This window comes from Lonchura striata, chromosome Z, assembly GCF_046129695.1.
Source record: "Lonchura striata isolate bLonStr1 chromosome Z, bLonStr1.mat, whole genome shotgun sequence".
Taxonomy (NCBI): Eukaryota; Metazoa; Chordata; class Aves; order Passeriformes; family Estrildidae; genus Lonchura; species Lonchura striata.
Window position 1 is genome coordinate 54,895,641 of NC_134642.1, and position 141,660 is coordinate 55,037,300.

At 37.0% G+C, this 141,660-nt stretch overlaps 3 protein-coding genes across 4 annotated transcripts in view; 1 reads left to right on the forward strand and 2 right to left on the reverse strand.

Moving 5' to 3' along the window:
- Positions 1-7,528, forward strand: part of PPIC (peptidylprolyl isomerase C) — an 8,577-nt gene extending 1,049 nt beyond the window's left edge. The window contains exons 2-5 of the mRNA XM_021546252.3: positions 3,286-3,399; positions 3,856-3,949; positions 5,599-5,783; positions 6,960-7,528. Of these exons, the coding sequence (XP_021401927.2) occupies positions 3,286-3,399; positions 3,856-3,949; positions 5,599-5,783; positions 6,960-7,088 (522 nt within the window). The 3' untranslated portion in view covers positions 7,089-7,528. The remainder of the gene's footprint in view (positions 1-3,285; positions 3,400-3,855; positions 3,950-5,598; positions 5,784-6,959) is intronic.
- A 1,547-nt stretch (positions 7,529-9,075) lies between these two features.
- Positions 9,076-97,802, reverse strand: SNX24 (sorting nexin 24). Its single transcript, XM_021546253.2, has 7 exons — positions 97,667-97,802; positions 52,562-52,645; positions 45,895-45,999; positions 15,652-15,746; positions 14,499-14,531; positions 13,591-13,655; positions 9,076-9,911 (listed from the first exon to the last, which is right to left on the reverse strand). Exons 1-7 carry the CDS (start codon positions 97,724-97,726, stop codon positions 9,841-9,843), a joined length of 513 nt encoding a protein of 170 aa, XP_021401928.1. The 5' UTR covers positions 97,727-97,802; the 3' UTR covers positions 9,076-9,840.
- A 7,452-nt stretch (positions 97,803-105,254) lies between these two features.
- SNX2 (sorting nexin 2) lies at positions 105,255-134,450 on the reverse strand. Of its 2 annotated transcripts, XM_021546257.3 has the most exons (16): positions 134,303-134,450; positions 127,417-127,534; positions 119,962-120,125; positions 118,728-118,794; positions 118,475-118,518; positions 118,249-118,390; positions 114,967-115,045; positions 113,707-113,782; positions 112,356-112,469; positions 112,036-112,129; positions 110,180-110,385; positions 109,023-109,166; positions 108,510-108,521; positions 106,390-106,470; positions 106,211-106,282; positions 105,255-105,415 (listed from the first exon to the last, which is right to left on the reverse strand). In XM_021546257.3, exons 1-16 carry the CDS (start codon positions 134,408-134,410, stop codon positions 105,365-105,367), a joined length of 1,572 nt encoding a protein of 523 aa, XP_021401932.1. In that variant the 5' UTR covers positions 134,411-134,450; the 3' UTR covers positions 105,255-105,364. The 2 variants fall into 2 exon arrangements, with proteins under 2 accessions (XP_021401932.1, XP_021401934.1); XM_021546259.2 differs by lacking the exon at positions 108,510-108,521.
- Positions 134,451-141,660: the final 7,210 nt, after the last annotated feature.

Below are 141,660 nucleotides of genomic sequence, written 5' to 3' on the forward strand. Positions count from 1 at the left end.
GCAGTAGGAACAGATTGCTTAGAGAGGCTGTAGAGTTTCCCTCACAGGAGATATCCAAGAACCATCTGGACACACTTTTCTGCTGTGTGCTCTGTTGATGGCCCTGGTTGAGCGGAGAGGTTGGGCTAGATGACTTGCTGTGTCCTTTCCACTTTGACCGATTCTGTCATTGTGTGAAGCTCTTGGTATTTGGAGCAAATTGGTATTTGTTGGCCCCGTAGGAGGTGTACGTGGTGCGTGCAAGGTGCTGCCAGCAGAGATCCATGGATCTGGGATCCATGGGGCTCAGTACTGCAGGGCCCTGGGCAGGCAGGATGGATGGGTTGTGTGTCTGTGGCACACACGGGCGTTGCAATGGCACTGCCCAGGAGATGGACTTGTGGGCTGTGGGGCTGGCTGGCAGGATAGAGATGCACCTAACTACTGCAGCATAACAGCATCTCTTTCCAAAAAATGTTTGTTTGGTGGTGGAGGTGGACTGTCCCAACTTTGGAATTCCATGTTTCAGCCCCCAGGTGTTTTTCCACCTGCGGAAAGGAGAGAGAATTTGCCCATGCTGGAAAAAGACACCTACACTGATGAAAGTGTGACAGGGAAGGACAGAGTCAGAACTGCTTCCTCTAGTATGGCTTCAGCATCCTAAGCCCTGGGCCATGCTTTTGTCTCTGTACTTCATTGCCACTGTTGTCTGCAACTGCTTGTAGTTTCATTGCGATGGACTTCTAGATTTTAATTTTTTTTCTGGGGGGGTGGGGGGTAAATTTGACCTACAAGTAATCTTCTGGAAATATATTCCCATTTAATTATGCATAAATGCATAATTCTTCTTCATTCCTTCTGCGTGGACTATAATTTTATGCTCTTCTCTAATTGTTGTGGCACATAAAGAATTGCATTGCCAATTTTTCATGTCCTAGGCAGTGACTTTACAAGGCTCACACCATTTTTCTCTCTTCCAGTTTTAAGTAGTTTTCTGTAACCTTCTTCATATAAAAGATATTTCATACTTGTTGAGCATCTGTTCTTCCCATTTTCTTGCATTTTTTTAGGCTGGTTTTATCATTCTGCGATAGAGAGGTCAGAATTACATGCAGCACTCAGGGTGTGAACTCAGAGTACGGATGTAGCTATGCCCGTCTCTTTACTGTATCCATTTTAATTATTTCTAGTATTTGTTTTCCTTCTCTGACCTTCACAAGCCCAAAGCCAAACCTTTCACTAAACTACTCAGGATGATTCCATTTGGCCCCCTTGTTGGGGCCCTTATTGTGGTTCTATATAATATACAGTATTTTTGCACTTACGAGGTTATTACATTACCTGGTCTCTAAGAATCATGCGATCTTCCTTTCAAAGTCACTTTAGTTTCCTTGAATAATTGAATGCTTTTGTCCATTTTTTCAATTAGATGTACAGCATCTGGTGTAAATTATATATGAATATTTGTGTAAATATGAATATATGAATATTTTATGAGAACCAGCCATTCTTACTGGTGTATTTTTTTTCAGAATTTCAGTCTTGAAATACTTAACTGTAGATTGTAAACACTATTAAATATTTATAAAAATATTAATAAGACTGAAAATTTGTAATATTTATTTTCTTTCAAAGTTTTTGGTGAAGAATTTGGCCAGATGCTTTTTGAGATTTAAAAGTGCTGTATCAACCAGCTCAGAAGTGTCTACATGCTTACTGAATTTCCAGAGAACCTGTGGAAATACACTCATAAGAACATAGCTTTCTCTATACAGAAATAATGTCAAGGGCTACCAGATGTTTCTGTACTTGATTTTGTGGCCAAAAATGTGCAGAGACACATTTTTAAAAGTACTAGGTTTGCTGCTTAGGCAAGCAGCAGTGCCACGTATGAAACCCTGTGGCTGTGCTAGGTTTACAGCATATGACAAACTTGTCTCCTTGTGCTGTCAACAAAGTGTGTGATGTTCCTGCCCTGTGGGGTAATTGTTTGGTAGCCTTGGTCTTGTTACTTATATATGCCTATGTATTTCAGGCATAGAAGAACATTTCCAGGCAAAATAGACAGGCAGTGGGTTTAGCAAATGTAGGAAGGTAATACCCCTTACCTGCATAACCCTGGTGGCACAATTCAGAGAGGTTTGTTTATAAAACCGTTAAAACGTTAGTGAAAGTGTGCTGTTAATACTTTGGGAGCCACACATCTATGAGGCATGTTATTCAGTGCCAAGTACCAAGGAAATGAATGAGGTGTATCAAAAGGAATTTTATTTCCTTTATAGTGCTTTTATAGTGTTAGCCAAAAGTTCAACAGTCAAAACCACATAGAAGATCAAGAAATGGTAGAAAAGTTTAGTAGGAGAGCGTGAAAGAGACATTCACACTGGAGAGACTGTGGTCATTTATTATCATTATTGGACTAATTTCTTAGCATTACAGACAAGTAATACTTGGTTGAGTGCCACAAGGAACAGCAAATACCACATCATAGGAATACACATTGCTGTTTCCTAGAAGTTGTAATAGTCATTATGTAACTTTTTCAGAACTCCAGAATGCCTCATTTCCTGACAGCTGTTCCTATTTTCAGTAATTATTGGAACATTTTTGTACATTCAAATATGCATTCATAGATAAAATGTCTTGTAACTCATTTGTCTTTTTAAAGATGCTTTTCAATGAAATATACATTGAAGATTTAGGCAATCAGCTGAATAATCTGGCCTGCTTATTTCTCTGCTGGGTTTGAATTCATGTTTAGGAAGGCAACTGCTTGCTTGAGCCATAAGATTTTCTTCCCACTGTTTGTCAATTCAACGGAATTTAGGCTTTTGTGTATACGTACTGATGCCTAAAACATTGACCATTATGAATAGATAGCAAGTGGTCATTTGTGGGGAGTATCAGTACTATAGTTCCTTGTTATTTTCCCCCATATGGGAATAGAATAGTTGTTCTTCCTTACTTTCATTTTCATTTTTTTTTTCATTCAGCTTTAAAGATGTACATGTTTGGGAAAAATCTTCTTGAACACTATCTTCAAACTTGAGATACAGCAGTCTCACCAAGCCATTAAAAGCAGTAAGAATCAAAACATATAGTCATGGGTTCTCAAACAGTTTTCTGCATAACCTTATTTTGTTGGCTCTGAAAGGACTTCTCTGAAACAGCACCCTTAGGAATTGCAGGATACTATTTACACAGACCAGCCAGAAATAATTTCTTACCACCTTGCTCTTTGAAAAGCTTGGCTGTTTGCTGTGCTCACATCTTTATCACTTTTGTTCCCTTCACAAAAATATTTAGGTGTTCTTTGATGTGAAGATTGGAGACAAAGATGTTGGCAGAATTGTAATTGGATTGTTTGGAAAAGTTGTCCCAAAGACCGTGGAGAACTTCATTGCATTGGCAACTGGAGAAGTACGTTTGGTTTTGGGAAGGCAGTATCTGTTTAATGCTGTTGCAGTTGCAAACTGTCAATCTTCATTCACTGGAGCTTGTACACAGGTGCTGTCCCCAAGGATGTGCACTAGTGTGTGTCTTCTCAGGTCCTTGGTTCACAAGATGTAATTACGAGATGCTGGATATGAGCACATCAATCTCTCCCTGCCTTGCAGATCTAGCATGTGGAGTTACTGTGGTCAAATACCAGTCAAATAAAGACAATGGCTTTGATCACCTGAATAAATACCTTCTTTGTGGCAGTGCAGTCCAGCTGTGTTTGCATGCACCTCAGTTTAATGTGTTTCTTGACAGTATTATATTCCTTGGTAGTTTGTTCTGTGAAATCTAGCTGTTCACAACTTGTGTATTTTCATATGACAGTATATAGAACTGGATGTTATATTCATTTAAAATATTATTTCATTTTCTTAGAGAGGATATGGATACCAAGGAAGTAAATTTCATCGAGTGATCAAAGACTTCATGATTCAAGGAGGAGACTTTACAGCTGGAGATGGATCAGGAGGTAACATACCTAGTATCTTCCAGGTTCCCTTTTCTTTGTTCAAATGTCTGCTGAAAGTATGGGCAAACCAGCATATTCCTTCATAGTTTCTGCTCATATAAATGAAAAAACACCAAACCAGCCCATATTTATTTTAGAGCATCTAGTACTTTTCCAAGTGTCTTGTAGCCTAAGCTGCAGCTGTTTCGATTATCTGATTTATAAATATGTGTAGCTCTTCCTTTGTCCTCAATTTTTGCAGATAGCTCTTTTCTCTATGTGACTTGTCCCCATTCAAGAAGTATGGCTTTGTGTGCTGGGCTGGAGCCACGTGACCAGCTGAGCTGCTTCTGCAACTTACCGTCTCCAAAAGATGGATGTCTCCACCCTTCCCCTGCTCTGGCTTTGTGACAGCGCTCCTTCCCTGAGGCATTCACTGATTGCGTGTATAGGTGAACCAGTTCAAGTCATCCAGCAGAAGTCTAATCTGTGATGAAACAGTGAAAGCGCATAGAGGGAAGGCACGTAGGGAAGGAGGAGGCTGTCCTCTGTAGCCTCAGCTCAGTCTGTTCTGACGAACCTCTGAAATGTGCTGTGAGAAGGAATTTCTTAACAGGAAGAGAGAAAGAAATCAGAAGATGAGAGTCATGCCCTCTCATTTTTTCTCTTACTAAAACTGAAACCATAAACTTGCTGGTGCTGAGAGTCCTGCCTGTGTGTATCACTTCTTCCTCCTGAGCCTCCAGAAGAACAGTTCAGTACACTCAGAGGGGCAATGCCAGCACAGCATCTCTTGCACTGCACTCAATCTGGCTGCAGATCTCTTCCTTTACATGCACATTCTTGACATGCTATGATTTTAACTGTCTGCATGAACTGTTAGTGATTGTGCTGCTGGGATAGAATGGAATACACATGTTCCTTTTCCTAGCAGTCAGCAATGGGGAAGACCATAATACCAAAGACACAGTTTTAGCATTAAAGGTAGGCAGCATTTTTTTCCTGCTGATGTTGTTTATTGGGATAGCATTTGGTGGTGCTGGGAACGGTGTCCCCATTGTGCTAGGCACTGCACAAGTAGAGTTAGGCAGACAGCCTCTGCTTTTCAGAGTGATGGTGGTTTAACCATGACTGATGTGTTTTCTCTCTTAACTATTAGAAACATCAGAATCTTTATGTTGTGGTTGTACACATACACACCAAGTATTTTAGTCTAACTTCCATTTGGTTTTCATATGCTTCTAAACATGCCTAAAGCAATTTCTTACCATAAGGGAAAGGTTTAAATACTGAAATTGTCACAAAACCTGGCATTCTTATTGTTAGTGGCCATAAGTATGTGCTTTAATTTGCTCAACAGGATGAAGCATACTGTTGTTCAGTGGTCTGTAAACCATATCTTTGAAGGTGTTTAGGTTGCTTAAATTCAAGTGATAAAGCATCATGAGCTTTTACTGTTCTTTCCTTATGCGTGGTGGTTTAACTTACCTTTACACACAAAATTATTTTAGTTATGGAGTTGCTGATGGTTGAACAGTGATGCTGCTGTGTTTACTCAGTCAGTCTTCAAGTCCTGAATTCATACTTAATTTTCCCCATTTTTGAACAAAAAGGGGCTTTTGTTTGATTTATTTTTTTTAAGTTTGCTTTCTTTTTTTTTTTTGTCATAGGAAGAAGCATCTATGGAGAAAGGTTTCCTGATGAGAACTTCAAACTCAAACACTATGGAATTGGATGGGTTAGCATGGCTAATTCTGGCCCAGACACCAATGGATCCCAATTTTTCATCAGTGTGACAAAGCCTTCCTGGTTAGATGGAAAACACGTAGTATTTGGCAAAGTCCTTGATGGAATGGTAAGTTTAAAGTATTGGTTTATCTAGACAAATTGTGCCCCATTATACCATGGCTCAGAAACAGTTGCCTGTTCATCTAATATGTACACGGTAGAAGATGATTGTGAAGAACTCCAGCTGGATGATTTAGAACTGAAATAACAGAAATAGAAACCTGTACCATGCTTTTGCCTTTCACAGCCCTTATTTCAGACTGCTAAACACTAACACCTTTGCAAATTACAAATGGAGAAAGTTCAACTCCTCCTTTCAGTAACACTGTTACCCATGAAATAATTGTTTTTCTACAGGCTAAAATCAAATTTTGTAGCACACGCAAGTTATGGGAAACACTTTTTAGAAGCATGGTAATGTAAAGCAGGCAAACACAAACTGATGAGAGGCCAAATAGCATTTTAAACTAAAAAAATATATTTTCAAGTGATTATACTTTTATTAGTCTGGTTCTCCTTACAAATTACTGCTTTTTAATCTGTGTTTTGAAATTATTGGGGAAAACACGAACTGCTGGATGGACTTGGAGGAGTTTGAAAATTTCATCAGAATACTTGCCCTTTACTCCCACATTCATACTGAATTCCATTTTCATGATCTACAGTAGTAGATGTAAATTTTTGAGAAGGTATTTAGACTTAAGTTTCAATTTAGTCAGATTAATGGACAAATATCAAAAACCAAGTTGTCAATATACCTACATTAATTTTGTCCTTTAAAAAGATTGGTGCCACACTAAAAATATGTATGTGTGTGTTATATGATAAAGGTAAAAGCAGTAATAAGATTTGTGGAAGCACAGTTATGCTGTACAATTAGAAAAATAATAATGCTTGCTTTTTCTGATCTCTGGATTCACTTTCTGCTCAGAGGCCACAAACAGAATCCTGTATGTGCCAGCTTAATTAGCTGAATGTACATTTTCAATTGCCCCTTCAAAATGTTTTTGTTGGCTGAAAGATTTTCTAGGAGGACAAACAGCCTTCCCTGTGCTTCTGTCAACTGTGTGTGATTTACAGAGCAGCACAATTGCCAATGTGGGAAGAAAAGGTAGTTGACAGGGTAGAAGTCTTTGTTCACAAGTTGGTTAATAAGCAGTGATGTTTCCGTGGCTCCAGACTTCAGCCACTGGAGTTTGTTTTGCTAAAATGAACCTTTCTGTTTTCTTTTTTTGTTTGACAGTCTGTGGTGCACTCAATAGAACTTCAGCAGACAGATGAACATGATCGGCCCCTTCAAGACTGTGTGATTGTGAACAGTGGCAAAATAGCTGTAAAGGAACCATTTGTAGTTGAAGTTGGTGACTGGTGAGACCAATAGCCAGCATGGGAAGTAAAACTTAATCACTTCTCTTTAATGCTGGCTTTTGACCAATCTCAATGATCCACTGAGTTTTCTTCTCTAAACATATGAAGTTACATTTAGGCAATGCTTATAATTTGCCAAATACAGAAGAGGTAAGACTATTTCTATAACAACTTGTTGGAGCTGCCACTCCTTGAAATTCAAGACATATCCCACAAATTTTTAGATCTTGCAGAAATAGTCTTTTAATGAAAAATTATAGCAGTAATTCTAATTTTCCAGGGTTTAAAATATAGTAATTTTGTTCTGTTTGGAACTTTTAGCAATATTTGTTTTTGTTTTTTCAACTGAAAATATTTACTGTAACACTACCAGCATTACTAAAAACTTTTAAAAAAAATAAAATATATAAGTGTTTTGAATAAATAAACTTTACTTTCAGATAAGTACTTCAGATAATTTTTTACTCCACCCCGCAAGGTTTTTTTTCTCACCTCAGCTGATTCCACAAAATATGTGGGGGGTTTTGCTTTCCAGGAGATAAGGTTGTAAGGTTAGAGGAGAGATGGAAAATTTTCTTAATCTAAATATGTCAGATAAAGTCCCTACTGTCTTTCAGAGAACCACAGTATTCAGATACTATTCTGCGATCAAGAACAAGCATCTTTTCTGTCTATTATTGAATAAGGTAATCAGTTAGAAACTGATTAAAACAGAAGAACTTTTGTTTCACAGCATGGTGAATTTTGTAACACAACTAATGTTACTTGTGTTAAAGCTCAGATGTTTTTTCTTTATGTTTTTTTCTGTAAGTTTGAGAACTTCAGGTTCGTTTTCTTTTGTGATGCTTCATAAATACTCTTAAGCTGACAACTGGTAGATTTCAGAGAAAGTGTAGGGTAACACTTAAGAGACATCTGTGTTAAGTTCAGGGCAGAGATGTGGATTTTTTCCTTTTGAGTTGACTCTTTTACAGCTCAAGATGGAAGAGGCAGTACCAAGATCTGATGAAGGGCTCATCCACTTGTACCACGGGCAGGCAGCCCATCACTCCTCTTTGTAGTGTGTAGTTTCCTGAAAGGTGTCCTGAAGGAGCTCTGAGGTATCCAGAGGCGAAGTGATTCAGGGTAGGAGAGGCTGCTACAATACAAAGCTTGTAGGTACCTACTGGCATTCCTACTCACAAGGAAACAGGAAAAAGCTTTGAGCAGAGATTTACCCTGGGTTCTTCTGACATGTCATTTGCAATTAGAGGATGCTCCTACTGGTTCTTCATCCACAGCCCTGGGGCCTCTCCTTAAGGTAAATACTTCTTTTCAGACCTGTGAAAGAATTACTGTTCTCTGCAAACAGAACTGGAGGAGAACATGGCAAGGGCCTCTAAATTTGCCTAGTGCTAGGCAATCAGATTTATATTTTATCCCTGATAACTTTTCTTTCTACTATCTCTTTAAAGTAAAATTCTCTGAAAAGCAGTTCTAGGAGCAGGGTTAGCAAGCAGGAGTGAGAATACCTCAGCTTGATCCTCAGCTGAAATACCCTCAGCTGAAAACCCTCCTGGAGGCTGAGCCTACAGACCTCATAAAGTTATGCTACCTGAACAGGTGCTGCAGTCACAGGCCTACCTTTTTTTGAAGTCCTAGTTTTCCACTCTCCCCCAATGGCTCCCAAACACATTTAGTAGTTAGAGCAGGCAACCCGTATGTCTCCAGGATCTGACTTACGTTTGTGCCCAGATTTGCCATTGCTGCTTTTGTGTAACACTCCCTTCTGCTGATGAGCCCAGTGTTCCATTAAGCTTAATTTTTTTTCACCAAGACATACAGTTCTGTAACATTATCACATTCAGCTAAGAGAAGAGCTAAGAGCTTTAAATAAGCAGACATGCAGGTATTTTCTTACACTTCATGTGGAGACAGACATCTGTGAGACCTATCTCAGATGATAGAATCTCAGAAAAATTTCAATAGAAAAATTTCACAAAAAAGCCACATTCATGTCCTAGTAATTTATTTTGTAATGTCCAGTAGCACACATACAAATTTCCAGTTAAATCTGAACATATGAACGAACACACATACATATGTATCAGTTTTAGTTTGACCATAATCTTAATAATATGCTTGCTTTAGTTTACCACAGAGTTGTATGTTCTGTGACTTATAAAATGTTAATATATGGAATACAGTCAGCAAGTTGGTGTGGAGAGTAAACAAACACACAGGTTAGATATCATAACTGAATGGAGATGTGCAAAAGCCACATAAAAGCTCCTGGTAAGTAAAATAATTTCAATTGAAATCTAGAAAATTTCCTCAGAGAGTGCTATGTAAAAGCATGTTTCCAATTCAGCACACACTCTTCAGCGCTTTTAATCCATCCAGAGCTAGCAATGGGTAATGTGCTGGGAAAAATCCTGGTGCAAAATTTTAGTGTTTGCTTTAAGAGATATTATAGAAATAATTAGTAAAACTTTTCAAAGGTTAGCATAATTCAGTGTATGACTTAGAACATTTAGTGTTAAATAGAGCGTGTCAATATATAGAAAGTAGAAATAACTTCAATACTGTTGTTTCCATATATTTTTTTTTTTAAAGCAGAAACTGTAATGACAGTGATTTAATTTAAAAAGATATAATGCTTGAACTTAATCTGAGATTGTGCCTCTTGCTTTTGAGCATAATTTTCCCATCACAGAATTTTATTCCTGTTAATTCTATTAACCATGACTTCAGCTTCTTCTTGCCTTGTATTACTTCTACCTGGGCAGTAAGTGAGGATAAAATATTCCATGTAGAATGCCATCTATAACTACATTTGGAAAGTCATCTAAAAAGGAAAAAAAAAAAGAAAGAAACTTACTTTCTTATCCATGTCAGTACAATATAAATGTTTTTGTGAAACTTAACTAGGTAAGGCCTTACTTACTTTCGGTTACTGCATCACTCAACTGTTTATCCATGTTAAGGATGTGCTATTAGTAATGCTGTTTCAGCACTAAAGCCACTTTAGGGTAGCACTGGGCATTGCATGAATGTGCTGCCAGATTTGTAGCTTATTGATTTAAAGGGATGCTCTAATACTTAAGGCTGCTAGGCTCCAGCTCTTTATCTGAATCTTTTCTCAAAAGGAAGATGGATTACACTGGCAATTCAGTTTCTAACAAAATCTCAATATACTTGAAGAAATTTCTAGATTACTACTGGGAATACTTCAAAGCTGTATTTTTGTATTGTGGTTTACAGTAGTGTTTAGACTGGGAAGACTTGAGGATGCCTGTACAAGAAAGATTATTTGAGGCAAGAAATTTTGAGGTTGTCCAATCAACATAAAATGCCATGTTACAAAATGTCATCTTACAGTACTTGAAGGAAAAAATTTCCACTGCTTTGTTGTCACGGATGCAGAGGAAACTACCAGTTAATTTTCACATTCCATTTGGCATGAAAGAAGTGCCTCATAGAACACAGTAATAGATCTATGTAAATGGAGGTACACTATTGAATTGAAAAGATTTTTGAAATGCACCAACACCTGAGGGGTTAATGAAGGGTCTATTTAAATCACCAGGCATTAAAATGAAGAATTTCTTATCACATCTTACAACTCTAAAATTGTTAGTATACTAGAATTGGATTTCCTAAGAGCAGATGGTTCCTGCTTTCTGCACAAAACAAAACTTCAAATATCAGCCTACAGGTTTGTAACTGTGGATCTTATCTCTGGAAAAACAGTCTTGCAATTCAACAGTGCATAAAACTCAGTCACTAGAATAATAGCAAGATTGTATTTTATAAAGACAAGTCACAATGCGGTGACAGGGTAAAAATTTGAGTATTGTATTCCAGAAATAGTTATTTATTTTGTTTAAAACTCACACTATTTCCTATTTATTGAAATATGTTAACACAGGCATTCTGGTATCCAGGAAAGACTTCTGATTGAAATTCACCGTCTTTAAAGAAAACATTCAATAAACAGTTATTTGTTAATGGACACTCACTTTTGGTCATAAAAACTTTGGCTGTTTTTACAAAGGAATCAGAGTCTATTAAAGAACTCATATCAGAGGGAAAATTTTAGAAAGCTCATCTGTATTTTCTCTGTGCTGCAAACTAAGAATGAAGAATTAAAGTTAATGGTAGTTTTGTAAAAACTTTGTTTCTTTCTAACTAGACTTGAGTCAACTAGTAGAGGCCCTAGACTCAGGACTTGCTTTTCTTCTTCCTTTTTTAAACCATAATTCACATTCTAATTTGTGTTTTAATTCATGTAGTTAAAGAATGACTTGCAGTGAATTTGATGTTCTAGGGTTTTCAAATTCAAAGAAAATTCACCTGCCATATAAAATTCTAAATACTGTGGATCAAGGTCAGAAAATGCCTTGGCGAAAGTCTGAAATGTCCTTTCTATTGTATGTCATGAATGAAGCCTACTCAATATTTAAACATTATTCATTAGTAGAGGACTTTATGCTTTTTTGCATTACGTCAAAGAACAAAAATTCATTGGAAAGTTCCAGTGATGTCACAAAAAGGAGCTTTAGCCTTATTCAGAGTACACATTACGGAAGGGAGCTAAGTACCATCCCAGAACTGCAGAATCTTGAAGTCTTACAGCAAAATGTTACATGTGGGCTGGAAATGCTAAGCACCATCTCATTTTTTTGGGATAACTGTATATGAAATCCATTTTCTCTCTTCAGAATGGCACGGAGTTACATAATGTTCATAATTTATACCATGCTCTTGAGGAATCAAGTATACAATTAGGAGGAGCATTAAACACTAAGATTAAGACATGCAATGTGGCTCACTCAAAATACTAGTATAGCTAGCATCTGGACCAAATTTTAAATAGAGGTTACTCTGTGGGTGATTCTTCATTACTGTTGTCACATCACTGGGTCAGATGTGACCCTGTGCAGTGACGCCCTCCCCTTACTGTGCTTTGGCTTATCAATTCTGTGATCTGCACTTCAGCCTCAAATGAACTTTCAGTCTGTGAAATCAGACTAATGCCAAATCAAAGTAAAAGTTAAACAGCCTTGCAATCTGTCTTCCAAGGTGGACCTGAATCACACTGGACCTCTGCTGTCTGTGTTTCACTATAGTTACACACTGGAGTTCAGTAAGACTTCATGGGATCAAAGAGTGTTTGGCCCCACCTAGCTAGCATGGACATTGCCTGCAAGAGAGACTACTTAACCCTCTCAAAATATATGAGCTTGTCCCTATGGTTTTGGTGAACAGCATGAAAAAACAGCACTATCACATAACAGCTGCAGCTGGGGGATGACCAGAGGTGATCTGGTCCAAACCCCTTTTCAAGAAGGAGCACCTGCAGGAATCACCCAGGACCATGGCCAGGCAGCTTCCAAGTGTCTCCAAGAGTGGAGACCCAACACAACTCTGGACAACCTGTGTCTGGGCTTGGGAAAATGTTCCTTATGTTCTTAGTCCTATCACTGCGCAGCACTAAAAAGAGATTGGCTTTGTCTTCTTTATTCCCTCCCCTCAACTATTTATAAACACCTTGAAAAAATATCAAGGAAGTACACTCCATTGTCTAGAAAAAGCAAAAAAGTGTTCTTTTCTAAATTTATTGCTAAAAATTTAATGAATTTTAAGGCAGTGTGAGAATCTGCTTTCAACACATTATTTTGTAAAATGAAATAAAATGCCACATTAAAAAGGAATTTATGTGCAGCTCAGGGAGAAAATTTTCTTCTGAAAGCATATTACATTTTAAAAATAAATATTTATTTGCAACAAGTTCAAACAAGTAAAATTGACAAACCCAAGAGGAACCCACTCCAAAAATGGTTTTTTTTTCCCCTGCACACATTGAATTTGAGACTGTAAATTCTCTGAATTATTAATTCAAAGAACTTTTTATATTAAAGAGTTTATAACAATTTCCAATGCTCTTTTGAACCACAGAAGTCTACGGTAAATGTCCTATGAAATACATCACTTACACTTAAAGTACACTTTTTTCCCCCTATAAAGAACTCCAGAGGTTCCAGAGGTTATAAATTATAAGACATGATAATAATAATCCAAATGGAAATAAAAACACACTTGCAGTAGATCAGCTAGTGTTTAGGGGAAAGGCACTTACAAAGGACTGGCCTCCAAGTTTAAATCCTTCAGGCAAAACAGCCAAAGGGTCAACAACAAGAAAAGCAAAGCAGTGTTGTTCTTTTGATTTGAATTCTCAGTGGGTTTGCCTGAGAGAACTGGGGAGAAAATTCTACCCTTTTACAAATCACCCACCCCACTTAGTGTTTTATTGGTTTCTTACACATGAACTATCATTTTATTGGCAGGTTATTAGATGTGGACCAGTGTCATTTGACTAGGCTGGCATAATAATAACAATAATAAATAAATAAAAAAAAACTAACAAACAAACAAATAAATAAATAAAATAAAAATAATAATAGGTTTATGCAGTGCAGGGTCAAATTAGTAAAGTGGTGCTAACAGATGACAGGTTTGATTACCGTTTGCTTTAGGCAAGACATATGGATCCCTTAGGAACAGCAGCACAGGCTGGTGGGACAGTTTGCTGGAAAGGTCAAGAACAGCGATGTCAGTTTCCAGGGACAGTAAATAGACTGTTCTACAAACTAGCTTTGATAAAGTGAGGTTGTCGAGCTACCAGGAGCCATGCAGTGCGGTTCCACACACCAGCACTGCCCAGAAGGGCAGGCTCTATCTCTGGGAAGCAAAGCTCGCTGCTCCTCAGTCATACAGCAAAACCCTCAATGTCAAGCCGGAGTGAAGGGGCTGAGTCCAGGAGGAGTGACTTGCAGCTCTGAGACTTCCTGATGCTGCTCTGCTCCCTGGCACGTGGTATCATGCAGGCTACAAGACGATCTACAATCCATAGGCTCTCCAGGCCACCAAGCCAACTCAAAATGTCACCGTGTTCTTACAGCACCCAAAGTCTCACCCATGGAGAGAAGCCCTTGGAAGGTCCCCAGGCCTTACTCCCAGCCTTGGCCACAGCACAGACAGCCTCCCCTAGCCCTCTCCACTCTGCTCTGTACACATACATTCCAAATAGTGCAATCAGATGCAGATGAAACTCTATCAAATTCATGGGGAAGAACCCAGACTTTGAATTTCTTCTGCTAAATCTTCTTGCTACAAAAAATACATTCCCAGATATATTTCAGAGCTGACAGTGTTCTGTCAGTTTTGTAAGGAATTTCTCAACACTAGCATAAGGATGTTCAAGCCACACTAAAAATGTATAGATATAGCACAGCTGATGGTAATATTTAACAAATACAATTTTAATCCTAAACTACTAATTTGTTAACTGCAAGGAACTAATAAAGCAAATGGCAATAATTTAAGTAGTTTATTAATCCGGTGCCCTAAAAAGAGTAGAAATCAAGCTCACCTTGATTCTTCAGATTCTGTTTCATCAAAAGAGCTGCAAGTAAAGTGATGAAGCTTTGGTTACTACAAAATTAATTTTACAATTAAAACCCCCAAATCCTTTAAGAATCACCAAGGGGAATAATCTTCTTGTCAGTGGCCACATAATGCCACACAAGTAAATATACGTGGGAGATTGTATCATTTTATAACCACCACAACTCAAAAATAACAGCATCCTATAACACAATGACAGCACACTGTAACAGATTAATTTCCATCTATCTGTGAACAGCTCAGGTGTAGTTCCACTGAGGATACTAGCTGATGTCATTAACTGCAAGTGAAAACTATAAGCCTGATGATAGCTTCTGAACCACTTTGGACATTGCCCTGTGCCATAGAGATCTCCAAGGATAAGAGGGCCTCAAAATTATCTTTATGTAAATTTACCTGCTCACTACTGTGGATCCAAACAGCCTGCCCCAAAGTGGAAAATGGCCATGTGGCTTTCATGGGGAGCATGTTCTGATAATGCTTCTGCACTATCAACCACATCATCTTACATAGCAAAAGAAATTCTGCCTACTATGCTTACAGCTACAGATGGTAACAGAGCTTCTAGTTACACTGGTTTGGGTATTTCTGTAGCCATTACATTTATCGTACTAAGATTCCCTCCTGTCACTCTCATTAGGATCCCTTCCCAGGGGATGATGGGCAATTGGGTCATGTCATCAGAAAGGTGAAAGAACCTCATTTTTGAATACATAGAGTGAGATCATAGAATGATCATGGAATGATGCACTGTTTTGTGCAGATACTATGATCATAAAACACATGCAAAGGCTTTCTATGCAATTTTTTTACTGAGTGCTTATGAATATCTTACATTTCAGTAGATATTTCACAATCTACAAGAAAGTCATATTTTTCTCATCTAAGCTCTACTTTGCTTTCCAAGAATATTACATTAAACTTCCCTTCTGTTGTTGAACATGCTGGATTTATTTTACAACCTTTTGGGGATATATAAACATACTTAACATGAACCTAATGCCCATTTATTTTACAGTGTTGGCAGCAAGACCATTTTAAGTCAGTGGAATTGCATCAGCACTGAGTGGATATGGGCCTTTTGGCCTCCATATATTTTTCAGTAAAGGAGAGCTTACCCACAGCTTTCTGCTTTTGGCAAAGTAGGTACATGACGAACATTCAGAAAATCAAGAAATATCTTAGGGAGCTCTTCATTTTCTAAAATGACTGTCTGTCAAAAAAAAAAAAAAAGGCACAATAGAAACCCAAGTTTTAAAAATATTTTAGATATTGCACAGTTCCATTCAAGCTAGAACATTTCTCTCTTGCAATACTTTTCAATTCTCCGTTTTTTACACCTATTTTGGAATGCCTCATTTCAATAGGAAAACCACAGTTCTTGATGAATCACTTAGAAATACATTCAACTTATGTTACTACATTGTTTTTCACCTGCCATCACTGATGCCAACATTTATGCCTCTCAAACAGAGATGTCTGATTCTGGAACTAAGTTACTCGCATGCTCCTTTGTGAATAAAATTCTGTTTATTTAAAATATAAAACAGCCTCAGCTTAGTGCTTTCATGTTCACCTCACAGAAGACTACCATCTGGCTTACGAGCAGAAGAAGTTTTCACTTTGTGCAGTTTTCTTAATGTAAGTCTTGTTATATGACAACAAGGGAAACTCCTTGCTTGGCTTGACAGATCAGCTTACAACACGTATCTGCACTACGGCTCCAAATGACAAAGCTCTGACCATGCTGCTGGCCAGACTTGCCACATTGTTCCACAATCATGATACAACAGCCACATAATAGCCAGACTACATCTTCTGTTTTTTCCTTTGATGAGCTATACTTTTCACAAAGCAAAGAAAAACAGTTCATACATTCAACCAATGTCTCACCTGAAAGATAAAGCCCCTTTTTCTTTACTGTTCATACTGACATGCATTCTGAAGACATGTGTACTTCACAAGAGAAAGGAAGCCATAAGCTTTCTTAAAGAGATTTCTTTCATAAAGGCCTGATCTGAAGTGAATGTACATATGGAAGAAACTTCACTGGATTTAAAATTAAATTGACTCCTAGAAGCCAAGCTTTCCATGTTCATTCTGTTCACTTTCCCACCTGTGATAGAAGAAATAAATATAGAGAAGAAACAAATCTGCAAAGACATGTCACTCCTACATTCAGAAGGTAATTTACTCCTGCATGTGTATTCTTTTACATTACAATATCACAAGGGAGACACAATGGAATATATAGAGGATAGCAGGATACAAAAAAAAAAAGGGTTGGGAGAGACATCTAGAAGTCATCTAGATTTTATAGCAAGTTTTATAGCAAATTATTTGGTTACTTGTGTAAGGAAAACCTGCTTCATATTAAAATTGCATAATCTCATGGTTTGACACTGGCACAATGCCAGTGTTCCCTTGAAAATACACCTTTCCAAATAAGTGCTGTGAGATACGATCAGGAGCAGAGCATGCCCAGAAAATAAATAGAAATAAAGAAAAAAAGCTTTATTGAACTACTACTATGATAAAAAAAAAAAAAAAAAGACACACTAAATCCAAAATGAAAACCTTCCAAAACATTCTTCCTCCCACCACCCCAACTCCAACAAACCACAGTGAGATGCAACTTGGACCCTCAATCAAATCATCACCCTTCAATATAATCAATACTAAGTCCATGAGGGGAGAGAGGAGTCTCCCTTGCACCACAGAACCCCAGGAAACACAATTGCCACTTCTTGTGTTTCCATGTCACACATGCCCAAAGAAAATCTGCCAGTGTGACACTCTCCATGTCACAGTGCTCTCACCACCATGCATGGACAGACTGCTCATAGGCTTCTTTAAGGATATTTTGCCAAGGATCAAAAGAAACAACATTCCAGCGTCTCATTTTGGGGCCACAGTACACCCCCATTTTCCTCCTCCCCTGGGGCCAAGAGTGAAAAGAGAGATCTTCATCTTCCTGAAGACAGAGGGCATCATCACACCCTCCTCAGCTTTTCTCTGTTCATTCCATTCCTGTGCTGGTAGTTGCTAAAGCAGGTCTCTTGGCTCACCATTGCATCCCCCTAAAAATGCAGTCTCTGTTGCAGGAGAAATTGGTTCAGTCTATGGCTACCAAGAAGAGTCCAGCCAAAAGCCATTCCATCATCTCCCCCCAGCCTTCTTTTCCTAACATCTCTGGTCTCAGGCTGTCGTCTCTCCTTTCAAATCGAGGAGGAGTAGTATTTCACAAAGTCTTCATTCCCCAGGAAAGGGTTAAAAGTCCTGGACTCCCTGGACAGATGAAATCTTGGCCCAGGACTCCATCTCCCATGCTGGGCACCTTCCCCCTGCTTCTCCTTCTCCTCTGCTGGCAAACTTCCAGGTGTCTTCAGGCTCTCTGTCTCTTTCCCTCTTGGGGGGAGGCGGGGAGAACAAAGACATCTCAGACTTCCTCCACCCTTCCATTTACAGGACATGGTCTGGTTCCAGTCCCTTCACACCCTGGCCTACCTCTCCAGGCTGCATGGCTTCCCCTCCCTGCCCAGCCTGTGGCTGGGGAGGGGAGGTCTGCCCTCTCTGATGACTGATGACGGGAACCAAAGAGAGCATTCACTGGGAGTTCTTGCTTTTTAACCCCCTGTGTTCTCAGAGGCATGTCCAGCCTTCAGTGATCACTCCAGGTGCCAATATCCAAACTTGACACTGATTGGTTTGACTACCAACTTCCTGAGAAAATTCTCTTCCGTGTCAAACCACAACACGTAAGATGTGAATGGATTTAAAAGCATTTAAAAACAAAGGTATCTGTGAACTGGATCTTTTCTTCATTTTACATTTGCAAGTCTGAATTCAGAGGCTACACTTTCTTAACAGCAGATACCATCACTAAAATGTTTGAAAAAAAGATCACAGAAAAATGCAGCTTTTGAACTTTTCTGTTCTAGATTTTAAGGGATGTAACAAACAAGGAAGTCCAAAATGATGGTAAGTATTAAGCCTTTCACTTCACCTCTGTATGAGGATGCTGCATTAAAAAATTCCACTCTGTCTGCATTCTGCAAAATCAGCACTCTGCTGCTGAAAAATTTATCCTGTTCTGCATTCAAGTTATGCACAAAAGAAGGTGTAGGTGGATGCATATTCAGAGAGAGTGTGTGAATTGCATAGAAATGTGTATGACTAGCTCAAGTAAAACCATCTTGCTAATTATATGCAATGAGGTACTGCAAAAATTTGTAGAAAAATGTTTAAGGGCATCCAGTGCTTATGTGCAACTTCATACATACAACTCTTGACATCTTTTTCTAAAAGCTGAGCTACATGCTAAGGCTGCTGAATGGAGCAGAGAAGAACAGGATACACCATTTTATGAAAGGAAAACTACTTACAGCTCTTACAAGCCTATTTGCTTCTACTTCCACTCACGTGAGATTAATCTCATTCTATTTTGTTTGGTTTTTTTTTCCCCCCACAACATGTATCAAGTCAACCCTAGCCATGCTAACCGTGGCCTAACCAAATACCTTTCACAAAAAGATGTAGGCAGATAATACCATTTTAGTGCGTTAAGCCATGCAGTTTGTTAGCCGTCAATAACTCTGTTTTGCTGATCACTAAACTTGCAAATGTAGAATTTGCAGAGAAGCAAAGGCAATTTTTCACTCCACTGTGTTTGTATACCACCTGTGCTGGTTGGGAATTTTGTCATTTTGAGAATTTGATGAAGGAAGAAATGACTGCATTGACCAAAGGAGGATTTTGCAACTGATGTAATGTAATGTGATATTGATTTCTAGGCATCAAAAATAAAAATACGAAGTTTACAAGTTAATTATACTAATAGGGAGCAAATTAACTTCTGGCTTGGCTTCACTGGCTTTGATTCAACAAGGGGTGAGGACATAATCTTGCCATTTAAGATACATAGTGGAAACCAGAAGAAAGGAGAAGAAAAAGGCCTGATAACAACAACAACAATAAAACTAAACCAAAACAAAGAAAAAACCAACAAAAAAACCACACAAACTCCACACCGATCAAACAACCAATACCAAAACAAAACCTCTACAAGCACCAACCAGCCACAATGGATTAAGTGTGTGGATCTAGAAAAAGAAACTAAGCATTCTCAGCTTTCTATTAAAGTTAAATGAAATTGCTGTTAAATCAGGAATGTTATTATAATTGGCTTAATTTACCTGGAACAACCCACAACACACATTTTTTATTTCTGTCTGAAAAATTGTAAGTAATCCATATTTTGCAAACCTGAGCATCTTTACACGATAGGTGTGCAGAAAAGGAACCTGCAGGTAAAGTTGCTCAACCACCACCTATACTTTGTGATGTAATGTGCTCAACTGTGTTCAAGTGAATATATGATACTGGCTTGTACGCATGACTAGCTATCTTGTTTGTTCTGCTGTCAGAAACAGAAAGATAAATATTTTCATAGAAATAAAAACTCACACTTAGTTCTTTGTAGTGAATTTTTGTTGCATCCAAATTCTATCAAGATTATAGCAATGAATTTCAAATATGGGTCCCAGAGCACTAAGTAAGCTAATTTAAGAAAAAAACCCCAGGATGTGTATTTCCTTCCTAAACTAAATAAAATTCCCTCTTCCCTCAAAACTAAATCAGCTACTACAACCTCCAGCAAGTGATTTGGGAAGTGACTCCAGAAATACATTTTTCAACTCATTGATTTCAGCTGAACCAGAAGTGTCATATTTTCTTAGAAAATTGTAAAGGGTATTTATCTGTTACTGTCACACTTTAATGAACAACTCTGTTCTTCAGGAGAAAAACCCACAACACAACACAAGGGAAAGTCTGATGTTTACATCAGTAGAAATGTCTTTTTCATTGGAAGGGTGCAATTATTATTATGCAAGACAAATCATAAAATCCCCGATTTTTCTACCTTATCAGTTTCATAAAATCATGTTCCCTAAGGATGTCATTGATTAGTTGCACATGTTCTTTCAGTGACATCTGAAATACTTAATTGTCGGTTATCTTTTCTCCTTCGGTAAGTAAAATATAGTCACAAAATTGCAAAGGGACTTGTTCTGCCTTAACCTCAGCTAGATGCCATCATGCAGTAGAAAACAGTGTTAAAATATCACACGATAATGCTCTCCAACAAGGGAGACATATAAACAGCATAATGATTTCCCATGAGTTTCCTTTTTAGAAAATTGTCACTAAAGCCAGGGTAAATGGTGACATATCTTCATAGAGGACACTGAAATCGAACACTGGCATTCTAGTTAGGCCCAAAACCTACTCATCAGCCAATTATAACAGTAACTGAACATCTTGCTGAAAACCTGAACAAGACCACTTTGCTAACCTTCAGAGATCATGCCACAGAAATGCATAATTTTCTATTATTGTTATTATTATTATTATTATTAATATTTTTATGGTTATGGTTATGTTTATTATGTTTATTATTGCTGTTTTTAATGAAGAAATATCTAAAAATGAATTTCTTACAGTCATTTATCACACTTTCCTGAGGTTGCTGGAAGAACTGTTGGAAAGAGAGAAAAGAGAGTGGGAGCTAAGTTACAGGGTTTTTACAGACTTTTCTATTAGGGTTTAGTTTAAAAGGCCATACTGTTAGGGTGAAAAAGTTCATGACAGTTTTTCCTTTCTTCACAGGGAAAGCTGCTTCACAATACCTAATTCGGTGGTTCAGCTAAAATGGGGGAAAAGAAAATCAATACATTCCAGCTACAGTAAGTAGGCTAGAGTGTCAGTCTCCACTGGGACCAAAATCCGCATCTTTTAGAACATTTTAGAGTCTATAGTCTTCTATTACCCTGCTTTTCCTGAACTGCTTTACACAGTCCCATGAAATGATAAAAAGGTTATCAAAAGAACACATTAGCTAAAAAACAAGTAGACAAAGGAATCAGACTTGTAAGATGAAGATTTTCTTTTTTAAAGTAATAGCAGATACAATCATGTTTCATAATATCCATTGTGAAGAACTATGAAGAAGCTTACTCCCTTGTTCAGTGAGGCCTGTTAGAGGTTATTAACTGGGATTAATTCTAAAAAGTATTTCCACTTTTTATTACTTCCACAAGTATTCACATATGTAAGAACAGAACAAAGTTATGACACGTACTTAAAAACCTGTATAAAGTTGCAAGAAGTGTGCAAACACATGTACAACAACACAGAAGTGATGCTCCATATGAAGCACCAGCTACTTAACACTCCCATACTGTGTATCAAAGGGAAGTCAACAGTAAGAGTGACATCCATGCAGTGGAGCTTGAAAGGGAACAAATATTGACTATAGGTATTATAAGACAAAATATATCCAGTGAAGATCCAGAAGTTCCAACTGAACTATCTGAAAGATAATATAAAGTCACAAGAGTTTAAAAAAAAAGGAGGACAGAGGGGAATTGCACCTCTGAACCTCAAGACTGGAGGATACATCCTGTGAACTTAAAACACCCCCAGTATCTCATGAGTGACAAATCAATCTATCATAGTAATCTCAAGCTATGCAAAGGATAAATTAAATGAAAGGGAAGCCCAATAGGTTAAATGACTACTGGATCATCAAAGAAAATGTATATGCAGAAATTCGGACAGTGTCTAAAACTTACACTGCAAGGAAGTTTACTGATTTTAATTAAAAATACTACCACATAGGTCTAAAGATGAGAGCACTTTAGTTAGATAGCAAGTTGAAAACACAATTACAGTTCCAACTAATATTTAACTACTAAGTGTAGGCTTGTGACTAAGTCTACAAATACAACCTATTTAATGAGAAAAATAAAACACTGAATTTTTTTCCAGAAAACTGGGAATATAATTTAGTGGGAGCAAAAAGTGTACTTCTCTTCAGCAGAAGAGGAGACTAGTCCTTGAAAGATTAGAAACAAAGTGCAAGAATGGTTCCTTTGAAAAATACAAATGAAAGAAAGCAGTCAATACAATTTCCTGAAACACTGCTCAAAGGATTGGAGGTTAAGACAAAGCTGGATGGAAATAAATGAAGAAATGAAGAAATCAACAGAGCAAAACGAAAGGAAACAGGCAGAAAGGAAAAAAAAAAGGCAAGCCATGCTAATGACATTATAAAAACTTAGCAGGAACAAGAAAGGCTTTTAAAAATAAGTAACAGGAAAAAGTAATACCATGAATAAATACATCCACTCATGACAAAATTAGATGCTGATTTCAAAATATGTAAATTGAAGTATTTTTCAGAAGTAACAGACCACTGGAAACATGGAAAATTAACAAGTAATTAAGATGATGTGAATAGTGGTGGTGATAACAAACAGGTGCAGGAATACCTTAGATAACTCTCTCTCTCTCTCTCTCTCTCTCTCTCTCTCTTTCTCTCTCTGTATATATATAGTATATATATATATATATGGGTCAGTATTTTCAGAAAATACACATTCTAGGAAGATACAGAAATTAGGCTTGTAAAAAAGCAACCATATTTAAAATTACAATACACAGTAGATTGCAGTACTGTTTTCTAACAGCTTAAAATAACTAAATACAAATATACTATAGTAAAAAAACCACTGAACATTCAGGAGAAGAAAGGTGCCTCATTTACTCTACCCTCTGCCAGTCCCTCTCCCAGGGCAAGCTCCAACTGGCAGTGCCATGGAGCACCAGGATGCTCACCTGAGACAGGCAGCATCGGAGTCCTCTTACACAGCCCCCTAGACCAACAGGGTCACTGGTAAATGCCAGAATTTCCTTAAAAAACACTCTAGGTACAAACCAGCCACAAGAACTGCCTGCACACAGCACAATTCATATCACCAGAAGCATATTTATTTTCCCTGTTCAGGAAGTTTCTGCTATCGACTACCAGAGCTTTATGAGACACCAGTTACCTATAAATTACATTTGGAGAAACATCAAAGAAAGAGACCACCAAGACAAATAGAAAAAAAAAAAAAAAAAAGAGAGAGAGAGAAGAAGGAGTGTAAGAAATGTAGTTGCAAATTATAACACCTGGCAAATTTCAAAATTGATAGGTTTTTGTATTCTGTCAGTCTGGTACTGCTCTCCTTCTATGCTGATGCTTGTGCATCAGGGTGAAGGTTGCATGGGAAAAAGAAGCAAAACTCTGCAACAGATCTGACTAGGTAATTAAAAACTATCATAAATACATAATCTACTTCAAAGTGGAAATGTCAGGTTTATATTTGCCGAATTTGCAAATCCTAAACTTCTTCCTCTAAATATGAGGGTTAAGTCTACATTCCTGTCTACTTAGTGTGTGACAATCCCTTCTTAGAATTGTAGAATTATTTAGGTGGGAAAAAGTCTTTAAGACCCACCCTGAACCCAGCACTGCTGAATCCATCACTAAATCAAGTCCCTAAGTGCCATGCCTATATGTCTTTTAAATACCTCCAGGGATGGTGACTCAACTACTTCTCTGGACAGGTTGTTCTAACACTTAACGACCTTGAAGGAATTTTCCTTCACATCAGATTTAAACCTCCCCTGCCCAAGTACAGGCAGTTTCCTCTTATCCTGTCACTTAATATCTGAGAGTGGAGACCAACCCCTATTCTGTCACAACCTCCTTTCAGGTAGTTGTATAGCGATCAGGTCCCCTATGGGAAAAACTTTCTCCAAACTAAACATGCTCCCTCAGCTGTTCCCCACAGGACTTGTGCTCCAGACCCTTCACCAGCTCCATTGCCCTTCTCTGGACATGTTCCAGTGCCTCAATGTCCTTCTTGAATTGAGGAGCCCAGATCTGAATCCAGGATTCAAGGTGTGACCTCACCAGTACCCAGGACAGCAGGACAATCTCTACCCTGGCCCTGCTGGCCAGGATGCCACTGGCCTTCTTGGCAACCTGGGCACACCCTGGCTCATGTTCAGCTGCTGTCAACCAGCACCCCCAGGTCCTTTTCTGCTGTGTAGCTTTCCAGCCTCTCTGCCACCAGCCTGTAGCACTGCAGGGGGCTCTTACAACCCAAGGGCAGGACACAGCTCTTCACCTTATTGAATCTTATCCAGCTGGCCTCAGCCTGTCAATCCAGCCTGTTCAGATCCCTTTGCAGAGCCTTCCTACCTTCCAGCAGATCAACACTGCTACCCAACTTAGTGTCATCTGCGAACTGACTAAGGGTGCACTAGATCCCCACATCCAGATCACAGATAAAGACTTTACACAGGGCTGTTCCTCAGCACTGAGTCCTGTGGAACAGCACTTGTGACTGGACATGAGCTGGATGTAACTCCACTCACCTCCACTCCCTGGGCATGGTCATCCAGCAAAGAGTATGACCATCTGAGACATGAGTGGCCATTGTGAAGCCACCAGCATTTATCACTGTCAGATTTAAACTCAGAATATCCACCATACATTTCTATTTTACCTTTTTTTTGGATCCTCATCAAAGCATTTCCATAGTTGAGATCATAAAACACACAGAAAGGCATTTGCTTGTTACAGTAACGCATCAGGAGGAGCACAGTATTCCTTCAAAGAAAACTCAATTTATTAATTTTAACATTGGTGTGTAACATTATTTACCATTGGTGTGTAACTGGATTAACATTGGTGTGTAAGATCATGTTTATAGCTGCTTTAGAACCAGAAATTTAAACAAATTACAGTAATAATTATGATGATGATGATGACAGTAACAACAACAACAATAGTAGTAATAATAATGGCAATAGAGTACCATGGGTACTCTGTTGGGTATTAAAGTGATATGCCTGTACCACGAAGTTAGTAACTACAATAAGAACTAGAATTATTGGCAACAAAGATATACACATCTGAATGGAAACATATCACAGAACTGCTGTGATTGAAACAGACAGACTTTGGATAGATGGTTACAGACTATATATTACAACAAAGGAAAGAGACTCTGTTTCAATACTTACTGCAACCCCTGAAAGGATAGAGCCTACTTTCATTTCTAAAAAGCTTTTGACAAACCTCCCCTTTCCCCAAAAGCCTTAAGGCAAACTCAGCAAAGATAAATAAGTTGTTACAAGATCCTTGCTAAGATAAATAAGTTGTTACAAGATAGGTTAGGAGAACACATAGAATGGACCTTAGAATGGCCATTAGTGATTGGGGGAGTGAGTTGCTATTGGTAATATTTTCACTTCTTTTTAGTTTCATGAGGAATCTCCCATAGCTCTAACTCATTTTGCTGCCTTTGCTCAGAACAAGGAAAGAGCCAGATGTTTGGTAAGGTCTGAGAAACTTACCTATGACAACAAGTCTTGCTTTCCAAAAGAATAATAATTTCATGCCAATCTTTTATCAAAATTTAAAAGTCATCTGAGCATGATTTTCTCATCTGCATTATTTCTACAAGATACTGTAACAAAAATGCTATTCAACTCTACAATAACTTCTTATTTTGTATCTCTGACATTTTCTTGTCAGATGTTTCGGGTCAGGGTAAACTCTTGAGAAATGATTCTACATTCCCTTTGAAACTAATTAGACTAAGCAGCAGGTACCCACTCCGAAGTCCAAACAAGAGAATGCAGAAAGCCCAGGGAATTCACTGCACCTGGGGTTAATGAACTCAATTGTGTCATTTTTGCAGAGGTAAAACAGGGGTAACATACCTAATGAAATATATTTAGATATATACAGTGGTGGTTTTTGGGTTTTACTTGTTAGTTTTGAGTGTTGGTAGCCCTTTCAGCACAAAATACAATGTTGAATAAGTACCCCAGGTTATTTTGTAGTGTTGGAAGTGTAGTTACAATGAAATTGGCAAGCTTTATTTTAAAAATTCTGAAGCTTACTTAAATTTTAGTCAACAAGAAAATACATATTGTGTACTAGACATTTACTTACCTTAATCAGCAAAAGAAAGGTAAAAAGTCTGTGTGTAGGACTGAGTTTTTTTGGTTGGGTTTTTTTTCACCTGAATAGTTAATATACTAACAATTTACTTTGATGCCTTGATTCTGTACTTGAGGGGGGGTTGCTAACACAATGGCAAAGAAGCACAAAGTATACTTCGACCACTGAAAAACTTAGAAATGGAGAAAATGAAGAAAATCAGAGTCAATACTAACAGTACAGATAGACATCATAAGTATAAAACATGAATATAAATGTATTTGTTTAAATTTGTGAAAGCAATGGGCTTTCTCATAGCAAGAGAAAACCCCGTTTTAAAACACACTCTTATCCATGTTCTTTATATTAACTTGTGTTTGTAAAGCTTCGTATGTTTCAAACATTTCCTTAGCCCCACAGGAGAGCAAGACCAAATCAACTCAGAACAATGCAATAAATGCTGTGCTGATAGCATTAGCAATTGATTTAAAAAAATCTGTTTTCTGAAAAAAATCACAAAGGTTTGCTTTGAAAAACACTCATAAGAAATGTCTACTATGTATTGGAACCAACAGGTTAAAGTCAAAGATTCAATGTCTTGTTGCTTGATTATGCTATAGAAACATCACAAGAAATAGTCAAGATGTAGTGACACTTAACCGTATGGATATTAAAAAAGAGTAAGATAGCATTACATAAATTACACAAGCAAACTGAAATCAATGTGAGAAAGAACAGAAATTTGAAGAGATGAAGTGTTTTTTAATAGACACTGATATGCATGTTAAAATTAAATTCTTGATAAATAATTAGCTACTAACTATGCTGTGACAATGTTTTGCCAGTAATAACTCAGTCTTTATTTTCATTAAAAAGAAACACAATGTAAAAAAAATAGAGGACAGTAGAGCAGTCATAAAGGAGTAAATAATTTAATTTTATTTTCCTAAATCACATAAGAACAGGAAGATGCTCAAGACTGTCCAAAAGCAAGAATAAGCATTTCCTGCAGAAAATCACTGCAGAACAATCAGGTGAGCAAAAAAGGCTTTAATATGTAACACTTAACTCATCCAGTTTTGTCACCAAGAATCTGAATTTAACTCTCATACTACAACACTTGTGGATCTTGACAGATAGGTTATTTCTATGTGAAAACAGATTGATCAAGGACTATGCCCTGCTCCTCAGTACCACCCACTAAACTACTTTTTCAGGAATAAGACTATATATTAACTAAAACGTTTTGTCTTAGAACAAATATGCCTATACTATATTTGCTGACACCCTCTTCTATCACATACCTGCATTTTGTTAAAATCTGCCAATTTTGTTCATGGCAAAATTCTGCATTAAATACTGTTCCACATACATTTTCAGAAAAAGCTGACTTTGTCTGCCTGCATGTTGTCCATTACAGGAGAGATCCAGCAGCAAATTATTAAATTCTGTATTCTTCAGTGAAAATAACTGTTTGCATAATCAAGCCCAACATATTGCAGTATGATTTTGTCTTGCTAATGAATCAACAGTTTTTACACAAGTAGGACCAAACATATATAAATCAAAAAATCCACAGCAGTTAGGATTTGTGGTGTGGAGCCTGTGATGTTAAATTCTGTCTATTTTAAAAATCCTAAGTACTTGCTTGCTCATGGATTCAATCCACATTAGGAATTAATGTCATCAGAAGTGCCAGAACTGGACAAATTCCCTTCCTCTGCAAACACAGAAATCCTGCTTTTTGTTTGCACAGGACTTCAACATTTTTTTTTTAAAAAACCCACAACCCCAAAACAACCCTCATAACCCCCCATCCTTCCTTTTTTTACTCCTGCCACCCTGGCAAAAAAACCTCACCTCTCTTTCAGAGAAATGAGCATGCCTTGTTACATGCTGCTCTGTAACTATAGGAGCAAATCAATAGCAGCTGAATGCCATCTGCTTCGGGCAGCAGAACAGCACCAAAAGTGTGAGCAATGCATCTTTCCTTATTGAAAGGTTATTTTATGCAAGTAAACAATTCATCGTCTTCTTGCACGCTTGATGCTCATTTACCACTTTTGATCAATAAAATATGCAAAACAACAAAAAAATTGAATCCTAAGAGTAGTTCTGATGCCAGTGTGATAGGTAATCAATACCAGGTCTCTATTCAGTAAGGCAGCTAGTAGGGTAACTCCTTTATTGCATGAACCCAGGAGAAAGTGTGGAAATTTGTCTTGTTACCTATAAAATACAATAAGAGAGTGAAAAACACAACTTCTATCCTGGAAATTAAAAAAAAATAAAAGAGGAAAGGGGAGCCACTATTTCAGTTGTGTTTACCCCCTAGCTATGCAAAGGTTACTAATGTCCACTTGCTTGATCATTTCTTGCAAAGAGTCTGCTGTTACGGTGTTGATAGAGCTTCACTATCATTAACACATATATCTGGTTAAATTGTAGTCATTACAATTGGATAACAATCCCTCTTCCTTCTGAAGCTGCTCTACCTTATTAAGCCTCAGTTTTCAATGTATTTATGGTTCAGGTGAACTCAGTTTTTCTGTTAAAAACAAACTGCTATGGGAATTTCTTCTGCACAGTGTTTCTTTTAGTCAGACCACAAAATGCCTTATTACATTAAGCCTCTTGACAATTGATTCAAGTAGAATACTTCTCTCCCAACAAAGAAAACAACATCATTTTTACAGATACTGCAGAACAAAACCTCCAATTTGAACAGTTTCCTAAAATAACATAAAATACTTGAAATAACAGCTGCTACCCACAAATGCTCTCCAGCTTAGTGTACCAGATATTCTAATATTAAAATATATTAAAATTACTACTCTCTGATTTGAACAGCAATTTTTCAGATTGTATCACAAAGCTAGAAGTTAAGCTGCACACTCTATATTCTGATCTGCACTTCACACCAAATTCTCTTCAATCTTATTTCCTGCATGTTTCTGGAAACACAATTATTTGGGTATGTGACGTTTACATACATTTGGTTATTTGAACTGCAAAAAAAGCTTGGTATTCTTCAGTAGAAGAGTATCTTATGCAGCGCTTCCTTTTAAGAGAGCTAATCAGTACAACTAATCAGCACAATTAAGAGAACTAATCAGTACAAAACCCAAAAAACCTTGATCTTTTAAGTATCTGCAATGCAAAGACATTTTCCAATGCACAGGCCTTGAGAAAAGTTCTTCTAAAGTAAAACCAAGAAATACTGAATAAAACCCAATTTCACCATAAGATTATAACCAAACAGTAAGTTGTAGTGAAGCAGCAGTGCTTCTACACAGGAAAGGCAAAAAAATCTCTTCTTAGCAGTTCAATTCTCATTATTATCGCAAAAAGAAGGCAACTGGAAGAACATCTGTAAATCAGCATGTATAGAATTTTTAAGGAAATTACTCGTACATATTTGCACACGTGGAAAAAGTCCTTCTGAACAATCTATGACATTTACTGAATGTAAGATAGATTTGGGTTTAGGATTTATTTAAATCTGTGAATTAGAGGCAGGTTTGCAAGCGACAATTCAAAATTTTTCTTTTATTACCTTTAAGATCCCTAACATTTGTAGTGGTAACAAGTAACTGCCCCTTCTGTATAATGTAGCTTGGATCATGTTCCTCCAGCATCCTTTCTTCAAAAATGCTTATGAGTTTAAATGAACTTCAATATATGGCTTGCACACATTTATAGAAGCCAAAACAACTTTGATCAAATTAATAATACAGAACATAGTAGTGAAAGTGCAGTAGCTTGGAGTCAATGACCCAACTAGCAGCAAGGGTATAATTTAAAGTCAGAAATTTCCAGTGCATGCACCGTTAGCCACAGTGAACCTGTTACTGCTCTAAAGGGAATTGTTTGCCTCTTATTAGATTTTCTACAGCACAGCCATAAGTGATAAATGTACTGCTGTACTCACTGTCAAGTTAATCAATGCTGCCAAAGTTTTGTTGACCTAACAGTAATCCATAAAGTGAGCGGCATTTTCTCCATCCCTGTGACATCTCGGTCCTCAGTGGGGATACAAATCTTACAACAGCTTCTCAAAAAGAAAAAAAAAAACAAAAACAAAGCAAAGCAGGGGGAAAAAAGATATTTTCAAAATTCTGTCTTTAAATTAGCAGACTGTGAGAATGCCTTGCTTCTCTGACAAATTGCTTAAAAATGATGGCCATAGAATGGAATCAGTTTGGTGGTTAAAATACTAGCAAATGGATGACTTCATGGAGGACAGAGCCTTGCTTACTAAAGAGAAGGTAAAAAACAGCTTCCTGAGTCTTTCAAGGAAACAGTTGTGAACACGATTTACATGTAACTATGTAACTAATCTAGTGCACTGGCTAGAACAGAACACATTGCAGCAATTCTGAAGACAGTAATGTGAAAACAATAATAAAAAATCACCACCAATAAAACTTGTCTATTTCTGTGTCTAGCTGTAATTCACAGTCCATGTGAAGCATCACCACTAGAAAGAAGAAAAAGGAAACAATCCCTGGTAGAACAAGCTGCTCTATAAACAAACTGCTGCCATGCTCTCACAAGCAATTATAGACATATGAAATATGAATTGCCATTGATTTTTCTTCTAGAGGTCACTCTGCTCCATGTTTTACGCAGTCTAGGCATTTATTTGGGTGGCAAACTGACAAGTTTTTACAGAATTAACAGAGCAATGTAATCCTTGCTCAATCACAGGTACTTCATTATCGTACTACTTCTTGACACTTGTCCCTCCCAAAACTCACCAGCAAGGGAGTCCTTCAGAAAAGTGAAGAATGATACAATTACTTGTGAAAAGAGACCATCCTAACTTGGTCAGTGAATGCTTATTTACCGTTTCTGTGCTGATGGCACACAGACAGCATCAGCTGGAAGGCTGCACTTGTCACACCATAGCAATTCAGTGGACAATGCCCTGATTTGCCTAAAAACTCTCCATTTTCTTGTTATTCAAAGAGGGATGACATCTCCAAAATAGCGAAAAGATATTGCAATTTAGCCTGCTAACAGAAGCAGAATAGTTATCTGTATTTCTGTTAAAAATTAATCATAACATTAGAATGCTGCAAGAATGCCAAGATGTTCTCTATAAATCCTGTATTTTTGATGTTATATTCTCACTTAGCAATTACTTGATGTTTCTCACTCAGCAACAAGAGAACTACTTATTTATGGTCAGTAAACTCCACAAATTAGGTTGAAATTGAGTATCACAGATTAATGAATCATATATTCTGGCATTTTAGACAGCAATCTTCCTTATTTCTATTACTCACTTTGGCACAAATATTTCGTCTCTGCATTTCCCACACAAGAAGAATTCCTAAAAAAACCGCTGTGCTGCACCTCTTCTTCCCAGTGATTACTGTTTCTCTGAAGGCTCCGGTTTACTTTATAAGAAAGATTTAGCATCTGAAGCTAGGTAAAATTGTTATTTAAGTTACTTTTTTTGGTCCTTGAATGAAAAGACAACACAGTACTATATACAGTGGTACATAGAGATTAATCAGACTCTAGACTCCACTATAAGCAAATGAAAGTGAGTATGCCACCAGATGTGGATGCAGTGTAACAGTTCAGAAAGGATTTATAGTAGAACTGAAATCCACAAAACACCTATCATTGTCTGTTGACTGGCCACAGAGATGACCTTCAATATGTGATCATCAGAAGACAATACTATAACTGATATATAGATTGAATTGAATAAGATTGAATACAGTCAAAGGGACAAAATTAAATTTCAGGGGAAAAAAACAGAACAAGAAAAGGTTGTAGGGTGGAGAGCTGAAAGAATCTAAAGTTAAAAGAATCTGTCATAGATATAAAAAAAGATAATATGATGGTTATAACTGGTAAATATGTTACAGGGAAAATAATGTCTCCATACACACAGTAACAAACCCATCAGTCTTGTCTGATGATAGACTTCTCTCTGACCTCCTTGGTGAACATCACTGCTTTGTAAAATTGGGCAATTGTTTAATTGGCAAACTAGAGAAATTTCGATTATTTTTGGAATTTTTTGCCACTTAAAATTCAGGTTGAGATGTCAAGCCTGGCTGCTGGACCTCTGCCCTGAAATATTGCCTGTATTTTTACATTAATAATACATTCCCTGAATTTCTGCATTGAACTCAGTTATCAAGAGCCTCCTACAACACTAAAGGGCAAATTCATCATAAAACCCACTAATCTTTATTTCCAATACTACGAAAAGACCCCAGTATTCTGTGGTAACTTATTCTTAAAGTACCTGTTCTTGTAATTCCAGCAGTTCAAACTGGATAACTAATTCAGGTCACATAATTAAACTTGCCTGAATTTGATTAACTATAAAAAAAATCCCCCTGTAAAGCAGGTAAGCACTACTCCATGGCATTTAAATACAGTATCATTACAGAAACACAAATTGCTTCTAACTGTGACATTATACAACTGATGCTGTTCAAAACTATTAGCACATATCACTGCTTGACCCTGACTGATTCCAAATACACAGAGAAATGTCTGATGGGATAATGTGGAGATGGCTGCTTAAATGCTGTTCATTGCAAGACTGTAGACTCTGAATTCTGTGCATGGTCTTTACTCCTCCATACTCTCCTGTGGTTTTGTGAGTGCTTATCTTATGAGTGTTACAACAGGAACCCTTCCCATTATGTGTGAGAGCTGGATCCCAAAGTGAAAGTGCACTTGAAGATCTGGATGCCTCGACATCTGAAGAAACTAAGAGAGTTTTCACCTGTCCAATTTCCTCATGATTTTTGGGAGATAATCTAAGTATTTTTAAGAAGCCAACATTAAGGGGAAGCTGCTCAGAAGAATAGTTACACAGAATACAACCATGATCTTATGTGTGACTTACCAGCAAAAACACTAAGAAAAATACTGTAAATCACCTGTATTCAAAGTCCTATGTCTGTTACAGAATGTATATTATCATCAGTTCATGAGCTGATATAACATCATACTATCATGGTTATGAATGCTGAATTCCTCTCATGATGATGATATTCCAGAAATAAAAAAATATAAAGCTCAAAAAATTTGAGGATGAACTCTGCCAGTCAGATACACATAACTGAAATGACATTTTCTCAGAAGGTTTTATTGGGAAGGTTATCACTGACCTTTTCATTTTCCTGGAATAGATGTACCCAGTGGGTTGCAACAGCATAAGAAATAAGATTTTTATCCAACCATTTTAAAACTGTAATTCTGCAAAAGTAGACTCCAGCCACATTGCTGCAGTAAAGGCCAGAGATGCACCACACAAACTGATGCTCTTAGCAAGCAGTTTAAAAGTTGTGGCAGCTGGTATATTTGTGCTGTCAATTTACACAAATGATGCCAACATGTAGAGCAGCATTACAATTTACCTAGCCAAGGTAGTTCTATAAAAACTGAGGAAATTAATCTATTTCATGTGCCACCTTCCTGATGGAGTACATTACCCCAAAGCAGAGAATACAAAACAATTATCAACAAGTGAACAAAGTTGTAAAACTTTTTTAAAACATATTTATACTTGGAACCTATAAGTTTTTTCCAGTATCTAAGGTGACAGAGAGGCTTTCTCCTCATGATGATGTGTGTGCTGTCAAAATGCTTTTTCTGTTTTGTCATTAGGAGAACTCACATGCAGAATGCAGAATGATGTTTACACCAGTGGACCAATGCAATTTGGCATGCACAGGCAGCTGGAAGAAACACCCATCCAAAAGGTCTAGATATATAGGAATACAAACCTGCACTAAAAGAGAATCAAAATACAGTGCGTAGGATAAGTCTCTACCAAACACAGGAGTTACTGATTATTAACATAAGCAAAGCAAACTTGCAGATTACTGTGTCTACAAACACAAGTGTTGAAGTATATGCAGGGCTTTCTTATACTTTAGATGCAATTGGAATAAATCTTGTGATGGTTCTGAATTGTATGATCTGTGATTCTCCCAGTCTTTTCTTTCTGTATCACATATGAAATTTTCCTTTGTGCTTAGTGGCTACTCTCAGCTCTGTTTTGTTGCATCAGTGCTTCTTACTGCTTTACATAAAATTTGCATTAATTGATGTTTGTTCAGTCTAACTGTTATACAGAGCTTTGAACTAATTGCTCTCAATTAATCTGTTCCACTCTTTGATAGCTTATTTATCAGATTGGGAAAGATAGATTTAATGGTGCTTGCTGGAAACAAGTTCTTTAATTGGAAATACCTGAGTGCTTAGCTCACTTTGTGCTGTGGCAATTAAGGACAATTTGGAAAAGCGTTTTTCCCCCTACTTGATTAGATATCCAAAGAAGCAGACAAAACAAATGACAACACCACCTAGCAATATTGGTTAAAATAAAAGCCCAGCAACCAAATTACTTACTATGAGAAATGTGAACCATCCCCATCAATTCCAATGCTGTGTTACATTCATTTTGCTGTATCTTTGCCTCCCAAGTAGGTAAATGGCAAAATTTATTTCAAAATGCATAGCTCTATGCCCGCCTCTATACAATTATCCCTTTCCACAAATAAGCCAAATCAACAGAAGAAATTATTTTTCTTGATTAAGCTCCCACATTTCTCTTGGGATGAAACAAAACAAACAAGTAATCTTTCCTTATTTGTTCTCCGAAGAACCTGCATCCCTTAAATGTACAATAACCAGGGTACCTGTGGCAGGCAGTCGGCAGCAATTAGGCTTGTGCTGAAAACGAATGGACTAGAGTCAGAATGCCTAATCTGCTGAGAGTTTCTACAGGAGGGCAAGGTTAGACCAGGAAAATTCCCTTGCTGTGGAAACACTGTTAAAAATTACCACCTGACTTCAGCATAATTAACAAGGTTTGGGAATTTATATGAACTGAGTAATTGAAAAGAATTAGCAAGAGATATATACATTAATCTTTGCCAGTTACAACATGCCTAACAAAATTAATGTTCTACTTCTGCTTCATGCTTTGTTTCTGCAAACTTTTTCACCTATAGAAGAAAAAGTATATTAGATAAAGACAACTATAATTATAAGAAATTAAAAAGAAACTGCACCACAAGCCTCAATTTTTACATCAATATTGAATATTTCCTTATATATAACTCACAGTGTTTATCGGAAATAACCCTGGAAGTTCCTTAATTTAATGTCCATATTTTCAAAGTCTACATGAAAAATGCATATCAGAGTTATACATTTAGGCATCATTCAATAATGTGCATTTGTTTGCAAATGCACCTTCACCGAAATCCAAGCCTATCTCAGTCAAAAAATTCTGCAATGAATGGGTTTAGTAAAATGAGCTTTTCTGCATGTAACTAAATCTATATTATATTTGGACAACAAAGACAATAAACAGGAGGAAAAAAAAGATAATCAATAGTGATGTGGGTAGAGATAGACAATGTTAGAGAAGATAATAAGCATTTGTTATTCTTCTAAGCTACCCATGACCACAGGACCTTCCCCCCTTACTTCACCCTGAAATCCTTCAACATTTTTCAGAAAGGAGTCATCTAAGACTGCATAAATGCCAAGAAAAGGCAGCACAAATAGACACATGGGAATTATACCTAATGCAGGAGTATTGAATTTACTACAGAACCAAAGGAGAAGGCTCACTGACCACCCTGCCACAACCTGAGGAAGACTATTTGCCTCTTCCTCTGCTTACCTCTCTTAGCTACTGATAGACCAGCTCTCATGTTTTGCTTAGCAGTCCTTCTAGCAAAGAATTCTTCTGTTCCTATGCTTCTTCCTTTCAACATCTAAACCAGAAGTTCAAGATTTACTGCTTATTTATTTCAGTATCTTTCTGGTAACCCCCTGTGATTAGTTCCACAGCTTGTTGGGTTTTGTTTGCTTGTGGGTTTTTTTGTTGTTGTTGTTGTTTTTTGATTTTTTTTTTCCCCAGAATGGTCTATGTTAAATGATACAAACAATATTGGACAATAAAGTTATTATGGCACACTAGAATCAAGCTGTAATTCAGCTTCCTTATGTATAAGGATTTATTTAACATTGCTTACACATGTAGCATGATCCTACACTACTTTTTCCCCCAGAAGGAGTTCTTTATCCAGACCACATAACAAATGGTTCAGTTATCCCATATTTTGTTTTCTTCCTCTGGCTTCCAAACACAGGCTGTGCCTTATGTGCAGATTCAAATCCTGATGTAAAAAAATAATTATTAGCTTCTTCATTAACATTTTTCCCCTGCCCTCATGTGCAATTTATAAATGTGTAAAGAATATTAGTGGTGGATCTTCATTCACACAAAGAGTGTATGCAGAAGAATGCTACCAGATGGTATAAGGTCAATGCAATCTAAGTCTAAACTACATTCTAATTTAGTGCTGTATACTACTGAACAACCTTAACAATACTGTAATGAGTGCATTACAGTACTCATGCAATAATAAAATACTCCTTCAGTAGAAAATAAGTTTATCACTTTATTAGCAATCCATTAATTTTATGGACTAATTTTGATGAAAAGGCCCTTAAGATTTAACTTGCTTTGAAGATCCAATTTAAAAAAGCAATAGCCATTTGTATACTTAAATATAAGAATTACCTCATGTAAAACAGCACAGAAAAGGAACTGAAAATGTTTTTAAAATGCTATGGATTGATTAAAAAGATGAGGGAAACCTGAGTCTTTTTACCAAACTTCAGGTTGTGACAAAAAGACTGCAGGAATTACTGCCCCCTCTTTCCCTCTTTATTATAATGGACAAACATTTTTTGACTTCCCTCCCCTTTGCCAAAGAGCTCAACCAAATCTATTAAATATGTATTAAGGAAAAAGAAAATTTACTGCCTACACATCAAATGTGAAGCTGCATTCAGGATAAGGAAGGTGACCACATTTTCTTTCACCACAGCTAAATGAATTAAATATCTTGTATTTTGTATGGATTTAGAAGGAATCGGGACTGTGAGAACAGTCATCAGCAGACTACAAGAGTGTGTTTTTAATACTCCTAGCTCTGTTTCCATAGACTGTGATTTAGATAGAGAACTTAATTTCTTTTTCTCTCCTCTTAAATATTTTCCACTTATTCTGAGCATGTATAGTCATGACAGAGACCATTTCTCACTGTATGGAAATGCATGATTAGTACACTTTGATGTCCATCTTAACTTGGGCAAAAGAATGTAATACAATATTATTATGACACACAGTATAATGAAAAGAGAACAAGCACATAGACAATGGTTTCTAAACCTGTCATACCAACTAACGTGAATTCTATGATTAACTCAGTAAAATTAATTTTGATCAACCCTGACACATAAGAGTAAAATGAGAGAGTTCCTGCAGCACAGTTCTATACAGCAAAATCAAACAGATTATTGAAGATGAAGGAAAAAAATATTAATCATAAATCACAACATAGCACAAGATGAAAAGCAAAAATTTAACTCCTAAACCACAAACCAGCTAATTTTCTGAGCGTGCTTGAAAAATGCTTTAAATAATTCTTCATAAATCTCTACAGACACACACTTTTTAAAAAGGGGTCTTCTTTAAATTATCTACGGAATTATTTTACTTCCCTGTTTTCTTTGGTTTTCTGCTTCTTCTTAACAAATATGAAATTTTGCATGTGTCAGGCACGCCTTTAAAATCCACAGCCATCTAAATCCAGCTATGTATCTTTACCACCAAAGAAACACGTATGCACAACAGCATCTTAAAAAAGCTGGTCACAGCAATGATGGATTTAAGTTATTAACCTATCAAAAAAAGATGGATGGTGGTCTGCTTTTCTTAATCTACATCATCATCTAGATCTATTTAAGGATATGTGGTACACTAACAAACTTAGTTAAGGTTTCGATAAAATCAGTAGAATAATCTGCCCTGTTACATTGAGACTGTATCGATCAATAAAATCACTTGTACTAGGAAAGTACTGTTAAGTACTGACAATCCCAGCCATTAATATTATTTAACACTCTGCTCACAATCTTTAATGAGGACAAAGAACATTTTGTCTTTTTATACTTATCATACCATTGCTTTTCGAACTCCTTACAGGAGCTGTTCAGCCTTGATTACTGCACACTAAATGGAGTTAGAGACGGAAGACACTGATTAATTTTGGATACTGGAGAGAATTTTCAATGTGATTAATAGATGTGGGTGATTAAACAGACTTTCTAGCAAAACATCAGTTAAATCTTATTTCACTGAATCCAACTTTTTTTTTGCAACTTTCTAATGCTAGACTCTTTCTTCTCAGCATATTCTCCTGCACTTAAAATAAAACTGGTTTCCAGAAACAGCAATCAGGAAGATAAGCATCTGTTCTGGACTTGATGGGAATTTTTTTCCTGCAAAAATGCCGATTTGATCTTAAATTAGTTAGAAATAGATCCTAATAATGTATGTGTACACAGGACAAAGGGAAGGACTGCCTCTGCAGAAACCTTTGTGGTGCCTAATGAATGATACAAGGAAGTCAAAGTAATTTCTATTCACTTCTCTCAGACATGGGGAATGGTTAAGCAGAAGCCTAGTGGGAAAAAACCCACAGATTAGGCATACACAGAATGAGGTGGAGAAGAAAAAAAATAAGCCCATATTTTGCACAAAACTTTTATAGCTTAAAATTTCAACCTATGAATTCAGCTTTTAAGTATATAACCAAATTACCTCCCATATATAAAGCATTTGGTCTGAAAAAGCCTTAACAGGTGGCTTTGCACAGTCACATCACCTGCATGCCTCTTCATTATGTATGTATGTATGTATGTATGTATGTATGTATGTATGTATCACTATAGATATATCTCAATTATTCAAATATATCTTCTCAACCACATAGTTAACTCCTTTTTCTTTTTAAATAGTGGCCATGATATATACAGGGCTCAGTTCCTAAAAACACATTAATGTTTAAAGAAATATAATAACAAGCTGGAACACAAGCATGTCTCTAACTGCTTTAAGGATTATAAGAAGATCATTACTTCAGACCAAAGATCTAGCTAGCACTGTATCCTGTATCTCAAAATGGCTATGAATGAATACCAAGGAAGAGTATAAATATGCAAGACTACCATATAAAACATTTTTCTTCAAAACAAAATCAGCTTCAAAAGTTATTTTCAACTAGAGGACCTTCTATGCTTGATATAGGCTGTCCTTCCATACACCTTTCCAACTTTCCAGTTGAACTAACTCAAAATTTTGTGTCTAGAATACCCTTTGGTGAAGGTACACAGGCATGTGGGAACAATTAAATGCTTGATACAGAATGGATTTTTGAAAATATAAAAGAAGAAAAATTGCCATGAATGGATAAATGTGATGAATGAACATGGACAGAATGGATAAATGGAGTGAATGTGAATTGCACAGAAATAAAATTTAAATAGTTGAATGATCGTTGAATATTTCTAAGATCATTTTGCCACTGCATTTTCATAATTAAATAGTAAGCAATTTGATTCATTTTTACTGAGCAAAGACAATAAAATGACCCATAAAAGTGCATGTATCACACACAGAGATCTCAATAATCCTAAACATCTCCAACAGCACCAGTCACCTCAACAGATATTACATATGTAACATCAGAAACTGTTCCACTTAGGAAGCACTTACAGATAAAATCTGATCCTAGAGGTTCATATCAGCTTAGGCCACAATCAAGATCTTCATGTCTTTATATCAAGTCCTAGTTTTTGTTCAGTTCCTTAAATTCTGCTTAAGAGAGCTCAGATAACTTTTACGTACTACCATGGGACCATTTTTACCTCTACTTCAAAGAGAAGACAATGAAAAACTATGTACATCACCAATAATTTCTTTTCCCCAAATAAATTTCTTTTCTGATCCTACTCCTAAAGTTCTGAAGCAGAATTTCAGCTGCAGTTACAGAACAGGTGTTTTTGGCTATTGAAAGGCGAAGTCTAGCAAACACACTATGTGGAGTACTTGCACACTGGCATCAGGAGCCTAGATGCCACATTTTAGAGCAGAGAGCTCTCCAGTCTTTTTGACAATGGACAAGGTTATAAATGGCTGAGTTTTCATTCCTTCTTGTTAGAATAGCGAGAGGTCAACAGAAATTGTATCAATTAAGCAGTGAAGAACTAATGAAACTCCTCACAAGGTGATGGAAAACTCTTCACAATTTGATAAAAAACCCTGAGAAATCACATTAACCCAGCCCTCAGAATGATAGTGAAAAGGGACAATGACCGAAGCTCAAGGAAAGGACAATTCTTATCCCTGGCTGAATATGAAATGCCATATTAGGTCTGAAATGCTCTGCAACAGAGTTTTCAAATCAATAAAAAGAATCCTTCAGAATTTTTTAACTGAATTTAAAACTTTTACAAAGTAATATCACAAAATTAGATCAACTTAAAAGAAAATAGTACAAAAATTTTGTTCATACCCACTATCCAGTCAGGAAAGGTTATTTACTTATTTAAACTTTACCACAAGGAATTTTGTATCAATTCTTATTGTGGTAATTAAAGAAAATCATAGTGGCCTATGAAGAAAAGACACCTTAAGTCAATTTTTCTATATTGACAGTTTGTCCTCTGCAATCTAACTAACTACAGAAAAACACATTTGTCCTCATTTTTTGCAGTTGCAGTTGTTCTCCCAAAAAGAATTTTAAAAAGCAATATAATAATGTGTGGTCTTCTTCTTCACATTTCTGATGAGCTTACTCATAAAGCAACAACATATTATTTATTACATTATTACATTCACTGTTTTCCTAACTCCACCCTGCTGGAAACTAAGACAGCTAAGGAGTATAGAACTGGATTTTAATTTCTTAAGAGAAAAACCGTAACATATATGGTCTTATGTTTTACAGGAAAGATTGGTTGTTAAAATATTTTTAAAGAGATTTGCATTCTGAAGAATACTGAAATATAGGTCAAAGTGCTTCTCAGATCTCCAGATTATTTCCTTAAATGGAAAAAAAAATCTCTAGTCCAGTTTCATAAATGCTATAATTCATTTTTAATATTTGGATTCTGAAACTACTGGAATGTTGAAGTTCATCAAGTCTTCACGTCTTACAGCCAAGGAGCACTTTAACCAATCTTATCTCCAGGAATCAGGACTGTTCTCTTTGTAAAAAGTTTAAGAATAAATAAAAGGCAAGTATGTTTTCTTGACCTCAGCCAAAAGAGAAATATTAGCTCTACATATTAACTCTGGTTAGAGACATATGTACATAGAGACCCTACATATATACAGAGCACTTCAGAAGGTCTACAGCTCTCTGTTTTATATTAGAGCCTTGCTAGTCACAAGAAGAATTTCTTCAGGTCATCCAGACCACATAAAATTAGTTAGTACCCTGAAACTAATAAAAAATATGGGCCTCCTTCAAAATCTCTCCCTATAAGCAAAATATTTCAGTGAAGACTAGCAGTAGCTACCAAGTCTCATGCTGAGATGTGGGTGCTACTTCAAAGTGAATTCTCTTAACGATGCTTGTTATCTTGTTGGACTGATGATATCAGCAAATTATGAAATTTCTTTAGCCCAAGGGGGTTGAAAATATCTATTCCATTGAACTTTAAAAGGCAGACCTGTCAAAGGGCAAGTCCCCGGGGCAGACAGACTGGATGGCAACAACATCCAGTGTCAGCTTACTGGGACAAGGATATGACCTAACTCCAAATGAGCAGGTAGCTACATCAAATTCTTCTCCATTAACAATTCACAGGAAATAAGCACTGTAAAAACTGCTCCTGAAATAGTGTATCATATCAAATGTATTTGTAACAAATACTGATTTGACCCAAAGCAGCTGCAGCTGCTCTGACAGCCAGTTAGGTAAGGTCCCTCCAGTGCCACCCCTCAATGATCAAACTAAGACCCAAACTACCTGTTCACTTGGTCCATCTACAAAATGACTTACTAAATTCAGACACAGTAAAAACTATGGAAGAGGGAGTTTTCAAGTGATTTATATCTTATTTAAATACACATACAAACCAAATTATATTTCTGTATTGCTTTGTGATAACTGGACAGAGGATGAAAAAAAAAACCCAAACCAAACAAACACCATCCAGAAGCTACAATGCTGGTTATCAGCCTGCTTCATCATCTTCCATACTTACCTTCACCTTCTGGTACTTTAAAGCATATACATTCATCTACACTCACTACTGTGAGGAGTCACAGGCTTTCAGAGTAGATCCTTTTGGCACCCTTCTCAAATTATAGGCGCCTTATACAACCAACTGCTTAAAATCCTTACCGTCTACCTTTCTTAAACAAGAAGCTCCTAATGAGGCTCATCAAGAGAATATATTTCTAACCATAAATAAATATTAAGTTCAAATCTTACTGCAGACTAAAACTACTAACGAGAGATTTTTGTGAGCAATAGTGTAACCCAGTGATTTATTTTAGAAAATTAAAATCAAACCACCTTGCTTCTCATCTCTGCTCTACTCTAAGCTACAAGCTCAGATATACAATCAAGTAATTATAAAGTTACTTAATGTACTCAATGGCCACCATAAAGCAGTAAAAGCTGGTTAAGTGCTCTCCTACTGGCAGTAACAGGTGTTTTGAAATTTAAAGGAAACCAAGGGGAGGCCTCATTTTCAACATCCTCAGGAGGGGAAGAGGAGGGGCAGGCACTGATCTCTGTGACAGGACCCAAGGTAATGGCCTCTAAGGAGATTTAGGCTGGATATCAGGAAAAGTTCTTCACCCAGAGGGTGGCTGGGCACTGAACAGGCTCCCCAGGGAAGTGATCATAGCACCAGCCTGAGAGAGCTCAAGTGTTAGGACAGTGCTCTTGGGCACAAGGAGTGACTCTTGAGGCTCTGCTGTGCAGGCCAGGAGTTGGACTCGATGATCCTTGTGGGTCTCTTCCAATGCAGTTTATTCTGTAATTTTTCTTATTTAGCAAAGACTAAATCAGTTCAGTTTAAGTGATTTGTGCTGTAGTTTAACTTCATGCACAGAAACATTTACCATGCTAAGGAGAGTAGCAATAACTTATTTCTTCATACTAATTTGCTTGAATGTTTGGGGCCACAATCTGTCATTCACTTATCTCTGCATCTGTTTCCTCATTAATAAATTAAACATAATCCTTCTTTCCTCTTGTTAGTCAGTTGATTGTTCTCAGTATTCACAAGGACTCTGTAAATATTATTATACATGCAATTGAATTACTAAGCATATTAGTGCTCTAGTCAATTGTTTCACAGTATAAAAAACAAAAGTAGCACATTCCAGTCAAACTTGTAAAATATGTCTTACTTAAAAATAGTGTATGATAAATGATTCTTTCAAAATTCCATTAAAATTTGTCTACTATAACAAGAAAAAGTCCTGACCCAACCTTTCAAAAACAGAAGTGAAATAAGCAGTCTTATACAATTAGCTGCCAGTGGCTACTGATACATTAAAAAATAATAAATAAATACTTTTTATTTTTAATTGTAGCTCACAATTTAATAATACTTCATTTATTTGTATTTTGCTACTCTTCAGAAAGATATAATGAAATGTTTCTGAGCTCGTCTCCATCCACTCCAAGAAACAATCAACCTGTGTTTAAAGGATTTAAAAGGGCAGTTTCATCATGAAAAGGTCACAAAAAGTAAAGTACTGGCAACTGCAGCAACTTCTGTCTTAGACAGGAATGTCTTGCTTTCCTTTCTATGTAATAGACAGTGATTCTACTACCCTCATTTCATGTCAATATTTTTATCTGCATTTAATTACAGACAACTACTTAATTAAAAATATCTCAAGAACCCAATATGTACCTTGTCAGTCAGGTACAGGTCTGTATTCCATGGCCATCTGCTAAAACAAATTAATTGAACATTACATCTGTGTAATAGCTCAGTATTGGCATATGGTTCTGGCTGGTTTTATCAAAAACAATTAATGACTGGCATATCTTCATAAAAGTTTATCAGCTGCACAAATGTCTGGCTACAAGCACCAACACTGACTAGTGAAATTAGTAGCCAAACAACTCCTACAGATAAACTGTCAGTAGTACCATCTGAAAACATGTTTGCAATATTTTACATACATGGCGTTAAATAAAAAACTGATCATGTCTTCTGAAATTGTAGTATATTTCTACACTGTGCTTTGGCAAATGCTTGGCACTATTAAAAAATGTCTCATAACTGAAGTGCCTTACTACCAAATTTTCATTGTCTAGAACCAGGCTCTAATTAACTTAGAAGTTAAAATTTTACTGACTAATTCTGCATTCTATTAGTGGAAACAGAAATTAATTACTTTGACAAAAGCATTAACAACTTTTTTTCTTGTTTAAATTAGTATGCACATTAGTATGGATATAACTTAGAGGCTTGTCATGTTTTAAACAGATGATGCCCGGTAGTCCCTTCCAACCGAAACCATTGCATGTTTCTAAGACAGCCAACAGCAATAGACTAGAGGAAAAGTTAATTAAACGTGCAAGACTACAAAAGAACAAGAAATAACTAACTCTTCCAGTAGAGGGAGATGTTCTTTTACAGTTTATCAGCAATTAAAAGTGATAGCCAGATTACTTTTCTACCTTTTTAATGAAATAAACTGCTTTAGACTTAACTGGTACATGTGCCTTGGTAGTGATTATGTCCAAAATAAAGTTGTATGGGAATCAGAAAAAACAAAAATTCACTGCAAGTGGCCAATGTGAGTAAAAATAGAAGACTGTTAGTCTTGCCTTCATTCCAAAACAATTATTTTTTGACACATTATTTCTATGAACCCCTTCAGTAAAACAGCACTTGCATGAGCATAGCTGAAAGTGCATTGAACTCAGAACATGTTTAAAGGAACACCTTAATCTGGATTTGTCACTAGAAAAACAACTGTGAATGTACACCATGGAACTTTTTTAAAGCAATCATGGTGACAATAGAAATTTCGTTAATTAAAAATAAATAGGATTTATTCCTGATATATTTAAGTGTCTATACAACTGCATCATTCCTGAAGACTCCTTTTATTGTCTTGATCAAAATCATGACCCATCCAGGTAGAACCTAAGACTTAAGGCAAATGTCCAAACCAACAGAGATGAATATGAGATGACAGGTGCCTATTTCAGCTAGAGGTACAATTAATATACAGGTATGTATAGAAGAGTGGTATGAATTTGATGAGCTGATGCTTCCCTAGTCTGTCTAAATAGAGGTGAGCTAAATAAAGTCTTCTTATAGTTTTTCTGCAACACTTTTGATCAGCATAGTCAGAACAACTTTGGAAAGAATAACATTATTTTCCCCATTTTAGACAGAAGAAAATGAAGACAGCCTTTGGAAACTCAGGGAAAAAATGCAAAAAAGCCTGCATTTCTAGCTGGTAGGTCTGCTAAGTGAACAGAAATCACTGCTGCTGGTAAGTTCACAGGTCACTTCCCACCTCTAAAATTGCCTATCAGTAAAACGCTACACTTCATACTTTCTAATGCTGTGGAAATAGATGCTGCTTTCACCAGTCTGCAAGAAGACACACCTGCAAGTACAACTCCAAGCCTTGTCGTCGCTGCTCCAGGACCTTGGGGACCCAGTTTCTCACGTGCTTTGAAGGAATCTCTGGTGTTCTTATGAACTTCTTGAGCTGCAAGGAAAAAAAAAAAAAAAGCATAAAAACCTATGCATTAGGGACAACAGCATGGAAATGAAGTTACTTACAATTCATCTCCCTGAAATAATAGCAGATGTCATACCTACAGAATGTGGTTAAAAATCCTCGCATCCAGTTATCCTGGACAGTAAAATGCAACCATACTAACAATTTTTTGAAAATAATAGCCTGAAAATAAAATGGCAACCACTACATATGAATATTTGAAATTGGATTTTCCCATTAGTCTGTCTGGGACAATACCTCATAACATTACCACGACATAACCAGAAATTACCCTGCTAAGTGCCGTGAACACATAATGATGGTTTTTAACTCCAGACTTAAGCAATTATGAACAGGTGTGAAAACTACAGGGAGGAGTGCTAACCATTTCTCTAGAGAGCTGGCAATCAAAAGAGTGAAATATTGATGCTCTCAAAGTGTACCAACAGATTGACAGTCTGTGTTTAATATCTTACACAGAGAAATAGCAAGATTGTCACTAATTATATTTCAAAGAGAAGTCCGTAACTATTCCTCTAAAGATTCCCACAGGAAATCTTATACATGTATCTACATAGATCTATATATAAAGTGTATCTATATACACACATACCTCGTATATATATATATATTTTTATATATGCATACATATGATTATATATAGATAGATGAAAATATGCACCTGACAACACAAAAAGTCCTCTTGCTGGAGCAACATATATTTTTTTAATCAAAAAATATTAATGTTTTCCTCAAAACTACAGAGCAAAAATAATAACTGAAATAGACTCCATTGCATTTTAATAGAAGGTGGCATTCCTTCTGTTGGATATTGTCTCTGAGTAAATCTGAAGCAAAGAATGCAAGGAAAAAAACTCAAAATTGACATTGACATGCATACCCATGGGAGACTGAGCATTTACATTTCATCTTTGAGCTTGCTGGGATGTCACTACAGGAAAAAGCAGTAGCAACGTATCAACGTCTCTGAAATCACAAGTATCAAAGCTGCAGCTGGGAAACCTCAAATGCTCTGGAAACATTTTGCAACTTCTTTATTTCTTAACAGTGCTAAATTAAAATTAAATGTGAAGTGAGAAAAACAACACTCGAAAATAAAAGTCCAAACCCAGCCACATTTACTAATTGATATTAAAACCAGAATACAACCTCCCATTTTTCCCTCCAAATTGATTGGGGATGTTGAAGAAACTACGGTCACCACTGTTGCCAACTATGACAGAATCTGCAAGCAAGCAACAAATGATAATGCTCCAGATGAGCGCAGACAAATCTGAAACTATACAAACATCCATCAAGACCTAGCTGCTTACAAAATAAATACTCTGTGGCTGGTAACTCAGCTGATGATTAACAATCCCCTTGTGCTCTGTGGCCCTGTTACATATAAAACATCCAAAACCCAACTATTTAATGTGCTGGTATAGATTCTGGTTCTAAGTTTGAAGTCACATTATACAGACATACAAAAGATACATGAAAAGCCCACTTTCTTATGCTTACAATAATCTAGTCATATATATTGCTATAAATTATTATAACAATATCAAGGAGTATTAAGCAAAACTACATATGCATTATCTGTATTGCTTTAGACTTGTCCCAACACAAAATAAAACATATTTGAGGACTATTACTGCCCATAGTACCTTCCTGTCTGTGACACTGACTTAAAACCTATTGACATACTGTAGTCTCTACTTCTTGAAAGACTTAAAGATGGTGAACATTATCAAGTAACGAGTTATTTGTCCAATAAGAAAACATGATGTAGAGTATACGCTAGTTATTCCAAATTTATAGACAACTTGCAAAACAAGATGTTTTACACTTCAGATTTTTGGAAATTTCACTGCAGTAGTTTTAATACTGTGACCTTCTAGCAATATTGTACTTAAAAAGAGCTACCAATATTTATTAACATATAGGGAAAGAAGTATAAAAAGATATTTGGGAATAAAAGTGAACAAATGGTTGTATTTTAAACTATGTTATATACCTATAAATAATTCAATTTTTGCTAAAAAACTTTCCACACCAGAATAATAAAACTTTTGTTCAGACTTATATACAATACTATAATGGGAATGCTGCATAGCCTGACAGGAAAGGCTTGCTGCTCATAATCAGGGCAAAGCATAATGGTCTATGCAAACTATTTCACAGTAGCTAATATCTGTGGGTCGTTTCTGTGAGAAGAATCAATTGTATTCCTGATGTAACATGGAAATATTGAAAATATTTTAAACCTTTTCCACTACCGCCAGATTGCACAGGAAGTCGGGCTTTACTCTTTTACACAACTGGAATCCATGAAAGATCGAACCCAAGACAGAAATCTAGACATGTTCTTGGAAACAGCTTTGTTTAAAAAATACAATTAATCAAAACATTAATTGGCATTCTGATGAAAAAATAATGTCTTATATGAGCAACAGTCCTCCTTCCTCCACACAGTGCCAGCAAGGCACACTGTGCCCCAGTGAAAGGCACAATCTCCCTATCAGTCTTCACGTCCATTGTCTACCACGGATGTTCTCTACAGAAGCTCTGTTTCTCCTACACTCTACAGACACCTCCAACACTAAGGGCACCTAGAATATGCAGCAAGTCTAAAGAGACCTGCCATGTACTCAGAGGAATTTAGAATGAAATATACATTTTAAATTAAAGGGGAAGAGAGGAAGATAAATACCATATTGGCATGCTGATAGCAAACTGATGCAAATACTTTCTCTAGGATTTCTGTAACACTGAAAGCACTATGGTTCACACTATGAGCTGTTCAACAATATTAACAAAAATTTTACAATTTCAAAAAATAAGACTTATTAAAAAGGTATATTGTGACCAAAATATGCTATAAGTTTTGCATCTGTGCTGTGAATAATTAAAGAAACAGCAAGTGAATGAGAAAATTAAACAAATTGAAACATGGTGCAAAGTGCCTGGTTAGAATATCTGTTTTTCAGATTTGTTTATTTTTCTGCTATTTTCTGCAGAGAGAGAAAGGGGCATCATTTATGGTTTTTCTGGTGTTGTAAGAAATCTCTGCAAAATGAGTTATTGCAGTGAAAATGGTGCACAAGAAGACAAATGAGTGAGATGGCAGTCATCCATTACTTTTATATGGAGTAATTGTGCAGCTCCAGAAATTACAGTGAAGTTAAACCTGCTGTCCCATCTCTCTGGACAGCTAGGAGAAGGCCAGTTATGTGATGTGGACCCTCCACCAGTTCTGCTACCTGTCCATCATGTGATGGGCTGAGGACAACCCAAGTAGTCCCTCTGCAAGAGGAGTATCCTGTCAGTCTTGCAATCATTTCAGCTGAACAATGACTGGAGGATGTCACCACACCCCCTATGAATCATCCACCAGGTGGGAGTGGATCTGGGCCATCCAGCTGCCCAGGACCTCCATCATTCTGGAGCACCACAAAGGTGGGCTTCAAGAAGGAATGCTCAGGTGTCTTGTGGGTAGCATCCAGCCTCTGTGTGCTCACTATACTGCTTTCAGAACCATGCTATGCTCCTCTAGACACTGCAACCATGGATCCACCAGGGGATGGCAATATTTGGCAACAGTGTTGGATGAGCCATGGTGGAAGACACCATCAGAACTATCCCAACCAAAGGATGAATGCAGAGCTGCTGGGCTGGATGCTGGGAGTGTCCCTCCAAAACTGCATAGTGACATTCATGCAGCAGCACGTGTGTGTCACTGTGCAATGCAGCAACAGAAAGGCCAACTCCTCCCCTGCTGCTCGTGGGGATCCTGGCAGCCACCCCTCAACTCCCATTGCCATCAGATAAGGCTGTGCCCAGGGCTGCAACTTCCAGAGGCAAAGTAAATGCTCCCTTGAAGGGTCACAGCAACTCCTGAAGAGAAGGGAAAGAGACCCACAAGGCCCCTCCACCAAAGAACCCAGCACCACGTCAGTGATGTTGGAAGGTGCCTTGGAACATGGCTAAAGCAGGATTTGGCATCAGCTGTGGCATGTGCCAGCCCTCAAAAGCTCCCAGCCCCAACTGCTGAAATAAAATAAATGCACAAATCTATAGGAGAAGCCTCAGTGTTATTAGCAGTATAGATTCTATCCTCACTCTTTTTTGCATTTTTACTAGGTAGGATGGAATGTTAATCCTGATGGGTCCTTCTACTTGTGCCAGGTACTGCATCATTGTTCCTCTACAGGCAAGCACTGGCCTACTCCATGCCTGCATCTTTGCAGCTGATCTGGGACACGTGTTTCTAGATGGGGGTCTCCCGAGCCAGCCCCTGACCCACTGCCTGCTTCCTCTTCTCTGTACCTTCTGCTCCATGTCCCTGGGCTCTGCTCTCCTACCAGCCTGCACTGTGGGGTGCAGCCTCCCTATAGTGGTGCCCAAATCTTTCCTCTTGCCTGGAGTCACAGTTTGGTGCTTCTCTCTACATCATGCCAGAGTCATACACTGCCACAGCAGGAGCCTAAGAAGGGCAAGTACAAAGTCCTGCCCCTGTGAAGGGACAGCTGCACATGGGACGGCTCCCTAAATGGTGAACAGCCTGGGAAAGGCTTCTACCCACAACCACAGGCTTTCTTCTCCCTTTTTCAGATCCAGCCTTGGTGCTGGCTTTTCTTCTCTGCTTGCAAAGGACCCATCTATAGTTGCTCAGCAGATAGATGCCAGGTGGCTGAGGAGTTTGCTTGGTTTGGAGAAAAGTATGATGAGGGGTGATCTCATTACTTCGTGAGGAGGGGAAGTAGAGCAGGAGGTACTTCTCCCTGGGATCCAGTAACAAGACATGTGGGAGTGGCTCATAGCTATGCCAGGTAAGGTTTGGAGTGAACAACAGGAAACATTTCTTTACCAAGAGGGTGATCCAACACCAAAACGGGCTTCCTCAAGAGGTGGTGGATGTCCCAGGCCTGTCAGGGACATTTGAACAATGCTGTTATTTCTGGTCTTCCCTGAATTGCTTAGGCAGTTTGACTATACAATTGTTGTACACCTTTTCCAATTGAAAATATTCAGTTCTATTTCTAATTCTAATTCTGTACCACATTGCATTACACAATACTATACTATTCTAAAAATAGGAGACTGCCTGCTTGGATAGGGTACATTTTAAGGATATAAATCCTGATTTTTCCCTCTTAATGTTTCCTAGCCTATTTCACTGTATAAACTCTATTCATCTACTTTACCTTCAACTGCAGTATTGTTCTCAGAATCATTCTCAGAATTATTCTCAGACAAAGCACTCATATATTGCAAGGTTTAGTGGTGGGTGAGTGAGTTATTTTACTGTTTCTGATACTGTTGCTTATTTGGTTTCATATTTAATATGAACATAAGGATGATAGTATCTGAGACATATCTGCAGTAAAACAATAAACAAGAAAATAAGTATTAATAAGTGGCAGATAATACCATTACTGAGGCAAGAAGCACTTAAGCATCTTAATTATGGTGCAGTAAAGCAAATGGGTCTTGTTTTTATACTTTGATGGGTCAATAGTTGCCTTTTGCTCAGACAAGTTTGCTTAAATCTATACTTACAAGCCTGGCAAAATCATCCTCAGGTTAATGCTTCTTTCCTGAGCTAATTCAGGACCACCAGCAAACACACTGGTGAAACTAAACTCCTCCAACATTGCACTGACAGGAGCTGTAAATACCCATGCTGGTCTCTTGTTTGCAGAGGAAGCTTTTCTACAATGAAGACCAGCAGCATCAGTCAAAGTAGCTGATTGTGCCCACACTCCACTGCCACTCAGACCTACAAAACAAGAGACATTTAGTTGACCCAGATCCTGGGACTGAAACTCTTCAGTACAGTCCCACTGCTGGTAATGGGCTGCAATGCTCCTCCAGAATTCTCCTTCACAAAAAAATAAAGCTTGCCTTTCAGCAGCACAACTGCACAGCAGCCTTTCAGTTCAGTTTGGAGAGAAAAATTCATATTTTAACATACTTTAACAATGGTCAAAGTAATTTAAAGAAGTATTAGTGGATAACCAGCCTTGAAAGTACCGAGCTCCCTTCTATATATTACTAAGATGATTCAGTAGACAAGCTTAGCAGATATTTTATGTTACTTTAATTGAGATGCTTTACTCAGTCACTTTCTTATCTGGTTTCCTCATGTACAAAAGTTGTTTCCTCATCTTTACATATGGCAGGTTAGCAATAAAATTTAGAGAACTAACAAATTAATTGCCTAACTGGGAAAAAACCCACTCTAAACCCATGTGGTTTGCATGGAACTTATTTTGTGACTTTGTAAGAAGACAAAATTATACTAGACAGCATTTTAGCCATACAGCATTTAAATAACAATCAAAAAGAAAAGGAGACTTAGTAACAAAAGTTATTAACTAAGTCCCTTCTACAAAACAAAAAGAAATTGAGTTAGTTAGGAATTAATTTCCAGAGGCATGAATCACAGGATGTATTTAAGATAAACCATGATAAACAATTACAAGAGAGAAGAAAACATCACTGAGGCAAAAAAAGCTACTATTATAAAGAAAAAGATCAGTACCTTTTTATGAAGTGCATGGAATTCACTATACCTCTTCTCCACAAAATGTTTCCTTCCACTCACCAGCACTTCTATTTTAAAGACCTGAAAATTATAAATAATAAAAAAGAGGGTAATGTTACTTGCAAAAAACAGTTCAGTGACAAGGGTTTGTTTGCACATTTTACTACAGTCATCCTTCTAAGTAGTTCCAAAAAAACCTATGTGCCCCATGAGTTGCAGAAGTACAACAGTGAGTAATGGTAAATATGGCTGAATCTTCTGTTAAACTGTTAGTTCAACAAACATATAAAAAACAGCTTATAAAAACAGCTTAAGCATGGACCATATGCTTTACATTAAAAACTAAGCATTAAAATATCTCCTTTCAGAAAGATGCACATGCTTTGAACTAATCAAAATAAAAAGGAATGGTAGGAGCAGGAAAAAAAAAAAAAAACAGGGAGAAAACAGGGAGGAAAAAAAAAATAGAGTTTAATTATTTTCCCCTTCTTACAATGCAGAGTACTAATACATTCACACATGTTCAGTAAGACCTGGACAATATATGCATTATGTTATGCATGGAAATAGAGAAATAAATGTAAATGCTATAGCCTAGGCTAATTTCCTCCCAACCTACAAATTCATCTGTAGTGTCAATTGAACTTGTGCTATGTACATTCTATGAAAAAACAAAACAAAATGCACACATAGCAGATGTTTGTTTTCTTTGTATGATACATGTGACAGCTTTTGTTGCTGCCTCTGGAAGGTTGAAAGGCCAGGAGAAGCAACTCTCTGGATCCACTAATTAGTAGTCACTAACATGACATTTTCTTGATTCTCAGGTCAGCGGGTCAGTTTTGAGGGCAAGTGACGAGAAATATTTTGAGGTACTCAAGAAAATATGGTCTATTAAATGGAGACAAAATTGGCAGAGAAGTAATACAGAAAAGGTGCCTGTTCTATCCAGGAGTTCTTTGTTTTCTGTTTTGCCCAGAAAATGCTGGAAATAATTATCTTCAGGACAATGAGAAACAATGTTCAGCACAGATGATCACATCAAGACCCAAAACTTAGCCAAATAAAATGTTCTTTGAAATAAATTTGCAAATAGTGTTTATGCCTGAATGCAGAAAAAAGGGTTTTCCGTCACAACATGCCCAGCTAACGTTGATCAGTGCAAACACTGACATATCATACTAGATAAACACTTTCTATTGTCCACTAGAACCTGCCTTTCAAACAGGACAAAATGCTATGGTTTCCACTGGCTAACCAAACAACATTAAAAACAGACAGCATTTTATTTAATCCAGACTGAAATGCTTCAACCTTTGTTTGAATGCAGTATGGATAGGACCACAGTCATTACACCAATATTTACATTAACAAACTTTGTTTGGGTTGCTGTAATAACCTGTGCTACATTCTGCATCTTTGAATAGGCCTGTGTCTGTGTCCTAACAGTATGAGCAGATGATCTTATTTGGGTGCACTGATTTCTCACGCTACACCTCCCCCCCTTCCCCCCACCCCTATCTATTTGGACTACTCTGGAAGAACAGCCAGTGGCTATTAAACAATTTTCCTACACACATGAAAAAAATCCAAGGCACCCTACAACTTTAAGTTCAGAGTTGTAAAGAGTATCATATGAAAAGGAAAATCAATGTAGATACTTTGCTTTATTTAAGACTTAACATAATAACTAAATGAGAGAAAAATTTACATTTAATATTCTACACACTACATGAAAGATACAGTTCTGCAAGGAGCCATCTGTTTTGGATTGCACAAGAACAAAGGCATTTTAAGGATTATTTGTTGGAAGGAATGGATAACAAAATATGAAAGTAGTTTATTGAAAAGTGATCATGGGTCTCTGGCTAAGGTGTTGCAACAGTTTTGTATTTACTTGGTATTAAATCTCAAGAAGTTACGAGGAACTTATAACATCCACTTACACCTCAGTCAGCTAAAAGCCACTCACCACTTTAAGTTTAACACTTCTGTTGGCTACAGGATTTGCCAGGCAATTTGGAGAAGTTTAAGGGACTCCTGCCTCAGCTATAAGCACTCCCATGGCAGGTAACTTTCTTGCAAATCACAGGTTGGCATGTGCAGTTCCATTTTTATTTTATTCATATGTGTGTCTTCAGAGAAGTATCTGTCCCTTGAAATCTACACAATTGTCTTTTCATAATGGAGAACATTTGGATTTATATGAAATGAAATACAGATCCCTATGTGGACCTTCTTTTCAAAGCATGTACCTGTTTTGTTCTATGTTTCATCATGGGTTAAGGAACCACTTAAATGATTTCAGAACACCAAAAACGATGCTACATTTATTCTTCCTCCTGTTTTAGTAACAGTTTTACTAAGTTTCATAATTTTTGCTATCATGACATTGAACAATATATTTGACTGTTACTTTCACAGAAGGTGAAAGAGAGAAGCATAGCTTAGCATGTTAAGTAATGTTATTTCAAAATACAGACAGACCCTTATACCCTCAACTCCTTCCACCAATGTAAAGGCTTTAACTTGCCCTTCACCACCAGAGGCCTCAGATCCAGCTTTAGGAGACACCTAAAATTTACAAAGCCAACAACAACTCTGAAATGCTTGAAAACAAAACACTGTTTGAAAACAAAAATGTGCAAATGATGTTTCTAATCTACTTGCTGTAGCTCCTAGACTACAGAAATATAAAGAAATTTGTGATAAATAAGTGGATAACCCAAACCCAGAAATATTTTTGCTTCATTTAAATCTAAATATTAAACTGTAAAGTAACTTGTAATGCAGAAAAACTTGTACGATTGTATGACTTTACCCAGACTGCCTAAGTTCCAAGTTTGCCTCCTCACTATTTACCAGATCGTACTTCACAATAGCAAACTAAAACATATAAATTAGTTTCTGTGACACTATTTCATAAAATGACATGGCTTTGTGTGAAAGACAAAAAATACGTTTAGTTGAGAGAGAGAGACAGGATCTCTTAATGGATAAAAAATAGCTATAAGCAAATCTTGCACACAGTTAACTGTGCAATTGCAGGCCCTGGCAGAAAAACAATATAAGGAAACTGGTGAACGTAGATGAAAGTGCCAAAATAAAGACAGAAGAACTATGGGGAGAAACTTGCAACAGGGCTAGGAAATTACTTTTCTAATAAAAATATTCATGTTCCTTGAACAGATAACTCTGAAAAAATACATTACTTTTTATAAGTGACAGATAGTTAAATGAAAAATGCAAGAATTAATTGCTGAATTAATCAAGCAAAATACTTTTCCCATAGTCATTGAAATACCAGAAATTACACTGCACTGAACGATTTGCAGTTCACCCTGACTAGGACACAAGGGACCACAGATTTTAAGACACCAATTAGAAAATTCCATGTGTACTTTGAAACTAGAAACATCTCACTGTTCTTGGCTGCTGCCACAATAGTTATCAGCAATGTCTGCATACAGCTAGAAGATCATTACCCATTAAAAGCATTCTTCCAACAGTCTTTAACACACATTAACAATGTACGGGGCAAAAATCTCTGTATTGGATATCAGTATGAATAATGTTGATTTCTTAAACTAGAAGAAGTCTGCCACTGTAATTCATAACCATCAACCTTGTGATGAAAATTAAAAAACAACAACAAAAAAAAGAATTCCTAAGGTCTTTGTTAATAAAATAGTAAAAACTTTCAGGTCTGAGTATAAAACAAATTTACACATCATTTTTTTTCCTCTTCACTTTGTTCCAATTATATGGATTATATTCAGATCCTGGAAACCATTTTCTTTTCTTATTGTTAGCAACTATGCCTGATTTTGCCATTTTCCTGAATGTATCAGTTTCTGATCATTATCAAACCTCTAAATGAATGGTCCTTTTTCAATACTGTCAAGAAGAACATATACATTTCGCTTGTTGTTGCAGAAACTTTACAGTCCTACATAGCAACTAAAGTGGATTATATATGGGCAAAAAATTGGTACTGTATCACTGTGAATTTCGAAGACAGAAAGCACAAATGGAAGAAAACAGGAATTAATAAGACATTCAAAAACTGCCCAAGGTGCCCACAAGTGCATATCATGTATTGTGGGTAATACTGACACTGCCCCCCTTCAATTCCTACATATATCACATACGTACATTGGATACAAAAGGACATCTTTTATCTGATAATGTGATGCAAAACTATGCAGCTCCAGTAATTTAATCCCAAAAATCATATGATGATCAATTTAACAAAAAAAATGCAGGCAAAAATTATAAACCTGACCATGAGTAGGGATGAAAACTAACAAATGTAGAAACATCTCAGCTAGGTTTTATATTACATAAGAAATACACAGATGACTATCACATTCACTCATGGAAATTATGTTGGCTACATAGTTTACTATGTTTACTATATTTACTAAATTAATCCTAACACCCTGTGCATACTTACACATGAAAAACTGAATTGCAATATTTTGAAAAATTACAGTTGAAAGAGAGATTTGGGCAGTGTCATTTAGAATAAGGAGATACAAAAAACAGAAGCAGACAGAGATAAATTTACAAAAAGGAGATACATCTATCTAATATTCACCAGGAAAGAAGACTCTAAAAAATTCTAGTGTCATGTTTTTATCTCTCAAGACCAAGCTTACTGATTCTAATTCTATTTAATATATTACTTGCAGAATTAAATACATCCTTTCAGATGCTTCAGTATACTTGACAGATTTATGTCTGAGGAACAGTTAATGCATTCGAAGTGTCAAGAAAACTCAACCTTAAACCTTTGTCATGGCCATACAGAAGGAATTCCTGAGCAAATGAAATGACAGCTATGGTCCATGAAACACTAATAGGATTTCCACGTGTTTAGTGTTCCATTATTGCTCAGACAATGGCACATTTTCTCTCTTGGTTGTGCTACAATTACAACTACAACTGGAAGAAAACCACAGAAAATAGTAGAGATCAAAAGATAACTTTAAGCATATTTCCATCCTACTGTTTCAGGGGAAAACAATATTCTACATGATCAGTAAGAGCACCTGGGTGGTGGTGGCAACCAGAGCTGCATGTAGCTGCAACAGCAGTTCTGTGTCTTGGGAGTGTCAGTGCCTCATGGCAATGCTCCATACTTCTGAATACCCTCCACAGCAGAGGCGGAGATGAGGACAGTATTCAGAGCCAACTCAAACTTCAGAGTAGCCCTGATAAAACTGAATCTCACTATTCCCCCAATGAAAACACATTAACTTATTCTGACTTCATCTTTTGGAAAGCAGGGCAGCAAAATTCAGCTCTGTAGCAGGCACAGGGCAGCTCAAGGACATGGTGGGTGACATGGGCCACAAAGGCATGAGGCAAGGGAAATCTCCTTTTGGCTCTCCAAACATATTCCCCCAGTTCTAGTTCTCCTTTGTCTAGCAACCAGTGTTTACTTTGGTTATTGCCACCATTTCAAGTTACTGAGACTTAAGACCTTCTATTCCTTAGGTGGATTGCTTATAGTCACATCTGTTGACTCCTCTCTTTAGAAAACTGCTCTTCTACACAAGCAGCCCTTACATGAGCTCCTGCAGTCTGCCCATAAGGAAAGGGCCCCCTTTCTGCTGCAGAACTGGAGAAGGAGTTGGGGCACAGTAAAGAAAGAAGCAATACAGCCCCTACAAAACCAGTTTGCTACATGTGGTTTTTCTGTAGGCCCCAAACAAGAGATAAGAGTGTCTGCCAGAGGCAGTAAAGGAAGAGAAGTAAATGCCTAAGGAATTGAGAGTGTTGAGAGAACGTATAAACAGGCACAGAACTAAGAAGTCACCCACCCTTCATTGGTATCATACTCACACATGCTGATTATTTTCCTGATGGCTATGAGAGCAGGCAGAATGCTGCAGAACGCTGCAGTGGAGCAACTCAGCTGGTGCAGACATTTGGGCACTGGTCCTCACAGTTTCTTCCACTTCCCTGCTCACGAGGTGCTCCTCGTGCCTGCACCTCACCCTCCAGCAGTACAGCTCTGCCCAACACACGTTTCACTTCTACTGAGGGGCCCCAAAGACACAGACCCACTGCATTATAAGTTACAAGATTTGCTTATCTCACCTTAAGTCAGCTCACAAGTTGGGTTAAACTCAGAGTCCTTTCCCTGACCCCAAGCACTGTCATGTCTGTTATATGAAATCAGACAGTTGTACTTAGTCCCAAGTACTATATACAATATTAAGTAACAGCACAAGGAAAAAAGCACACAATATTATTGACTGTGGAACTGAAAGCTTGATATTATCCAGTTATGACACTGCTTTGTCCAGCGTTTGTGAGGGAGAAAAACCATGACAGAGAAGTGAAATGTTCACTGTAGGATTTCCAGAGAGTATTCCCAACAGCTCCAGCCTGTGTGAAGCAGTTACATGACCCATTCTGGCCTGGAAAACAGCCTTATTGTTTTTAACATATGAAAATAGATTTTCTATTCTGACATAAGAGAACAAGTCTGTTGTTTTACTGACTCCTTCTGTTAAATCACATGTTACTGCAATCTAACTAGGGCTTTCATTGCTAAAAAGAATAAATTAAAAAAAACCCTATGTGTACATAAGAAAAATCACTTGTTCTTATGTATGTGACTCCTAATTCAAATGCCTCCTTACCAATTTATACAACCTTCAGACACTTGTTTACTTAAAAAGTTTTCTCTTCCCTAACAGTTACCAGTTTTACTGGTACCAGTATCTACTTAAATCAAATTTCAGTCTCCTCAAGAACCTTCCAGAGTGCAGTTCACATTTTCCACCAACAATATAAAATAGTTAAGGATTATTTCCTTGCACTACACCTACATTCTTCTGCAGTATGAGGCTCTTCCAGTTGTAAAATGGCAGTGTTAGTAGGGATTAATAATGTACAAAAGGCATGCATCGGATTCAGGGATAGTCTTCCTGAAAACAGCCTTTTAGAGGTGTCTGTCATATTTCTTAGGGTTTTGAGGAAGAGATACTAAAACAATTTATACTGCAACCCAGTCAGGCAGTTTTGTAATTCTTATAACATGGAAAGCTCTAGGGAGGCTTCTACAGAGCTGTCACTGTTGAATGAAAGACTAGTTGACATATAATAGTAAGTAGTTTTCGGATTTTTTTCAACTCTCTTTAAAACAATCTTTTTTAAACACATGATTCATAAAATCCCATAGGAACCTCTCTATCATTTCCTGAAAAATAACTTACTTGGCTTTCTAAACTAAAAACCTACCCCTTGCCAATGATACACTGGCTATGGAAATCTAATTTGTAACCAAACCAAGATGCTACAAGATCTGACTGTTTTTGGCATTTTTCTTTATTGGACCTGCAGAGGACAACTGTTACATAGATGACAGACATCCTTTCAAAACTGAATTGTCACTGTGGTTACCTATTAGGCTAACTTCCTTACAATCAGACTTAAGGGAAAATGTGTTGATAGTTTACTGAAAAAGGAAAAAGTTTACAACCCATGCTAAAGCCTATAGTTATGCAGACAAAAAATAAGATTAGCCTAATCTGCTCTATTTGCTCATCTGGATCATCTCAATGCCTCTTATCATAGATGTTCTACTAATAGAAAAACTATGAGCATTTTTAAGGAAAATATTAGCTTTCCAACAGAAACAGTAAACTGGGATAAAATTCTTGAATACTGCAAAAATAACTGATGCCAGAAGTGTATTTACAAGAAACAGATTAAATCTGAGTTGTATAAAATATAAGGAATCTTCTATTTTGTCATAAAATCATTTGCTATTTTCTCTAGAGAGTCTGTAATTAATCCTCTCACTTCCTAGGGCAGGATGCAATTCCTAACCACAATGAAAGTACCCACATATTGCAGCCAACTAGCAGCAAGAAGCTCCTTTTTGTGAGAGGTTAGACACAGTATTAAGTTTTTTCCTAGAAATATTGAGTCTGTGTTATTCTGTTTGCACTTGAATTTGCTGTCTGGGTGACCTAATTCCTCCAAAGCACAGATGTTTTGTTTACAAACAGAAATGTAAATAGTACCAAAGAACACATAAAAATACATACTAGCAGCAGGGTAATAAGCATTTCAGAGGAACTGACTTCCTACTGTCTCATTTTCCATGGTATGTCTACCAGAGTACATGAATTTAGTCTTTTTCTCTCTTGGCAACTAACAAAACACACATTAATAAGAAACACAACAGGATTTAGTCAAGATACCATACACACAAGCTATTAAAATCAGCTCCACATTTCATCATGGTGATTAAATACCAGGGGGAAAAAATAATGTATATCCACTTTGCATCATTTCTTATTAGGGTCTCTGCAGTAATCCATCTGAGAAATCTCTGCTCATCTTTACCACATAAGTAGTTAATCCAAGCAAATTTTTAAGAGCAGGAGGTTGTTTTTCTAAACGTCTATGCAATTTAGCAAATATCCTTCATGTATTACACTTAAATACCATGATTATCATATTTTCAGACCCAAAATGGAGGACTCATATGTTATTCTGCTAATAAGAAGATGAGCAGACAGGATCCATGTAACACCTTCAGGCAGTTACTTTCACAGAGTTAAATCATCCAAACTTCAACTAAATTGGCATTGGCCTGTCTTCCAAAATGGAAACCTCATTACCTCTGCAATTGCCTGCCACCTGTATTACTCTTACACGCAACTAACAACACTGCTTCAAACATCAGCACTGCATCAATTCATTAAAGAATGCCATCCTGCTCAGCAAAGGTTTCCTTTGCCAGGTCAATGTCTTTGGAATGGTAAGTCAAAGTGGGACAAATAAATAAGCTCAAATAGATTTAAGACAGTTTTGTTACTGGACTATGCCTGCTGTGGCTGAGACAAGACCTGAAACAGGTTACCAGGATGTTATCAATGTATCCAGCTGCAGAAAATCAAATGCTTCTTCATGTGCAAGGAAGGTAGAGAGAATGGAAGTGACAAACTCTGCACAACTACTGAATAAAATGCAACACCAGCTATCACAAACCGTGCTCAGAAAAAATAAAATATTGCACCCAAATTGAGATTTAAGTTCTTGAGCTTCTGAATTTACATGCTGTGACTAACAGAGTATTTATATAGTTGGCTTGTTGAACACAGTGAATGCAAATATTCCTGAGTCAGATTCAAACTGGCTCAGGGACTGATGACAACATTAAAAGTAGCAGCAGCATGGGCAGCACACACTGCAGAACTCATTGTAAAGTTTGGACAAAGCTCAGTGACAAGAGAGCCAGCCTGGATCTGTTCAAGGTATGTCTATGGGAACTGCAGTCAGCAAGGTTCAGGCATACCACAAAAGGCAGCAGGTGAGCATGAAGTTCAGAGCAGGGTATGGATTTTACTTGAACATAAATAAATAACACCAGGAAGAGAAACAAATTATTTCCTCACTTGTTTTCCTTACAATAGGAAACATGTAAATCGAAGACACTTCAGAGAACTACATTGACATTAGTGGAAGAGCTTAGGCAGCACAGATTTTGTCTCAAACAGCCATGTCTGAGAAAAGGCAACATCTAAACCAATTATGGGAACTACTTCCAGTACAATTGTTAACAGATTCTATAGCTTCAAAGGCAGTAAAAATACTAATCAAACCAATATCCACTGTAAGATATATATATAATACAAGTATCCTATTAGTAATTTTGCAATGTAAGATTGAAGCTATCCAAGAACACTGGCTGTACAGTCACGTATTCATAATTTCAAAAACATGAAAATTGATTCAGTGAATATTATATTATTTTGTAACTGATCTCTCAATCACTTGGAAGATGGTGAAGCAAATACCAGCTAATTACATGCCTGCACAAGTATTCAGTCAGATAAGGTTTTATGTATCCAGTATATTTCTGAGAGATTTTAAATAAGTTATAAATTTAGTCTGATGCAGGAAATCCATAAATAAAAGCATACATACTGCAAACAAAACAATGGGATGTGGATGACAGAAAATTGCGCTGTTTTTAACTGCTGAATGTTGCTTGAATTGATAATACAATGTGGCCATCTTCTCAAATGTTAACTCAAAGCATCAAACAGTACTAATCACAGACCCAAAAATCCACAACTGCCTTTTCCTCAATGAAGACAAACATAGAAGACACAGCCTAGCACAGACTACCGAAGAACAAACTTGACTTGAACACTTTCATATCAAAAGCTAATATCTACCTAAAAACAGTATTATGAGGAAATAGAATCCATACACTCATTTAAGCTCAAAGATGAGTCACATTTCATGTTCTGGACTTTGGGTGTGAAAGAAATCTTCATTTATTTTACTAGAAAATTTGATATTCATCACCAGCAGATACCCAACCAAGTTCCCTATTTAAATACATAAAGGCTTCAAACCCTAAACTGAGCTGACAAAAATACTACCAAGAAAAGATTAGAGATAAGATACCACTAAGAAGTCTTACAGGTACGACATGATACTGTTACAGGTATCACTCCTTCCTTCATTCTGAGGCTTCAAATTTTCTTCTTGCTTTATTAGGTACTTAGCAAAAACTATTTGCCTGTCCAAACCTTTTCCCATTTTCCTAGGTTCTACCTTTTGTACTGAATACAAAAACTTCTGTCATTTTTATTCACACAAAATGCTGCCATAAATAGCTTTTTCTAGTATTTTTTCTGTTACAAAGGCTCTATTAATATGAAACTCAGTGTGCCCCTGCAGAAAGCATGCAAATGCCTAATTAACTCTAAGTTTTTATTTGCAGCAAAAGTTGATTCTCCTACATATTTAGAGAACGTGTCACTTTTCTATTTACAGGGCAAAAAAAAAGATGCAACTTACCCTACCTTAAGTGTGACTGAGAAGTCATCTCCAACTGACTCAGCAAGATAATACTCATCTTTCTGTACAGCCTCTGTCCCTACTTACCTTTTCTTTCGCTTGCCTGTTTTTCATGGGTAAGAATTCTAAAAGGGGTAATGAAGGAGGATATTCATCTTGCACCAACAAATTCCTCAACCTCTTGTTTCATGCTGCAGCTCAGACACACTACTGTTATTTTCTTTTTACAATCTCAGGAAAATCTGAAGAGGACTTGAGATGGAAGTAATTTAATAAAATGCATTACAGAATTCAATGGCAGAGCCAGGAGCAATTAGAATAATATAATATTTTCCATTACAAGACTGTTCTTGGTTACTTATAGTTTTGCCAACCTTTAATTTTTGGGCTTAGATTTTATGTATCAGGTATGTGATTCAGACAGAAAATATTTTTAGAAAGTTACAGCTGAGACAGTCCAAACACATACTTAAAGAAAAATACTTTTTACATTATCCATGCCAAAAAACCTAATCAAAACCTCAAAAGCCAATCCAAAATAAAACCCAAACTGCTTCACTCAAATTTCTCCAAGATGTGGACAAGAAGACCAGGAAGTCATCTGAGAGGAAAATTTGGCCATGTCATAAACTTCTGAAAAACTGCCTAACTACTAACAAAACTTTGCACTGAGTATGTTCATAATGCAGTTTTTCCAACAAGTTAGGCACTGCTGGTGCTCTGTTATTTTCACAGCATGTCTGATCTGATTGAAAACTCATGGCTTCTTCACAAAGTTAGGATAAATTTCAGGCCTATAGAACACTTTTCTATTCAGGAGCAGCTATAAAGTTAGGAAGCAGAAAAACAATTGGAGGACATTTTAAAGTTTTGTGTAAGAGATGCTGGACAGGAATCTATGGCACAGGGAAACAACACCTGAAAACATCATACTGCATTACTGTTAAAATGAGGTGGTCAAGGAAGAGTAGGAGAAGGGGTCTATAGTCTGAAATACTCCCACTCTTGTATTTTTAAAGGGAATATACAATTCCACTGTGTATGAATCAGAAGTGTAGGTCACTGCACTTGCTTGCTCTGAAAACTGACTGGTAACACATGGTACTCCTCTCCCTCCCTGCACAGCTGGTGAGGCAGCTGGATGACAAAAAACTAAGTGTCTCTTAGTCAAGAGGTCTGTATTAGGGACCTCAAAGGTTGACATCAACATATGTCTGGGGTAGTACCTATGCAAACAATATATTCCCTTCCCTTCCCTTCCCTTCCCTTCCCTTCCCTTCCCTTCCCTTCCCTTCCCTTCCCTTCCCTTCCCTTCCCTTCCCTTCCCTTCCCTTCCCTTCCCTTCCCTTCCCTTCCCTTCCCTTCCCTTCCCTTCCCTTCCCTTCCCTTCCCTTCCCTTCCCTTCCCTTCCCTTCCCTTCCCTTCCCTTAATTCCCAATTACCTGCTCAGGGATGAAAGAAGTAAATGGGTAAGTAGAGAAGAAGCAAACTGCTAAGCAAAAAGGATTGTGAATTTAATTGTTCACAGTGCCATTTAAGCTTTTCACACAATGCAACACACACTGCTGCACACACCTACTTGCAGCACTCAATCACACTCTCCTTTTTCCCACTGAATGTCCACTTGGCTCAGCATGCATGACCAGCTGTGGTAGAAACAAATGAACAAAGGACAACATCCTTATGGTGTTCTTCCAGGCAAGAACTAAAAAAAAAAAAAAAAAAAAAAAAAAACCAGAACATTTAACAAGGAAAACCACACATACAGAAAAGTATGGCAAATAATAACATCATGGTTACTTTGGAAACTTTGGATCTAAAATTTAAGTGCTCCTGAAATGCTGAACAACTTATTTCATGTTTGTTCTTAGGAAAAGCTACTAGGAGCATCCAGATTGTGCACAATTCAGAGGCCTGAAGTTAAAAGTCCAAGCCCTAAACACGTATCTTTCTATTATATTAGGATATTCTGTTACAATTCTATTCCCACATCTTTCTTTCCACTGAAAACATTTTCTATCAAATCTTCAATCTGTTCTTTTTAAAGAACCAATGAATAATTACTGTACGCAAAGATCACTCAATCCAAATCTGGCTTATTTAATAGTTTCATTGGAAAGTGCATATTAGAAAAACACTAGACCTGGGGCCCAGTGAAGTAGTAGAGAAAGTCAAAACATGATAGAACATGACCCTGTGGAATCTGATCTATATTAGCCCTGTGTGGAACAGCGGTGGTAGAAGGTGTGCCTAGACCTCCATGGGGCCCTGCCAACCCAAATGACCCTATGATCCTATAGGATTTCCTTCCAAGGCAGGAGGAAAAGAAAAAAATATTTTAAAAATTGCTTCTTTTTCTACGCTCATTTTTTGGAAGACACTGAGAAGACTCAGTTATACATTCACAACTTTCACAAATTTTAGAGTTTTTTGGGTTTTCTGTTATCAAGCAGCAATTTGCACTTCAGGTTAGCAAAGTTTCTCTGAAGAGCCTGTTGCAATATTTTGAAGGTTAATGGGATAGAAGATTATAGATAATACCCATTAGCTTCATGCTGTCTTTCTTTTTAAGAGTCTTTAATCTTTCCCACCAGGTACAGAAAACTTTGGACCCTTAGGTCCAAGTTACTACCAAAACAGCAATTTATTTGCAACTGATAAATTCCTTTCAAATTACAAAGAATGCTGGTTTGTTCTTATGGGAATTCTAGTGACAGGAAAGAATCTCAAGCATGCCTCACCTTTCTGGTTCCTTCCATTTCCTCTATGACTTCTGAAGTGCTTTCTTATACATTTATTATTTCCATTCCAAACAAGGAAAATATTAGCTTTTATGGGTTCTCCGAACAGAAGTGAAATGTATCAGGTTGCTGGTGACCTAACAGTGGCTTCACTGCTGTTATCACTGCACACTATAGTATGCACTGTCTGTAACGCTAGCAAAAACTGGAGTCCTCCATATGACATAAAAATTGCCGGATTAGTGATGAAGTCTATCAGATTACCAACAATTGCTATCAATTAACTTAAAATTACATATTGATTAATATAAAAAAAGTTACTATTTAATCCTGTGCTACATGATTAGGATTTAGGATGAAGTTTCTAACTGAAGAAGCCTTTTCTACATTCAGAAACATGCAAACCATCAACCTGTGTTCAATGAGACATAGTAAAAATTAGAAGTTTAGTAACATTTCGCCATAAAATGAATTTAACCTCAATAAACTGTATAAATTTACATAATCAAACCTATTTTTTCATGTTTATCAAACCTGATCCACAGTGTAATAAAAATCACAAGATTTATGCTGCATAAATTTACACCAATCCAAATCACACATGCAAAATATGCCTAATTCTGAGCATGCATTCTAAAATGCAGCAGAAGAAAGCTTTATGCTGTCAAAGCAAACTATTATTTAATGTGAATCATGTAAGAGGAATTCTACTGTTGGTTAAAAATAAGGGTCCTCAAAAATACTTAAAAGTGTTAACCTTTTTTTAGGCCCAGTGTCCATTTAGCAGATAACTGAAGCAAAGACCAATCTCAAAATGCTACAAAAGTCCCAAAAATACCCACAATAATCTTTATCAATGAAAACTAGCTCAGATAATGAATGAAAATGAATGTAGGAGACAGAACAGTAAAAAAAAAGGAATAAACAAATCTTTTAAGCACAAGCTTTTACATCTGACTAACGATACACAACCATTAAATGATCTTTTTACACTGCCAGATCTATATACATTTCAAAGTTCTTTAGGTTTTGGGGCATTTTTTGAATTTTGAGGTAGCACAAAATACCTAGTAATTAATGAACACATTGAGTTTAATACATCAATCAATCAATCATGCAATCCCCTGCCTGCTTGAAATAAGAGGCATTTAAAATATCAGCATATCAGGGATAGAAGCCTGAAAACAGTTTTCATGTTTTCCCTTGTTCTTACAATGGGAATTCAAATTTTTAGTGAAAAGTCCCACTACTGACTAAACACTGACACAATACCTCCGCTCCTCTACCCCCTTTATACAAGCTGACTCACATACCACCCTCTCATAAGTATTCTTCCACAGATCTAAACAAAGAAATTAAGACATGTTTCCTCTTTTCCCACCTTGCCTATACGGTATTTTAATCAGTGAAAAGTTAGCACTTTCTAGACTTTTGTTAATGTGAAGAAAAAGGTTCTATGCCTAAAAAAACCTCAGGTGACTTGCTTCCAAACCAGATTTCTACTGTCCCCTCTCAAGACACTTATTTACGTGAAATCTCTTATAGTTTCTCTGCTGGTATAAAATGCAGATGCCACTGCACATCAGGCCTGTGTTTGCCTCTTTACACAGACAGTCCAAAACAGTTTTCCTGATCTGTTTCAACTTGAAATGTTGTCAATATATGGATTGTCTTGCTTTCTAATTCAGTGAAAAATCTAGTTTTCCATTAGTCTCTGCCTTTCTAATTTTCGATACAGCTTTACTAAATGTAATTATTAAAGGCAGATTCAAGAAAGCAATTACTGAGCTACTGGTTTGTATCTCTGAAGTCTTAATAAGAAACAAGAAGTTGAAGTGACAGAAACACTGCAAAATCTGTAAATTAAAAAAAAAAGCCAAACCAAAACAAAGCAGGTTATCTGCTTACTTTATTATGTACAATACAACAGAGAAAAAAAGAATAGTATGGAAAATCACTAAATGTTTGGAGCAACCACACAACCATCTGTTACCACAAATGAGTTTTAATCTTTTTTAGTGCTGGGTTATACATTATAATCACAAGTGCATTTCAAAACTCCAGCAGAAATAGCTCTAGAAAGAACCTTACAATTATCAGATCCAGAATGGGACTGTGAACAATGGAAAGTAGCATTTTATACCATCTTTTTGGGGGGATTTTCAATGTGTTCTGGAGATTACAGTATTTGGAGGTATTTACTGGGCTATGAGATATCTAATCTCACTTGCCAGTATAAGGAACAAAGGAAAAAAAAAATGAGACAACTACATCAGATTGGTCTAAACCTATAAAGCATCCTAAAGCACAAGCAGGTGCTAAGTTGAAGCAGATCCCTAGAGCCCTCTTACTAGTTTCTAGAGAACTTGAATAATTCTCAAGATTTGAATCCAGACATAAAAGACCATATAGATAAGATATAAGAATACTCTAAGTATAGAATATCTTCCTGCTGTGTAATGACTTCTCAACTCCAAAAGTCAATCACTTCCCTTTCTACATGCCCAAAAAAGTGCATAATATCCTGGTCACAATTAATTTAGTTACCAAAGTCCTGCTTAACTGACATTACTCTTTCTGTTATCATTATTGTATGCACACGAATACTGTTTGGTTGTTTTTGTATCAGAAAGAGTGACATTTCTTATTTGCACGACCACACTATTGGTTCTGAGTGACTTCATGAGATAAATTAGAAATAAACTCAAAATAATTTTCTTATTTAAAATAAACATTAGCTGACACAAAGCTGTCCAGCAGCATCTCTTTCACAACAATAGTTTATAATTAGTAAATTAACTGAAATATGCTAGCAGAATAACAATTGATAACTTAACATCACATACTTTGTACATTGTACTCCTTGTAAATTTATAATGGCAGATGAGCACCTGGTCATTCCCTGTATACAACACAAAGCACCAAATAATTGACAATATAAAGAAAAGGTAAGGGTATGATCTGATATCTGAGAAAACAGGGAATGCATGTAATCTAGAGTGGTTATGCTTGGCTATTCTTAACCAAGTTTCATGCTAGTCTCAAGAAACTTGTTCTAAATGTTCTAAATGAGGATAATTATTGTCTGAAAACCCTGCAGAAAACCCCTTAGAGAGAGGTGATGGAAACCTGAGAGCCCAAACTAAGAACTCCAGAATCATGACTCCTGCTCTGAATCCCGGCTTCTTAGCTGAGACATACAGGTATATATGAACAGTATGGCCAGTGACTGTTGGAGACTCAATCTCCAATACATAAGCACTCCAATACATAGGCACATGCCCAAAACCTGGCACAACAGAAGCATGGGCTTTTCTCCATACTTCAGCATAGTGGGTAAGAACACTAAAGCATGACAACATTAAGGCAGAAAGATATTGAAGAAACACAAAAGGGTTTGGGTTGGAAAGCAGCATAAATATCATGCAGTTCTAACTCCTCTGCCATAGGCAGGGACACCTTCCACTAGCCCAGGCTGCTCAGAGCCCCATTCAACCTGGCCTTGAATACTTCCAGGGATAGGGCATTCATAGCCTCTCTGGACAATGTATTCAGTACCTTACCACACTAACAACAAAAAAATTCTTTCCTATGTCTAATTTAAATCAACTCTTTTTCAGTTTAATTCCACTGCCCCTTGTTTTATCACTATACACCCTTGTTAAAAGTCCCTGTTCACCTTTCTTGTAGACTGCCCTTAAGTACTGAAATGTCGCTAGAAGATCACTCCAGAATCTTCTCTAGGTGAAACAATCTCCGAATCTCTCAGCCTTTCCTCGGAGAAGCAGTGCTCCATCCCTCTGATCATCTTTGTGTGTAGAGGTGCAGGCTGTGAACTCCATTACATTCCTGTATGCACATGCATACACCATCACACAGAGGTAATACTCCCACTTTCTCAGTAGTTTTTCCAGTGGCCAGGAAAGCAGAGTGCAAGCTGAATCAATGACATTGCTGTTTTAAGTAGGCCAGAGCTCCGATCAACACATCAGCACGTATTGCTTTAAGTTACAAAACCTATAGATTTTTTTAGAAACAGATTTTATTTTACTAACATATTTAGTTTCTCTTCAAAATCATTACTTCCATATTTTGCTTCTCATATAGCAGCAAATACAGTAAAGAAATATATATATGTCAGGAGATATATATATATATATATATATATATATATATATATATATATATATGTCAGGAGATATATATATATATATATATATATATATACACACACATACTGCATCAGAAGGATTAAACCAACCCTCAAGATGAAAGGCCAAATACCATGCTCCTTTTCTTTATCTATCCGCAACCATTTATTACCAAAACTTCCTCACTGCACAGAAAACTGTGCTCTTGAACTCATATTGTAAATTTCTTATGGAAAAATAGGAGTAAGTATGTTCCACAGTGCAAGACCCATAACACACCAAGTATAAATGAAACACTGAATAGTGCATAACTCCCTCCTCTTCATCTTAACTGCAGGCAGCTGATCTTCCTTGGAATCATGAAGCATTCCAAAAATACTTGAAACTAAAAAAAGCCCTGCACATTCCAGGTACAATTCCCCACTATGGAATATAGCTGTTTTCATAGTTAGTCCTCTACTTTTGAAAGTATTTTTAAGCTTCTTCACAACTGAAAAACAACATAAGCAATCAAACTGCCTCCAATTTTTTGATTCTGTAGTGAAATACTGGAGCTCTCTAATGCTTTGAAAGATTATACTAGCATGAATAGATATTTTACTCATTGTATGCTGCCTAGGAAAACATTTTGAATATTTATTTATTCTTCCCTCATTTTAGCATCAAGTAGGACCCAAGATTTAATACCAAAAGGCAAGAATAAAAATAAAGGTAATTTGTAAGTGGGTCATTCTGTTCAGTGCTGTCCTTCAATATAAAAATACATTTTATTCTCTTTGGTCTTTTTTGAATGATTTTATTTGTACAAGCCAGAACCATTGTGTTGCATGCTTATGGAAAATGAAAAATCTTGTCTGTAGCAATATCAAATCATTTATACACGGCAGACATCAGCTGTCATTTCTGTCTATCCCAGCAGCACACCCCTCCCACACTTCTCTCTTTAGTCTAGGTGAGCTGTCAAGTTTCTAGTTTCTGATGTGTATTTACATCACTCAATGACATCTGACAGTAGTGAAAGGCCACAGAAAACTGCTTATTGATCAGAGCAAAACTAGTTGACGGAACAGATGAGGTTGTATCAGAGAAATGCAGCCACACTCAGGTGATGACATTTTGCTCCCTTGTATACAAGTGCTTAATGGAATACAACTTCATTATATCATGCCACTAGTGTTTAAAGAATTGCACAGTTCTCAAAAGTGTTTTGTCTATGTGGCGATGAGGACTATCTATTTGTACTGGTACCAATATATTACTAACCTGCTTTGCTCAGGAACACTTGCAAACTACCAGCCAGTGTGTCCTGATGAACATAATAAGAGACACTGAAGACTCAATCTTGCCAAAATCTAATTGAACTGACCTTTTAAAAAAAGATGGAATTACAATTAAGGGAGCCAGATCTACTTGAGATATAGTTCTGCAGAATACTGTGCTGCTTAGTAAAGACATTTTAAATGACCACTTTTATGCTTGGGACTGGTACAGTTTCCCAGTGGAAGTGATAACTCATCATTAGTATTTCAGAGGTCATTATATCAACTTCTATGAGAGTCTTTCAAACTGTATTGATTTAAATGCTGAGGCATTCATGAGCAGAGGCTCTCTATACAAAATGTCCTGCAGCTAAAATATTAATTTTCTTATTTTCATTACTTTCTTCTTTTGTTATCTTGGACAGAAAACTCATTTTCCACAGAGTAACCTCTCAGAGTATAATTACACTATACAACCATTTCTTACAGAATCTATGTTTACATTATCAGTGTAACTGGAAAACTCAGGACAATGTTAGCACTAAGTAAACTGTAGTGATTAAAAAAAAGCCCATATGTTACAAGTAGTACCTGAAGGGATTGAAAACGTGAAACTTCTAAGGGTACAGCACAGACATCAGAATGTGCTTTCAATTTTATACCTTACAGAAGGCAGCAGCAGTAGGTTTTTGTTCCAAATCAAAAATCCAGAAGGAGAAAAGATACTGATGGTCCAAAAGTTGCTCTTTACAGTAGGCAAGTGATGATCAACCTTTTGAAGTTAAGCCTTGCATTTAGCCTAACTGCTTATAAATGAATACAGTGAATATAAATGAATCAGTCTTCTGATCCAAAACAAAATTATTCATCACCTCAGACAGAGAAATTTCCTTCCATTTTAAGGGGAAAGAGATAAAAGACTCAGTTCTCAGATAAAGCATTTCCTATACCTTGACTTAGGCAAGCAGCATGAAACCAGAGGTTGACTAAATCCAAATCTCACACAACTAGAGAAATCCAAGCTTTGAAAATAACAGAGAAATGCATGTGAATAATGTCTTAAACAAGCAGAATACATTTTCTGTTATTCCACAGCAGAAACAATATGGACTAATCTGTACAAACTCATTAACAACAAAGGAAAAATGTGAAAGCAGTCTTGCTAATTTTCAGTCCAGGTATTATCACCAAAACTTCTTTCAGACAAAACTAATAATGGTAAGAATGTTTTCTTCTTTTCTTCGGGTTCTTGTAATATACTTTCTACAAAAACCCTAGAAGAATTTTGCTTTCAGACTCAACCTTGGGGTAAACTGACATTCTCAGAGATCATCTGGATAAGACTGGTACAGAGCAATTACTTTTCCCATCCCAAAAAAACTTTGTAATTCTCACTCCAAAGAGGGGAAAAAATAAGGTAACACAGAAGTTACATGATCAAATTTATTTTATTAATTCTGGCAAAACAATTTCCTCATTTGTTGGCATTTTTTGTTTATTTTTTTCTTCTCAGAAGCAGACACATTATCTCACTGAACCTTCAGAATTTCAATGTGTACTAATTATTTGTGATGGAAAATTTCAGCTCAGAAACCAATATTTAAAATTATTTACAAAAGAGAAACCAAGAACTGATTTATAGCAAACAGTTTTCAAATACATTTTTAACATTTTTCATAGCTAGCTCAGTCTGCATTAAAAGAAACTGTGTCATCTCAGATGCTATGGTTAGCTGTCAGCATTTATTTGCACATACATAAAACCATGCATATTTAATATGTACAGATCTAGGGGGAAAATGGAAGATAAAGAAACAGTCACACATTCAATGCATATGATGCCAAGCGTTTAAAAAGCAAACTGGCTATAATCTTGAAGTCATTGGGAAGGAAAGAGGAGCTACCCCAGATAATGGAAAGTATAGACAGGATGCTATTTTAGGTATATCTATGAAACCTATTTTAGCCCTGAGGTTTTTTTTTTTTAAAAAGAAAACAAATATGTGTTCTGTATTCTGTAAAATCTTCCACTGCATAAGCTTTTACTCATAATGACTCAAAATTATTGAGAAGAATAGAAGAGTATCTTTAAACATGAAGTTGAAGACAAATTACATTTTGTTCTTTCCAAGTCTGGTCTTTGTACTTTGTGCTTACACAGAAAACAGGAAATTCTTTTCATCTGAGTTGTCAGATACGCATTAATATCTAGGCTGAAAGCCTTGACACTGATACTGGTGACAGCAGCAATTATGAAAACCAAAAAATTCCTATGTGAACCTACTTCCCTGGATCCAAAACTATTTGGTTTATTTGAAATGCAAAGTATCTGTCCAAAGCACAAGAAACATCTATCTTCCTTCAATGAAGTCACCCTGAAAATTAAGGAAACACTATTCCAAACTGCACTAGTACCTTGGAGTCAGTTCTCTCAGGAAAAATACGAAGCCATACATGTCCACCCTATTTGAGCAGGAGCTAAGAGAAATGGAAAGAAAAATTGTACAACAGGCTGCTGACGTACGGATGTATAGAGGATGTGCAGAATTTGAAAGTGAATCTTTCAGTCTTTACATAATCTAAAACAACTTTACATCTGATAATGTTATTACTTAATTTCTTTTAGATTCAGTTTTTATTTTTTTATGGCCAATCCTAACTGTATCATGCAATAATAAAAATGGCTTGCTCACATTTAGGGCACCATTCTAATATTTCTTGATTTCCTTACACAAAGTCATATATCATAGGCATTTGTTTCTGTTTTAGATGGCACAGAAGACCTTCTCTTCCCTGTGAATAATTCACAGAAAGCCACATCGCTTCAAAAGAACAGAAACTGACTCTTTATGACAGGGATATATGAACTGGGTAAATGCCCAAGCCATTGCTCAAAGCATGCCTGTAGCAGTATCATCATTTCTTCCTGGACAGGCACACTTAGCTGAAGCAATGACTTTTCTGTTTCCTTAGTTAAACTCAGTGGAGTTAAAGTCAAAGTTAAAAGAAAAAAACTAATACTTGGATTAATTATGCATTAGAGGCATATTTCTTTGTTAGTGAATAAGTATAGATTGTGGTGCCATAGACTGTTGTCTTATAAAAGGTTCACAATACACCAAGAACCCAACATTTCTAAAAGGAATCCTAAAAGCTTAAGGGAAACAAATGCATGTAGTCACAAACATTACAATATTTACTATTTTTAATAATGTACAGTTCTCACTGTAATTTTGAATTCCAAAGCATGAAGCAGTACAACCTGCATCAACCATACAATTACACCTTTCCATTGGCAAACATCACTTAGGAAGGGCTCCTTTAAGCAGGGATTCAAATTTGCACTGAAGGCACACTGCTCAAAAGGAATCCACATTGAGCATCTATGACAACTTCAACAGTGCCATTTTCTAATGCCCCCTTAAGGATCAGTCTTCTTTCTCTGCTCCTTGACAAAATTAATGATTTTTGTTCTATGCAAAGTTCAGTGTACATGAAGTAACTTTCAAAACCAGTATAACATTTACTACTATATGATTAACATGTTTTTTCACCTTCTTTAGGTGGCTTGACTGACCAATTCTCAGTTACGTTACTGCTTGGGCTCTTGAAATCTTTTTTCTTTTAACATTTTTTGTACTATTTTTTACTTTTTTTTTAAAGTTAAGTTTTAAGTTTTTTATGTTAAATATTAGTATATTTGAAAATGAGATTGAGTTTTAAAAATGTAAATTGATATATCTGTGATTCAAGAAAAGCCTAAATAGAATCAAACTTTATAATGTACCTACAGAAAAATAGTACACAGACAAAAAAAAAAAATCACATGTTTAAAAGAAACCATAGAAATACTGTTTCAGTCAATAAAGTGTTAAAGTATTTTTATCTTCTCAGATCTTTTAACCTGTTCTCTTTATCTGGTCCAAACATTTAAATCTGGTGATTTTGCCAACATTCCTTAAAAAACATTTTTTGGATAGATTTTGAAGAAAGTCCATCTTTTCTCTATGGATGAAGAAGCAAAGGAGTGGTTTGGTTGGTTTTTGCTATTATGCCAGTCACCAGGTTGCTGTGTGAAAATATAGTTCAATATGTTGATATTTGTCATATTCCTAATTCATATCAAACCCCTGAACTCTACAAGTCTTATTTCACTCTGACTTCAAATAGATAGCTTTATTCAATAGAAAGGTGCATAAATTAATACAAGTAATCACTGATACAACCATTTGCTGTAACTACATTCTACCTTAAAAAACCCCAAACAAACAAAGTACAAAACAAACCCAAACAAAAAACCCACCGAGAAATCCCCCAAAATTCTATAATCTCCCAGTTATCACAACTCATTTATCATTTACTATTAAAATAAATCATCTGTGGTCATGTGAAATAATGTGCTAAGTATTAGCATTACCTAACTGAAGCTAATAATCTCTGTGCTATCATGTAAGCAACAATAGTGTAAAGCTACTGTAGAATTTTGCTACACACATCAACCAAAGAGTGAAAATACTCACATGTTCACTCTTTAAAAATTACAATAAGCATAATAAAACATAATGAAGTATTTGCAATTCCCAGCGTAACAGACACATGAAATTCCTGGGGTAGGGCCAACAGAGGGCTTCAAAGGTTTTGAGGGAAATGGAGAATGTCTCTTACTAGGAAGGCTGAGGGAGCTAGGACTGTTTAGCCTTGAGAAGAGTCAGCTCAGAGGGGACCTTATCAATGCCTATGAGTATCTGAAGGAAGAGTGCCAAGAGGATGGACCAGGCTCTTCTTAGTGCTGCCAAGCAACAGAATGAGGCAGCGGGCAGAAGCTGATGCATTGGCAGTTCCACCTGAACATGTGGAAGAACTTCACTGTGACAGTGACTGAGCACTGGAGAAATTGCCCAGAGAGGTTTTGGAGTCTCTCTCACTGCAGGATATTCAAAAGTCATCTGGACACAACCTTGAATAACATACTCTAAGGGACCCTCCTTAAATAGGGAGACTGGCGAAAGTTACCTCCAGTGGTGCCTTTCAACCTTAAATATTCTCTGATTCTGTGAAAAGGAGAGCAAGCTTTTCTTTCAAAGATCAGTTTTGGAGAAATAAGGGCTACATATAGAGATGTTAAAATATATTCGGCTTAGATGACCAAAACAACCAGTATGCATGGGGGCAGAAAGAATAAAGAAAAGCTGTGATTTATTTAAGCCATAATGACTTCACTGGAAATGCAGAGAAAAAATACTGCAAGAAGGAAAAACAAGCAGTCTCACTAAAAAAAAGTCCACTAAAGTTGAATTAATTTTGTGAATTCACGTAACATTTTCTGGAAAGGTACTAATAGCTTTGTGTTACAGGATAACAAAATTTGTTATTCCATTCCAATTAAAAACACAGCATTGTCATTTAAAGATGATGCTTGTAAGATACAAGTATTGCTTACTGCTTGTAAGACACAAATTTTTTGACTACTTAAAGAAACAAAGTATCAGTTTTCTGAACTAAGAATACAAGCAAAATATCTATACTCTTCTTATCTCTTATTTCTTCACCTTTCCCTTTCTTCCCTGCTACACACTTCTAAGTAGAGAGACAACAGTTAACAAAAATAAGAAACTATAATCTTTACTATAATAAAAAATTGCCAACATAAACAGAAATTCAACCACTTCACTGAAGAACACAGACACAGATCTGAGCTGATTTTTTGTTTTCTCATTAAAATGCAATGCATGCAAAAATGATCAGCACAAGTTTTCAGATACCCTTATCAATCAAATTAAGCACATTTCACCAGGCACAGAAAAACAAGCAAATGCTGGTCCTTACTACATTGCTATTATTTTTTCTGCTCCCATCTGCTCTTGTGTTAGTGTTACTGAAACTCTGAAGCAAATATCATGAATATTACAATTATGCTCTTCCTCTCTATCTGTTTCATGTAGTTAGCCATGCTTTTATGAAGCAAACTACCAGAGTACTGTGACTTGCCTGAGTCAGAAACTGAACTATCATGTACTGGATTTCAGCAAAGCCACTGGATTGGAGTGATTTTTGCTGGGCTTTTTCCATAGACCACTTACATTGAAGACTCTCTGTGGCTTCCAACTCTTTTGAAATAAGAGCTGAGCTCCTGTGTACAACTGTGGCACAGAAAAACACAAGACCGTAAACTACTGCAGTTAAGTGTGGAAGGGGAGGTCACAGAAAGGATAGGAATATAAATAGTTCCATCAAAATGTGCAATGCATCTGTCATTAAGAAATCTTAGTAAAGAAAGTATTATGAAGTACAAACCTCAGTCTTTAATTTAAAACTGGATAAATGCCCCATTTAAGAAAGAATTATATCCTTTCACAAGCATTAAGACGCTTTCAGCTTTCTCCAGTCTTGTATGGAAAACATTTTAAATCCTAAGATATAGATTTCAGAAGACAGCAGGAGGGGAAGATATATTTCACAACACTGCCACTACAGAAAATCTGGAAACAGATGGATCTTATATACTGGTTTTCAGTGACTGCATTGATCATCAACTAGTTGCACAAATAACTGTCTGACTTAGAAGACCAGGATATCTTTACCTATCTATTTTATTTAACAGATGCATACATGCTTGATATCCTTCTTCTAGAGTTTTAAAAACAGCCTTAAAGTTTGACTTTGAGAGAAATGGAGAATACATTTATGTGGCACATTGACCTGCCTCACCAGACTTTCCAGCCTTTTTTTTTGAGATGGGGCATGGAAATACAGCAACTCCAACCAGAATCACTTTCTTTTCAGCACACCCTCTTTCATCAAACTGTGAAGACTTTTCCAAAAACTCTTCTGAAATTTTATCATGAGATATCCAGTCTGTGATATAGCCATGCTTCATAGTTAGTTTATAAAAGGTTAACATGCTTTGTACAGATACTCCCAGCTCAAAGAAAAAACAGTAATTTAATAAACAATGAGTAGAATTCTCCTCTAGGATTTCTTCTTTTCAAGAGTACTAGCATATGCAATTAAATAGAGTAATTAAAATTACCAACGTGTTCCCTAAATTCAATGCACAGAGTGACCCCTACTGGTCTGTTAAGCACCCCAGCAAAGATACAAGGTGACAAGAGCCATCACTCCAAGGACTGAACCTGAGCTAACTTCCCTCGAGAAAGCTCAGGCTGAGCACACATACCTTATTCAAGTACAGAATGACTAACACTAGTAACTTAGTAGAGGCAAAAAATATTCCAGTGCTTCCTATATGGCCTTTTATACTTTAATTCCTCTTGTAATTATAAATACCCAAATGATCAAGTAGATGGCTTATAAAGAACACCACCTACATACCAGTATCTATAGCTGAAAACCATATTCTTATGAAGAATTTTAATTAAAGAAAAAAAGCAACTTAAAAACTATCCAGAAAAAAAAAACTTTAGTGTACTAGACGTTTCTAAAGGAGATAAATGTACACTTTCTGTCACAATTGAACATTAATGTGAATTACAACAAGCCCCTATGATTCAGATTTTGCTTGTTTATCTTTTATTTTATACATAAAAAGCGATCAAAAGAGCATTTCATTATTTGTCTAAATACTGTCTGCTTTAATGCCCAACTAATAAGTGAGGTAATCAATAATGCTCCATAATACACACAATTTATCGACTAATACATTCTTCTATTATTTTAATGCTGTAGGAGAATCTATTAAAGATGAATACATTAACAGAAAAAAAAAAAAAGAAAGTTATGGCCGTTTATTTGAACTAATGAATATTCTCCTATATTTCTAAACAGACATATTAGACACGCATACACACACTTGGATCAGAACCCAGACAGAATCAAGAACTAGAAAACAGCAAAATTAAGCTATGTGTGAATCCTAAATTCATTTCTTTGACCACTGGATTTTTTAGTAACAAACACAGGATTACAACATAAAGTGCAGAAGACACAACACACAGAACAAATATTTGCTTCTGACTTCACTTCATCTAGGAGTAATACCTAGTAAGACCAAACAACCTAGTAAGACCAAAACAGTGCTGATTTCCTCTTCTGAGGAAAACCTTTGCTTAAAAAGCTTAAGCAATTTCTCTGCTTCAAAACTTCTGCTAATTAGAAAGGAATATTCTGTAGTGACCGTAAGTTTCCATTGTATCTAAACCAAGTCAGTCCAATATGTACTCATACTGGGAGCTTACAAAAAAGGCTGCTCAGGAGTACGTGGGTTAGTCTCCAGGTCCAGAGGCAAATACTGGACCTCCAGCTGTTTCAGTCGCCACCAGCAGGCTGATCTGCACCTTGGTTCTTACTTCTGACCACTAGTCAAGCTATTGAAGCAAATAATTACAGCCACAAGTTATTTTTAAAATGCATTCAACCGGTTCTAACTTAGTACACCAAATCCCTAAAGCCTTCAACAAGAGTTGAGCATTTTAGAGAGATTTTATTTTTGGGAGCCATATTTAAATATTTACAGTGTTACAAAAAGGAGAATAAAAAGCAAAAAAAAAAGAACCCAACAGTGACATATTATAAAACATTTAAGAAGCCTGTAACTCAGCTATTTTTCCCCCAAACTATACAGTGAACTTTTCTATTGTTTTCACTGAAATACTGAGTACTACAGTAAAGTATAAATGTAGACATTATTCCATCAAAAGAAATACAACAAAACCATTGAGGTTAAAAGTCAAGAACTCCAAAGTCACAGAATTGAAGAAATAATCCTGTCCATGTACAATTTAATCAATCCCACTGGGCTTGCCTTAAGTGATAATTAAAAACTCATTCCTCAAGATCGTTGCATTATTCATTAAGCAAGTGATCTACCTTTGTTGTGGTTGGTCTTGCTCATGTTTGATCCCAGGCCTTTTAAGTGCCCCCTAAACACAAAACTGAACCAAACACCAAGCTGAGCAGTACAGCTCATTCACTAAAGAGAAGGGATGTCATTCAGAGGGACCTTCACAGGCTTGACAAAGTGAGCCCATATGAACACCACGAAATTAAACACAGCCAAGAGTAAACATGGGTTTGGTTAACCAGGCTGCACTATGAATGGGTCAAGAGCAGCCCAGCAGAAAAGGATTTGGGCAACTGGTGAATGAAAAGTTGGGCATGACACAGCAATGTGTGCCCACAGCCCAGAAAGCCAATTGCATTATGGGCAGCATCAAAAGCAGCATGGTCAGCAGAGAGAAGGAGGAGATTCTCCCTCTCTGCTCTGGTGACATGAATGAAAGACATGGATGTCTTGGAGCAAGTCCAGAGAAGGGACAGAGAGAGAGCTAAAACAGCCTGCTGTGAAGAGCTATAAAAGGAAAATAGTTGTGGTTGTTCAGCCCAAGATGAGAAGGGTCCAGGGAGATTTTGTGGCCTTCCAATAAAATAATGGGGGCTTACAGGGAAGATGGAGACAGGCTAATTTTTACCAAGGTTTGTAGTGACAGGATAAGCAGCAACGTTAACTCTTAAATTAAGAGGGTAGATTTAGACTGAAAACAGAGAGAGTTTTTTTGTGATGAGGGTGGTGAGCCACTGGAACAGGTTGCCCAGAGAAGCTGTGGATATGCCACCACTGGAAGTGCCAAAGGTCAGGCTGAATCTAACCGGGAACGTGATCTAGTCAAAGGTGTCCATGCCCATGGTAAAGAGTTGGATTAGATTTTTAAATCAAATCTTTCCAATCCAAACTACTTCATGATTCTGTGCAAGAACACATTTTACATTTCCAAGCTGTCTATACCAGAAAAAGGCCATAAGTCTATTGGGAACCTTGACTCCCTTTCTGTGGTCATAAAAAGTAGTGCAATGCCAAAGCTATTGCCAAGCCAGCTTCAGTACCAAACATACTACTGGGATAGAAGGCCATCTGATCTAACTACAACTTTTTACCTGTTTTAGTTTCAAACCTCTGACCTCTGTACACCAGTGCAAAGCTATGGTTTGACTGCATGAGTATGAAACCAATTTTGGCTGACTTGGGGATTTCCTTCTTCAGCTGCTTTTCTGACTATGCTCTCATGGCACCTTGTCTCATCTGCTCTCCACTAGCAGCTAAGCAGTCCATGCATGCAAAGAGCTCTCAGGTTAAAAACACCCAGAAGGAGGTTAGTCAGTAATCAAAGTTAAATCTTGTGTCTCCTGTGCTTGCATGATCCAGCACTGGGGCCTCTGAAAGGCTGACAGTCAATATATGCCAGTCATAAAACAGCTTACCTGCCTACACACTTGCATTCTCTGGGGAATGAAAAATTAGTTGTCAATGCTCTTTTGCAAATTTGCTCACAATTTGCAAATGGAATAATGTTTTACTGTCTACAAACAATCAATTAAAAACGTTTGCAATGTAGGAGGTAAAAATGGGTTTATAACTGGGGAGTGAGTAAATGTCAACTCATGCTGCCTACTTACCATGCTGCCCAGCATAACCCCACCCTGTCACCTTGAGAAGTATAGACATAGCCTATTTGAGCTATGAGGAGTAAAAAAAAAAAACAAACAAAAAAACCACACTGTAATCATATTCCTTGTCAGTGACCATGATTCTTGCATACAGGGGTATTTAAATCACTTAGCATCAAACCCACGACTACTGAGAAACACATCAGTGAAATATAAAAGGTTTCTATTCAGTGTTTAGGACAATGGCACATCATCATACTGCTGTGCATCCAATATTTTGCTCCAAGCCTTCTGTTTTAAAGTACTTTTCTTGCTGAAACTGCAGAATATTTTTTGATGATTTCCATGGTGTGAAGTGTAAAAAGCTACATCTACACATGAGCAATAAATGTGGATTACATACATCAAGAATTAAGTGAAGCTGAACTATCTGTGTATGTCCTTGGTTAAGAGTAGCAAGAGAACTCAAATGGCAAGTGGCAGAGCACTATTCTTTGGCATTGCTCTGACTTGGACTTCTGGCAAGGCACATGATCACATCATGGAATGGATCACAGCAGTGCCTAACAGAAAACACATGAGAACAAGGAAACTAGAACATACGTCTGAGAGTCATCATATCATGCCTCCTGCACCAGGGCAGAGACAAGATCTGCACTACCACTGCACATGCAAGAAACATCAGGAAATGGAGATAATGTTTGAGCACACACTGACAAAGCAGCAACTCTTCCCACAAAATTAAAAAGAGCACATAATTCATTAATCAAATTAAAGACTAGGTGATACCTAGAGCAAGTTCTGCAGATAAGGTATATAATTTGGCAAAAAATTGTTGCCCTACAAATCCCTCTGAAACAATCTTTTACAAATACATTTTTTTTCATCAGCTCCTAAAAATACTTGGGAATAAATGGCAAAAATTGCTTGCTCTTCTGTTATTTCTGTCATTTAGTAAACCTGAAGAGCCTTCTAACTAGTACAGTCTATCTTCATGTCCTTCAGATGAGTCAGGATTGAGGTGAAACATACTTGTGAGCAGAACAGGGATTAGAGACTCAGACCTCTGACAGGACTCCTAACCTTCCAGTTCCCACACCTTTCTGCTTCACAGCTAAGCCACCAATCTAGTCACCTCTTAGAATGCCACACATCCAGCAATTTAAACACTTAGAAAGCTTTCATTTTGTGATAAATACTATAAACAAGAAGAGGCATATTGACTGAAGTAACAGTAGCACTTAATTTTTGCATTTTCTTGACTAGCTTATAGAGGGAGATGTCAGCCCTGATGTTCTGCACCTCCTTTCATTGCTATGTATATTTACAGTTATGGAACCAGATACATGTAGTCCAATTCTGAACAGAAAAAATACCAAACAAATTTTATTTACTCATTTAATTGATTTACAAATTTCATTTACTGAATAATCATAGCTAAAAATGGGGAGAAAATCTTGACTTTTTACCTCCCAGGAAGACCTTGAAAAAGGCTTACCTAGGCAAATAAACAAATTACATTTCTATTCTTGCATGAAGAAACAGAGTTGGAGATTGTTGCAGCAACTGTTCCATTATCAGAGGCTTCCACATTCCCCAGGAAAAGAGATAGGACTAGTCTGTGTGAACTCTTAAATAAGAGTTTTAGAAAGCCACTGAATTTTTAAGAGATAAAAGATTAGGGCATAGATACAAACAACAGTTTGGAAATAATGCAAAGGATGATAGCCAAGTATCAATGAGGGGCTCACAAAAAAGAGCTTGAGGTCTAATCTGGGCCTATGTCTCTTGGAGTTACCTGGCTCTTCCTGCTGTCCCCAGGCTGTACTTCTTACCAACTGCACTTCTTACTTTTAACAGAAACTTCTAAGCCTCGTACAGACAAAGCTTCCATACCCTGCTCCTGATGAGTGTTCTGGTGCTGTAGTATCTTTAGGATTCAGGACCATTTGATAATTAGCCCTGTACTTCTGGTGGATAGGACAGATAACTGCACAGCAGCAGACCACAACACTGTCAATACACAGACCAACTACCTCTGTTATTCAACAGCTTTTTTGTTGCTGGGGATTGTCATGTGGTTCTGTTCTGTGTACTGTTTTGTTTTCAATCCAAAGAGCTCCTGATCTAAAGAACTCCTTCACATTTGATCAGAGATCCAGAAAGCAATGTAACTTGCTGTAAGTGTTCCTACATTACCTTTTTTTGTCTACAATTTATCTCATACACTCATGTTTCTTAGCATGCAGTACCTAAACTGGACATGGTACTCCACACTTAGTATACACTTCACATCACTGACCCTTTTGTTACATTCCTCTTTTGAAACCCCAACAGGCATTTGACTTGTGACATGGTCACCTTGTGATGCATGATAACCCCCAGATCCTTTCAGGAATATGTTGCCTAATCTTTTGGATGTTATTCCATGTAACTGATTATTTTTTGATAAATAAAACATTTGGCACCAGTTCCTATTGAGTTAGCACCTCATTTTTCTTTCTTAAATAAACTTTCCAACTTATGAAAATTATTTTAAACTCTTCTCTGTCTCCCCAGCATGATTGCAGTCACTTCCACCTTGGTGTCGATGGCAAATTTAAATAAGGACATTCTCATTCTATCATCCACATCACTAAAACATCAAGTCATACTGGAACTCAACAGACCCTTCAGCAACACAACCCAACAAATCCTTCCAATGCTGTCATATGCATGTGCTTCTGTATATCTGCACCCATGAACATGTGTGTGTGTGCATGCCCACCTACATTCTGAATATAAGCATATTACACTGATCTCAAAACTTTGCTGGTTTGATGTTGGTGTAGAGTAAATCGATTCAGCCTTCTGTACAAACAAAAGCCTGTGAACACAGCATGGTTACTGGACTTAACTAACTTGTACACTCCACAGCCATCCCTAGGATATCGGGCAGAGAAGTTTTACTAATGCACAGCAGCATACACAAAGCCTAGCACACTGCAAAAATATATGCTGTTTTAATGGATCCTCTTACAAAACACTCCACTAAGAAATAAAAGCAAAATATGCTTTCAAAAGTTAATACCAAGTTTAAAAAGAAACTTTACTTCTTTCTTCTTATGTGCACTATTAAACAGTGAGTTCTAGTCATAACACAGAATTACTCTAAGGAATTGTATAAAACAACACTATTTTTCTAACATATTTAGAAGAAAAAAGAGAAAAAAATTGCAGACTCATGTAAAAAATTTGCTTAGCTATGCAAAGCTGCTAAGCAAATGTGGAAGTTACTGCAGAAAAGAAAGTGGCAGACTTGCACAGACTTGCTAGCAGGGTGCTCAGTTATACTGCTGTCAAAAATTCTCCAGGTAAACATAAAAAGAAATAGTTTATGCTGAAGCATTTTTACAAATTCCTCAGAGATACCTTAAATATTAATAAGAACATATTTTAAAGCGGTCTTTTAAATAGTAAGGCATGTGCATATATACTGTATTAATTAATGTATGATTGGATAAAATCTATTCTTTCCAGGAGAGTCACTTAAAAGTGTGGGAATTTTTTTGGTTTTTTTCAGTGGGGGGTTTGTTTTGGTTTTTTGTTTGGTTTTTTGTTTTGTTTTTGTTTTGGTTGGTTTCAGGTTTTTGTTGTTTGTTTTTGGGTGGTTTTTTGTTTTGTTGGGTTTTTTTGTTGTTGTTGTTGTCTCACCAGAGAAATCCTTGTTAACCCAAACTAACATGTTCAAAATAACAAAATCCAATGATCTGGCAGTTTTTAAGAACCAATTACTGACATGGTTTTGAATGTTTTTTAGATGAAATCACTAACTAACACCTTCACATTAATTGATTGGTGTCAGCAGAATTCTGGAGAGCTATGCTGCAGGCTCCAACACCAAAGTAGTAATCAATTAAGGAAGTCAGCTGAAAAAAATTATGCAAAGATTAGAATTGTCAATGGCAAAATAACCTCATCTCAGTGGTGTCAAAGGAAGAGTAAAAAATGCCACACACTTACTTCACAGTGTAAGAAAAGAACTTCAAACAAAGATTTAGTAATCAAATAATTGTCAAATAATTACATAAATTAAAATCTATGAAGAAATTCTTCAGGAATCTATATTTTGGGCCATATTTATGTAATTTTTTAACAGATACATGTTAGTATAAATTGCACAAGCCTTTTAAAACTTTTTATGGTATTAAATAACATACTTGCTAAAAAACCAGGGATTTTTATTTAGAGACAAATAATAAAATTGATAAATAATAATAAAATGTAGAAACAAATAATAAAAAGGTAAACACCAAGACAAATATCTATCCAGTTTACTTCTTCAAAAATAATTAACATTTTTGCACGCTTTGCACACTTTTTGAATAGGGACAAAAAAACCACTGTTTTTTTGCTGTATCTCTCATCCATAAATAACTCTGAAGCACAAATAACAATGCTTTGCTGAGTTGCTAAGTTCTTGGACCTGCTGAGTTAGCAAGGATGTCCACAGCAGGGTGTTGAGGAGGGCACTGTTAAATACTGTTCAAAATAGGGATCTCATTTCTCCATACTCTTTGTTCGGCTATCACCATCATGAGGGCCTCCACCAAACTACATGCCATAGAAAGCTACCTGACACAATCTGTACTGCATTCTTTACCTTCCACAAGCAAACCATCAGAATCTATTAAAATTACTTTACGCCGATAGCACTAGAGACATGACAAATCACAGGCCAAGAGTCAGATACCAAAGAATGTGTCTCAGGGCGTTGGGGCCAGGCCCATTTGCAAGCAAATGATATTGTGCAAAGCTGGCATGCTCAGTGCATGACAAACTGATGCAATTTCAGTACTGTCGGAGAAGCTGGGTGAGATTTCTCTGATGCTGGCTATGGTTAGTGTACAGAATTGTGCAGAGTTCCCAGATTTGAATCACCTGGGGCCTGAAAGGGCTTCACTTGACAAGCTACAAATAATTACACTACACTCGTTCTGTTGTACTCTATTACTTTACCTCTTATCTCTAGGCTTTGAGCACTCATGAACAAGCAAGGTCGCTTCTATTTTGACCATGATGCAACAAAACATTGTTCTTTTGTGATATGATAAATAAAATACAGCCCTGCGGACTAAACATTTTTATCAGGTCCATTTTCCACTTTTATAAGCAACAACAACTTGGGAGCTTGTTAGAAGAGTGGAGGTAGGAAATAACCATGCAGGAAAGTTCATGAGTTTTTCACTTAGGAGTGTGATATAGCTATCTCATTACTGTCAAAACTCATTTGAGCAATAGGGCATTAAGTTCTTAGCCCATAACAGATAACAGTTGTATCTGTGATTACTTTAAGCAGGTTTTTACCCCCTTTCAAATCAGCAATTTTTGACAATTTACAGTAGCAAAAAAAAAGCTTTGAATGTGCAGCATGCTACCATTTCTTCCTAGACACCAAACACACTTCAAAACTAACTTTTTCTTTATCAGTTCCCAAAACATATTGTTTAAACAGTTAGTCAATTAGGAAATTTTTGTGTTAGTGGTATTATCCTCGTCACTGCATTCATGGAGAGTAATGCTAACATTCAAAACTTATTAAAAAACCAAACCAAAACAAAAAAGGCAAAGAAAAGCAAACAGCAGCGACTTTCATGATTTAAGTAACTAACTTCATCTTTTCTTAGCACACAGAACAATTTTCAGGAGAAATTTTCTTCCTTCTCCCACTGGTTAGACAAAAATTACTCTTTTAATTTAGAGTTCTATACTATGAACCAGATGGTACCAAGATTTTTCATCCTTAAAACTAAGTTTAGAGATTTTCTAAAGCTGCAATTAGATATAAGCCAGGACTGTATGCAGAGAAAAAAAATATTCTAGTAAGAACCCTCAAACTGTTTCTGATCCCTATTATCATAGTCTCCTTATTCTCCAGATAAATATGCAGTAGCAAGTAGGTAGCAGAAGATAAAATGTTAAAAGACTTCTTAGCTGCAAGTGCTGAACTTCTTACAAAGTATATTTTTCTACTTTGCCTGTAATTCAGGCCAACATAAGGACTGAGAGAAGAAAATTACTACCCCAAAAAAACCACTCCCATCAAGTTCTTACTAAATTGCTTCAAAAAATATTGTTTCCCTCTTCCCAAATGGCAAAAGGAATCCATGACAAAACTTGTCTGATATTGAAAAATTTTTGACCAGGGAAGGTAAAACCAAAATTAGGAATGGATTTTGATAGAGAGGACAAATATGAAGAGGAAATTAATAAATTTAAAAAACCATCAAACACCACCAAAAATACAAATAATAACTACTAAACCAAACAAAACAACAAAAAAATCCACCCCAAACTGAACCACACTTCAGAATCTGCTTGAGCTTTCTAGTCACCGTGTCACAGGCAATGGTGTAAACACGTTATTCCTATCAATCACATAATCACATCCACATTCTGAGCACTCAGCAAAAGGAAAGGCCTTTGGCATTTTCTATTTAACACCAAAAATAGATATTGTCACTAATTACTGACTTTTCATGCCCCCTCACTACAACATAAACCTGGAAGGGAGGTCTTTGGCTTTTAGTGAGAGAATGAATCTCTATTAGAAACTAGTTTTCAGATGTTCTCAATCTTGTTTGTAAGAATCAAGCATTTCAAAAATTTATAGGAAGTATGCCATCACAACAGATTATTTTTCTTAGAATTTGGAACAAATCAGAAAAAATAATAATATAGTTTTTTAATTCTATAATGGCACAACTTTCAAATCTAATGTTGATGTGCATTTTTTCCTGAATATCCATTTCTTCACATATTGAAAGCAAAGCTAATATTTTTATTACACTCCCTGACATTACCATAAATTTACTAGTCCATTAATTTACTATTAAACTGAAGACATATTGCTTTTTTCTTTCTCCACATCTTGAAAGAATAAGAAAGTCAGACTGTAATTACCATCCTTGCAGCTCAACTGCAAGGAAGACATATGATCAGGGAGTCCTATTCTTGGTAAGAGCTTGATTACTAAATAAAGAGTAGAGAAGGGAATCTGTACACAAAGAAAGAGTCCTGTGCAAAACCAGAAGTAGAGGTAGTTAGCTGTAATTCTCCACTCATATGGTCCTTTTCCATAAAACCAGTGTATTGTAATCAATGCAGACTTGCTGCTGAACAATTCATTATTTCATTACCTAATCAAGACTTTGTTTATCCTTTTGTAACAGATTATAAGGAAAGCTTTAGATTTCATTATTTTCCAATCTGAAGATACCGCCACACTTCAATACCTTCTGCTCTGGTATAAAAAGGGGCTTCATTTAAAAAAAAAATAATCAATTGCAAGAGAGACAACAAATATAAAAAAAATAAAATAATGAAGATTGGTAATTCTTATTTTACCATTTTCAAGGTAACCTAGTGGGACAGAAGACTTTAATGGAAGTTTTATAGTGTTTTCACTTTGTTAAAAAATTAAGTACTCAAATAGTAAGAAAATATTTTTGGATATGTAATGTTTTCACAGCAACTCATCAGGAAATTACTATTGTCAAGTGTAGGCAACCCCTTTTAAGAGTGACTTTTGAAGCTCTGTGCAGCATGTACATTATTCCCCAACTGTCTCATAGAGGCCCTGGACTTAACTGGGACCCACAAACACTGTGATATCTAAATAAATAATACACTAGATGGAGATTGCAGTGGAGTTTTGGCTGACACTTCTCATAAATTACTTACCATAGTCAGGACCCTACATTGAGGGGCAAATTCAACATCCAAAATCATGTTCTCAGATCTCATACGCTGCTAGAACAGGAGGTTTTTTGAACAAGAGGTGGAGCTCTCACTGCACCAACAGAGGAGGAATGAGAAGAAATATACTTTGTTTCGAACCCGGCATGGACATGGCACTCCTTGCTTATTACATACTCCTTCTGCTGTGCCCCAACTACTTTATTAAAAAACAGAAACAAAACAAAAAACCAAACCAAACAAACAAAAAAAGTCCCACACAACCAAAATCCTACAACATTAATTGGTTTATGAAGTGTGAAATTTATAACACGACAGGTTGAAATAATAATTTTAAAAAGACTGTTTACAGGACATGGGTATTCATGCTCTACCTGCAAGACTTACCATGACATCTCAGAATAAGTCTATTAACAGACAATATACACTTCTTTCATCTTCTATTAAAAATACAATACCACTTTCAAAACAAATGACACATCTGTTTTGTCTTTAAAATCCTCTCACAGAACACTATCCAAAATGCTATTTTAGTCTTCCCCAAACCACAAAACTTTCAGCCTTATAGAAAACTGCAAATGAAAAGTTAATATGAGTCCTCATATATTTCCTGTAAACACAAAAATATAATGGCTACTGATAGCAAGAGTATTCAGAATACAGTGGCTTCAAAGCCTCCATTAGCACACTTCCATGAAGCATACCTAAACCAAGTATTTCCACTATACCCATATGCAGCACTGAAGTTATCCCATTAAGGACTCTGCACAGAAGCACCTCTTAGGTATCATATCCCAAGTGAAATTCCAAGATAACTTAATAAATCGCATAACAATGGTGACTGACTATCAATTAAACCTGGAATGAATTACATCAGGTGATAAAAAAATTCAAAGACCAATTAAAATTGCATTGCAGTAAGAAAAAGGGAGAAATCTATTCCATCTTCCTTCCTATTGCATTTTAAAGCCTGGTGTGTTCTCACTCCTGGCTAGTAAAGAATATACTGTATACTATGTACTTGTTCAACACTATCTTTGTGGACAAGATTTTACAATTATCATGAGTTGATGCTACCTGGAAACATCACCAGGAGCAGTTAAGCATGAATCCTCTGATGAAATAATTCCACTGATAGTATTACATTACTAACAAAATTTTGCTACCAATACCTCCAAAAGATTCAGTGGGATTCCAATAGATCTTTATTCTGATGCATGTCTGAATGCTCTGCTACCTCCAGTCTTTCTGAAAATGTAAATTCCTCATTAAAACTGCTAACTAGTGGATACTGGGAGATGAATGGATAATGGATGCTTTGCAGTTATAGTGTACTATAGAAGGTGTCAACTTTTGCTCTTTCAGATGGAAAATTGATGGAGGTAATCATGCTGCTGCTTCTCTACTCAGCTGTCAACACTCTCATCACAAATAAAGCATAAGGTATTTCTTCCTCAGGGAAATCTTATATAGCCCTTTCCAATAAGATTCCATGACTGTGAATCAGGGGTCTTCATGGAACTGCACAGCAACTGGAGACCACTGGAGCTACATGTGTCTGTCTGATCTATCCACAGCTCTAACTGATTGCTGTGTACAAAGTCAGCCAGTTTTCACTTTGGTTTTACCTTTTCCTATTTTCTCCTTTAGCTGCCATTGTGTGCACTGCAAAATTCTTTGTGTCTTACTTTACAGTCTTCAAATTCCCACTGCATACCAAGTGGTCAGTTTCATACCAGAGAAAAAGTCTGTCAAACAGGAAAACTGCTGACAAATGCAGAATTTACTCACTAAAAAAAAAAAAAAAAAAAAAAAAAAGTATTTTAAGAAACAGTAATCTGGCTTCAATTACCTAGCCTGTTTCCTCCCATAATATATGGGCCTTCATTGGAACATCAAACCCACCAAAACCAATAATCAAAATAGCATTTTTATGACATAACAGAATCACTCACATCTGTCAAATTATCTTTTATCATCTTCACCATCCTTGTAGTAGAGAAATGTAGTAGAGAAATCTGTACAGACCTATTCTGACTAGCCTGCAGAGAAACCAGAACATTTGAAAACCCTGTATGAAGACACTAAGACTGTACAAGACTAATTAGATCTAATAGATTGAATACTTCTGTTTAACTTCCTTGAACTTGGAGTGACTGCTGTGTCACTGATTTCAACTTGTGACACAAGGTCAATACATGGTGAGCTTACAAAAGCCTGAATGGTAAGTAAGTAGTCTTCACACAGATTTCATACTCAAAATCTGTTCAGATTTTTTAAAACAACCAAGTTTACACAGTCTAGAAAAGTGGAAGTGAAAGGGCTAGAACAGAAATACTTTGAAATCTTCTTACATAAACTCATAATTACTCCCTTCATACTTTGTAATTAACAAAACTAATAAATATTACCTCATAACTTGCTATAGTGGCTTATTCTAGGTCTTCATGGAAGAACAACTAAAAACTTCCCTTTTTGACTCCATGTACATTAATTTTAACAGCAAAGAATGCTAAAATAATAAAGTATACCAAACTTTAGACCCTTGTGATTTTATACTTCCATAAAGAGAAGTACAGCCTTGTAGACTGTTGCTTCAATGGAGGTAAAGCAAATGAACTTTCAAAAAAACACATTAGTTTATGATCTTATATGTCAGATCTTGCTTCTACATTTGCAACTCCAGAAGCAATTTGGAGAGTAGTATTGGAAGTGTTAATTAAAAATGCAGTAAGCACTTGTGTCAGTCAAGTATGCCCTCTGCTCTACAACACATTTAAATGTATGTCACCTTGACCTGCAACATACCACTGTAAAATTTTTTTGGTCAATATAAATCAAATGTACATTAATTTATTCAGTAAGTTTCCTGGGATCTGAATCAACATTAGAAATCTAACTAGTATTTATTATTCTGTTATTGACAAAGAGAGCATATTTAAATGACAACAAGAACACGTGGGTGTCATTTCGAAGTTGAATTGTTCTCTAGGGACATCCTTAGAAAGTGCCTACATTTAAAGGTCATTCACTGCCAAATTATGAACAACTGTTGCATTTATTAGCACAGGCTCAATAGTTTAGAAGCTAGTGTCATCAATTTAAACTGACAGTGAAATTTAATTGTCCACCAAGAAAACTGACATTTCCCATGTTATGTGTTTCATCACTTTATGTACACTCCAAACAGAACTGGAACAAGTGAAAGTTTACTCTGGGATCTTTGTTTGGGTTTTTTTTTTGTGTAGGGGATGAGAGAAGAAGACTTTGAAGATTTTATATCAGAGGAATAGCACTTTAGGAAAGCTGAGCTCCTGAAACAAACACTTTTGAAAGAACTGTGCTTCCCATTTCCTTTATTGACATAACTCAATCTCAAACATTGTATAGTGATATTTTTTCCTAATTTTTCTTTCTAATCTTTTAAATCCCTAGTATTTTATCTCTCTGGTAAATATCTCATTTTCTATTTAATAATGGCACTGTAGTTTTCCCTCTGAAGCTAGAGAGAAATTTCCACTTTCCCTGACAAGTCATTTCCTCCCTCTCTGCAGAATTGATGGATTTCTGACCATTCCACTTTCCAAGTGCTACCTAGCCACATCAGGGAAAAAAAGAAAATAATCTAAAACAACAGGCTTAAACTGAAAACAAACCAGTAAGTTGGTAATGAATACCCCCTTTATGTCTTTTCTTTCCAGAAATAAGAACACAGAGTAGCAGCCTGCATCTAGGACAACTGGATTCTGTTCCACTAAAGATAAGGAAACACAGGGATCTCAGGGAAGCATGCTATGGTTGCAATGCAGAGCCACCATAGAGAGGAAGAACTCTCCCTTCAGTCTTTCATTTAATGCAGGAGGTCACTGTTTCCAGCAAAGACACTAGGACAACCATCACCATTCTATACAAACCATCCTTGACTGCTGCTTGTCTGCAATGGCCCCAGCAGTCACAGAGCAGAAGGCACCCTCTGTAACCCACTGGCATGTGACTGGACTGGTGGGCAGTCTGCAAGTCAGCAATCTTCTATCTGCTTCCATCATCTTTTTCTGCTATTAGTTGCATAACCTGTGCTAGTTCCTTGTTCCAGCTACTTCAGACCAATAAAACACTTTAATTTTGAGCAAGTTAGCACTTGTGGGAAAGACAACAGTAAAATGATCAACTGTGCAAAGTGGTACTTCCATGATCACAGAATCGTGTTATAGTTTGGGTAGGAAGGGACTTTTAAAGGTCATCTAATCCACTCCTTCTGCAATGAGCAGGGACATCTTCATCGAGGTCAGGTTGCTGAGAGTCCCATCCAGACTGGCCTTGAATGTTTCCAGGGATGGGCCATTTGAAACCCTTCTGGGCAATCTCTGCAGGGTTTCACTATCCTCAGTGTAAAAACTGTGTTCCTTATCTCTAACTTGAATCTACCCTCTTTTAGTTTAAAAGCACTCTCCTTGTTCTATTGAAAAAGACTTACTACAAAGCCTGTCCTCGTCTTTCTTAAAAGCCCTGTTTATTGCAAAAATGGAGCACCAAAGTCCTCTCTTCTCCAGGTTGGACACACAGAGTCTCTTAGTCTTTCCTCACTGGAAGAGGACAATAGAGCTGCTCCATGCCTTTGATCCATTTTTTCTGGCTTCTTTCTGGACTGATTCCAACAATCCTCTTTCTTGTACTAGGGACCCCAGAGCTGGATGTGGCAGATCTGTCTCACCAGAGCAGAGGGGCAGATCCCTTCCCTCCCCTGCTGGTCATGCTGCTTTGGTTGCAGCCCAGGACACGTGTGGCTTTCTGGGCTGTCAGTGCCCATGGCTGGGTCATGTTCAGCCTCTCACCCACCGGCCCCCCCAAGTCCTTCTAACAGGGCTGCTCTCAATCCCTTCATCCCCCAGTCTGGGCTGGTAACAGAGGTTGTCCAAACCCAGGTGCAGCACCTTGCACTTGGCCTTTCTGAATGTCTTTAAGGTCACACAAACACACTTCTGGAGCTTATCCAGGTCCCTCTGGATGGCATCCTGTCTTCAGTTGAGTCACCACACCACTCAGCTTGGTGTCATCTACAGATTTGTTGAGGGTGCACTCAATCCTTTTGTCTATGTCATTAATGAAGATATTAAAGAACACTGGTCCCAGTACAAACCCTTGAGAATACTACTTGCCACTGATGTCCACTGGGACTCTGAGCCCTTGGCCACTAACCTCTGGATGTGACCCCTCCCATCTAACAGTTGATCTGCAGAATCCATCTCTCTCCAACTTAGAGAAGGATGTTATGGGGGACCATGTCAAAGACCTTACTGAAGTCCAGATAAATGACCCCTGTAGCCCTTCCCTTACACACTGGTGTAACCACTCCATCACAGAAGGCCACCAGGTTGCTTGGGCAGGACTCATCCTTGTGCAGCCATACTCTAGAGTGTGCAGCCACACACATGGAGGCTCCCTGGCCTCCATGTGCCTAGAAGCAGAGCTTCTAGGAGGATCTGCTCTGTGATCTTCCCAGGCTTGGAGGTGACACTGACAGGTTGGTAGTTTGAAAGGTCCTCCTTTCTATGCTCTTTAAAGTTGGGAACACTTTTTTCCAGTCACCTGGGATTTCACATGACTTTTTAAGTATCAAGGAGAGTGACTTGGCAACTACATCAGCCAACTCCCTCATGACTCTGGCATACATCTTATCAGCATCCATCAATTTAGGTATGTTCAGGTTCTTCATGACCCTTACTGTCTCTTAGAACTTACTTCCCCATTCCCTTGATAGCCTTGCAGCCTATCTACTCAAGAACTGTGGGGAAAAGAGACCGCAAATAAAGATTGAAGCAAAAAAAGTTAAGTAGCTCAGCCTTTTCTTCTATTTTTTTACTAGTTTGCCAGTAGTGTTCATTGGGAGTAAACTTTCTTTGACTTTAAACCAAACAGTTTTAAATGCTAATATTGTAAATCTGCTGATAAAAATTAACTTAAAGTGGATTGCCTGTATAATTTCATAGCTAGTAAAGAGCAATGGTCAGCTTTCATTAACCTAAGTTTTGTTGTAAGGAGGACATATAGTGTACTCCTTTGAATTTCTGTACTTGGAACAATACTTTTGTAAATTATTTATATAATCAAAAATTAGCAATTAGACTGGCGTAAGTTTTTCTCATGAATAGTCCATAAGCCCTTTAAAACACAAAGGAAAGATGCATGTTATTATCAGGACAGTTTTCTATATCCTCTCCTACAAGCATGCCTGACTCAGATTTCAGCCACAATTCCTCATACAGTTTCATGGCCAGCATAAAGTATGATCATGTTTCATATGGGATGTAGAATTTAATCTCCTCACTTGACTAAAATGGCAAAATAATCATGCAGGAAAAACTGTCAAAACCTACTGAACTACAGCAACTTTCAGATCCATGGGACTGACTTACCACCAGTAAATGATTAGAGAGGAAAAAATAGTGTTGTCATAGAACATGTTCATTCTCAGGATCATTTTCTTGGAAGACTCCTAGAATCATATAGTTTAATTTCTGATTTCTTTGAAGCTTACACAGCTTAATATTTATGAAATTTAAAAAACCCAAATCCTCTAAATAGCAGGAGTCATAGATAGTATTACATTTAAAGAAACTCATTAAACGCAAATATTAAAACTAAACATTACTATGATAAATCCTATTTGTGCAATATGCACATCTCAGAAATCACTCTGTCATTTCAATTAACTTGCTCAACTAGGATGTGGTGGAATTGTGGTGCTATTGCAATTACACTCAATCACATTCAGTCAAAATGTTTGAAAGCCACGTGCCCAAAATCACACAGCTGTCTTGTAGAGAGTCACTTACATTTAAGTTCACCCAAGAGGCAAAAATATTTATGCTGTACACTACCACATTAACACAACTGAAGTGGTTTACCTTTTGCAAGGCCTGCAAACACTTTCTAGAAGTGAGGACCAAATAATATACAGCATTAAGCATAAGGAAGATGAACTTGCTTCATGGAACTGTGCCTACATGGATTAATCTTCTAGAAGTTCTAAAATATTCAATTTTTTTTCCCCTAAGCTACTAAATGAATTTATTTAATAGGGGAAGCATGCTTTGAATATCTTGGCTACCCAGGATAGTATCCAGTCAGGTTTTGAGAACTTGCAAGGATGGAGACTTCACAGTCCTCTAGGCAACCTATGCCAGTGCTTGACCACCCTCATGATAACAAACCAGTCTTGCCTTATGCTTAAAGAGCATTCCCTGTGCTCTGATGTTTGCCCACTGCCAACTCTCCTGTCACTGGGCACCAACATCAAGAGTCTGGTCCCCTCACTCTGGCTATTCAGATCATCTGTACACACTGAAGAGATGCCCCTGCCCATTTTCTTCTCGAGGATGAGCAGTCCTGGCTCTCTCAGCCTTTCCATATGCAAGAGATACTCCAGCCCCTTCACCGTGTTTGCCCTGCACGGGAGCTGGACCCCGCAGGACTGTGTGGCGAGGGAGCAGCTGCTTCTCCTCCCTTGCTGGTCAAGCTGCACCCGCCCCGAACAGAGCTCGTGTGAGGCAGCAGGTGTCTAGCGGGCTGAGGCCATCCTTCCCGTGCCGAGAGGGGCCGAGCAGGGATGGGCTGCACTGGGCAGTGCACGGTTGGGCAGGGAAAGGCCTGGGGGCAGGGCTGGGGTGTACAGCGCAGTGCTAGGATGGCTCTACAGGACACGGTTATTCAGGCCATGCTGGAGAGAGAAGGGCGGGGCAAGAGATGGGGGAATAGGGTAAGGCTGGGCAGAGCTGGAGAAGGCTTGCGGGGGAAGGACGGGCTGCGCTGGTCGGGGCAAGGCTGGGCAGGGCAAGTCGGGGCTGGCCTGGGCAGAGAGAGCAGGACGGCCTCGGCACGCTAGCGTCTGCCAGGCGCCCCAGCACAGCCCCCGCTGGCTGTCGGCACATGTCCACCCCGAGGCGCGGGCGTGCTCCGCCCCGGCGCACCTCACCGTGTATCCCCGCTCCAACTCGCTCTCCTCGTATCGGAAGGACGGGATGAACACCTCCATGCCGACTCTCCTCAGCGCGGCGCCAGCGCCGCCGCCATCTGTGTGCCCGTCACGTGACCATACGTCACGTGAGCGGGCGGAAAGCCGGGCTCGCCCCCGCCCCGCGCGCGCCCTCGCGCTGCCGGGATGGGGCCGGAGAAGCGTGCCTTGGAAAAACGTGGTTTGAAACGAACGGTGCTCGACAGCGTCGGCTTCTGGTTCAGCCAGAGCTGCAGCACTACTGCGGAGCTCGCAAAAAACGGAGGGGAAGAAAATTAACTTCCAGAGGGATGTTAATTCACACCTAAATTCACACTACAGCTCAAACCTGTATCACAGAATCGTTAGGGTTGAAGGGACGTCTGGAGATCAAGACCAATCCCATGACAAGGTAGGTTCACCTAGAAGAGATGACACAGGAACACATCAAGATGTGTTTGGAGAGAGGGAAGCGAGGTAGACTCCAGGCCCCTCTGGGCAGCCTATTCCAGTGCTGTGCCCCCCTCACTGTAAAGTTCATAGGTTAAGGTGGAATTTCTTGTGTTGTAGTTTATGACCATTACTCCTCATACTACGGCTGGGCACTACTGAAAAGAATCTGGCACCATCCTCTTGGCACCTGACTTTGAGATTTTTGTTTTATTTTTGAGATCCTCCCATGTTTGAGATCCATGTATTGTTGAGATCCTCTCAGTCTTCTCCAGACTAAACAGGCTGAGCTCCCACAATCTCTCCTCATAAGAGAGATACTCCAGGTCCCTCATCACTTTATGGCCTCCTCCAGGCCCTCTTCCATAGTACCTTATCTTTATAGCACCAAGACTATAACACAACACTCCACATGTGGTGTCACTGGAGCTCCCTCCACCACCTCCTGGCCACACTCTTCCCAATGCACCCCAGGACACTACTGGCCCTCCAGGCAACATGGGCAGTGCCAGCTCATGGTCAACTTGTCATCCATGAAAACTCCCAGGTGCTTCTCTACAGAGCTGCTCTCCAGTAGGTCAGCCCCCAGCCTGTGCTGGTACTTGGGGTTATTCCTCCCCAGGTGCAGGACCCTACATTTGCCCTCACTGAACCTCAGACCACTTCCTGCCACTACCAAACCCACTTAATGGCAGCATAGCCTTCTCCTATGACTAGGTCAGTCAATAAAAAAATGCAGCACCTTTAGTAGTGCCTGTTGTGAACAGACATGAAAATAAGAGGGGAAAAAATGTGGCACTCAGGCAAGTTCCCTATGTTGTGTGTGTTCCCAAGAAGCCACCTCTTAACTTTGTTATTTGGCAGAGAAGACCATACCATTTCAGAGAACTTTAGGTGACTGCTCGTCACTGGAGAAATTAAATAAGACTCCAAAATAGGCAGCTGTTTTGATGCCTTAAAGAGTAATGGAGGCAGAAACAGAAGGTGCAATACCAAGTGCATTTAGGAGGCTAGGCTGTTGGCACAGGAACTGCTTTGACTTCACACAAATTAGTCACTTCCAAGCTTCCAACCATTTGGAAGCACTGCAAAATGTCAACGAACTGCCACTGTGTTAGACAGTCATATCTTAAAACTCACTTTGTGAGTCTCGAGAGTAGTAGGCACTACCTGAGACAACCTCACACTCTCACTGGTCTTTTAGAGTAGCTATCATGATAAATCTATGACCATAGAGGTTTTGATCTTCATAAGTAGATTCAAGTATAAACATGTATCTCAAAAATGGGTAGAAAACAAATTTATCTGATGTCTATGGTTTATGCTATCAGCTTCTTGAAATTTCTTTTGAAAATTAATTTGTTCTTTCTAGATTAATAGCACTAGACAGGGAGAGGGTAACATTACTGTGGTGGTGAAACAGCAGGCCAAAGGCCTACAAACTGAATCCTGACTTGAGCCAACTGAAGCCATGATAAAGCTGACAGCTCTTTTTGAGAACAGAGTTCTGTAGCAGTGAAAAACAACTTCTCTTTCCTGAGAAAAAACTCTAAGACTGTGGGAAACAACCTGTTTTCCCTGAGAAAGAATTCTAGGACTGTGATAAACACTAGCCATTTGTGTAAACTGTTTTTACACAGATCAAAAAATGAAAACTATCTCTCACAAAGAACTTTTCCTACACATACACATCGGTAGTTTGAGTAACCAATAAATACAGGGTAACAATGTGTTACTGGTCAGCTGGGGATAGACATGGGATGTTCTTTAAAAACCATATAAAAAGAGATGTGCAAAATAAGCCGAGATTGATCCTTTTCTTTGCACCATAAAGCATGTCCTGCATTAAGCATCACAGCAACACATTACAACCTCATTTTCTCTCCATTTCTCTTTATTTTACTGAAAGGTAAATTTAATTGTATTTTGCTCTAAGCAAAGAACTGTGACTTGAAGGATGCAATACAAAGTAGACATCATTTGACTTAAACCAAGAAGACTTAAGCAAACTAACACAATTTTACTTTGCTAAGCTAAAGTGAAGTAGCAAACCAAATTTTTTTTTAAATTACCTGAAATCAAAGTCAGATATTTCTCAAGCATCTGTTTATGCACAACACTGCTCCTGGGCCAGTGTCCTCAACTGCTGACAACCAGCAGGACAGTCCCAGCACTGCACTGCTCTGTGTAGTAGTGACAAAAGCAATGTTTCCAGCCCCTGTGTGCTCTCCATCATGCCCTTTTACTCAAAGGTGTGTATGAAATCCTATTCCCCCAAAAAACACCCTTTGATAAAGATACTGCAATAATCCAGAGGAAAGATTAGCCATATAATAATAGTCTTATCACTCTAGTAAATATGGGCATACTAGGTAAAAATTACCATGCTATCATTACTGTTACTTCCTGGTTAAGAATCCACTCTTTAGATATAGTTTCTGTTCTCCCTCTAATTAAAAACAGAGGGATAAGTCTTAGGACACCACTTTTGACATAACGCATGTACCCTGAGAAGTCAGTAGAATTTCACAGGAGCACTGTTTGTGGCTGTTTGCAACCTAATAAGCAGTAATTTCGAAAAGCTACTTTTCTGTTTAATATCATTTAAGTTATTAACAAAGAAAAGTTTTAGACATTAATCTGGTTTCAAATTCAACAGAATATAATGGAACTTTTGATTGTGCATCAGCCAAAAGGAACAAGGAAGATTACATGGTAAGCAGAATTCAAATACATCAATATGTTTTGGAATGTTAAATACTTAATTTACACAATATATCATCATTAGTTGGCTAATCTTTAAACTTACATCTGAAGAAAGAAAAAGGATTTCTCCCCATGGCTGGCTGGCCAAGATTGTCTTTCTGTCTAACACACTGAAGATCAAAAATTTAAGAAACATTAGTTCAGAGAATGCTATCAAAGTGTGTTCAAAATAATTCAGGTCTTTGAAAGCTAACTGTACAGATGTTTCAATAATTCTTCCCACAAAACACAAAGCAAGGTGAAAATACTTAAAATGTATCTTGACTTGAACTGGCATAATGTGTATTAATATTATGTTAGTAATCCTAAAAGAGAAACTGTAAAATGGTTGAACTCAACTGCTAACAGTGACAATAGACTCTCTTCAAATTCATCTGTTGAGCAGACTCTCAGTGTTGGTCGTCAGTACTGGGTGTTGTTGCACCTGTCAATATCTTTTTTTATTCTTAAATTACCTTGATCCAGAATATAATTAATAATATACTGTAACTGTTCCCTGTCATCAGATTCTACCTAACTGTCCATAATTACAGAAACTAGGAATCATCAATCTGGCCACTTCTATGATTATTTTTTTTTTTTTTTTCAAAATAATCACTGTGCAATTCCTCATACAGGGAAGGGGAATTTAGCATCCATCATGTTAGAATTATTCACAGGAGAGAAAAAGGAGTAATTGCAGGCACATTGAAAGATCACGTTCCACTAATTCTCATGATTCAAGGACTTTATGAATTACTAATTTCCAGAATAGACGTAGGCAAAGAAACCCATACAAAAATGCTAATCTAAGTGATAAGTAAAATACACAACAAAACAAGAGGCTAGATCTAAAACAGTCTGTAATTAAATCACAATCTAATGTTAATTGTCAATTTTTCAATTGCTACAAAACTCATTTTAAGTCAACTCACAAGATTCAACCACAGATAAACAGTTTAGTCTTTTCTTGCCCTTCCATTTCCATTGCATATTTCTTTAACTTTGGTTTGCATATGAATATCCTAGGACAGGTCTGCCTACACTGCTTTGTGTACTGTTCTTTCCTAACAAGAGAAAAAATATTTTGATTATTTTATACCCCTCCCCTTTGTTAATCATTTCCTCATTGATTTGGGGTGGGGGAGAGGGAAGGGAAGGAATGACTTCACCAGTAAAGTCAAAAGATTACTGGCAAGTTACAACCACTGCAATTATATTATTGATTCAACTATGGAACATAAATTAAAAAAAAAGGAAAATTGTCTTCTCAGGTAACAAGTAACATTCTGAACAACCTGAAATTCAGCTTCTAGCCTGTAAAAATATTGCCTTTCTTTCCTCATGTTTGTAATGGACTCATATTTTGCTACAAATTTTATTTTGCCACACATATTGCCATATTTTTTGCCACATGATTATTACATAGCCTGTTCTGTGCTAAAGTGGAAGAAGAAAAAAAAAAGTAACCCAGTTTTTTTTTTAATTTAAAAAAAAAATCAAAAATAATTTTTTTTCCCCTTAGGACAATCATTTCATTTACACATAATTTTAGTGGATGTTGGCTGTTCACTTAAATGTACAGGACCTACCAGCCAGCAGCTCATTTCCACAATTTGAAAGAAACTGATGTATTTGGGCCATGAACTCCACAGATGCTGAAAGAAAATCCCATATGAGGCTTTCAGAGGAAATTAACTTAGGAAAGGTAGAAGAAAGAATAATGGATAGGGAAGCAGAATATTCTGTTTGGAAAGGGACAGTGACTAAAGAATTACAGACTTACTGTACACTGAACATCAGCTTAGGAAAGAAATAACAATGTCTTCAATTTGAGCCACTTCATGTTTTTTATAGTTAATTTAAAAAGGACCATGGACATGATAAATAGAAGATTTGTTGCAAATATCTGCATTCTATTTTAGCCTAAAAAGTAAACTAGAATTCAGTAGCACCTTGTCTTTAATACAGTATTCCAAATGCAGTTCATCATTTTGCAAACATTTACTTTTTGCTTATGCTAGTGATTCTTCAGTGGTACATTGGCTTGTAGTTTTAATGAAATACACACTTAAATTTAGTACAATACCTAGTAGTGAGGTCTACAGAGGAAAGAGTTCAGTAATATCCGCACTCACTTGGGTTGAGAAACATGTGCTAATGTGGATGTTAATCACATAAGGAAAGACAATAACCAAATCTCCAATCTTCACAACGAAGGGTAAGATAAACAAAATAATTTCCAGATCACAGGATATTCTAAGTTCAAAGGGACCTACAAAGATCACCAAGTCCAACTCTAAAATTAATCACCCATCTGGGACTTGAACCCAGAACCTTGGCATTATCAGCCAAATGAGCCAATATCAGGATCATTAACAGCTTCTTGAAACAGCAAGAGTTAGTTTTATGCTATCCAAATGTGACAGCTGATCTGGATATTCTGCTCAAGCTAACCTTGTGATGCAAAAAAACCCATAGAATTTTTCTATTAGCAGCCAACCCTGTGTGACAGCAAACTCCAGAAATGCCATTATCCATTTGTTCCTCAAAAGGCTTCTGGTTTTGAGAAAAAACTTGCACAACGCATTCTTGTTTTCAGTGACTGGTATGGACGACCACACTAATCCTTGCTAGCAGACTTTCTCATTGTCTTGTCACAAGAGAAGAAAACTGATCCATCATTCAAATGAATTCTAACCCTGATAGAAGCAAAGATAGTAAGAGCTAAGAAAGCTGGATAAACCATTTATAGAAAAAAGATTGTGAAAGGATATGTTCACCCATTTTGACCTCTGCATGTCCAAACAGTCTTTTAGTTCTGGAAATGTGAGCAGTATATAGCTGAAGTTTAATACTAAGCTGTTGGTCAATTTTAATTAGCAGTACACAAGCCAGCATTAAGTACATTGCAATACCTTACAGAGTCTTATGCCTAGATCAGTTTCTTCATCATAAATCTCCTGCATACTTGAGCTCTTCAAAAGGCAGTTTTAAGATCAATGACTGAACAAACACTGATGCATAAGGTATTATTTGCTTAAGGCTTTAGCATTTAACCATTTAAAAAGAAGCTGGATTTAGGCTTGCTAAATTTTGGCGAGGGTTTTTCTGTTCAAGTTTCTTGAAAACTACTACAAATACTGAGTTAAGACAGGTATGTAGAGAAACAATAGCAAACAATCTCTCAAATTTACACTAGCTTTGTAGCAAAAAGAGTATGACCTTCCAGTTGAATGGAGGTTTCCATTCTGTTCAGAAATTGTATTATGTGCTCTTTTAGATTTAGACTCCAAACAATACACATTCATGGGTTTATCCTGCAGTCTTATGATTAACTGAAAGCAACAGCTTCTCCTGCTTTTTAATGTAATTAATATTTGCCTAAAATTTGTAAACATTAATACCTTCCATTAATATTGATATATCTACAAGCTCAGGATGTCACTAGAATGACAGGATAATGCATGTTAATATTTCAGAAAAATGTTTATGTGCTCTGACTTCTTGCAAAAGGTATAACCAGTCCTTTCAAATGCATTTTCTACTGAAGAAAATCCATACAGAATACTAGCTCTTAAAACTAACAAGCACTCAGCTGAATTACCCACTTTTCTTCCTCAACTATTACCAGAATTACTGCAGGATTTTTTTTATTTCTGTATCCTGACACTACTGAATACAACTGATGCAATGTGTCAGTCCAGTAGATCATCAGTATTTGACCATGCAGGTGATTTTAATTCTGCAGAAGTTTTGTAAAAACTTGAAGGTTTCAGTTTACATCTGTCTGTTGCCTAAGCATGTCTTCTGACCCTATGAGTACTAACACAGTAGACTTTGCCAAGGCAATGAACTTCAAGTGAAAAGAACACCTGTAATAAAGAGATTCAGAACTAAAAACCAGAACAGTTTACCACAGTAATTGTTTGTGGATCTTTAACACCTTCTCCAGCAATCTTCGCAAAATGTTGGCCATGGATACATCTTAGTTTCCTCTGAACAGTACTCCTAAGAACATCAGTAAGTATCGACAGACAAGCCCAGAGTGTTTAATATTTCACAAGGTACATCCCTTTATTATTGTAATCACAAAACCATGATTTTGTACAGGAATGTTTAAGTGTACATTAATCAATACAATTAAACTTGTTTCATAAAGATCAGAAACATACTACAGAACATTGTGTTGTAGAGAACAAAAATATCAGCTTTCTGGCCTTGCAGTGCACGTTTTAGTGCAAGTATTAAGACACAATAGTGTTCAATTCAGCAATGTATTGCAGAACATCATGCCACAGTCCACTTCAGAGAGGTTCAGCACATGCAGCTTGTTAATAAAATGCTGTGGTATATAAAAAAAGCCCCATGATAATTCATAAAATATATAGTGGTTTATTTGGATGATTTAAATTGATTTCACTGTGGAATTTAGTTATCCAGGACAAACATTGAGAGTGTCTTGTCAATTGGAATATTCTTCTTCTAGGCAATGGCTTTGGCTTCAGGTAGGAATGCCTCCCAGTATTTTATTAGCTTGAAGAGAAAGAAAAATCACACATTAGGTACTAAATGTTGAAAACCACAAAGCATACTTACCTCCTCTTGAAGTAAACTTTCCTCCACAAGTAAGGTAAATACTTATACAAAGTAAGAACATAGGTACTTATTCATTAATAATTTTAGATAGTGCACAAAAAACCCACAAGTCATAAATCCAGAAATCTGCTCGTAACTATAGATAACTTGCCATATGTTGAACACAATATTATAGAATAAAATTATACAGATTTTTCTTAAAGATCAGTCACTTACCACTAAAGATACTGTTTTCTCAGATTTTTTTTTAATTAAACAAAGCTGGAGGGTTCTATTCCTGCCACTAGCAGAAGAAAGAGCCCAGACTTTTTCTAGTAACAAGACCTACTTCTCAGACACTGAAAACTATTTTAATGTCCTCCAATATCCAATTATATTCCGTACTTTTTAAAAAGAGCAATAAACATTTAAGAATCCAACTCTCTTCAGTAAGTGTAAGTACAAACTGATTACAATTTATTCTAATCTCTAAGTTAAAGTACTAATTCAGTTTGAGAAGACAAAAAAACCCTCTGCTTGCCCATATCCCTAAGGGAACCTCTCCGTTGCTTCCCTGAATTACAGTTCTGCATGGGCTGGGAAACTGCAATCATCATGTCATTTGCCAGTACAGCACAGACTAGTAACTCTTAATGCTTTAGATACAGCTGTGCTTGAAGCCCGTATTTTTCTATGTAACCTAATGTGTAATGTGTTATTTATTAACTTGTACAAGCTTAAAATTTATCTTACCTGCTGTTGTGTTTGCACTAACGACTCTAAGTACTCGATAATAACAGTTTTAAAGTCTTTCACTCGTTCCTTCTGTTAATAAATAAACGATGGCGTATTAATGTCTTCACAAATTTTACTTGTAATGTCAATATTATGTACGGTAGAACTATCATTTATTTGGAAAAAATTATACATGCCTCAAATCTTCCCACTTCCTTGCGAATGGTTTTCGAGATCTGTTCAAAATCTTTCTCCCCTTGCTGAACTTTTGTCTCCCACTGGCAAAGGAAATACATACAGAGGTAAGATTTTGTATTGTCCATTCAGTCAATCTGTATCTGATTTTTTTTAGCACATTGATAGTCACTTAAGAGCTAAAAGGACCTATTTGATTGTTTTGGCTTATTTAAATCTTATAATGACAATTTCAAATTTGTGTTACAGGATGTCATCAGATCAGTCACAACAAAGGTATCTTTAAAGCAATGTTATCTCTAGATAAAATGTAAAAATATCTTAGTACTGCTATTAAAAATATTTAATAACATTTTTAAAATATTCTTTAGAACATAAAATGGATCTCAAAGCTTTACTTACTATTCCCTTTACAAACCTCATACAAAGGAACCTAAACCTGTCCAATCAAGCCTGGAGGAGTCTCAGGTTAGTTCCCCACATTTTTCTAATTCCAGAAGAGATGAGTAAACCTTCATCTCTGCCTCTGGTCAAGTATTCGATTATTACTATCATATTTCTTTTGCAAATGACAAGCTACTGAGCCTGTGTTTATCCACTTTCCAAAGCACAAGCCGCCTTTTTCAGTGGCAACTGTTTTCAGAGAAAGCTAGACTAGAAGGTTACTGCAGGTAAGAAGATCACTAGAGGAAAATTCAGAGGAAGAGATGTTTCTTATAGGGTTATGGGAGCATTGCATTTTTGTAACAATATATGACACTAGATTATTTCTTCTTAGTTTCTGTGAAAAGACATCCAGCTAGACAAGAAAGGATCATCGACACCTACCTTGCCCTGTAACTGCTTTTACACACCTATTACATAGATAAATTTAATCTAGTTACATAGATAGACTGAGAGAGCCACAGCAAGCTAGAAGTTCTTTGAAATGCAACTGTATCTGTTCATTTCAACATATTAACTGAGAACAAATACATTCAGTAACATTTATCTTCATCAGAAAAAAAGCAGCAGGGAAGCAACATGCTTCAATATAACATCTAGCTGCTAGCAATCCAGTGGTGCTTATTTCACAAAAGCATTTTGTGATGCAATGTCAAATTTCTACTGTGGTAGGAGATAAACATAATCTATGCTCCAATAAACATCTCCATATTTATATTTTTAGTATATCTTTATTCATGGTTCCCTGACTACCTTTTTAGATTTACATTATGAAGCCTTTTATTAAGTTATCTTTTGTTAAGTATCGTCATAAAAGATCAGCCTGAACAGTTAGCTAATAACTGAAATATTATAATACACAGCTAAGGAAAAGTAGATTAGGATTGCCCATACCTTCCTACCACATCAAACACTGGTGCCTGAGATTTCTGTGAAAGCTTCTATAGGCCTTAGTGAATTCAACATTTCAGTTTTATCATGCCCAGGTCCTATGTGAATTATCACTGAGTAACAGTTTGCCATTTTATAGTATCTAACAAGGAGAAATTTCTCATTCAATAAGGTATCTCTAGGACAGTCCATTGTCCCCTTATCCACAAAAAACAACCAAGTCATGGATGATGCTCAAGCTGCTTAGGCTTCCACTTTCCAATTCCTCTACCAGAGGGTCCACTATTACAGAATTCAGCAACTCTGAGCACATTTCAGTGGCAGTGAGAATTTTCAATTGGCACACTTAAACTGGGTTTACTAAAAATCTTCTCTAGTTATCCAATAATGCAGGAAAAATAATTCCTTGAGAAGAAAGAAATAGCTTTGATATTGGGACTGGGAAAGGACCACTATTTCCCACTACTACCAGTAATCAGGAAATATATTGTGCATGGTGACATCAGTATAGGCAATCAACAAGAATATGGTCACACAAGAGTAATGGTAGGTTTTCTCAGTAAACAAAGGACTTCTTTAAGGAAAAGAAAATCAAGTTAATGAGTAATTTAAATACTGCATATGAAATATATCAAAGGAGAAAAAGAACAAAGGTGATCAATGAGGAAGCCAAACAAAGCAACCGTGTAAGAGCTTGAAATCTGCAATAACATTCTTCCATTATTTAATGGGAGAGCACTAGAGCATACTTAGAATGCATTAGTGTTAAATAATTAAGTTGTCCTACCTCTTCAATTTCCTTAGTGAAGCATGATAGAGAAAGTGTATAAATTATGACACTTCAAAATGTTAGATTTATTTTTACTGAAATTACACCATATATACATGCACATATATATGGGTATAAAAGCTGCATATTTAAGCAAAACATGGGCATAGCTCTCTATTAGTTGTCTTTGCTGGATTTACCCAAGTCATCTTAGCTTTAGAAATCAAGAAATGCTCCTCTGCCTATCCAAGTGAGCTGTTAGCAGTTAAAAGCATTAACTTGTCCATGTTCCCTCCCTCCCTTCCATCTCCCAGACTCTGCAGAGACAGTATTAACTGTCTTACAGATCTTACAATGAGTAAAAATTGCACACATGTAGTGTTTTAAGTAAATTCCTTTTAAGAATTTCAGTAAATATGGGAAACAGCAAGTAAGTGATTTGTAAACAAAAATGGTATAAAGCAGCATTATGCAGAATGAATGAGCCAATGCAGAAAGTCTGACCTCCAAAATAATGTTTGATAACATTACCTCTTTTATCTCTTCTTTAGCTTGCTGTAATTTATCAGGTTTGTTGGCTAGTTGGAGCTTTGCTTCAGCTTCACGTTTTTTTTGTAAAGTGACCTGTGCATCTTGCCATTTCTGCCAGCATTTCATTCGATGGTCAAACACACCCTGTGAGAACAGACAAACTTATTAAACAACTGGAATTGTTAGAGCTATCTAAAGTCCCAGCAGGAAAAAGTAATTTTAGGATAAAGCCGAAACAAGTAGTATACTCAAAGAAACCTTAGTGCATATTGCACTACCATGTATTGCATTTCACTTGACATCATGCTTGCACAGTTCAACACCTTACACAAATTATAAGCTGTTCAAGAACCCTTTTCAGAGGCAGACACTTCAGTGCTCCGAATCATTTTATGCCCCTCATTTTATTAAAACACTATCAAAACAACTACCATGAAGTGCTTTCTTATCATGCAGACAATTCTCTAACTGCAGATACTAGCAAACTGCTCATGCATATGTATTACATGCATTTTCAGCAACACATTCGTGTTAGCAATGGACTAAGGCAGCAGAAATGAAATACACATATAAAAAAAAAAAAAAAGAGAAACAAAGTCAAAAAAAAAAAAATGTACTTCCAACAACCTGATAAGTTCAAAGGTATTTCTGGACAGAATTCTCATGTCTAAACCTAATCATGCTGTGCAGCATAGATTACACCTAAATTGAATACGTTCTTTAATGAGATGTAGATCCACAAATTGAATTTTTTTCTTATTTAAAGACATCACTGGCTATCTACTACATATAGAATACCAAATTATGTTCTTCCACATTTATGTATGCTTACTGTAACAGTACATAATCTGAAATAAACAGGTGCAGTATGATTAGACACAGTAGAATACAGTATCCCCAAATACTGTACACAATCAGTATTGCTCAAGTAGATTTGCATTTTCTCTGGATCTAACCACTCCATTCACATCTTTGATCACAGCCATTTATATCATTGGAATAACTCATGAATATGCTTTCACTTTACCCTGCTAGAACATCAGGCAAAAACTTAACTGTGCTATATGAGCAAATGCACACATTCATTTACCCTAAACCTATATGCTGAAGACTGTGACTTTAAATGCTAAATCAGTATTTTTCCTAGTAGCACTCACTTTTACTGCAGCAATCAAACGAATGTAATCACCAAGCAGTTCTGAGAATACATAGAAATCAGCAAAAGCTTGTTCTTGATGCAACTGATCTATCTTCTCCTCAACCTCTGCAAGCTGAGACAAAGCTCTAGATAGAGCAGTGTGGTCCTCTGAGTTACCTAACATGGCAGCACTTTTAGCAAAGGCAGCGGTGTTGGCTGAAAGCTCTGAAACACAGGAGAAATGTTCAGCATGATTTAGTTAATTTATTGTATTACCCTGCAGCATAAATCAGTGGAGTAGAGGTTTAAATTCACCAAATCAAAAGAAGGTAAAGATCACAGTAAGATACACAAGGACATCATAATGAAACCACATTTAGGAGAAAGACTACTGTGCAAAAAAAGTCTCAATCAGTAAATGTTTTGCCAAGTCTGTTAATGTCATGCTTACTCTGTTCAGCAAAAATATGAAAAAAAAGTCACTTCAGTATTATCCAATTGCCTACTTTAGAGAACATGCAAACCCACAAAACAAAAGGAAAAATCACCTTTCACAAAATCACCACTCCCATGAGTGGAATTTATTTTTGTTGGGCTGTTTTATTGACTTTAACTTTTACGTGTGCATACTGTAATGTATTGTCAAATTCTTCTATGCCTTAAAATAAAAAACAACCAAAGCTCACATATCATCAACATCTGCGGAAGTGAAGTTTTGAGCTTATTTATTAACAAATACTGGTGCAATTGTCTCAAATCCCATGTAAGTAATTCTGTACAAAGTTTAGTTCCATGAAGGACCTTTGAACAAATGTTTGGTCAAAATTACTTCAGGTTAGTTTGCAATTTTGCTGCTCCTGTGAAAGCATCAGAACAGCAGAAGTGATTGTAGAAGGAAATTGTCTTCAGATATTTAAAACCTTTACAATTTAAACACAACTCTTAGAAAAAACCCAATGAACCAACACTTCCTTAAATCTAAAAGGTGGCAAATCAACTGTAAATAAAGATTTCCATTTTCCATTACTTCTTAAATACTCCTTAGCCTTGAGGATAGGTGGCTAAAGATATTTTTACTGCAGAGAGTAATTCTTGATTAGAATCATAAGAAAGCAACTTATGACATTTTCACGCACTTCTGTAAACACTCAAAGGCAACACCATATTTTAACATACTACAATATTGTCCTAAAGCACACTTAATGGTCTTCTTGAGCTACAAAATCAAAATTATGGTTTGTTTGGAGTTTTGTCTGGTTTGGTTTTTATTATGCTTTTTTTTTTTTTAATAATCTGATAGAAATCCATCTCTGACAAAGAGCAGCACAGATTATTACAATACAAATCTACAGGTTTTGCATATATCTAAAATAAGCAAACAAAAAGCTGATATTCTGTGACTACTTATCTTCGAAGAAAAGTTTACCTTAACAGTAGCTAGAGAGTGTATCATTATGCAGGCTAAATTAAAAATAAGACAGTCCTGTCTAAGCACTTAAACTCAGTTAACAGAGCAATACTGAACCAAAAGATGTTTAAATGTATTTACACAGCCATTTTTTGTTCAGAAAGAAATTACTCTTGCCATGAGACCTAAAGATAAATTTATGGACATCTACTGTAGTGGAATCACTTGCTAGGTGCCATAATGAAACTGCAGGGGAAAAAATGTCCTAGGGACTCTAGGAATGATAGACACCTGGGTTATATTTAGAATTAAAGGCAGGTATACAAAAATATAAGAGCAGTTTAAAACAGAAGATACAAGTAGAAAATGCTTGCACTGAAGTACATTGTGTAACTATTTAAGAGTTCTGACATGCTGAGTTTTTGCCTCATCACTATTTCCTATGGTTCATATATAAGTAAAGTTACCTTTTCTGTGGCAGACTAATGCTTCAACACTGGCATGAAGCTTCCTAAGTTGCTGATCCAGATTCTCAAATTGTTGCTGTTTTTCTTCAAACCACTGACAAAAGATGAAAGAGTCAAGCATTACCAATTAATTACCAACAACATTTCTGGTTCTAAAGAAGCAAATTATCCAGGTACTTTCAGGGTGGTCAATTGATACAGCTAAGAATTCAAGCCAATAAGGAAATTAATAACCCATTTTCTACTTCTACAGCTTTAAAATGCAATTGTTGAGGCTCATTAATTCATCTCATTATTCAAGCTGAAAAATCAGCTCTTACTGCATCCGATTCATTCATCTTGATTGTCATTTTGTTGACAGCGTCGGCAGCTTTGTTCACCATTCTCAATATTCCTGCTCCACTCAGAGCCTGGGTGTTAACTGCTCTCGGCAGCTGGAATTGAATGACAAATAAGGGCAAAGAGACTGGTTAAAAGGATGGAGGTTTAACTGGGCACAAGGGGAAAGAAAAGGATATAGTGGTTTTTTTAGTCCTATGTGTTTCAATATAGTGGAATCTAATTTCTCAAATTTACTACTTCTACATTCTCAAGAGGATAACTTAAAAATATAGACTATTTGCTTTTCTTCTACATCTTTACATTTAAATGGAACAAACAAACCACTTGTCCAAAGCTGTTATGAACTAGCCAAATGTCCTAAATGGCCACTTATATGCTACAATGAACAAACTGCCATTACAGGAACAGAAAAGCTTAGATTTTTAACAAATTAGACAAAGGAAATTCTGCAACACATTTAATTGTAATGCAACACATACACTGAATGCTGATAATATGAGGGTGATGACTTTTTGCTTTTCAATATAAGGATATAAATGTACCTCAAGAGAACATGTTATCTGCTTAGGTATTGAGAAGCCCTTGGAGTTAAATTACCAAACTTTAAATTTAATTGATATTATTATTCAGGCTAGATTGAATATGCTATGCAAGGTGGCCCCTATGTCAGATCATTTACCCTTCATGTGATGTTTTGTCTGGCAGCAGCATTGACAAACCCACAGTAAGTTATCTATTGATGCTTTTGTCAGTAGGGAGGCCTCTGTGACTTATTAATATAACTAAGATACTGACATTAGCCAAAACACAGTTCAGTATTAGACTGAAACCACTATGCACATTTATAAAGAGATAGTTCTATCTTTAACAATGTATTTAATATTGTGAAAGGTACCAGATTAATAGTACAGGATTTTTGTGAAATCCTTATTCACAAAAATACCTAGCCTGGTCAGCAGCACTGCCAGCATTTTCACACTATCCTACCAATATACCTCAAGCTGAATTCCTAGAGGCAAGAGAGCTGCTCCCAAGCCAGTTTAATTTTAGATCTTACTTCACAAGCAGTAACATCAGAACTGAAAAGACCAACTCACTTGAAAAGTCACTATACAGCAAATAGCTTTTTGTCACTACCATTGTAAGTTTTACCAGAGCCTGAGGCACACCATTACCTAAGTAGCCTCTGCCATTCTAGTCCATGAAGGGTATGGTCTAATTTGATTTCATATTAATTTAGGGGATTAGGTCTCAATACAAAGTGAATATATTGCTTGGTACATTACCATACCTAGAAATAAATAAAAAAAGTTAAAAGAACATAAATACCTCAGAACTTTCCAAGAACTGTCTCAAATCTGGATCCTGTAGCAAGGTTGGGTGCTTTACTGTTCGTTGTAGATACCTATGATTTTAAAAATTAAAATATCAGGTAACAGAACACATTTAATGTGTCTGACTGAACATAATGTAGTGCCATAGCACAACATAACATACTAAAGGTTAGGTAGTGTTTCACAGCACAGTTTGTTTATACCAGAAACTCCTTAAGGTGGGACCTGCCATATCTGTATAATGCACAGTGGTAAAATAATATGCTTCTTATTTCAAACAGCTGAGTGAAAACTCTTTTATTAACCACTTTATGCCAGAAAAAAATGAACTTTAAACAGTTTAGTTCACTCACTGGACAGGCTTCTTGTTACAGGTAATTCTGGCTGATTTATTTTAGCATTATAGGAGATCTTGGACAAGTTAGTTGATTCTGATCTAGGTATAAACTATTTATGTACTGGATAGATTGAGAGTATTCAATGCATTTAGTTCTCATACATGCATAAGTACAATTGAATATAACTAATTCCTTTTATTTTTCTGCACTTGCTTAGACCTCAAGTGTATTTTTTTTATCCACCCTCCATTAGGTATGATGATCCTCATCTGGTTTTTCCTGAAGAAGGTAAGGATTGCAGTTAAACTATTTTACACATTAGATTGGTCAGTTTTTATCCTTGTTCCATACTCTGTATGAAGTACAAGTTAAGGTTAAGGTGGCAGTATAGCAGGGATAGGACCCTTCCCTGACAAAAAATACTTGGACAGTATCAGCTGTATATCAATGCTGGGTGACAGAGATCCAGTATCTCTTATGCCAAAATTCAACAAGTCACATCAATGTCATCAGTGCACATAATCAGAAGCCCATTTTACTTTCAAGTGATTGAAGGCCTCTTCACCCACCTTCCAGCCCAACAGCTGATTTGCTATGGAATAAATATATTACTGTAATTGTCTTAATTCTTTCAACCCAAAAAGTCTACAGAAGCTGGTAATGGTAGTTTACTTACCGAACCTCTGCAATCTTAATTTTAAACCTGAAATAAGTAATCTGTAATCATTTTTGTGAATAGGGCTACTCTTCCTGCTATTAATGAGAACTAGTCAATTTTTATACAAAAATTTGACAGTTGTATACAGTCTCCAGAATTCACTTAAATACAGATCACCAGCATTGCAATTACAGAACCCATATAGTATACTACGAGTAATTCTGAACCTAAATAAATTTTAGTTAGATACACACATTACCTCTCTAGAGCTGCTCTTCTTTTCTCCACAAATTCAGTAGATGAAGAATCTTCTTTGCCTACTTTAACCTTGGTCATGCCTTGAAGGAAACGGCATCATATTGATTTTGTTTTATCACAGATAAATCATTAACATACCTGATGTGATCAGAATATATGCATCACCTAAGTTTACATATTTAAATCAAATTACAGTGAAAAACACTACATAGGAACATAAAAATCAACCGCATGCTGCATGGTAAAAGTAGCTCTGTGAAATACTCAATTTCCTGTGACATATTAATTGTGACTAATAGGCAAACAAAACTAGCTTAAGTTGCATTTATGAAAACAATGTAAATGCTGATCAGAGTCTGACTGGTAACTCACATCCAGAAAAAGAAAACAGCCATATAAAATAGAAGACTAAAATGTTCTCAGATTATATGCCTAGTCATTGGTAAGCTTATTACCATTATTTTCATTCTACTATTTTTTCTTTTAATTTCTAGAACTAATAGTTTTTTAATTAACTAATGCAAACTAACAAATTCTGAAAATTCTGAACTGCATGGAGAACAGAATCAGCAGATTAAAATATACATAGCCTTACAGTACTTTCTCTCACCAAAACAAGAGTAGTAACCAGTTATTGATGTGCCATAGCACAGGAAATAAATTCAACCTCAGCAACAGAAGAACTCTAAAACACTCAGACTGAAATCACTGTTTGTCATGCTAAAGATCTAAACTTGGAGTTCAGCAACTTCAGTCCCATCAAAAACGTCATGAAACACTGGACATCAATAATTATTCTTATTTCCTGAAAAACAGGAAAGGCCTTTTCTTATACAGTCCAGATATCTGATTTCTAGCTGTAGTATATTTCTTATCTCTTACTTTTGTGTCTCTTTAGCTACAAGTTTTGAGATTCTGATGATGTACCCACTGATCTGTCAGGTCAACAGTTCCCTAAGTTCCTCACCCAATATCCCTTGTAGACTTAGACTCCACTGTAACCCCTGGAAGAGACAAGCAGCAAAGCCTTACAGGAACAATAAGGAACCCTTAACCTCTCAGCATTAGTTTTCCCTCCTCTGCAGGATGATGAAAATAAATCTGATAAAGATTTTTTTTCCGAAAGTATTCTACACAGTATAATTTAACTAAATCCACAAATTTTTCAGTAAAATTGAGTATGTCTTTAAATAGAAGTGATTAAAGTATCCAAGGGAAGTTGAGGTAATTCACATGCCTCATCTTTTTACATTACAGTATTATTATACAATAATATTTTATTGTAGAAAGAAGGAAATCCTGTGGCTTAATACGAAAGAACCTTCAGAGATGAACTTTGAACAGAAGTTCATAGGGAAAAACTGAATGCACAAGTAACCCATATGAGGACTTCCTACCCTGTAAAAATGACAGTTGTTTCTAAATATCTTGCCACAGTTCTTTCTCTGCTAATATAAATCTATTTAAACACCAGTGCAAAGACTGTTCCTGTAGACCAAGCACTCTTCCTTCACAGGAAAAGATCCATGACATAACAGATTATTTTCTCTAAAAATGAAAATGTGATTTTCATACACACTTATGTAAATAGTGAGTTACCTTAATGAATGTCCAATTCCAGTTCACAATTGACCCATTTTTATCCTTTTGGTCCACAGTCAGTAATTGATGGGCTGGAATTTGTAGCGAAGATCTAAAATTCCAGCCCCTACTGCTCATCACCACAATAAAACTGGAGCTCTAAACTCCAGGTGTTACCAGAAGTATAACAGAATGAACAGACAGGGACTTCTTTACAACACACGCTGCATAACACTGAATGTATGACATTATGTATTAAGACTTTAAACATAAACATGCATAATGCAAATATTATAATCTTACTTTCAGCTGTTTTGTCAGCTCTCTGCTTTAAGATGCATTATTTCAAAACAGACCAACTCAGAATCAACTCCTCCTTTTCTCCAGAATTGGAAATGTACTGACTACACGCTCTTGAACAGAACTAAGTAACACCTGTGAGGTTCAACTTTAAAGAGGGAGTTTCATGCTCTTTTGAAAATATTTTAAAGAGTCTGAAAACTCCCAACCTACCTGAAGTCTCTACACCAGGCTTTGAAGCACCAGCCAGTGCTTGCTTGCACTGCAGTATGTCCCACCATTTTATCGTCTTCCACGTATATAAATTTTTATGCTTGTTTTGTTCAAGTGGCAGCTGAAATCCAGTCTAAGCTGAATTTGACTGTGATGCAAGCACTACATTTTCATGTAAATGCACAGTGTCATAAATGCCTTAAAAGTTGTATCATGATCAGAAACCTCATTCCATTTCCATAAGCCCTATTAGCATTTGGAATTAAACTTATTTTTGTTACAGGAAAAACTGATTATTATGGAATTACCCATAAATTTCAAGAACAACCAAAAATTCAGATCAAATTTTCAGTCTCACAGGCTTAAAAGTACAGTGCTTTTCCACAGAAGTAAAAGAATGAATTTTCCAAGCCTCTTGCTGCCTACACATACTCAAACTGCCCACTCCTACTTACATGAAAAACTGCTGCCCTGATTATCTTTATGGACTAAACTACTAAAAAGAAGTTCTGCCATTGTCTACATATCAAACAACATTCTAGATTCAAATCACTTATTTATATGAGTAACACAAAAGTCTTTAACAGGCTTTACTATTTTAAATATTTACCTATTTTGAAAGAACCTCTCCTACTCAGAAATCACAAAACTGAAGACTGTTTTAATGCATCAGGCATGCTTCTTAGCTCATGGAGAAAGGATCTGATCCTTTACGGTATTCAACCCAAAAGTTGTTCTTTGCATTAAAACCTTGCAAAATTTATGAGAGGTTTTGCAATTCACCATGACCAAAAGAAACAAAAAGAAGTATCAGAGATCATAAGTATGCATGAAGCTCTATATACATGAAGTATATATGAAGCTCAATTGGCAAGCAATCGATAACAGCTCAACTTAAAAATAAGCTTTTTTTAACATCCTTGTTTTGGTAGACTAATCAGCTCTTGAATGGCAACAGCAAAGAAGGAATCATAGATAAGAAACACAAGGCCATGCATTAAGAGGCATCCTTCTCATTATCATCATTAGTCTGAGTTTGGAAGAGGCCACTACATATCTTTCCAATTTAACGTGAACATTTGGAAAATACAGAACATTAAGAATACTGGGACAACCTGAGAAAAAAGCAATATTTATGCAGAAGAGAAATTTGTATTCAGTACTTAAGTGTCACCTTACTTGCACTTACCTACAATACTTTTTTCTGGAGCTGGAGGCACAATACAACCAATATGCATGTATTTTGTTGCTAATTTGCTGTGCAGGCCAAGAAAATCACTGAATCTTCTTTTCACAGAGAATTCATTTTTGTGGAATATTGAAAGCGATGTCTTAAAAAAATAAAATCATTGTGAATTACTGATCCATCACAGTTACAATACTAAGTATTGACAAATTTTTGTTGCACTGCCTACCTTTGTTGTTACTCTGTATGCCATATAAGCATTCATTCCGTCTCCTGTAAAAAAATTAAAATACTTATTCCAGGGCAAGGCAGTGTAATTTTGTTATACACTTTTTAGTCCAAAAAACACATTAAATAGATTTCTATTTAGATACTAAAAATTGCTAAAGGAAAATTAAAGAGGAAATCATGCTAAAATCTAGGAATAGTCTTCAAGGAATAAGAAAGTCTACAATCTGAATTTTTAGGCTCAAGGAACTTACCAACTTTCTCTGGGTCTGATACATTGATTTCTATATCAAACAAATCTCCATTTGCTTCCTCTTCAATCTAGGAAAAAGATATACCACATTTAACAAGGTAATGGACATCCATATTATATATGGGTACAAGGATTAGGATGTAGAGGCAGGAGGAGAAAAGTCAGTATGCTTGTGTGATTATGAAACATTTCCAGTCTCCAGTGTTAATATACTTTCCAACACTGACTGTGACTGCAATCAAAGTTCTTGGGGTAAACTCGGTAGTGCTAAGTTTACAACTAGACTCAAATGACCCTAAAGGCCTTTTCCAAACTAAATGGTCCTGTGATTTCAGTTTTAAGACCTCCTACTTTGTAGCTTTCAGTACAGGAAACCTAGGGGTCTGTTCATTGTATCACCTACAATGCCAGCAGACACTGTGGTTCACAACCACTCTCACTAGCAATACTTCCATGTGTTTGTAATCAAAGAACAGACATTCCTTTTCATTAACAGTATCTGGAGCAGAAGAGCTTGGGAAGGGAAAAGCAACAGATAAAAAATATTCTGATACTTGTCTGAGTTCTATTCTTCCAGAAATTCATAATCCTTCATGAATTATTCCTAAAAAGAGAGATCTTAAGAAATGCCATAGTAGAAGAGACAATATGAGGGCTGAATCAAATGCCATCATGTGGTATCTGGGGAAGCAAGCATCTTTCAGTCACGGGTAAGTCTTGTTTGCACTGTCTAGTAAGAGAACTCTCTAGAATGAATGGCATTCAGCAATGTCCATGCTTTGTCTGGAACATCAAAAAAATAAATAGAAATGTTAAGACTACAATTACACTCAGCTGTTTGTTAGCATGCAAGATAATGCTAAAAACTGCTTGTTCAATTTCCCTGTTAGGAACAACCTCAGAAATACAAGGTGAAACTGTAAAATGTTAGTTAGAGTTATATTGATATAATTTCTTATGTATCAAGTTCACAGCTTACTCCTACACACATTTTTAAAGTATCTATTCTGAAGGAATAGAACTTTGTACTCCTAAGACTACATATCTCAAATATGATCACCTCAGTAGTGAATTCTTTACAGTATTTCCATGAGTTGAATTCACACTAAACCTCTTTTGCAAAACAAACAGCAAGGTATAATACCATGTGCCAAAATTTAGAACTGGCATTTTAAAACAAGGTGAAACTTAAAAATCCAGACTAAAATTTCCATAGTTTAGAATTTACAGCATACCTCTTCCCTGGATCTATCAAAAATCACTGGAGCTGTTATACTTTTCAATTCCATTTTGGGAGCTATTAATGCGGTAGGTGTTACAGGAGTGACTGCAGGAGTAGGTTCCGGTGAAAGTATTGGATCCCTCTCTGGACTATCCAGTGAAACTTCTTCTGTTGCTTCTACATAAACATATTGAGTTAGTAATAAATTTCCTGTTGGATATGCATCACAAAGACAACAAACATGCACAATACAGAATGATGATAAAATAAATAGCACCCATTTGTACAGGATAATGTTTTTCAATACATAATTAAAACCAGATATGGCATTTGAGCTTGTAGTGCAGAATGGGTTAAATTAAGACCAATATTGCCTTTATTTTTATGTATACTGTTCTGTAAAGAGTATTTTAAGCAGTTACAAGCTACAAATAATTTATTTATGTATGACATATTGTTAATTAGTATTTTTTACCACAGGAGCAGCACTTTTTCATCACCTGTTTCGCACTCCGAACAACAGCTGATTTAGTCATATAGGATGGTAACTAAGCAGACTAAGCCATATAACAAATGAAGTTACACACCCCCACCCTGGCCAAGTACCCCACTAATGTAAAGTATTAGCAGGTGAAACATTAAGATTGTCTTTAGTCTATCTCCATTCTCTCTGGAGCTTAAAACAGCTCACTAGAAAGTGAGTACTTCCTTTAGGACAGTTCATCTGCCTTTAAAGACAATGCAAACCCCTGCTCTACAAATCTCACTAACCAGCTTGGACCACTGGCAAACTATGCATTTCCTGGTAATACAGAAGTTCCTGTTCTAGTTCAAATAATGAACAATGCTGTATTTTCACTAGATATGCATATTCAAGTATCCCAGTTTCTTAAAAGATAACATGGACCACAGAACAGCCATTTGATACCAAAATTGACTTTCCAATAGACCTCAAGTCCTTTCACAAACTCAACTTTTGTTAGTAGTACTTACCAAATAGGTAAAAAGGCATTAATCCAAAGTAGACACTCATTCTGGCTCAAGGCTAACAAAGTTGACTTGCATCACTTTACTTTGGAGCATATCACTCAGAATTGATAAGTATGGAAAAGACTTTTGAAATTATCCAACCTGTCTGTTCAAGCAGAGTTCTAGCAAGAGCAGGCTCAACTGGATCACATCCAGATGAATTCTGAGCATCTCCAAGGAGGAGAATCCACCTCTTCCTTGAATAACCTGTGCCAGTGCTTGCTCACCCTAACCAACAAGGAAAAAATCCCAAAAGCTAGCATTACCCCCTCACCCCCACCAAAGACAAACTAAAACATAATATTTGTCTTATATATATTATCTGGTTTTCAGTGTGTAGCCATTGTGTCTTGTTTTGTCAGTAGGGACTATTGAGAAGTCAGGCTCCCTTTTCTCAATTTCCTACAATACAGTATTTACATCCACTATATGATCCTCCCCACCCCAAGCCCCTATTCCAGGATGAACAGCACTAGCTTTCTCAATCTCACCTATTATGCAATACATTTTATGTCCTCAATCATTTTCACAGCCTTGCATTGGAGTCATTCCCATGAGTCCATGTCTCCCCCATACTGGATAGCTCAGACTTGGACTCAGCAACCTAGGTGTGGCTTCAGTAGGGCTGAACAAAGGGGAATGATCAATTCCCCCAGTCTGCTGGCATTGCTTTTCCTAATTTCAAACTACGTAGTATTTTCAAACTAAAGTTAAAACCAAGCACCTCATTATATTCTCAGTTTTTAAGATGACTGAAGAATCTACAACCTTTCTTTGAAAATAATTATTTTCATAGCATTGCTTTACTCTTACTGCTAAATCTTAAAGAACACAAGTATCTGCTAATGCTTCCTTTCCTCAAATGCCACAGGAAGGACACTGAGCCTTAAATCAATGAGGGATTTTAATTAAGAACCTAAGATCAGGTGGCAAGTCATACTGAAGCACTTGCAAAAGAGCTTTCAGATTGGCAGAACAGCAACATTTCAACAAGAGGCAGTTCTCTCCTTTGGTGGCTAACAGCATTCAACATATATGTTATAATGATATTTCACAGAAATTTTCTCAGAAAAATATGCACATACATATGTAACACAGTATACTGTATACATGATGAAATATAAAATAAAAAATATTTCTGAAATAAAGCAATTGCACTTCAGTTCTTCCTTTTTTCTATCACTAGCTGTATTCCAGCACATTCAGGAAGCACACCATTAACCACCGCTATCTACTTCTCTGTATCTCCAAATTTTAGACAGATTTATAAAACAAGTTGCTTAACAATCTAATCATTAGCTTACAATCCTCTTACTGTAAAGTATAACTTCATGTAAAAACTGAATTTAATGTAAGAAAGCAGTGCTATTATCAGATGAAACATAACTTCTTCTCCAGGACTACTCTTTTTTAGACTTGTATCCACATACCCATTAGTATCACAAAGTGATCTAGGTTGTACATCAAATGAATTCCAAGCAGGGTTAGCAAATTTTTAAAGCTGCTGCCTGGTGTTTCTTTTTTATTTTCCAGAAGGAATTTACTCACATAAAATAGTATCTGTTTGTTTGATAGCAGTAATTCAGTTATTTTAGGAAGAATTGAGAATTTATGCCTTTCTTCGTCTTGTTACCTCTCACTCCAGGTTTGGCACAACACCAGACACTATGCAAATCTAGAAGCATTACATGGAAAAGACATGAAAGGGGATGATGGGACTGAGTTGGACAGGGAGAAAGTTATCACGCTTTTGTTTAAAACAAAAATATTCAAGGATTCTGAAAGGAAAATGAAGCATTAGCTTCATATAAAACAGCAGGCTCTTACTTCTAGCTATTTTCCCCCCTCATAAAAGCAGTCTTCAAGTAGTACATGGACTGAAGATCTATTTCTTATGAAATAGAAATGAACTCTGACATTTATGCTTCTTACATATATTTTGAGAAATCTTTATTTTGAGAAATCAGATTACATTGTCTGATTAGAAGTTTTATTGATAATTCTTCTGCTTGTTTTACAGGTGTGCTTTTTTCCCCTCATGGAAACATTAATATGGTAGGCTTCACAGCAGAAACTATGGCACTTCCAGAAACATTTCCTTAATCTATTAATTTTAGATCTTCACCAGAAAACTTAGTATGAAGTTGTAGTTTTGTGGTGTAGTTTATTTTTGGTTTTGGGTTTGAGAGGTTTTGTGTGCTTGTGTGGGTTTTGCTTGGTTTTTAAAATATTCAGTATCATTATTAGCATGAAAAATGAAATCTAGATGTCTCTTTTCCAGAATAGTTCTCAAGAGCTTAAGTTCTCACTTAAAGAGGCAAGCAACTGCTCTGTCCAACTTTTGTTAGGAAAATACCGAGATCCAACACTTAATATCAACTACGGGAGTTACCAGAACATATTAAGAATTCCCACCAACCTAATAGTGTAGACAGCTAGACATAAATACATGCTTTACAATCTATAAACAGCTTTTGTTAGGGATCACTGTCAAGTTGCTTAGCTCCAAAAGAACATGAAGACATGTCATTATGCTGTAGGAGACAACTACATATGCTTAATTAACATTCTATAGCCAACCACAACAAGTTTCTATGAACACTCAAGCACAGACCTTAATCTCAGCATTACACAGAGCTTTTTCTTCATTTTTCACCAGCAGTTTTTGTGAAATATCATCTTAGAAAATGCAAGTTTGCAATTCTTCATTAGCAGCTCACTTTGGCAACAAGTTATTTTTACAAGTCACACTTCCAAATATCAGACCTTTAATATTCTGGCTTATTATCTTTGAAAGTTTGTCCATGTGAAATTATGTTTGGAAGTAAACTTCAGCAGAAGCTGTTATGTAGACAGAGGACAAGCTATTAAAAAAGGCTTCTCTAGGCACTGCAGTATTTCAGAGAGTTTATTGAACTGAACTGACTCTAAGAGTTACTACACCAAAGTCATAGGTCCTTATTATTATATCAGAAATACTAAACATAACCTTAATGAGAAAAGAAATAGGTTTAATGCAACAGGCACACACTAATATGACCACCTCCTGACTTCAAAACTGTAGGTTCACATGCTTTCATGCATTTATTCCTTGCAAAATAACTGAACAAGCAGATTCTAAAAAGCAGCAAGCACTTGCACAAACTCTTCATATCAGACACATTAAATAACAATGGTCTGACAGACACCATAAGCTAGAAGCTTTTCTGTTCAGGTGTGCCTGAAAAACGTATCTTGCCTGGATCAGAGAAATATCACCTCCTTTTCTGTCTCCAATCCCAAGAAAAAAGCCTAAAGGGAAAAAAAAACCTCACAAAACCTAACAATACAAAACCTCACCAAACAAAAATAAAAAACCCAAACAAACAAGAAACAAACAAACAAAAAAACAACACCAAAAAAAACAACAACCCAATGAAAACAAACATCACCCCAGACCCCAACACAGAGATTTTTCCTCAGGACACAATAGCTAGACACCTCCATAACATGATCCATTCCCAAACACATTTCAGAGCTGAAAAAACAAAATAACAGTAATCTGTTACCTGACAGAGGATAGGAAAAAATAATAGTTTTCCACTTCTTTTAAGAAGGTGACAGAACACTGACAAAACTTCACAGGTGAGCTCACCATCTAGTGCTTTTCTATGAGCACCAGAAGTAGAAGGCACAGACAACTATGCCCTTCATGTGCAGTCCATGGCATATTTGTGCAGTTATACATTGAATTTTGGGTCAACATTTTGGAATACTAGTTCAATATGCAGCACTTCACTGTACAACAGCAGGTTATTGATGACCAAGCTTTAAAACATATCTCCAAATTTCTTAAGATACACCTAATACTGCCTCATTTGAAGCACTGACTAATCATTAAGGTCTCTCTATGTAAGAGCTTTACAAGGTAAGATAAAGTAATTCTTTTGGTCAAATAATCAACATAACTTTTTTTCTAAGGGTGAAAGTTTTTAAATGGGTTTAGCAGGACAGTTTGCTCTGTTACAGAACCAAGAACCACAAGAAAGCAGCAAAATTTACTCATCTCCAATGACAGCAGGAAAAGCTCATTTCTTCCATTTGTGAGACCATGTTTTAATAGCTCAGTTATAAGTTGCCATAGAAAAGGCAATGTACATCTATATTGCACATATTATTCTGCAGCTGCCACGGAAACATAATAGCAAAAATGGTTTTAAGCATAATAAAAAAATCCTAAACCATTTCCCATGTTCTGTCCTGCATTAAAGCCATAGAGAAAATTTGTACTGATTCACCTTCTTTTCCATTAGGCTGCAATATGAGGTGAAATAATGGAAAAGTTCTATTAAGTCTAGAGAGGCATACCATCACAATTTTTACAAGACTGAAAAACTATAATTATTTCTGACCCTGAAAAATGGTAGTGGCAATCACTCCTCTCAGGAGCCACAAACAAGAATTTCTTTATCTGGATTTTGAAGTGTCTAGTAATTCAATATGAAGGAACAACAGATGTTACAAAGCTGTGAAGCTTCATTTTATTCTCCTCTCCACTATAAAATGTGCCAAGTCAAGATTCTTTGGAATTTCAACATGTCAAATAAAGCCCTGTCACAATCACTTTTAAATTAAACTCTGCTTTCCTAGAAAGCCAGACTTTTACAATTATGCTGGAAGCAAGAAATTGGGTATCTCATCTTGCCTTCCTCATGCTGTTTCTATACTGTCTAGCAAAACAGTCCTAAGAAAGAAAAAAAATAGTTATACTTGTGAGTGCACAGCACTGGAACACAAATTCTACACAGTTTTTCAGAATGTCATTTCAGAGTGGCAGTGACACAAACACTTAAGTTCATTACTTGGGTTCAACAGCTTTATACAAACTTTTTGCTTAGAATAGGAAGCTGTAAAAAACATAACATTTTATCTCATGCTCTATAAATCACATTTGTTTTTTCCTCTATTTGAGAGTATTAGACTCACTCTGTACCATAAATTGAACTTCAAAAGACCAGGCTCAGCTGAGGTAGATGTGCAGTGTTAGATGCCTTCAGTTCAGTGCTGCAAGTGGGTAAGACAAAGCCGTACATGGCAAAACCCAAACTCATTAAATCAATTCCCTGTGTTATTCTCACAGCATTCATGTCAGTTGAAACAATCTGGCTGCAAACATTTGTTCCTTCTGTCTGACTCCCCTCAATATTTACTCCAGTCTCCCTTTTTCTTTTTTTACTATTATCCAAAGGAGAACTGGCTTTCTTAAAATATCCGCTCCAGATGGCTCTATGGTTATAAAAAGCCAGCTTTGTATACTGAAGCTAAATAACCAAATTACTGACTAGTACTAGAAAGCTACATTGCTAAAGCACTTATGGTCTTTATAAGTTATAAGGCAAAACAAATGCAGAAAAAAATAAGATTACCCTATCCTTTATTCCTTTATTCCTTTTTTCTCTTAAACAGTTTTAGAGGTACTAAACTTGTCAATACATTCTTACAGTATAATGAACAAACAAGTTCAAATAGAAACACAAACTACACAAGCTGAGAACAAATGGAATGGGCATGTGTATATATGCATTTATACAAAATAACCCAGAACTAAAGGTTATAAAGTTTCTTTTGAATGATTACATCAGGTAATCAATGAGAATGAGATGACTGTGTTCAAAGCACACTGTCAGCTGACTAACTCAATATGAAGTAATACGGAAAATGATAGTGTTGAGATGCAACATTCAGAACCATCTTATGCACACAATACATTCCAAATATTCCAGCTACTTTCTTGAATAGTTAATGTTCCTACAACTGTAATTGATAGCAAGAATAGCCCATGTTAGGATAGCTGAAAACTGACACTGAAGTAGCAACTGATTTATGAACCTTTAGAAACATTCTGTCTATTAACTTACCAGAACTTTCACATCTTTTTCTAAAGCATGTAATACTGTCAACTCTCAGAGGCACAACCATGTACTAGTGAAGTGACAGGACTGGTCCTATGTGCCAGTTTGTAACCTTTCCATTAAAAAAAGAGTATTAAGAAGGAAATACTTGCAATACAATCTGAATTATCTCTCTTCAGAATTGGAGAAAAGACTGGGACAGCTTACGCATTATTATTATTATTATGTAGAAAACAAGAAAGTAACTTAAGACATGCACTTCCACACAAATAGATTTGAACATTTTGAATCACAAAATTATAAAGACTATTCTCACTCCCAGCAGAACGTTAGTAACCAGGTTAATGCTCCCACACTACACACTGACAGTAGACACCACAGAGAAACTTACAACCAAACTCAACTAACAACATTTTTCACAAGAAAAAACCTGCACAGCACTGTGAAACTACTTATAAGGTTTCATTCTTCTTCTCAGAAAAGCACACTTCTTTCTGTCCAAGGATAAAAGGGTTTGTGCAGGCATGCTAGAAGAAAATAGTAATTACCAGCAAAGAGGTCTTCTCTGTCACCATCCAGCATGATTTCTGCTGGCTTTGGACCATTGGAGTTTGTGCTGAGGTCTTCTGCAGGAAGACTTGCTGGCTCTGGAGATGAGGGACTTGACTGTATTAAAAAAAAAAAAAAAAAAAAAAGGCGAAATAATTGTAAGAGAACCAGTTGCCATGTGTCAGTATATAAGACTTACTGCAACATTGTTTCATTGCAAAGACACAAAAGAAGATGTACCGAAAGGGAATTCTGTCAGCTATTTCCATTTCCCATTACAAGCACAGCAACAACAAATAAAAGGTATGAGCTGGTCAACAGCTCTTAATTTCTTTGCTTGAGAGCAAAAAAAAGTCAACAATTCCTTCAAGTTTAATTAATGTGAAAAAAAAGCTGCTACAGAATGATCTAGAATGAGTTTATTACTAACACCGGATTACAGAGGATCAAAGGATCACAATGTTTTGTACATGGAAGCTGGGCTTGCCACAGATACAATTTTTATAGTTCATTGAAGACTACAATTTGCCCAGTTGAAGACACTAAGGAAAACGAAAGCAATATTGAGGCTGGGCCACAAATGAGTATGTGTTACACCTAATATATTGCCAAAGGTTTTAAGCAATTTTACAACTCAGGAGTAGCATATTTCAGAAGAAATGTTCTGTCTCTCCTTCCAGTGCAGTGTAGAAGGGCAAGTTCAAAACCCTGTATTCCAACCAGAACAGAAAAGCATGGAAATGCTTGATTTCTCAATGCTTGAGTTCAAGAAGTTTAAAGTTTCATCAGCAAAAGCAGTTCTTCACTGAAACATCATAGGTACTCATTTCAAACGAGGTTTGCTGCTATTCAGCTTTGAACAGCAATCCATTTACATTTTGATAGACTGGAGTTTTAGGACACAGTGGGAGTCCCACACTGCCACAGATGCAGAATGTATGTAGGTTTGTGCTTGTCAAGTCACTGCCATGAAAAAAAAAGAAAAAAAAGCCTTCCTGAATCTTTATAACACATCAACAGAGAGCTTTCTGCTTTATCACTTAATTATGCTCTTGCTCAATGAATAGTGGAAGTGAGCCCTTGAAGAATGCTTATACGTTCAAGCTATTCCCTCAGTCTATCTTCCCAGTTTTATTGGCAGTAGCTATGTCAGTTAGTAATTGTTATTTTTGACTATAACCTGGCTTCTAATCACAGAACTATTCTATCAGGCACAAAATTCACTTTGAACACTTAAATCTAATCAACCCACGGAAAATATCGGCATGCCTAAAGTTACAACTTAACCAAAGGTCAATACAGAGGTATTCCCACTTTAAAGAAAGGGAAGAGATTCCTCTAAGAATGGCTATAAATACATACCACCAAGTCTCTTACTGAGCCAGGAAAGATCCTGTCCAATGGCACAGTTAAAGCAAATATTTCTGCACTAGATGCCAGGCTTCATAGCTCTTGTTAGTAGAGCAGTTACAGGCAGCTCTCTCCAAACTCCATATTGAGAATATTTGCAAACAGCGAGGACTTAAATAGACCTTATGGGCACCTCAGAAATCTGAAGAGCAAAGCTGACCAGATGGATATCCCATACCATAACCATGCTCAGCAAAGCTATGGTGAAGAAGGAGGATGGAGAGGATAGCTAGACTTAGAACATTTGTCTAAGTCACCATTACACTTCTCTCTTCCTGGATATGGCTAAGCACAGGCCTGCCCATGGAAGAAGTGAATAAATGCAACTTTTATTTCACCCATTAAATTTTCTTCATCTCTGTCCACTGGTCTTCTCTTTTCTCCCTTCCAATTCTTCTCTCCCATGCCAGGGGGAGTCATGAATGCCAGACAGAAATAAACTTCAACAAGCTGACAGGTAAATAAGGCCCCTACTGGTCTATTAATCTTTCTGCAGGTCTTTGGTTTTCAAACAACTGTGTTCTCAGACAAGATGAATTAAGAATGGGATTAAATATATTCACTAAGAGTTGTGACTTTATAAGAAAAAGACAATGTGTAGAAGCATCTTAAAAATTATTCATGGTCTGAACACTGCATCAGCTTGTTTAAGAGTTTTGCAGTGAAGTATAGTTTCTTCTCTTCAAAATGGGCATAGTTCTCAGGGAGCTACAAAAACCCAGCAAGGCACAACCCTTATGTATCAAAAACTGAGTCAATAATTTCTAATAACCTGATTATTTTTGCACAGACAGTGCTATCCAACCTCTCAAAAACCAAAAAAGCATCCATGCCTGCAAACAATATATTAAGCTGTTTCAGTTACAGTCTTCAACGGATGAGAGCTAGAAGACAGGACCCCAGCTTTGCTTCTTTATCTCTACAAAATACAGCTAAAATGGCCAATGAAAATGCCTGTCAAAGGAGTCAGTAGTTAATGCGGTGAAAATCTCTTTATCAGACAAGACATGGACATGAGACCAACAAAAACCTCATGGCCCAGACAAATAGCATAGCCATTTAAAAACTTTATACTTACTCAATGCCAGGGATTCACAAAATGTCACAAACACATCCATTTCCTGAAATGTACACAGCGAAATTTCTGAACAAGTCCTGATCTGAAGGTTTGGTGAAGCCTCCAATAACTGAGATACTCAATGGCCAGGACATCCAGGTATGTAGGACAGTCAGAATCCTGTCACGTTTTTCTTGAAAACATGTTTCTGGTAAGATGCTCATGGGCCCATTCCAATTTACAATGTCAATAACAAGCTCTATTTTCTGTTATTTTATTGTTCATTACACCTGGAGGCAATAACCAAGTATTTTACAGCTCTGACTTATGAAGAAGCAAGAACAAGATCTTGCATTTTCTGCTGGTTGAAATGATAGCTCTAGACATTAGGACATCCTCCTTTCTCTTAATAGTAGGTTACCCCCCCCAAACTAGTTTTGCTTGCATGAGCCCCACCTAGCTTCTCTCAATCAAAACATAAAGGGCTGACAAAAGGTGGCCATCATAATATTGTAGTTGTTCATGTTAACCCAGCTCACTGTCTGAAACAGGTGCTCACAAATCACAGTGTGGGCAGAGATAATACACTCAATGGCAGGACAGTGTCATTTGCAGCAGAAAGGAAGATGATACAAGCAGCCACATTGGAATGAATTTCCACATACTTCCATTACAGCCTGGATTTAACATTAAGCAATCAGACACACATTTTCAGCAGAATTACACCAATCTTGGATACAGACCTACCTTTCTGCAAAGATGTAGTACAGTATTGAAGGACTTAGTGCTTTCCTCTCTGACATTCCAATGGGAGCTTTACTGCTTCCACAGTAATGGCCACTGATAAATTGAGTGGATATTATTAAAGCCATCTGGACTTCTGTGGCTATCTAATGTTTTGCCTCATGTATAAAAACCAAACAGATACTGCAAATCTTCGACATAAACTCATTATCTGGCAATAAGATTATTGCACACCCTGCCCTAAATGATAGTCCTTGATAAATTACCACAGCTACTGCTTACTGATTATTTTCAAGTTTCTCCATGTATTTTTCAATTTAAAAATACCCACCAACAAACAGGAGTATGGGAATGTAAATGTATGTTTTAATGAGTAGATGGCAGCCTAGGTTCCTTTTTTCACACGGCACCTTCATGAAAGGCAGACTGGCAATACAGAGATAAGTGAGAAGTTTAGGAAAATTGAAATAAGAAATGGTGCAATATATAAACAAGGAAGATTACAAAGACACAGACTGGTGTATGAAGGAGAAAAACAGTAGAAATGGTGAAAAGAGAGTAACAGTGACCATTTTTTCAGAAAATCTAATATATATCTTACACATATATCACCAAATTTGACTTTCATGCAATTGTTTGTGGACCCTTCTAATGGGAGCAGAATACATAGACAGCAAATTAGCACTCTATTGATTAAACTTATCATAGGGAGTGATTCTTCTCATAATGCACAAGTAACTTCCAGAATTTGCTGTGCAAATCATGGACACTCTTTTAATAAAAACAAAACTCAACAACAATAAAAAAAAAACAAAAACTAAAAAAAAAACACATCACAAAAAAAAATTAAAAAACAACTAAAAAACAAAACACTAAAAAAACCCCAAACAACAAAAAAACCCCAACAAACCCCCCAAAAAACACCAAAACAAAACCCCAACAAAATCCATGCACTTGAAAGTTTACCAAGTAGATGAGTTTACCTAGACCTCAGGAAGACACTGAGCTACACAAATTTCATCCCTACGAGAGCAGTGCAGATGCCAACCAGCACATATATATAATAACCAGCAATATTATTCACATGGAACTTACAACTGATTATCACTGTAAATGCAATTTTGGCTTAAACTATTTACATGATTCATCCTGGCTGTTCTCACTAATGAAAGCTACTCTGGCAACTAAAGGGAAACCTCTCAGTAACCCTGAGTGTAAGAGAGGCCGCTGTCCAGACTCACAATACAGCTGGCACAATGAAAACGAAATAATCATTCTCATTCTACTACTCATAAGCCTTGTGGGTATCTGACAATAAAATGAGCACTCCATCAGCTCAGAAAAGTTGCTGCCCAACCTGGTTCCCAGTTCATTGGTGTCCTAAGACCACAGGAAGGAAGAGTTCTCATTCTCTGCCATACAGCAAATTTTCAAGTCCTAAAATGTGTTTCCACTGCACCCCAGAAATCCCAATTGTTACACCCCAGTGAGATCTAATGTTTTATTTTCTACAATTGAGAGTGTTTTAAATGCAAGGCATTAACTTTTCTACAACACGCACAGAGAAAATATTCTCCATTTGAATCCACGGAAGTAACTAAGCTTCTCTGTACTTAAATGCTACATATTTGCCATTCACAATTTACACTGAATCCATATTTTTTTCAAAAGCAATTTAGCCTGTGTTTTCCAAATTGAGACTTTGTTAATATGGAAGCTATTTGAAAGATGTATTAGAAAACACACAGCTTTTCCACCGCACAATCAAATTTTAGACAGGAAAGGCACAGCACACATTTTGTGAACTGCCAAGAGAATGAAAGCAAGATAAAATAGGAAGGAACCGAAATTAATCATGCTAAAAGCAAACAGACAAAAACAAACCAGTTGGGAACCCTTTCAAAGTACCAAAGCCCTCATGTATGTTGGGTTTGGACCTCAGTGTCTTTTGTCACACTCTCATTTCTGGTATCAGCAACCAAATACATTATTAACTACCAAAAGCATGACCCCATTCTATTGTTACTATACAACTCCCACTGGCCTTTATAATCAGTTTGTCAATGAGTATTCACCAGATTAAAGTAACACCCAAGACAAAAGTTTAACTAGGCCTACATCATCAGGCAATCATTTTTCTCTGGACTATGGTACTCTATACACTGAATCCACCAACTGATATTCAAGCTATTAAGAAGTCCAAAGTCAATTTTCATTACCTCTTCCTTCCAAATTTGCAGGAAAATCACAAGACTAAGGCAGTGCCCTAAATGCTGATGTTAGGAAAACTTACTGACACAGCTTTTAAAAGCTTCTCTTTAAGCAACAAGGCTTCCCCTTTCCACTTAAGAGACTCTATCCCAAACAGACTGTGTACACCAACAAAGCAGCATAGTGGAATTGTCAGCAATTGACACAAAGCCCATTTCTTTGCCAACGTTTGCAGTAAGAGGAGTTTCAGTAACTTTTTTATCTTATGGTAACTAAGTGATTTGGACACTACATGTATCTTATCTCCTGCAGCTTTAGTTCCAGACCACATCAATAAAAACATTGTTTGTGTTACACTGCAGTCTTTCTCCATGCACTGAAAAAGACTCCAGTAATACACAGTGTCACACAGAGATGCACAGAAGTCTACTCATGCAATTCTTGTCAAATGCAGATTCACAACATTTCTTATTCCTTCAGTGCATTTTTTTCCACAGATCTTTTTCTACTAATGCACAGATTATGCATCTATAAAAAGAAAGTAGCTTGAGAAAAGTTACTTTAAAATACATTTAAAACCCTCTTTGTATACTGCAGGGTTTTTTTGTTATGGACAGACAACAGCCAGAGTAAAACCAAAGAAACATGCACCAATCCTATTTCTGTAAAAGTCAGGGACAGAAAACTCTTCAGGAAAAGAGGACCAGAACAATTTTCTTTTTAAATCTATTCACAGTAGGAATAAAGTTCTTCCAGAAGATACTGGCAAGACACACGGGTGGAACGTGACCACAACAACGTGCCAAAAAAGCTCCCACTACAACGAATGAACACATAAGCATTTCTCATGTCTCCTCATGCTTCTTTCCCAGCAGGTCCCAGCAGCCATCGCAGGCAAACACTGCGTCGGCTCCCTTGGAAGAAACCTCAGAGACAAATAAGTTTCTACAAGATTTGAACACTGAAATGGAGTGAAGTCTCGGAAAGAGGCCAAACAAACAAAATGGGTCGTTATTAATCCACTCAAAGTCTAAGGCGGAGAGGCACACCCCCATACCCACATAACCCAGCGAAACTGGAAAGAGGCAAGGTGAGAATATTTTCCTGCCAGCACAAGAAGAGGATCAAAGAAGGGAAAACGGCGGTACTTGGAGAAAAGAGTTTTGAGCTTCTCTTGGCAGCAAAAGACCCCTGCTCTCCGTGAGGGAAGCACCGAGTAGCCAAAGCAGAGGTGGGAGGTGGGGCCGCGGCCGGAAGCCAGGCTGGCAGGGGCAGCCGCGTGAGGAGGAGTGAGGGGCAGGAGTGAGGGGCAGGAGTGAGGGGCCCCGGGCAGGACCGAAGCACCGGCGGCCTGAGGGGCGGCCTGAGGGGCAGGAGAGGGGAAGGGAGGGTGCGGGAGGGGAGGGCCCCGGGCCGGCCAGTGGGCGCAGAGCCTGCGGCGGAGGGCGAGCTCTCCTCCTCACCTCCAGAGTGGACACGGTGCTGGTGAAGAGATCCTCGCCGTCCTCCAGCTCTTCGAGGTCGCTGGGACGCGTCTCCCCCAGCGGCGGCGGCTCCCGTTCCGCCGCCATCTTCCCCTGCGGCCCGGCCCCCGCGCTCACGTGACCACCCCCGCCCCGCCGGCACGTGACCGCGGCGGCCGGGGCGGAGCCCGCGGGGCGGGGCGGGGCCTGCGGGGCGGGGCCCGCGGGGCGGGGCGGGGCCTGCGGGGCGGGGCGGGGCCTGCGGGGCGGGGCCTGCGGGGCGGGGCGGGGCCTGCGGGGCGGGGCCTGCGGGGCGGGGCGGGGCCTGTGGGGCGGGGCCTGCGGGGCGGGGCGGGGCCTGCGGGGCGGGGCCTGCGGGGCGGGGCCCGCGGGGCGGGGCCCGCGGGGCGGGGCCCGCGGGGCGGGCTGTGGCCGGAGCATCTCCCGAGCCCTCGCCGCAGCGCCCGCCGCATCGTCCACGGCGCCTCCTCCAACCCCTGCCACATCCACAGCCCCTTCCCTATCCTCAGCCTCTTACGCTTCTCAAGAAGAGGTAGAGAGAATTCCCTAAGTTAGCTTGGTTATTTTCGGTCACTCTTTAAGAAGGGCATGTGAGAAGTTTAACTTCTTTGATTCAAAGTAACATTGTAATTATAGTCGGGCTAAAGAGATTTGTGGCCACAGAAACCTATTACAGGTTTGGGTGGGTTTTTTTTCTTTGTTTTTTTTTTGTTTGTTTGTTTGTTTGTTTGTTTGTTTGTTTGTTTTTTTGTGTGTGTCAGAGAGGTCAAGAAATAACCCGAAGATAACTATAGGACCTGAATTTTTAACTAACCGTGGTTCGAGGTTGAAAAACTGGGTTAGTAAATCTGCATAGGAAAAGAACCAAAATTAAAGAAAAGCTTTCAAAAAAAAAAAAATTGGAAAACAATTAATGCTGCAGAAAAATTTAGGAGGACTGCAAAAAGCCAATCACATCTGAGTCTGTGATATGTGTCTGCAAAAAGCAAAACCCCAGTTTAAACCCAAGCCTCATCCTTGTCAATGTGGGTATTAATATGTATGTCATTTGACAAATACATAAGAGCTGTCAGCTCTACCTCATGCTACTAAGTGAAAATCTAAGAGAAGAGAAAGCTGCTCATGTATCCTAGTGGAAACTACAGCCAACCCTTTTTTTGCAGCCAATAAATCAAACTCTGTAATGCTGTGTGAGAGATGGATATGACTTAAAATGCAAAGATGCTGAGCAATAGAAGTAGAAATACCAAAGCTAAGTTTACATGTGGAACTTGTGTATATGCCATGTGCCTGCTTTAATTACCTCGTTATGTGATAAGATTTTACAGGAGCCCTCTTTCCAAGGAGCATTTACTACAGTCACAGGTTTTCCTTCTTTCCTAACAGCTCTGTTTTCATTTATTATATGCGATCTCAAGTCTACACTGAAGACAAAAGGATCTGTCTTCTCATATCCCTTTCTCTGAGGTCTGTCACTGCCTGTTTCACAGGCACTGATGAACTTTATCTTCAGGATATGATCCCTATTACACAGGAACTGAGCAGAGGTGGAAAAATTTAAACCTAAACTGTTTACTGACCTGGATGCCATAACTGAGATCACTAGGATTTAGGGTTGTGTTTTTTTTTTTTTTTTTTTTTTTTTTTTTTGCTAGAATGCATAACATTTAAACAGTTTTGTCACCTAGGCAGGAAGCCCCAGTTTCACAGTACTAGTCTTACCCCCACCTATTTTTAGGAGTAGGTTTTTATTTATTTCCTTCTCTATTGTGTCATTTCCTTCCCTTTATTGGCCCTTGTCAGGTCCCAAACCTTCTTCATTAGCCTTGGGAGCCATTGAGAACCCTCCAAAAATGGTAATTTCTACTTTTGGCTCACCAGCCAATAGTTCCTCCAAATCAATACGTCTGCTGCATGAAACTGTCACTGTACCATTCCTGTTTCTGCCCCCAGCATCTCTGGGCTGTGGGAGCATTCAGAGTCCAGCACTTATAAGAGGACATATAGAAGTCAAAAATATATTCTGCATAAAAACTCTTGGGAACTCTTACACAATAAAAAGCTTCCTTTTCCTCCTGCAGAATCAGGTTTCACTCAGGAATATAATCTCCTTGATTTTGAATTGCTTTTAAAATGAACAGTATTACAGTATTATGGCTCCATGTCATTTCCCTGCTTCAGCTCACAGAGGTGCTGAAGCCTTGAAATAGTTATGTTATCTGGGTTTAGGCACTATACCATTTACTACCTTCTGCCCATCTGTCAAAAACTATTAAGTTAGATGCAAAATAAAGATGCATATGCTCTAAGCAATGTGAATCAAGGTTTACAATCAAATATGTCAGACTTTCAGAGTCTTACTTCACTATTTTAGAATTGTACTAGTGCAATAGCCTGTACTATTGTGTTATTTTAGTAACTGAAATATCAGTGAAACTGAAAGAAAAGCATGACTCATGACGTAGAAGTAGCTGTTTTGGAGGAGAGGGTGATAATGAATTATACAAGTTCAAGGTCAGCCTGTGTGGTTTCAATCTGGAGGCAACCACAGGAGATCACCTAATTTGTTTGCTGGAAAATGTTTGTCAAACTTTTTCTTCAACAACTCCAGTGGTGAAGACCCCAAAACTTCTGCAGACAAACTAATGCTTTTCTTTCTAGGATCAGAAGAGAAATTCCATCACATCAAGCATCTTCAAACATATACAAAGTATGATTTTGCAGCAGCACAACACTTAATCTTGTTCAGTCTGTGACCATATTAAGGACAGATATTGGCCTCATTTTGTATGTGGGAAGTGATTATTTGGACTGGATAAAATCTCTCCGTATTCAATTTTGTCTTTCTTTTTACCAACATTTACTCCAGTTTGTTTCCATTATTTTGAATTCTTTAGCTAAGCTACATCTGTTTGGTGTCACTAATAAATATAGTATGCATTCTCCACTTTCTATTACTGGTGAGAATATTAAATGGTATCAGGCCTATGGTAGATCATTCATCTTTTATTCAATTCATTCTTCCATAAGAATTGTAATCACTGAAAAATAGCTTTTGACTTTGTTTTCTACACCAGTTTTGTACCTACTCTATAATAGATTAACATATACTGTTTCATTAGCTTTCTTATGAAACAGTCATAAAAAATAAACCTTCAAGAAATATTAAAGGAATGTTTCCTCACTAAGAGATATTTCAAGAAAATGGCTAAATATGGTGGGGGAACAATAACCACCAGAGTGTCTATAATTAGAGGTGATATATTTTTGACAGTTAATTTTATCTGTATATAAATACATAAAAAGGAATATTGTGCTTTTGTAGAGTGACTGCACTTGCTCACAGCAGTAAAGAGTTTCAGTGAGTTAGACTTCCTAAGAAAAATTACAGAGCACAAGTATTTACCAAATCTGTCCATTTGGTTCTTGTGCCCACTCATCCTTTCAGACAAATCAACTTTACACTTCAGGTCATGATGACTGTTCTTTTGTTCTGTTTTTCCATCTTAGTATTTAATTGCATATCTTAGTAAAATAAAACCTTTTCTATCACTTTTTTTGCCAGCACATGGTCAGTGTTCTCATATATTACAGAAAAGTATTTTTAATGTATGTGAAAGAGACCAATTCTTCTATCAGTTAGATATTTGATTTGTTTTTGCAGTGGTGGCAGGTCCTGCTCTCTAGCAAATAATGAACGACTATATCTATTCCCTAGTTTGTCTAATGTTTCAATACATTCAAACATAAATCTCTACTAGCATTAGCTGGGTATGTTTACACCGTTAAAAGAGTGAGATAATGTAGAAGTACTTCTTTTTGAAGATTCACAAGCACTAACAGCACGTGAGAACTAAGCACTGTGATATAGGCTGACCTGCTATTTAGACTGAGCTGCTGTTTATGATTTACAAGAGAGAGCAAAGCTTTGATTTTATTTTGCACTGCTAATCTTAGATAATTCAGGTCATTGTAACTTGATAAAAGACACAGTAGCCTCTGAGCTCCTGATTTGCTTTGGGCTTCAGACACTTGCTCCTTGACAACTGTCTGTCAAATCTCATGGGTTGTGTTCTGATACAGAAATCACACTGGAAAAAAACATCAGGATGCTGTTAACAACATTTTACCTGATGTTTACCTGATGTCTCAGGCAAACCAGAGACATCTCTTGCCAAAGTAGAAAATGTGTTTTAAAAGACCTAGAATGGATGGAGGTGGGACAATACTTGGAAAAAGTATCATATGCACTTGCCTGAAGTTAACACTTCTTCAGTCAGCTGCTTTTGTCTACAGAGAGAAGCATAGTCTTAATCACATTGAAGGGAACAATGGGTTTCTAAGTGCCAAGTAATTCTGGCATGTTCTGAGTTGGAAGAGACCTACAAGGATCACCAAGTGCACCTCCGAAGTAAATGGCCTGTGTGGGTATTGAACCCACAACTTGGTGCTATTAGCACCATGCTCTGACCAGCTGTTGATCTCATCTACCTGACCTAGTTTGTTCAGTTCCAACCCAGTTAAATTTTTGTGCCATGTATTTTCAAATCTGTGGTGCATGACTAAGTCAATTTCATACATTTCTATAACTATAAACTGTCTATAACTGTCTTGACCTGCTTTCCTGCTTTCAAAGAATGTAGCAAAATCCTGTAAAATGTGCAGTTTGTCTCATGTAGGGCATGATCATTTGCACCATTTTATTAATCAGTTTTAACTCATTTTATCAGGGATAAATTGTTACAAGGTTTTTTATATCAAATTACTGAAGTCAACATTCATTTTTGACCAATCTCTGACCTGCTAGGTCTTTCAGTTAGCTATAAATACATTGGAAGCCATCAATATCTTCAATGATTCATGTGCAATCCTAGATGTTATCCAAATTATATTTCTATCTATTAATTCCAGTGACTATTCTTTGACAGCTTTTTTTAAAGAGCTATCTGTTCATATTTATGTTGTGAGTTGTCTTAATTCTTTTATCTAAAATGGTATGACACAGGAAAAAGAGAACAGTGAGGAAGGGAGGCTGGACCTTCCATACAGTGTCAAGAGACAAGTCAGTGCACAGTATCAGTTGGTGCTATCCCTGATTGGCACATCAAAAGTTACCACTGGAAAATTCCTCCAGTTAGAGAAGAGGTTTCATGTAAAGGAGGCCTTGATCTGAGCAATTTTTCTTGATATTTGGAATTTTTCTGTAATAGATTCCATGTTTCTTAAACTGTGGAACATTTTCTTTTCCTCAAATGGGAGACAAGGTCAGAGGTCATCCTCTTTTCTGCAGCTAGTTTCTAGTACTGCACCAGGAAGTGCTCAATGCCTCCTAACTTTTACCATCACCACTTCACCAGTAATAAATGTTAACACTGCCATTTCATCTAATTTGTCCTGGGGAAATTTAGTCTAGTGAGACCTTTGAAGTCAGAACCATAATGAAAACAGTTTCAAGTGGAAAAAAAACCAAATCAAACCAAAACCACCACCGCCAAACAAACCAACAATTCATTTCCAAGTGTCTATTTGTAGAAGAATTTTTTTTAAAAATCACCTGCTGAAAGCATACACTTTGTAGAAAAATTTCTGTAATCAGATCTACATCTCATTATATCTCTATCAGCCAGCAGTACTAGTGTAGGACTTATTAAGATGAGAGTTTAAAATTATTTTATGTTTTTCATCTAGCAACATGAAATCATAAAATATCTTAAAATATTTTATTATTTCATGTTGTTAGATGAAGAAAGTCTGTACTGTCTTTCTCTTTCAAAGTGTTAGGATTCCTGAGCTGGTCTTAGTTTAAAGATTCGAGAGGGGAGTAAGGCAGAATGTAAATTAAGTGAAAGATTTTTGCATATTTTTTCTTCATTGGACAATCATGGAAGAAGTCTAAGAGTAGAGAACGTGGAAGCATGGAAGAAAATGAAAGTGATATGCAGCAAAAACCAGTATAATACTCCACTCCAGCTCACCACTATAAACCTTGGGAGGACTGTATTGTTCCGTCAAGTCTGCAACCTGTGGGAAGGAAGCTTATTTCCCTGCTTGCTTGGCACAATATATAATACATTATAGTACATAATCATATACACCAACCTACTCCTCTGCTATAGGATCTCAGTAATGGGGGCCCTGGTCCATCAGAAGGTGACTGAGAGTTTTCACATATTGCCATCAGAATATATGTAAGTTTTACTGATCATGGTGTTTTTCTAAAATATTTGCATTCTCAAAACATTAAACTATAATGCTGGTTACTTAATTCATTCTTAAAATGTGTGTAGAAGGCAAGGGTGACATTGCAACTATGTCTTTAGGATATATAAGAAACAATATTTGCTATTTATATTCCAGACAGTGGACACAATGTATTTTATATGTTCTCAGGACTTTGAAGTCATTGCTATGGTGTTGCCAAGAGGGTCTCACATTGTGGAAGGTCAGCTTTTTGGCTTCCAGCTGTTTCTTGCTGCAATTACCCATGTACAAAATGAGGGAGTCGTTGCATCTGGTCTTATATAGGTGTTTAGTGCTTTTAAATAGTTCGTCCCTCTCAGCTTGCTGAGTGTGATTTATTTGAGGCAATTCATCTAGATTTTAAAGCAGAAGGTAGGAGAATGGAAATCTGCTCTTTGAAACCACAGTTGGAATTTTAAGAACATGCGTATCCAACACTTCCTTCCAAAATACTGCACTTCAGTTCTCCCTTAGGTTTTTCATATGCATTTGGGTACAGTTCACATTGAATAACTTTAGCTGGCTAAAAGGCAGCAATCTAATGAAAGCTATTCCACTTAGTTTGGGCTGTGGCAGGAGATAAAAAAAATATTATTTCTCAGGCATCCTATCCATCTTTAACTCTTATACTAGGAGCAATTTCATGATGAGTGTCTATTTTCATTGCCAAGAGCGGAAATTTATACTTAGGTAGATGCTTGACTTTAGACTAAAGGTGATTAGGTGAGAAAATCTTATTCTGCAAAACATATGCACATAATTTAATTATAAACTGTCCAAGTTAATGAGCCTTAATCTTAAATATAGCTTTCTGACTGATTATAGTATTTATCATAATAAAAATTATAAAGTGACTGCAGAATTAAACTGAGACAAAATACTATTAATACTACTTATTCCAAAATTTGCCTGAGAAAAAAATTTCTTTGCTCCTTCCAGACACATTGGTACATGTTCGCTGCTGCTTTAAATGAATCAGAGCCCTGAAATAAAAGAAAACAAAAACCACACTCCAACTTACAAATATCTCTCAAAATGTTTGCATTTGCATGGATTATGAGAGCTAGGCACAAGAAAGATTTGTTTCAAATATTTCC

Bases quoted from the DNA above. Each gene is read 5' to 3' on its own strand.
- SNX24 (XM_021546253.2), bottom strand. From the start codon at position 97,726: ATGGAGGTGTTCATCCCGTCCTTCCGATACGAGGAGAGCGAGTTGGAG. The intron at 14,532-15,651 runs GTAAGCTCTCCT...CTTTACTTGCAG, and splicing joins CCAAAAGCAGAAAGCTGTGG to CTCTTTTGATGAAACAGAAT. The intron at 9,912-13,590 runs GTAATCAAACCT...TTTCCTTTTTAG, and splicing joins TGTCTTGCCTAAAGCAAACG to ATGACTTTCCAAATGTAGTT.
- SNX2 (XM_021546257.3), bottom strand. From the start codon at position 134,410: ATGGCGGCGGAACGGGAGCCGCCGCCGCTGGGGGAGACGCGTCCCAGC. The intron at 127,535-134,302 runs GTGAGGAGGAGA...TTTTTAATACAG, and splicing joins GCACCGTGTCCACTCTGGAG to TCAAGTCCCTCATCTCCAGA. The intron at 110,386-112,035 runs GTAACTTTACTT...CCTGTGTTTCAG, and splicing joins ATTAGTCTGCCACAGAAAAG to AGCTTTCAGCCAACACCGCT.